Source organism: Dromaius novaehollandiae, chromosome W (genome assembly GCF_036370855.1).
Source record: "Dromaius novaehollandiae isolate bDroNov1 chromosome W, bDroNov1.hap1, whole genome shotgun sequence".
NCBI lineage: Eukaryota > Metazoa > Chordata > Aves > Casuariiformes > Dromaiidae > Dromaius > Dromaius novaehollandiae.
The window spans coordinates 59,453,762-59,572,355 of record NC_088130.1 but is presented as its reverse complement, the minus strand read 5'-3'; the positions used below and the strand labels follow the sequence as shown (position 1 = coordinate 59,572,355).

General features: G+C 59.0%; 10 protein-coding genes across 14 annotated transcripts; 4 read left to right on the top strand and 6 right to left on the bottom strand.

Moving 5' to 3' along the window:
- The first annotated feature begins 240 nt into the window (after positions 1–240).
- Positions 241–29,784, top strand: LOC112996592 (receptor-type tyrosine-protein phosphatase kappa-like). Its single transcript, XM_064500137.1, has 29 exons — positions 241–499; positions 8,999–9,181; positions 9,856–10,038; positions 11,014–11,256; positions 12,707–12,949; positions 14,485–14,775; positions 15,147–15,244; positions 16,588–16,780; positions 17,085–17,196; positions 17,336–17,582; positions 17,828–17,864; positions 18,903–19,008; positions 19,192–19,259; positions 19,533–19,678; positions 19,818–19,905; positions 20,523–20,593; positions 21,052–21,088; positions 22,039–22,136; positions 22,639–22,755; positions 23,151–23,308; positions 23,386–23,521; positions 24,280–24,429; positions 24,847–24,946; positions 25,486–25,565; positions 26,474–26,608; positions 27,009–27,134; positions 27,739–27,896; positions 28,184–28,319; positions 28,897–29,784. The coding sequence occupies exons 1-29, from the start codon at positions 397–399 to the stop codon at positions 28,969–28,971; spliced, it is 3,918 nt and encodes a 1,305-aa protein (XP_064356207.1). The 5' UTR covers positions 241–396; the 3' UTR covers positions 28,972–29,784.
- Positions 29,785–30,155: 371 nt separating this feature from the next.
- On the bottom strand, positions 30,156–39,735 carry LOC135324290 (uncharacterized). 4 transcript variants are annotated; one of them, XM_064500239.1, is made up of 11 exons: positions 39,532–39,735; positions 37,393–37,635; positions 35,567–35,857; positions 35,098–35,195; positions 33,562–33,754; positions 33,146–33,257; positions 32,760–33,006; positions 32,478–32,514; positions 31,771–31,873; positions 31,319–31,365; positions 30,156–30,690 (listed from the first exon to the last, which is right to left on the bottom strand). In XM_064500239.1, exons 1-10 carry the CDS (start codon positions 39,641–39,643, stop codon positions 31,323–31,325), a joined length of 1,479 nt encoding a protein of 492 aa, XP_064356309.1. In that variant the 5' UTR covers positions 39,644–39,735; the 3' UTR covers positions 30,156–30,690; positions 31,319–31,322. The 4 variants fall into 4 exon arrangements, with proteins under 4 accessions (XP_064356309.1, XP_064356310.1, XP_064356311.1 ...); XM_064500240.1 differs by having other exon boundaries at positions 30,156–30,602; XM_064500241.1 differs by having other exon boundaries at positions 30,156–30,380.
- Positions 39,736–41,264: 1,529 nt separating this feature from the next.
- Positions 41,265–56,106, bottom strand: LOC112988018 (uncharacterized). Its single transcript, XM_064500979.1, has 11 exons — positions 55,995–56,106; positions 50,579–50,821; positions 48,602–48,892; positions 48,157–48,254; positions 47,263–47,455; positions 46,318–46,342; positions 45,866–45,912; positions 45,355–45,426; positions 42,983–43,000; positions 42,383–42,441; positions 41,265–41,618 (listed from the first exon to the last, which is right to left on the bottom strand). The coding sequence occupies exons 1-11, from the start codon at positions 56,104–56,106 to the stop codon at positions 41,265–41,267; spliced, it is 1,512 nt and encodes a 503-aa protein (XP_064357049.1).
- Positions 56,107–68,933: 12,827 nt separating this feature from the next.
- LOC112993602 (dual specificity testis-specific protein kinase 1) lies at positions 68,934–82,770 on the top strand. Its single transcript, XM_026117384.2, has 10 exons — positions 68,934–69,430; positions 77,111–77,232; positions 77,453–77,501; positions 77,750–77,896; positions 78,155–78,237; positions 78,643–78,733; positions 79,042–79,125; positions 79,590–79,679; positions 79,961–80,111; positions 80,494–82,770. Exons 1-10 carry the CDS (start codon positions 69,185–69,187, stop codon positions 81,531–81,533), a joined length of 2,103 nt encoding a protein of 700 aa, XP_025973169.2. The 5' UTR covers positions 68,934–69,184; the 3' UTR covers positions 81,534–82,770.
- A 1,671-nt stretch (positions 82,771–84,441) lies between these two features.
- Positions 84,442–88,609, bottom strand: LOC112993613 (B-cell differentiation antigen CD72-like). Its single transcript, XM_026117399.2, has 8 exons — positions 88,484–88,609; positions 88,302–88,397; positions 87,942–88,031; positions 87,131–87,445; positions 86,760–86,908; positions 86,030–86,181; positions 84,938–85,105; positions 84,442–84,532 (listed from the first exon to the last, which is right to left on the bottom strand). Exons 1-7 carry the CDS (start codon positions 88,566–88,568, stop codon positions 84,967–84,969), a joined length of 1,026 nt encoding a protein of 341 aa, XP_025973184.2. The 5' UTR covers positions 88,569–88,609; the 3' UTR covers positions 84,442–84,532; positions 84,938–84,966.
- Positions 88,610–89,947: 1,338 nt separating this feature from the next.
- On the top strand, positions 89,948–93,193 carry LOC112993612 (B-cell differentiation antigen CD72-like). Its single transcript, XM_026117397.2, has 7 exons — positions 89,948–90,067; positions 90,150–90,245; positions 90,786–90,875; positions 91,179–91,493; positions 91,624–91,772; positions 92,045–92,142; positions 92,863–93,193. The coding sequence occupies exons 1-7, from the start codon at positions 89,983–89,985 to the stop codon at positions 93,008–93,010; spliced, it is 981 nt and encodes a 326-aa protein (XP_025973182.2). The 5' UTR covers positions 89,948–89,982; the 3' UTR covers positions 93,011–93,193.
- Positions 93,194–95,720: 2,527 nt separating this feature from the next.
- On the bottom strand, positions 95,721–98,542 carry LOC135324237 (B-cell differentiation antigen CD72-like). Its single transcript, XM_064500046.1, has 7 exons — positions 98,409–98,542; positions 98,231–98,326; positions 97,601–97,690; positions 96,983–97,297; positions 96,704–96,852; positions 96,326–96,423; positions 95,721–96,075 (listed from the first exon to the last, which is right to left on the bottom strand). The coding sequence occupies exons 1-7, from the start codon at positions 98,524–98,526 to the stop codon at positions 95,928–95,930; spliced, it is 1,014 nt and encodes a 337-aa protein (XP_064356116.1). The 5' UTR covers positions 98,527–98,542; the 3' UTR covers positions 95,721–95,927.
- A 2,916-nt stretch (positions 98,543–101,458) lies between these two features.
- LOC112993614 (killer cell lectin-like receptor subfamily G member 1) lies at positions 101,459–105,651 on the bottom strand. Its single transcript, XM_064500978.1, has 6 exons — positions 105,576–105,651; positions 104,926–105,036; positions 104,131–104,211; positions 103,224–103,372; positions 102,450–102,553; positions 101,459–101,847 (listed from the first exon to the last, which is right to left on the bottom strand). Exons 1-6 carry the CDS (start codon positions 105,649–105,651, stop codon positions 101,649–101,651), a joined length of 720 nt encoding a protein of 239 aa, XP_064357048.1. The 3' UTR covers positions 101,459–101,648.
- Positions 105,652–106,442: 791 nt separating this feature from the next.
- Positions 106,443–110,394, top strand: LOC135324248 (uncharacterized). Of its 2 annotated transcripts, none has more exons than XM_064500116.1 (8): positions 106,443–107,083; positions 107,304–107,378; positions 107,719–107,796; positions 109,046–109,096; positions 109,194–109,229; positions 109,316–109,369; positions 109,596–109,739; positions 109,863–110,394. In XM_064500116.1, the coding sequence occupies exons 1-8, from the start codon at positions 106,747–106,749 to the stop codon at positions 110,228–110,230; spliced, it is 1,143 nt and encodes a 380-aa protein (XP_064356186.1). In that variant the 5' UTR covers positions 106,443–106,746; the 3' UTR covers positions 110,231–110,394. The 2 variants fall into 2 exon arrangements, with proteins under 2 accessions (XP_064356186.1, XP_064356185.1); XM_064500115.1 differs by having other exon boundaries at positions 109,043–109,096.
- Positions 110,395–111,259: 865 nt separating this feature from the next.
- Positions 111,260–112,273, bottom strand: LOC112993607 (beta-1,3-galactosyltransferase 5-like). Its single transcript, XM_026117392.1, has one exon. The coding sequence runs from the start codon at positions 112,271–112,273 to the stop codon at positions 111,260–111,262; it is 1,014 nt and encodes a 337-aa protein (XP_025973177.1).
- Positions 112,274–118,594: the final 6,321 nt, after the last annotated feature.

The window sequence follows — 118,594 nt, the reverse complement described above, 5'->3', positions numbered from 1 at the left end:
CAGGTCTGGAGAACTATGAATTAGCAATGTTCACATGTCCTTCTCGGACTTCTGAGATCTGCGCAGAGAGCAATCATGCCAGGTGTTGTGGCTAGCGACTGCTCCTGTCAGAAAGGCTGAAAACTAGGTGGTTCTCAGGAGATGTGAGCTCAAAGAGCCGTGAGATTGCAAAAGGGGTGTGAAGCTGCCTGTTGCCCCGGTGCACAAAAGAGAAGAATGAAAGCAGCACTGACACTGGTGGAGGTTCCCTCTCCAATGAGGAAGCCTCTTGCACCACATGCAATTTCTGTGTGGCTGCTTCCTTTCCGTGCTTGCACCTCTTGCAATTGGACGGGTGAACTAAGAGGCAGCGAGCGGGCCTGAGACCTGAATTGTGCCCTGGAACTTTATGCTAACATGGCCTTGAGATGGGCCTTTCTCCTCGTTTTTGCACCTCTGCTGGCTGCGTGGAGACAGGAAGACCCTGATCCTAAAGTCCTAGAAGAAGCCAAGGAAATAGGTAGGACTTGACTTGTTCTTTGCTTTTGTGTCTGCAAGAAGAGGTTTTACTGCTCCTCTTTCTGTTAGTTTGCAATGAGTCTTTACTCCATTTGGCTCAGAGCAGCTGTGCTGGAGAAGGATGGACGTGACGACTACATCAATCCCAAGACAGTCGGGCATCAGTTGGGTAGCTGTGTAGCCAGGGTGAAGCTGTGTTTGGGGGGTGAAGCACAGCGAGCCTCGGGGTCCTGGGAAAGCCTCCGAGAGTGCGGGGGCCATAATGTTCCTTTGGGGAGTGGATAGTGTCCCTAGAAGCAGGAGTGCTTGGCTTTCCCAGGGCCATCAGAGCAATGTCCCCATTGCAGGGGTGATGGGTGATAGTCCTCAGCAAAGACCTCCGGAGCTGTGAGCTGAGCCTCTGTGTTGGCGGGGAAGTCTGCTCTCCCCAGAGACCCTGGGAGGTAGGATCAGCAGTTCAGTGGGATTGCTCTTTAAAGGGCTTCTGCAGACCCAGGAGGGCCAGGGGCACTTCCCAGGGCTCTGCCCACCCTTCCTATGGAGACTGCATCCTGTCCCCTGTGCTGTGCCCCAGGGCTGCCAGTGTCTGTAGTGCACCCTGCACCAGCAGCTGGTGTGCCAGAGGAGTGAGTCACTGTCTCTGCAGGGAAACCTGTGAGCAGTGACTTGCCATGACAATGAGCACATGAGTCATGTTACCCATTGCTGGTGGCTGGAGGGATGCTGCCCTCCCAGTAACGGGCAGCCCTCAGCTTCCCCTGATCAGCTCAGAGCAGATGGAGACCTGGGGTAGGGACAGACATGCACAGTGAACGTAGAGCACGTGCCTCCCCAGCCTCAGGCAGAGGTGCTTTGCAGCACGGCTTGCTTTCTAAGAGTGGATTATGGTTGTTTTGCTATTTCTAGCATCTGTCAGCAAAACTGAGTAAGGAGGCTGACATTTGCATCTAAGCAGAGTCACTTAATGTGTCTCTGCAGGGTCAAACATTGTATGACCTACCAGGAGGCTGGTGAATCAGTCCAGCTTGGCATGGTGTGAGAGTTGGGTTCGGCTCCAGGGGCTGTGATCCTGTGTTGCTCTGCATCTGTCTGAAGCTGAGTCTTTCTCTAAAATAATCTTGCTTAGGCTAGGTGACAAAAATCATTAAATTGGCAACTGCTCACATTGTCCTGACCTGCTGTGGGGATGTCTCTGGACTGACTCAAGTTAAAAAAAGGAGCTGACTAAAGACCCTGGCTGTCACAGAGACCTGGGAACAGGATGGGGATCTTTGCGTGACAATTTGAATTTGGGCCTGGCGAAGCAACAGCAGTGTCTGTGCTGCGTGACACGGACCGTGAGAGCCTATTCCCGGGGGGAGGCGTCCCTGTGGTTGCAGTGACTGTGAGCACAGCACTCCATCACTCAAAAACCGAGGGCTAGCCCGCAATGGAGGATATCCTCCTGCCCGCGGTGGCTTCCCCTCACCCGGATCCCGTGCAGGACCAGCATGTGCATTGCACGGCTCTGCAACCCACAAGCACGGCGCACGTGGGCACGCTAAGGCCAGGACCTGGCTGCACCGCGCGCGCAGAGACGCAGCGGGGAGCCGGCAGCCTCTCAGTGTGCTCTGCACGATGCTGTTGCCTGGCTGTCCCAGGAGGGGCCTGGGGCCACCTGCAGCAGAGATGGTGCTGCTGAGTTTGCACCTCAGTGTCCAAGAAAAGAGGAACCAAAACGAAAACATGTGGCAGCCGCACCCAGTGGTGCAGGCAGCCCTGCCTGTGTCCTCAGCATGTGGGCTTATCCCATCCCAGGGACCGGGCTCAGGGGCCTCATCTCGCTGATGCCAGGACATCAGGGATGGCCAGGAGGGGATCAGGGTCCCATAAACCTCCCACATCCCTGGGGCAGCAGAGGCCTCCATGGGGCAGTGCGGCAGGGTCAGGCAAGGGAGATGGGGGGCACAGGGCAGGACACAGCCTAAGGCCCCCTTTCCAGGTGTCCCTGAGCATCTCCCATGACCCTGCCAGATGGGAGGGATGCTTGGGCGGGGGGAGGGGGGGGGCATCCCTGTATGGATGAGCTTCTCCTGCTGCATGATGCTGCCCCGCAGCAGGGCTCCTACATGCCGAGTGCACCCATCCCCCACGTCACCCCATCCCCTTGCTCTGAGCATTGGCAGTGCCAGTTCCCGAAAAGCGGCAGGCATCACGATAGTTTCAAGGATGAGGATGAGGGGACCAGGGATTTGCGGCAGTACCGTGGGCTGTGGGGGCCCTGGACTCTCTGAGGAAGTGAGGCTGGGTGGCACAACAGCGTGCCAGGGCATGCGCAATGCCAGCGCTGCAAGGAGCGGGCAGGAAAGAGGCGAGCAGCTGCAGCAGAGGATGTGGTTGGCGTGCGGTGTGCAGTGCGAGCCAGGGCAGCGCCTCCCTGTTCGCACTGTCACCCCAGCAGCTGTGCCACGATGGGCGCTTTGAACAAGGCACATTGTTCTATTGTCCCCTATTGTCTTGCTGCATTGTTCTCACCGGGTTTTTCCTCCCCTGGGTTATCCCACCTGTACAAGAGCCTCATCCCTTTACAGACCAGTGAGACTTGGAGGGAAGTGGAAAAGCTTCTGGGGGGTTTTCTCTGCAGAGGAAGGGTCTGTCATCCAGGCTGCCCTAGCCCCTTTCTCATCAGCCTTGCTTAACATTTTGCAGTGATTTATTAGCAGCTAGCAAGGAGTCCTAACTAGGATCATGGATGCAATAACTGGCGGGTCAGTGGGTGTTAGTTAAAATAAGGTCACAGTCACACTGGAAGATTTTGTGTTACACCCTGGCTGTGAACTGTGTGCTCCACCATGCTTTTGCTGTCTGTAACCAGAGTACAGATTCAGGAAACGATTATTTCACCACCTATTTTTAAGACTATCAAATGTCCTTTTGTGTGGCAGCGCAGCAAAGGTTAAAGTGCTGCTGCTTCCCCTGCTCTTCTGCAATGCCTAGTTCAATACTCTGCCTCATCACCTCCTCTCCTTGGTGCCTTTTACATGTAGAGCAGCCCTGAGGTCTAGCACACTGCCGATTGCTCTTGAAGACTCATGCAGTGGCTTTGGCTGCCAGCGGTGAGCATGGCGATGCTTTAAGCACCAATGTGTGTGTTCTCAGTTGCTTACAATACCTCTCTCCGCTAGTGAAAACAGTGGTGGCTTTCTTGGCTCGTGCCAATAAACATGGGGCATTAAATGCAGGGTAGACGCCAGTGCCAGCAATACGCTTTCCTTTCACATATATTAGCTGGTGAACAGCTGGACTGCCGTAGAAACAGGGTTTAACTTCACCTGCTGCTCCTTGAATTTCACAGTGCCATTTATTCTCCATGTACTGGATAACACTGTGTAAGAACATGTATCTTCTCCTGGCAAGCAAAGGTCCGACCCCAGGAATCTGACCCGAATAACCAGAATAGCTATTTCTTCTTTCGTCTGATCCTCTCCAACATCCTGTTCTAGGGCACGTTAGGGCTTTGCTTTGCCTGCCAGACTCACTCACTAACGCCTTTGCAGCAAGGACAGACATTCTGGATGTTTTCTGTGAAATACTTAGTGTATTCATGGGTATTAAACAATAATAATAAGGCCTATATTCATTTAATAATATCAAATGAAGAAAAATGTAACAGTTATCTTTGACTATATGAGGCAAATGCATTAACCTTTTATTACCACTCCAAGGAGTCTAGCATTTTCCGGTCTGCAATGAGCACATATCACACGTTATGAGAGGTGTGTGTTTTGTCACATCTACACCATATTTTCCATGCTGAAATTTCACTTGTCTCAGCCTCTTTCCTCTACTTGGGGGCGGAGGGGCCTGTGGGTGGTTGTTTGTGTACTACGGTGCAGGTGTTTAAAAAGAAAAAAAGCATTGGGTGACTGTTTCTTTGCTCCCTGGGATGATGTTAGTCCCTACAATGCTAGAAGCTCTGCTGAGTGTTTCTTTCCTCTTCCTCTCTGAGCACCATCCCTTCCGCAGCAGTGCCCAGTCTGCTGGGCGAAGGCAACACGTGTCTGTCCTCTTTGCACAACTGGTGAAACCGGGGCAGATCTGATATGCTCTGACTCACTTACCCCCATGCAACTTCCCATGGCCGATGGCACTGCAAAAGCACACAAACACCCGCCCTGGGACAGAGTGAAGGTTCCTCTGCTCCAAGGATCTCGTTGCCCCCGGCAAGTGCTACCGAGTGGCTGGGGAAGGAGTGCAAGAAAGAGGACGATTATAGCTGAGTCCCCCGCAACCTGTGCATCCCCACCGCCTCCAGCAGTCATGGATTGACTCAGACCAGTGAGTCTCAAGTAATAATTACATTCCTTGGCTTGAGCTTACTGGAGAAGGGAGGTTGAGCTGGGTTATGCTTGCAGATATTCTTGAGGCAAAAGCAGGCACAGATTGAGGGTGTCTTCTCTTCCCCCTTCCATGAGGAAGCAAAGACTTCCAGGCTTTGCCCTCAGATGGTCATCAGAAATGACAGCGGAAAGGGATCTGAGCAGCTACAGATGTCTTAATGCAGACAGCATCGATGCTGTGACACCCTGGACGCCTTCAGCTGCTCGGCAGCACCAGGGTCCTGTGGAAGGCAAGCCCTGGAGGTGCTCTGCAGGCACGGATGCTGCTAGCAGGGTGCTCTGCCTGTGGGAGGTAAATGGGCATTGGCAGCCTCCCAGGCTGTCTCGCTTGTGTACACTGTCCCTTTCCAAGGCAAGCGAGCTGTTTTTTTTTATATCTGTCCCTCTGTCAGATAGCATTAATTCCCCAACTAGTTTCTGAGGCTGGTGCATTCCTCCATAGCAGTGCTTTTCAGGCTCTAGCTCCTCCAAGGACTGGGATTAGCTGTGGCCTCTGCCTGTCTCTTCTGATCTCTCTGCACCCAGCCCTCAGACCGCCGTTGCGTGGCTCTGCCCCACATGGTATCTGCCCAGCCTGGGTCTGGTCGCTGTGTCGACCAGTGCCTGTCCCATGTGTGAGCACAGCAGGGCCACATCCTTCAGGCCGATGTGTGCAGAGGGGCTGGCATGGAGGGAAAATGAGCTTAATGCCCACCCACACAACTCAGGGGACCCGGCAAGGGAAGGGCGAGTTGCAGAGGATGGATCCAAGGAGAAACAAGAGGACTTGCCTATGGGACTGCTCGCCAGTGTAGCCTGTGGGCCCAAAATGTGAGATGTGGCTGCTGACCACGAGCTGTAGCTCGTGGCTACACTCTGTCATTACAGAGCCACATTTCAGCTGTGCACCTCTGCCGTGTGCCACACTGGAAACTGCATTTGGTTGCAGCAGCATCCCGCCACCCTCAGAAACCACCCCACCTAGCAGACACCAATGGGAGGTCTAAACCAACCCAGGGTGAAACTGTACCTCTGCCAGGTCCTTCCCATGTGAACAAGGGCAAGGGAAAAGATGCTGATGTCTCTGGTAAAAGGTTAAGGATGTTAAAGGCCCAGGGTTAAGAGAAGTGATTCACTGGAGTCCAGGCAAAGGGAGCCAGGCTAGTCAAAAATGTGTGACTCCTTATGCCAGCCCAGCCCAAGGGGTCCCTTCGAACTCCTCCCCAAGCCAAGGAGACTTACACAGCAACTATTTACTCTTATTTAACTGAATTGCCCCATAACTAAGGGCTGAATCAATCCATTGCCTTTTTGGCTTATCAGCACTAAGCAGCATAATGTTGACTACAACTATTTTTGGCCTGCGGAAGCTTTGCCTTTTAATAAAAAGGAATCACAAACTTCAAACAAAGCATACTTCTCCTTTGTGCTATAATAAATCTGCACTGTTACACCCCTGAAATAACAATTGCAAGAAGCAGCCTTTTAAAAAGTAGTTTAAAACGTAGCACCACATTAAGGGCACTAAATCTTTTGTTGCAAAGGCTTGGGGAGGCAAGGCAGAGCTCTGACATGCAGTTGCAAACATCCCCCCCCGCCCCAGCTGGCAGGGCATTGATGTTGGTAGGAAGACCAGATATCTCTCAAAACCTGCTCTTTGTCAGCAGGTTTCATGTGAAGGAGAATTTCCCTTTCCCTCCTCATTTCCTGCCCAGCAGGTTGCCATGTCCCGTGCTGCTGGCAGTTTTCATGTCACTGAGGACGCTGTAAAAGCTCCTGGCATCTGTGGCAGCCCTTACAAAAAAAAAAACAAAAAACAAAAAAAAAACAAAGAAAAGGGATCCTTTTGAGCTAAAGATCAGGGCTGGGGGCAGCCCAGGAGACACCAGCTGTGCTGTGAGCTCTTGTGCCCACCTGGGCTCCAGCGGCTCAATAGAAGATGTTTCCACTGGCAGTGTTTCATTTCCTCAAATTGCCGGTTGCCTGAGGCCAGTTGCTGTGGATCTCTTTTCAAGCAAGGATTGTTCATGTTTATGCAGTGACACAAAGCTGAAAGGATCCCTGTGACTGCACAAATGTCATGCAGAAGCGATCCCAGCCACTGAAATGCAAAATGAAACTTTGGAAATACCTTTGCAGATAGTTTTCATCTGGCTGAAAGCACTGTTGCTTGATTTACCAATATGTTGGGATTTCATCCCATTTATTTGTCAGGGTTTTTATCCTGGCTGAGGTGATGCAGCTGTTGTGGTCTGCTGGCCTGCTGCACGAGGAGTGCAGAGCAATCATGGTTTCATGGTGAGTCCTAATGCTATTCACGTGTGTTACAAGGCAGTGCAAACTCTCTCTCTGTGCCTGGCAGGACCCCAGTAACTCTGGAAAACCTTTGCCTAGTTACAACCAGATTTGCTGGACAAAGAGTGCTCTTAGGTGATTTTCTTATTTTCACATGAAAATTGATATCTGGTCAGTGGAGAGAGATTCTAATTAGTGTCATGAAGAGATAGCACCATTTCTGCATAGAAACTAATGGAAAATGAGTATGGAAGCTTACTTCCATCAGCTGCATAATCCATATGCTGCAGAATGCAGCTAAACATGCAGATAGTTAAATATCATTTCAAACTGAGGTTTGTAATGGAAAGTTACCAGTAGTTTTTCCCCATCTGCTAACAGCTTTAAGGATTCTATAATTTCTGTCTTGAATACATGAAAATTTTGAGACATCTCCATAATATAACCATTTTGATAATCTGCACTTGAAAGAATCTTTAAATGTCTCCATTTAAGAGAAGTTACTTTGTTTCTTGGGTTGAGAATTGCCTACTAAAATTTCTAAAAGGCTTATGGAAATAGGCATGATGGAGAGACTTTTTCTATGACTGAAAACTGTGACTCACTTTTCTTTCATTATGCTCTTAAAAACAATGATACCATCTTAAAAGTGAGCAGCCTATGTTGAAATGTGATATAATGCGATAACAAGTAAATTACAACAAATTTATAGTCATGCATGAAATTTTTATCTAAAAACTACAAGCAGAAAAATCTGGGGAGAGATTTAATTTAATGCTGTACATTTTGTCTGCATCACCTGACTCCATATGCTGATTTCAGTGAATGGAATTAAATAAATTCAGTCCAGTCACTTAGTAAGATCACAGGGGTGCTGCTGAGTCCAAATGTGAGGCCAGGTATGAGTTGCTTATATGAGGAATAGTGTGCACTGAGTGATTTACTAAGTGGTCTGTGCCTGGGTGCAAAATTGTTTGAAGTTTTATTCTCACATTCCAGTTTTTTTGATTGCCTAGAACCTGTGGGTTTTCTTATGTCCACTCCTATCCTGCATGCATCGAAGAAGAGAATTTTTCTTGGTGTAAACAGACATACAGACTCACTAAATACAGATTCTGCTGTACTTCAGCTTCTTGATTCACTCTAATTTCAATTGCACACCTGGGCCCAATTAACTCCTCAGAACCTGAATTGCTGCTTCAGTCACATGTGAAATGTTCACAGGACAAAGCAGTGAACGACTCCCATCTGTGCAGCACAGGCCACTGAGGGAAGTGGAAGCAATAAGTATCAGCGCGATGGGCACCCGAAGAGCTGCTGTGTATTAATATCAGAATAGCAGCGTGCAAGCTGTTATGCCAGATGGCAGATCCTATGCAGGGGTGGGGAGTGGAAAGCTAAGCTACTTGCCTGGTGTAACCAGCATAACTGAGGAGAGGGCAAAGGAGGGGTTACGGCAGCTCCTTAATTCAGCCTTGAAGGGGAGACATCCTACCGGAGTGTGGGGAGACGTCTGGCCTCATGTGCTACCTGCATACACGTGTGTCCTGGGCTGACCTTGCATCCTGCCTCTGAAAAGCTGTTCCTGTTGGATGCTGTCACCTCTGATAGCAAGAAAGGGACACGGGGCCAGGATGTGCACCTGAGACGGAGACTCCATAAGGAGCTGCAGGAGGCACCCCTGCCCGCTGGTGCTGCGTCACCAGTCCGTGTGGCGGTTCCCGAAGGGGCAGTGTCTGTATCTCGCCCTGGGCACCTCCTTGTGCCTGCTCTACACTCGTAGGGCAGGTCCAGTTGCAGGCAGGTACAAGTGTGCCGTCTCAGCCTGTTCTTCTCTCCCCACATAGCGACATGCAAAATGGATAGCTTGCCTTGGGCAGTGAGCTTTTCTCCCAACAAGGAGGAGTTCCAGGTGAATGAAACAGTGTTAATGACCTGCCATGGGGACTCCGAAGATGAAGATGAGCAATTAACTGCCACCTGCATGGAGGTGGAAGACAACAGGGCAGACTGGGATATCTCCTGCCTCAGTGAGTATGCTGGGTGTGTGGTAGTCCTCATGTCCCAGGCCCTGGGGAGTAGCACCAGAACCTGTAGCCCCTATGGAGTCCTTTCAGGCAGCCCACATGTGCAGATGTTGCCCTTCCCAAGCAGGGGATGGCAGGGGAGGTGGGCAGGTGATACCCAGTCCTGGGAACCCATGGGTGGTTTGGGCAAAGGACAGAGAGGAGAAAATCTCCAACATGACCTGCAGAGCAAAAGCAAAAGGGCACCTTGAGTGTTTTTTTTCTTTTCAGGAAAGAAGTGTGCTTATGGGCATGCGTAGGTAGTGCTAGGAGCTGCGCAGCAGCGTGACATGAATGCTGGTGTGTGGTGGCAACTGGGGTTGGTGCCTTCCCACAGCCCCACCTCTGGGGCAGATCCACCAGGCTGCTGGATCCCATGGATGGCACCCCTCGGCAGAGGCGCGGGACAGTGCAGGGTGGGCAGGCGCGCCTGCAGGAACCGTCCTGTGCTGCCCCTGCCATGACTGGGGTAAAAGCACTGGGGGTCAGTCCAGGGGCCTGATCCTGGTAGGAGCTCATCCCTGCAACCCCTCTGAAGTGAGGGGCCTGGCACCCCTCTGGATGAGCTCCCATCACCCCACAGATGCTGCCAGAGCCTGGTGAACCCCAGGCCTCTCCCTCATTTCCTTTGCACACAGGAAGTTGCAAAGCCCCCTCCAGCTGGGACCCCAAGCTGCAGTTTACCCCCAACAAGACCAGCTATGCCTTGAATGACTTGGTGCAGCTGAGTTGTGCTGGGGGCTACCAGCCATCAGTCCCTGTGGTCAGATGCATTTCCAACAGGAGCCAGAGCTCGTGGAACGAGACCGCCACCTGCGAGGGTAAGCACAGCCCCACGTCACCGTGTCCCAGGGTGCTGGGCTGGCACCAGACCTTCTGTGCTGGCTGTCCCAGAAAACTCCTTCCACCTCCCATATACTACCTTCTTGTGCTGCAGCTCAGCCCCCTGCTCAGCCAGGCCGGTCCCCTGTTACGTCTGCTCGTTTCCCTGAGTATGGGGATGGACCGATCTTGTGTTTGGGGGCGGCTGTCCTGACAGACCTGCCAGCTTTCCTGACCTCCTTTGCCTCCCGTGGGAACCCCCGACCAGGCCCAGAGTAAGAAGACGTCTGCTCTCCTGAGGGCTGGGCTGTGTGCTCTGCTATGTGCCCTCCTTGCAGCCTTTGGGCTCTCAGACAACCCTCTTTCCTGGTCGCTGCAGCCAAGGCTGCCACTGAGGATTATCACATCCCCAGCCAGCTCTTTCTGCATCATGAATAGCATGTTCCAGAAGGCCTCTGCCCTGGCTGGCCCATGCAGTGGCTGTGCTAAGAGGTTATCCCCAAGTCCCTGCAGAAATCTCCGGGATTGTTGCCCCCCCACGGTGTTGCGCTCCCAGCAGATCTTGGGCAGGTTGAAGCCTTCCATGTCTGCTTATCTGGAGACTTCCTCAAGTTGCTCTAAGCAAGGCTTTGTCCATGTGTTCACCTAAGGAGGTGGTGGGGACACACTCCCACCATGATGACACGCTTACTGGCCTCTCCCTGGTCATGGCCCACAGGCATCAACCAGTCTGTCAGCTGTTGCCCATTTCATAGGAGCTGTAGACCCACAGCAAGCCCCTTCCTGGCCCACTGGCTCCCACCTCTTCTCTATGCAGCGAGATGCCAGCAGCCCCAGGGAGACCCAAGGCTCCACTTTGCCCTGGAGCAGAGACTTTATGGGCTGAATGAAGAGCTGCCACTGAGCTGTCCTCCCTTCCCCACACTGAGCATCCCCCAGGCCCAATAAAGGGGCTGATGCTTTCTCTCTTGCAGGAAAGTGCCCCAAACCCCGGTGGGGCCTACGCCTCTGGTTTTCTCCAAAGAAAAGCCATTATGAACTGAACGAAGAAGTGACGCTGACCTGCCCTGGAGACCTGGAGCCATCCTTCACCCGGGTCAAATGTACAAGGGAATTTGTGCGACTGAGTGCTGGAAAGCCAATATATAAAGATGCTTGGTGGGGGAGGAACAGCACAGGCGGCTGGATCCACACTGGGAGGACCGTGGTGTGTACCAGTAAGTGATGCAGCAGCAGCAGCTCTTCCAAGTCCCCTCTCAGCCTTGACCCATGGTGGCCAGTCATGATGCTGCCTGGCTGAGTTCCAGGCATGCCACAGTCCCCCCTTGCTGCTGTGTTTCCTGTGCATGCTGGTGGAAGAGGCCGCCAGGGTACAGGAGATGACTTCCCCACAGGCGGGCAAGCTGGCATCACCCGTGGTCGTTCCTGGGGAGGCCAAGCGTGGGCCCCCGCAGATGTAGCACCAGGGCTTGGGGCAAGATTGGAGGCTCTCACTGAGGTGCTGGCTGAGGTGCCCTGTTCCCCAGTGCACCTCCTGGTGCCACCCTGGAAGGTGCAGGTCTGCCTGCTCCCGTGTTGCCTGCCTGCCCGTGTAGCAGAGGGATGACTCCTGGGGCAGGAGAGCGATGGCCTCCCTCAGGCGCTGGTGGGTGTGGAGCTGCCCTGGCACGGCAGAGCTCGACCACGTGTGGGGACGGCTGTGCGTGGCAGTCCAGAGCACAGGGGAGGTGGGATGGGGAGCCACCCCACATGTTACATGAGCCCGTGGCTCCCCGGGCCTGCTCCCTGCATCTTGGGGCAGGCAGGGCAAGGGCAGGAGGATGCACAGAGGCTGACCCCACCTTGGTGCAAGGAGTGCGAAAGACAACAGGGCTCTTCAGCTGGGCAAGGCTGTGGAGGGGGTGTGCTAGAGCCTGGGATGGGTTGGGCTGCTGCTTCATGGTCTTCTTCCTAGCAAGGTACTAAGGAGTGGGGAAGGTGGCAGGACCAAAGGAGTCAAAGGAGGTGTGTCCTTACACGGTGCAAATGGCCCCAGAAAACTCTTTGGTGTGGGATGCAGAGAGGGTAAGGCGTGTCCATGGCTGTGAGTGCAGAGCAGGGAAGCAGGTTGCTCTTTGAGTGCAGAAGGTGAGGCTGGATGCACGTGTCGGCTTCCCTTCTCCCTTTAGGGGCTGGAATCCGTTGCTGACACTCCCGTCATCTACCGTGCTGCACCTGGTCAGCTCCCCACTCTGACTGCCATTTGCCCGCTTCTCCCTTCTGTTGCTCCTGCAGAAAGATGCCAAAGGCCCCAGTGGGTCTTGAGTTGCTTTCTCACTGTGGCATTGAGGGAGCAGGAATGTGGAGGAGCAGAGACCTCTCCCATCACACCAGGAGCCTCCTCCCGCAGGAAGTGATTGTGCCAGGAAACTCCCTGCTGCAGGATGTGGTAGAGGGCTAAGAGTGTCCACGGACACAAGGGCAGAGCAGAGAAGTGGTCAGTCCCACTTCACGTGCACGAGGAGAGCCATTTCCCACCAGGCTGGGCTGAGTGGTCATGTCGGGACCAAGGGGTGTGTCACTTTCCCCTCTCCTTTTGGGAGCTGGACTCCATCACCGGTGACTCCTGACACCCCCATCATCTCCCCACTACCCTGACCAGCCCACATCCTCTTTTGCCTCTGCCAGAAATGTGCCAAAGGCCCCGGTGGGATCAAAGACTCCAGCTGGCACCAGACCACACAACCTACAAAAAGAATGAAGAAGTCATGCTGAGCTGCCCTGAGGGTCTCCATCCATCCTTCTCCCAAGTCAAATGTGCAAGTGAAGTCCAGTCTATCAGTCATGGGAAACCTGTATACAGAGAAGTTTGGATGGGGAGCAATGGCACAGGTGGCTGGATCCGCATTCGATCTAACGTGGAGTGCGTTGGTAAGGGAGGCTTCAGGAGCATTCCTGACTGCCCTGCTCTGCCCTCCCTGAACAGGAAAATGCAGGCTGTGTGTGCACACAAAATTTCAGGCTCTCTTCCAGGCCACGGTATCAGTAGGTGTTGCTGAAGGCAGTCCTGATGGAGCCCTTAAGCCTACCCTGTCCTCGTCCAGTGTTCCCAGGCACACCTCAGAGTGGAAAGTGGCAGGTGCCAGCATTTGTCCCTGAAGGTCCTGTCATGAAGGGGCTTATGCTGCCTGGCCCACAACAGGCCAGGGCAGGGTTCTGGGCATGCAGGACTCCAGCCTTCAGCTTTTGTGTGTGCAGGAGGCTTGTGGTGATGGTGTGTAGGTGACATGGGGCTCCTTGAGGGCTTTTGGCCCTGACAGCCCAAGAGTATTTGCTGGAGGGAGAGAGGATAAAGCATTGGGCATGGAACAAGTGTGTGTGGTGCAGGCTGTGGGCTGCACTGAATCACAACTGTGGTGGGCTCTGCTGCCTATGTCCCATGCAGCTGTGATAGTGCCGCAACCTGCCCCCCACTTACTGGTCGTGGGCCCTGCTCCATGCTGGGCTCAGGTTCAGTGCCATGTAGTCACAGCTTGGGGCACGGATATCCCTGCCAAGGGAGGGTAGGGTGAACTTGTGCTGTTTGAGAATCCCAGTTAGATGTCCCCAAAGTTTTGGTGACAATTAGTCCTCTGCTGCTGCCCAACTTGCTGAGTGCCCTCTGACTGGGCCAAAGCGAGAGGGCTCAGGGCCAGTTCCCTGCTAGCAGCTCTGAGCAAGGGGAGCATGGGAATGTGGGCTGGAGAGGAAGGGGATGATGCTCCTCTGACAGTCTGTGATCCATGAGCAGGGGCCATGGGGTGAATCTCCATGCCTGGCCCAAGTTTTGAGGCTGTCCTGTCTTGTCCCTTTGACTCTGTCTTGGCCTGTCCTGTAGCACATGCCCAGACTAGGCAGTGAGAGCTTTGAGGCCCCTGAACCAAATGCCGGTTGGACAGTGCCCTCCCTGGTGCCCAGAGTCCCTGGAGCTCCCTACTCTTCCTGGCTTTTCCCAGGAGGCCTAGGGGAAGCAGTGTGGGGTCTTTCTTCCCCTCATCCCCTCCCTAGAAATGCTGTGGGGAGAGCTCCTCATACTGTGTCTTAGAGCTCCATCCCTCCTCATACTGTGCCAGGGCACAGGATACCCCCCTTCTCTTGGGTCTTGTTAACAGCATGGAAAGGCTAGTTCTCCAACAGCCAAATATGCTTGGCTGTGGAACTGCTTGGACCCACAAACACTGAGTAGGGACAGGTGCTTTCAGCAATGTGCACATGCCCGTTAAGCCATGCCTGGCTTCTTAGCATACCGTGATCCCAAACTGCTCCTGCTCCCCAACTCAGAGACATGAAGGGACTGCATGTCAGTCAGCCTCATGCTTCCTCTTCCTCCCTGCTGGGTGGGCAGCAGGGCTCTCTGACTGCAGCATCCTTGCAGAGGCAGGAGGGGAAGGGAAGGAAATGATGCGCTTGCAATGTTTCCTTCACAGAACTTCTCCAGGTTGTCCCTGGTACCTCGGAGGTTTCTGCCACCAGCATCAAACTGAACTGGACCTGCAGGTTCCCTGACGCCTGCCAGCACATGCGGGCCATGTGCCGTCTGGCTGGGCCTTCCTCCCCTCCCTGTGAGGCCAAGGAGGTCACGGGAGAGGAGATGCTACAGGGCCAGAAGGGAACATTCACCTGCCCCCCTCTGCAGCCCTTCACTGTCTACAGCGTCACCATCTCCTTGCCCCCCAGCACAGTCCTGTTCACGTGGCAATTCCAGACAGAGGAAACAGGTATGTGTCCATGGGCAAGTGCAGCAAGGCCAGGCCAGTCCTGGGCTGTGCCGCAGGTGGGGGAGGCTGGTAAATGCACCTTTCCCTCTGCAGCTCAACCCAGGCATCTACTCCCTGTGGTGATGGTCCTGAGATTGGGGCCTGCAGGGATTTGGGGCAGGGGCTGTGCAGGGCCCTAGAGCAGAGCACATGCCCTCCTCACCCTCCCCAATGCAACAGCTGCAGCAGTATGTCTGCCCTTTTGGGGTGCAAAGCCTGCTTGGGGGGTCAGGTGGCAGACCGTCTCCTGGGCCAGGAGCTGCCTGCACCCTGCTCTGGCCTCAGCCCCATTGCCCGGCCCAGTGCATGACTCTGTCCTCCTGTGCTTCTAGTGCCGGACAAACCAGAGAATCTGTCACTGGATCCCAGCACCGGGTTGCTCAGGTGGAAGGCGCTGCCCTCCTGCAAAGGGCAGATCCTTGGATACCAGGTACCAGAGTAGCCCGGATTCACAGGGCTACTCCCTCAGCTTGCCAGGGGCATCCCTGCTGGGGCTGCTCTGGGCATGCAGGCGGGGAGAGCAGGAAAGGTAAAGCTGTGACGAGCCACAGTTCCCCCACCTCCGGTCCTGTGGAGGTGAATTTCATGCTCTAACAAGTGTGAGCGTTTTCTGCTCACAGTCTGTGTTCCTCCTGCTCCGGTGCTGTCTGGAGAAGTGCTGAGTGCTCCCTGTCCCGTGGGCTTCCTCTCGGCTGTGCGGAGCCCGCTGTTTGGATGGCTTTGCACACCGGTGTGCAGTACTTCATGACATGTTCATTGGCTTACAGGAAGCCACAGGGGCAGCCAGCTCATAGCCACCTGGAGATAAGAGATGTTTCCTGCCTTACCGGCATTTCTTGGAAATCTTTGTCCCGTTCTGAGAGTAAAGGACTGCTCTGAGCGACTCCTCCTCCTCCTGGTTGCTGCTCTGCTGCTGTACCTCTGGTGCAGCAGATTCCTCTCAGCTGAGGAGTGCTCCTCTGAAATGCCCCGTTTCTCTGGGAGAGGTCCGTAGTTCCTTTGACTTGCCCTCCGTGTGTGGCAAGAAGTGCCTCGTCTTTGTGACAAGTCAGGGCTCTTGGCACAGTGTAGTCCTGCTTCCTAGTATTTGGTGCCTGAGACTCTTACCAGCATGCTGTATGGCCTCTCTGAGGACAGACCAGTCCGTAGGGTGAAAGGGGGCCTCAACATGCTGCTGCTTCTACTGCTGTGAGCTCTTTCCTGAAGGAGCCACGGGAGTGGGGCCATGGCTGCATTGCAAAGACCAGGCCACAGGAGCTTTGGGAGTCCGTGCCAGCTGGCTTTCTGCTCCCAGACACCGGGGCTTGTGACAAGAACCGTTTCTGTGGCTTTGAATCAACACTCTCTTGGGCAAAAAGAGGAAAGGAAAGGAAAGGAAAAAGAAAAGTAAATAGAAAGTCAGGGCTGAGCTTCTGGGGGGGAGTGTCACCACATTACCCATGGTGTTGCAGTTATGCACCAGCGACCTGGCCTGGGGCTCGTTAAATGCATATACATCTCTCTCAATGAACCACCTCCATGTTGCCATGCTCCCACAAGCCTGATGCTTCCAGCATGGGGCCCAGACAACCTATGGGGGGCCCAAACAACCCTACGTGGGGCCCTTCTCAGGGTCACTGCACCCCGCGAGCTTTCCCTGCCTTTGCAGGGGATGCGGTGCCCTGGTGCGCCAGGGGCAGGGGCCCCACGAGCATGAGCATGTTGCTGCCGGGCTGCCTTGCCCCCAAGCAAGAGCTCAGCACTGCTCCCCTCCAGCTCTCTGTCCTCCTCCAGCTGAGCATCACGGCCAGGAGTGCGCACGAGGCCGGCTTCCTGGAGATTGAGCGGCTGAGGGTGAACAGCTCTGTCACCGAGTACACGCTGCCGGACCACCGACCCGGGCGCACGTACGTGGTGACGGTGCAGGGCCTCACGGCTGCCGGTGCCGGGGCTGTGTCACGCCAGGAATTTCTCAGCAGCGGCTTGGGTAAGGGGTCCACACGGGGTGCCTCTGCGGTGGCCGTGGAGTGTGGCAGGCTGCCATGCAGAGGGGCGGTGGGGCCTGCCTCTCCCTGCTGAGCCCCAGGCTGCACCAGCAGCTCTGCCAGGGCAGATGCAGGGGCAGTCAGGCCCCAGCGCCGCCCCCGTCCCGCAGAATGGCTGCGTGGCCTCAGCTGCACCAGCCGGGGCAGCTCTGCAGCCTGCGCTGCCCGTGGGCTGCTGCCTGCCCCGCGCAGGGCCCCTCTGTGCTCTGCTGCCTGCTGAGCCTTGGCCCTCCGGTTCCTCTTCAGAGACCTCCGCCCCTCTCAACGTCAGCTCCTGCGGCGCTCGTGACATCTCCCCATCCCAAGGGACGGTCGTGCTTCCCCTGCGCCCCATCACCCAGCCCCACGGGGCAGTGAGGTGAGTGCAGCCTCTGGGGAGCTCAGCTGCTCTCTGTCCCGGGGAGCCTTTGCCCAGGGGCAGCACTTCCCCGCAGCTCCCTCCACTCTGCTCTCCCGCTGCCTGTGTCCCCAGCCCCTCTGACAGCCCTGCCTTGCAGGGAGCACCAGCTCATTGTCGCTGTGACCCAGGACACCGCTACGGTGGCAGGCGTGTGCTCAGGGGAGCTGCAGCCCTTCGACGCCAGCCTGCAGCACCGTGCCTACGTGGCCGCGGTGCTCAACCTCACGGCCCCCACCGACTTTGTGCTGGGTGACGGGACTCGCCAGCACGGTTACTACAATGCTCCCCTCCAGCCGGACGGGAACTACACGGTCCTTCTCCGCCTCGTTCACCGCCAGCAGCAGGTAGCCTCTCGCAGGGTTCAGGGTAGGGCAGACCTTCTTCCTCCTCCCCATCCCCAGCAGAGCAGAGAGTGGGGGCTGCTCCTGCCCCATGCACTGAAAGCTGGGGCACCTTGGCAGCCTGGTCCTGCTGGGGAGCTTCATCCACAGCTGGGACGTTTTGTGGCCATGGGATGGAGGTCTTTGCTCCTGGGAGCGGGCAGCTGGGCAGCAGTGGCCTGAGCTCTCCCTCCTGTCTTCCCCAACAGGCAGAGAAGTTCACCTGTGTTTGCTACAGCTTCTCTGGTAAGTGGGCTCCTCTCCTCCAGGCCAGGCTCAGCCCTACACCCTGTGCCCAAGGCACCCTCCCGCATCCTGCCTTTTCCCAGGCTGGCCACTTCCCTTGGAGAAGGTTTGGCCTAGCCCAAGGGCAGTGGGGTCTTGGTGTGGAGGGCAGAGGAAACCTTTTATTTCTCTTACACATGCATGCTACCATAACCAGCTTTCACTTCCATGATCTTGCAAATGCCTATGATCTTGAGACTCTGGTGGATGGGCCTAGGGCAATCTTTGGCTGCTTGCACAGATGTTTGCTGGCCTCCCTCCAGGCCTCTGTTTCCATGGTATTTACTGCTTATTTCCATCACGATGTCAGAGCTGGGTGGTCTTTAGGACTGGCTGGGCACCCCTGGTCTTGTCCTGGTGCTGAGACCCGTGCTGTGGGTGATATTGAAGCATGGGGTGCACTGCTAGGAAAAAAATCCCCCTTCTCCTAATTGCCTCTCAGGCCCACTGACTCTTGCTCACCTTCACCTGCCCCAGCACCATGCTGGGACACTGCTAGGACAAGGAGGCTTCTGGCTGGCCAGGAGTATGCCCAGCTCATCTCTGACAGCTCTTCCAGATGCTGAAAGCAGCATGCCTTCCCTGGGAAAGGATCCTGAAGAGGGTTGGGTGGAGCAGCTGACACACATCATTGGTCTGGCAATGCAGGGTGGCCTGGAGGGGGTGGCACGGCTGGCAGCCTTGGGTATTGTGCATCTATGCCATCATCTCATATTGCATATTAGTCTTACTGCTCACTGGTACATGTGCAGCCCCACTAACACAAACACATCACCAGGCTTTAGCTATGCCTGGGGACAGTCAGAGAGACAGTGCTCATGCTGAAGAGTATTGTGCCAGGCAAGCATCTACTCTTCCTGCTCTGGCTTAGCTGTTCTCCAGCACAAAGCCTGTGGTGGGAGGTGAGAAAAGCTGCTTTCCTCCCACTCCCCCAGTGGGATGTCCCACTGTCTGGTTCGGGCTGTGCAGAAACCTGAGTCTGAGCTGTGCTGGTTGCAGGGCAGGAGCCGATTCCTCAGCTAGGCAGGATGGTGGTGGTTATGGCAGTAGCACTGGTCGTGGCACTCCTGGCACTGGGGATTTTGCTGCTCTTCCTACTCTTCAGGTCAGTATGTGCCTCACCTCTCCTGCTCTTTGTGCTGCCATGGGACATCCAGCTCCCTGCACTGCCAGGCAATGTGCAAAGTGGACTGTGAGACGAAGCAAAGTGGGAGGCAGGGCTGTTGCATGGACAATGCCCTCTCCTCTGTGTCTCTCACTTCTGCTGGTCTGACTTGCTGTTTTGCAGGAGGAAGCGCAACAGTTCAAAAACCTATGAGAGCAACAGCACTATCCCCCTGAGAAGATGTCGAGGAGGTGCAGTATGAGCAGAGACCCTGATAGCCCTGTCTGGACAGGCTCTCTGTTAAAAGCACAGGCAGGGGGGTTCTGAGGTCCTTATGGGAGCAAGGCAGGGAGAGCTGGCTGGCATGGGGAAGGGGCACCTCCTAGGGGAGAGGGACCTGTGTGTGGATGGCTTTGGTAGAGTCCTGCCCGCCACAATGCCAGTCCAGTCCCAACCTCAAACGTCCCCCTCCCAAGGCCAGGCATCAGGTACACGCTAAATTGCTGGCCTTATGATCCCCATAGGTGTGAACAAGATGAATACACGGATCCCGGTGGAGGAACTGCTGGAGGCTCTGAAAAGGTTCAAGAGGGAAGAAGTAGAGGCAGAGCAGACAGAAGATGAATCAGTCATCGACAGACACGGTGCTGGGCGTCTGGGAGAGTATCAGGTCTGGTTTAGCTTTGCTTGACCGTTTGGCTGCATTGTCCATCCAGACTCAACCTCTCCTTGGATGTGTGATACAGTCGGCCTTGGCCAGCCCCAGAACACGTGCTAATCCAGAGTGGGCTCATTTTCTTCCCCTTCAGAAACTGGTCTCCACTTTGTTGCATCCCTGCGATGCCGGGAAGGAACTATGTAATCAGGGCAAGAACCGCTACAAGAGCATCGTCCCATGTAAGCAGAGCCTCCCAGGACATTGCCACAGGGATTTGGAGGGGGGCTAGGCAATACAGGCACTGGGTGGGTGTAAGTGCCCCTCTAGCTATTCAACAACACTGAGCTCCTCCTCTCATTTCAGTGACCCTGCAGTCACTGAAACCCACAGGGTTTTCCCCAAATGATCGTGTTGGCCCTACGATTCTATAAGCAGCTGGAGAATCCTCTTCTGCTCCTTAAGTCTCCCTGCAAACTTAATTATGCATGCACTTGTATATCTGTTCCTGCTGTCAGACATTGCTGAACGCTGCTGTGTCCCATCCAGAGGTGGCTACTGTGGGAAAGTGGAGGGGGTGATCCAATTTCAATCAGAGCTTAAAGCTGTTCTGCGCCCCACTTGCTGTGGATATTGGCCTTTGCATTAACAGTCTCCCCATGCATTGCATTTCCTCCTGTGCTCTGTCACCTTTCATTTCATTAACTATTCTTTCAAATGTGTCCTGAGGCCTGGAGTACTGCTGAGGAGGGAGCAGCAGTCCTAGGGTTTCCTAAATCACATCCCCCTCCTTGAATAGTCACTTCTGCTGCTGCCCCGGAGGGGGAGTCCACCAGCTCCTGTCTCCCTTCTCTTTCAGATGATCACTGCCGTGTGGTGCTGCAGTCCTCTGACACTGGCAATGACTACATCAATGCCAGCTACGTGGAGGTAGGTAGGGAGGAACTGCTGCCCTGCAGGGGCAGGAGACATACCTGCTATCTTACTGCACTGGGCGGGGACAGTCCTTCTCACATTGGTGGCCTGAGGACTGGCACTTGCTCTGGGTCCTGGGTGGTGTCCTATCCACCACCATTGCTGCCCTCAGGTGTTGGCAGATCCTGGGCTGTCACTCTCCCTGCATCCTCCCTGAGCTGTCTGGAGTACTCTGCACTGTTTTGTGTGCAGTTCTCATCCTTAACAAAAAGGGACCACGCTCACAGCGAGGGGACAGGAATGGAGATGTCATCCTTGGATACTGGCTGTCCACGCTAACCAAGAGTAGCGTTGTTGGACATGCCGTGCCCAGCGCTCTTGGCTCTCCTGTCTGTGGGCAGGGATTGTTTATTTCACTCTTTGTTCAATGTTTATTGCGTGTGATCAGAGCTCTTTGAACTTCCTTCCTGCAGAGCTACCGGAGTCCACGCTTCTTCATTGCAGCTCAAGGTGGGTGCTTACAGTCCTGGGAATTGCCCAGCACTGGCACATGGCACCGCAAGTGTGTGGGAGAAGCCTGTCCCGGCTCTGAACCCTTTGGGGTGTGCAGAATTGGGACAGCAGCAGAGGAACTGTTAATAGCTCAGTTTGGGGACCTGTATCTCCCGGGTCTCTGTCTCAGCTCGTGGCCACTGCTGCTGAGCATGGAAGGACTCAGTGGCACTTCAGCAGTGGCCGGACTACAGAAGAAGGCTGTGATCTGGTCTCTGGACTGCCCAAGCTAAGGACCTGGTTGGAGCATGTCGCAGCTCCTCCCACCTGTGAAGCTGCCCTGTCTCCTCTGGAGACTGGTGTGACAGCTCTGGCCTTCGTATGGGGCAACCTGCAAATGCCTGACACTCCTGCACTGTCAGTGCACCTGGAGACCTGGTGCCTCTGACGGCACAGAACCAGGATGGATTAGTCTGCTCTGGGCAGCATGCAGTGAGGTGTCTCAAAGGCTCCATGCAAGCTGCTGAGATGTTCCTCAGGAAATAAGACCCTAAATGTGGGAGCAGCTCATGGTCACCTTAGGGGTCTGGCTGAGAAAGGCTGCATGTTGCACTGCTGCAATACTCTGCCCAGCCCTCTGGCCGCTGGACCCCAATAGGCCACCAGGAAGCCCCTGCAGCAGCAGTCAGTCCCCAGCATACCCTGGGCTCACCTGCCCTCTCTCTTCCCTGTCCCCCTCTCTAATACGGGTGCTGGAGCCAAGGTACCCAGCAATCCCTGCTAGGTGCTGCTGTCCCCAGGCTGTGCAGTGTTTCTGCCTGGGCAGAGGAAAAGCCAGGACTGCTCTGTAGCCTGGGAACATCTGCCCTACCCTGGGCATTTGCACCCAAAGTCTGTGCTAGTGGCTGGGAGCAGCTACACTTCCACGGCCCGGACAGGGACACGGTGCTCTCCTCTTCCTCCCCAAGGCCCCTTGCCTGGAACGGTGGTGGATTTCTGGCAGATGATCTGGCAGGAGAAGACTTCAGTCATTGTGATGCTGACAGGCTTAGTGGAGCAGAACAAGGTAGAGAAACCATTTCAGTCTCCTCTCACCCTGGGACTTGCCAGGGTCCAGGCTTTCTTGCCTGCTTTGCTTTGCTTTGATGCAGGCATCAATAAGAGCAGAGAGAGCAGCTCCACACCAGACCCCTTCCCTGCTCCAGAGCCGCCTGTTCCCCGTGGGAGCTCACCACCCTTGGCCTGGTATAGGGGATGGACCCTTGAGAGCATGAGAGAGGGAAAGGGCCTGCCATCAAAGCACATGTGCCCAGGGAGCAGGCTGCTGCCCCAGGAAGCACGTAGCAGCACCCTGGATGTGTGCAGCATCAGAAAAGTCTCCAATGCTGGGGGAACATGTCAGCCCTGGTCAAGACCTGAGGTTGTACCTTAGCTATGGATCAGTTAGTGCACTATCTGTTGCCTGCACAAGCAGAGCAGTGGTACAGAGGATGCAGTGTACAGCTGCTGGCTTGCAGCACTCCCCTAATGAGTTTGCTAGTGCTTAGGGGTCTTAATTCTCTTGACAGACCAAGTGTGAGCAGTACTGGCCAGAACAGGAGCAGGTCTATGGGGACTTCACAGTTACTGTCAACAACACAAGGACCACCACAGGCCTTGTGACACGCATATTCCGCCTGCAGAAGGTAAGACTGGCATATAGCTATTGGGGATGCAGTGTGTTTCTGGGGGTTCAGCAGCTGGTAGGAGCTGTTGGCTGGGAGACCCTGTAATCAGCCTTGCCAGGTCTCCAGCACAGACAGGTCAGCAACTGCTCCAAGTTAACTGTTCTCAGTGTGGGGAAGCAGAGAATAAAGTGAATTCTGTGGCTGTGTGCTTGGTGAATTTGCTCAGAGTCCTCATCTTTGTTGTGCCCACTGCTGTCTGAGCTATGGTGGATCAGTCAGTGTGCTGGGGGTGCTGGTGCATCCCTGCCATGGCTTTCTCCACTGCTCCTTACATATTGGCCTGCAATTATTTGCACAGCTTTCTGGGATGGTTCCTGCTCTCAGCCATGTCCCCCCCTTCTCCCTCTTTGCAGACAGGCTGTGCTCTCCCAAGACTGGTGGAGCAGTTTCACTACCTGCTGTGGCCAGACCATGGGGTCCCCAGAAACCCTACCCAGCTCCTGTGCTTAGTGGAGAAGGTGAACAAGAGGGTGTCAGAAGACCCTACCGGCCCCGTGCTGGTGCACTGCAGGTACTAGGCCGGGAGCACTCGGGTGCTGGGACAAGAGTGGCCAGGGCAGTGCTGATTCCCCTTTTCTGTGTTCTCAGTGCGGGGGTTGGGCGGACGGGTACTTTCATCGCCCTGGACTTCCTCCTGAAGATGGCAAAGGCCGAGGGCAAGGTGGATGTGTTCCAGTGTGTGCAGAGGCTGCGGGAGCAGCGAGTCAGCATGGTGCAGACCAAGGTGCGGAGTTACTTGCTCCCTGCATGCTGCAGGCTGCGGATGGCAGCTTCTAGTTCCCACCCTTTCCGGGGATGTGGCCACGCAAAGACTCACAGGCTTTGTGGTACATGGTCTGGCCACAGAGACTGGGGCTGTCAGATGGCTGAAGCTGCAGGCTCTTATTTTCAAAGTGGTGTCCAAATCTAGGCAGCATCCATGCTCTCTTAAGACGCTCTGAAGTGGCAGCAGCCTTTGTATGCGCCAGTCATCCTGATATGGAAGGGCTGTGTTGAAGGCAAGGCGGGTGTGTGAGAGTCCACATGTCCTTCAGGCTTGCAGGAAATCTGCCCTCGTGGCATCCTCTGGGCAGCAGTGTCCTGGCTGAGGGACTTTCTTCCCATGGCCTGCTCAGTGCTAGGACCCCATGAAGGGCATCTATAGAGTGCGCAGAGTTTCTCGGCCCCTTGAAGAGGAGGAGCTGTTCACTGTTTTTCTGAGTTTCCTTCCTCAGAGCAGGGGTCTGGACTGAGAGAGAACATTGAACCACAGGAAGATGGCCTTGTCTGGGTCATTTTATTTGCTGGCTGGCCCTCAGCAACACCTGAGAGGCTTTTGGCCTCAGGGACCCACAGCAAGGGGGGGTGAAAGGCCATGTACATGGAGTTCTCTCCAGTCAGATGGCTGGTGGCCCAGATTCCCAGAGCATCCTCTGTTGTGACCCTGGGTACAAACAGGTGGAGCTGGGCTGGGCTGTGCAGCTGACCCATGTCCCCATGCAGGAGCAGTACGTCTTCTTGTACGAGGTGTTGCTCGAAGGCCTGCTCTGCGGCAGTACTGGGGTCCCACTGGAGAGCGTCGTCAGCCATGTCAGCTCCCTACGAGAAGCTGAGACCCAGAGGCAGAACAACGTCCTTGAGAAGGAGTTCAAGGTACCACAGGATCTCATTCTGGGGCAAGCTGTAGGGATCACAGATGTTATTTTGGCTGGCTGTAAGGCAAGTCTGAGCTTCATTAGGGGGGATCACACCATTGGGCTCTCCTGCCACAGCTTGCTGACTGCTGGGCAGAGCCTCTCCCTCTGTGTGTCTTGGTGCCCGGAGGTGGGGTCAGTGAGCTGCCAGGCTCATGTCTTTGAGGCTGTGCCACGGGTGTCTGCATATGCAGCTCCCTATGTTCTTGCTTCCTTTATTGCAAAGGGTCTGGTGCTGACATGGCTGGTCTCTGGTATCTCCACACACCTTGCTGCTCCCCTTAGCAGTGGGAGGGAGATGGGGGGAGTGTTTCTTTGGGGACACAGAAGGGGCGAGGGGGGACTGCTGAATGGCTCAGCTGAATCATCCCTTCAGGCCCTGCAGAAGTTTTCTGAGTTGTTCCAGCTTCTGCCATGCAGAGAAGCGGAGAAACCCAGCAACCAGCCCAAGAACCGCAAGCCAGGGATCCTGCCAGGTATTGCTGGCATGGCTGGGCTGTCCTTGCCCCATGATCCAGCAACTGAGAGCAATATGGGGGAGGGAGAGGGGGTGATGCTGCCCTCAGCCCTGCTGCTTGCCTCCCCAGCACCACACTGCTACCAGGCTCTGCCCAGGGGGCCAAGTGCCACTTTCTGGTTGACAACACTCAGCATTAGACTAGACCAGTCTGTCCGTATGAGCAAGGCTCCATCCAGGCCTCCCTGCTTTCTTCTGTGCCTGCCGGACTGGTGGGTTCACGGGCTGCCCCTGGGATAAACACATCCCTGGGTCAATTCTGCTCAAAAGAGCAATGCTGCTGTTTCTTAGTGCCTCCATCCATGTGGGCTCAGGACATCCCATGCAGGCACCCTGAGCGCTCCTGGCTCATGCCTGCTCACCCAGCCCATGCTGCAGGGAGTCATGCTGCCCCCCCCCACCACCACTACCACTTGCAAGGAAAGCCCCAGGGTCTCAGTGCAGGGAGAGGATGGCTTACCTGCTTACCCTTTCTCTCTCTGTCCCTTGCCTCCACAGCGGATTCCTGCCGGCCCATCCTCATGTCCTCACTGAACACAGATGGCTCACCAGGTTATATCAATGCAGTGTTTGCTGATGTAAGGCTCCAGCCTCAGCAGGGGTTTGGCGCTGCTGGGAGCAGCAAAGGTTTGCAGGGCCCCACAGGCACCACCCTTTGAGGCAGGGCTAGGCTGTGGCTCCAGCTCCCTGGTCTGAAGTGTCCCAGCACTGGGGCTTCCTCTCAGTGACTGTTTCCCAGTGCCTGGGCCCTGCTGCCAGGAGATGGCCTCAGTGATCAGCCTAAACCCTGCCTGTGCTGGCTCCCTCCTGGCACACACTTCAGCAGGCTGCTGTACAGCCTCCGGCCTTTGCCTGCTGTGAAAAGGGCCCAGGTGTGATGAGCTGAGAGGCCAGAGCAATGCAAACCTGCTCTGAGCAGGGCTGCGCTGGCCTGCATGTCCCTGGGCTCTGTTCCTGGGACTGCAGAGCTGCCTAGTTTGGCATTCACAGGTACCTATTGCTCAGGTACCTGGCTAATGTGGTTACTACAAGGACTGGGGATACTGGTAATAACCCCAGGTCCCGGTGGGATGGATCCATGGGGACTGACTGTTTCCCTCAGCTCCATGAGGACCCACAGGAGGAAGCAGGCTGCTGCCCTCCCCATCTCCTAGCGTCATGCCACGCACCTGCAGACTTGCCCCTCAGGGACCCAGCATCTGCCATTCCCAGTGCTCAGCATCAACTGGGGGAGGGGAGTATATGTGGAAATTTCCCAGCAGGAAATCCCTGTCCCTTGCACTCCTGGGGAGGGCCAGTGTTACCCCTGCCCACATGCACAGCGGCTAGGAACCACTGCTACAGGTATCCACCCCTGCAGTAAAGCTGTCCTTATGCAGGGCTGGAAACAGCAGCCCAGCTGGGAGGAGGCAGGGACCTTTTCCTGTGATTAGAGGGGCTCTAAGGGGATGGATTATGTGACCTCCCTCCCCGGTGTGTTTTGCAGACATACACTGAGGAAGACAGACTCATCATCACCCAGCTGCCATTTCTGGCCACGCTGGTGGATTTCTGGGCTCTGATCTGGGATTACACCTGCACATCGGTGGTTGTGCTAAACCAACTCCAGGAGCTGGACCAGGTCAGCAGCCCACAAGCCTCCCTTCCCTCCCCAGGCTCACCATGGGACCAGGCAGTGTGCTTTCTGCCCTGAGCCCACTGCAGCTCTTCTCATGAGGCACTACAGTGATGGGGTCTCCCCACTGTCATGACGTGGGCTATAGCAAGGGAAGAAGGGGCATCCCTCAGGTTTTGCTTACGCCTGCCCAGGTGTCCTGTCTGTGGGGGGGGGTGTTATTTTTTTTCTGACTGCTGCACTGTGGCTTGGTTTGTCCCAAGTGCACGGCCAGCAGAACAGCCTTGTGCTCCCCATGATTTGTGGGTGAAGGGCTGGGCTGAGTGTACTCATGAGAGCACTGCTGAGCTTTGCTATGCATGCAGGTTGGGGCACTGTGTGGTAACGTGTGTGTCACCCCCCTCAGACATACGTGGAGTTCTGGCCCACCCAGGGGGAAGCTATTTATGGCTGTTTCCATGTCCAGCTGATCTCAGAGGAGCCCGGAGCTGGCTTCACAGTCTGGACACTCGCTCTGACCAACAAGCAGCAGGTGGGCTCTTTGTACAGGGATGGTGAAGTGAGACCAGCTTTTGCAAGAGCTGGGAGTACTGGCAGGGCTCCAGCATCAGCAGGTTTTGCTCTGGGATTGAGGTCACAACTCTCAAAGGCAGAGGTGACAAGGGTCAGGGAGACCTGAGGAGGTCCTTGGAGGACACTGAATGGTGTAGGGCCTTTCACCCTGGGGGAGAGATTAGTCCAGAGAGACTCCTGCTGCAGGTGGAGATACAAGGCAGACCACTGGTATGTTTGTGTTGCCCTTTCTAACTCTGACAGTGGCCATGGAGAAAGTCTGTGCATCTTGGTGGTGGCTCTTGGATGGGAAGAGTTATTACAGGTAGTTGGGCCCTGAACTGACATCAATCTGAGCTGCACCTGATAGCTCTTATCTCAGGCTCTGCCCATCTGTGGATCTCAGAGCACTGAATGGAGACGGACAAAGTCACTCTTTGGGACTGGGCCATCCCATTGTGGAGCTGCTCCCTTGTCCTAGTGTGCACAGCGGAGCCAAGACCAGCACACACTGTCCCTCCCTTCCCTCCATGAAGTCGGTGGATTTCTTCTAGGCTCAGCTCACTGTCTTCCTTCCCTGCTAGCCAAAGAAATCTGCACTGAAAGTCCAGTTCTGTCAGCTGGAGGACTGGCCCATGCAGCAGCGCCTTCCCTCGTGCCCTGCCACCATCATCAGCCTGCTGGGGAAGGTGGAGACACACCAGCGACAGAGCCAAGATGCACACATACTCGTCACTTGCTGGTGAGTGAGGTCTCTAGCAGGGGCAGTTAGGCACAGTCCAGGCTGCATCATCAAATTTGGATCACAGTTCCAGTCTCAGTCCAGGGGAAAAGTGGACTTGTGGACATAGGTTCAGCTGTGTTCATGGGAGGAAGGCTTCCCCTTGGAGGCTGGCTTCATGCAGGATCTGTATATGAAACCATGCTGAGAGCCCCAGGCCTGTGTGGCTAGCAGGACACCCCCCTCCAAGGCTCAGTACTACCAGGTGATCCCAGGCCAAGTGATTCTCCAGTGGCATTTCTCTGCAGGGACGGTGCCAGTCGGAGTGGGATCTTCTGTGCTGCCGGTTTCCTCTGTGAGCAGATCCAAAGTGAGGGGCTGGTGGATGTGTCCCAGGCTGTGAGGATGTTGAAGAGACGGCGGAGACAGCTGGTTAAGGATGTGGTAGGTACTGACTCTAAACCCAGCTGGGGATGGCAACACCAGAGCAGGGGCCATAGGTTCTGGGGTAGCTGCCAGGACTGTTCAGGCTGTGTGTTCAGATCCTTCTGGGGAAGATGAGACCTCTGGAAACCTTACTTTTTCCTTGCTGGAACATACCCAGCCCCCTCAGCGGCAGGCTCTGCAGGACCAGGTGGATGCTGGAGCATCCCACAGGCTGAGCTGCCCCTTGCTGGTCTATAGGCCCTGTTCAGCTGAGGGCTGAACCGGTTGGTGCTTACGTGCCTGCACAGCACCTACCTCCCAGCTAGGTGCTAGAAGTCATGCTGCATGGGTGTGAGCAGCAGACACTTTGTGCTGTGTATGCTGGTTTTCCTCCTGAGACCAGCGAGCTGCAGCCCCTGAACTCACTGGAGCATACACCGGTGATTTCTCAGTGGGGGAAGGGGGGGGGGGGCTGCAAATGGGAGGTGAGTAAGCTGTACCTGTGCGAGACTCGCTCAGAAAGCTGTCAGCAGCCAGGCTTGCCTTCCATGACAAAGGTTCTTGCACCGTGTACTCATGTGTGTCCTGTCCACAGGAGCAATATCAGCTCTGCTATGAACTAGCCCTCATTTACTTGAATTCATTTGAAACCTATGGAAACTTCAAGTAGAAGCCAGCACCTCTGGCCAGGACTTCCAGCTCTCTTGACAGATCTCTGCCAGTGACCTTGGAAACCAGAGGAGATGAGATGTGTGTACACAGCCTCAAGATGCTTTACTGCTGTATCCTCTGCAGCTGGACAGGACACTCTGGACTGTCTCCAAATTGTGTTGTCACTGACAAGACTTTGAAGCAGGAACCCTGCCCTTTGCCCAGAGTTGGGCAGGAACTTACCTGGCATCTCAGCCTGAGTGTGCAGGCCACAGAGGAGGTATCAAGACTTAACCTGTTCATGCCCAGGATGGAGAGAACAAGCTGCCTTCTCTGGGCTCCCATGTCCCCTCAGGCAGCTGCGTAGGAAAAGAGGTAGCTCCATCAACACAGGACTGTTTCACCAGGGGATCATCAAACTTCTATCAGATCCACAAGGCTCAGGAGCCTAGTCTCACTGTCCTGCCCTGGGAGAAGCACAAAGCCCAAGGTCGAGATGAGCTAGGAAAAGCCACAGTGCTGTAGGACTATCCTGGTCCAAAACCTCTTCCTCAAGAGCTGTCTTGTTGACATTGATTGTCCTAGGTGCTATAGCTTTGTCATCTCTGGGGAGGCTCCCTCAACAGCCTATCTGTCTCCACCGCAGCAGTCCGAGGTTGCAGCATCTAAACTTGAGTACCCTTGATGCTATATGTGCAGTTTACCTCCCAGGAGGGGCTGCTGCACCTTGGAGACTGGCTCGGCCAGAACTGCTCAAAGGGGAAGGGGCCTCAGAGCCAGAGCTGAACCCCGACTCTATTCTGTGTCTTACCAGTAAAGGCTCTGTGCTGGCCATGGTGGTGTCAAGCTCTGACTTTCGCTGTTCTTCCAGAGATGATCAGGTGGTGGTGGTGGGGGGGGGGAACAGCAGAGGAGCAAAGAGCATGCAGGTCCCCCAACTCTGCTCACAGCACAGGCATGGGCCACAGTCTTGCCCAGGGTGTGCACAGGAGAGCACCGCCTTTCCTGATTCCTATCATGTACCCCATACAAACACATGCGAGAGCTACTTAGCACAGCTGTGGGGGATCAGGCATGCTGCCAGACTCAGGTCCAGGCCAGGACCTGGCTCCTGGCCTCCCTTCCCCAAGATGCAGTTAGCTCAGCTTCCCACGGAAGATGTTACCCCCATAAGGGCAATGAAAGGACCAGACAGGAGCTGTAGCAGGGCAAGAGGGCAGCCCCCTCCAAACCACAAGCCTTTATTGGTTTTCTGGACACAGCAGGCAGAATGATGAGGGCCAAATTTGAGCAGAGCCAGGGGTGTGGCTGGATATCAGCATATGGAGCAGGGAGAGGGGTTGGGAGCCCAGCTGGAGGCAGCAGCACAAGCCAAACTTCAGCCTGAGCCCATACAATTCAATGGCTAGGAAGCCTTGTTTCCAGTTCCTGCTTCCAGGAAAGCAAAAAAGAAAGCAAAGTCTCAAAAAAAGGAACTATAAGAAGTCTCATCAAAGTACGCCAGGCATCACAACATCAGTAAGTGAAGGACGGGGCAAGGTAGAGGGTTCAGGGAACAGAAAGCTCACAGCCTTTCCTTGGCCTCCTGTTTTCCTCTTGCTCTGCTGAACCAGATGAAGGCTCCCAGGCTGATCACAGTCATAGGAGCGCCTGGGGAGCCGGCTGCCATCAGCATCAAGCCAGAGATGTCCTGCTCTTCTTCTCCACTCCCTCACTGCTCTGCCTGTCTCCTGCCATCCTGGGCAGAGATGGGGTGTTGGCTCCCAGGGCAGAGGCTGCCGGGGGCTCTTGGCAGCGCAGGGAAGTCCTGCCAGCACAGCTGCCTGCACAGGTGAGTGTCTGAGACAAGCTGGAGTGCTGGGCAGTGCATGGTCCCAATCCTTTCACCCAGCTGTGCCCACCCACAGGTCCCTAGGGGTATCCACAGTGTCCCAGACATGCACATGTAAGAGCAGCCAGTCCCTGGGGCCTGTCCCTCCTGCAATCCCTCCCATCAAAGCTTTTCCCATAACAGGGGAGGGTAAGCCCTCTTCGGGCCCTGCCAACAGCCCTAGGTCCCTCCAAAGAGCAAGAGACAAGTCTCCGCTTTGGGTGCTTCTCTTTGCTTGTCCCTGCTGCTGTGCCAGGCTGGGGAGACATGCTTGGAGCCTCGCTTGGCTGCAGCCTAGGGCCCAGCGCAGAGAGTCATCTTGACTGTCCAGGGGACCAGTTTGCTGGAGCAAATGTGGGGCATGTCATCCCAGGATGGGAGAGGATGAGCAGATGTTTCTGCCAAGGGTCAGGCCCTCCTGGAGGAGACCTGCTGCCCACCTCAGCCCTGCAGACATCTCTGTGATGGTGGCCCCAGGAAGATGCATTTTTCCTACCTTTTTAATTGTTCTCCTTGCGTTGGCTGATCAAGGCCTTCTTTTTCCTGGGAAGACAAAGGGCAATTCTGAGAGGGGCAAGGCTGACATGGCCCAGGGCCCTGCCAACTCCAGCAGCAGAGGGATGGAGGGCTTCGCACCCCTCTGCTCTTGGCCTCCCACGAGCTGGCAGAAGAGTCGCTCACCAGCACCTCGAGGGATGGCAGCAGTGGCAGGAAGAGCCACAGGGAACGGGGTCTCTCAGTGCCTCTGGCCCCTGCCCCAGCCCCAAGGAAGACACTCATGAGCCCCAGGCAGCAGCCCTACAGACAAGCCAGGGTAGGACTAGCTGGTTGCATCCATGCCACCCAGAGGGTGGAAGCAGCAGAGGAGAGGACCCTCTCCAGCCCCAGCTGCCCCCCAGCACACAAAGGCCTGCAGCAGAGCAGTGATCCAGGCCCCCAGCCACTCACCTGGACAGCACAAACCACAGGATCCCTGCAAACAGGAAGGCCAACACCAAGAGCACAAGAACCACTGTGACCGCAGTCCAGGGCCATGGGGCCGGGGCTTGCCCTGCAAATAACAGAGCCGGGAGTGGGTGTCACAGCCTGGGGCATGGGTCCCTGAGGGCCCCCACCCTTGGCACTGGGTGTGAGCACGTGTGTGCACACGTGTCTGGGCTCTGCCACCCTGGCTGCTGCAAGGGATAGGCAGCAAGGCCCAGTCATGCCCTGCCTTGCAGAGAGCTAGCAAACAATTCAGCTCTGCATCTCTTTCCACCTTTTCTGCTGGCACTGCCCCATCTCCGGCTCTTTGCTCCAGGTCTTTGAAAGGGCAGGAAGGCACAACCCCCAGTCAACAAGGCCACCGGATCCAAGGGGCTTACCCCATGAAGGGACTATGATCTTGCCATGAAGACCCTCAGCTGGGCACTTTCCTAGGACCCTTCCCCACACACAACTCTGTGGACCAGGAATTTTCTGAGATGGAGGAATACCCACATGTAAGAGAAATAAAAGGTTTCCTCTGCCCTCCACACCAAGACCCCACTGCCCTTGGGCTAGGCCAAACCTTCTCCAAGGGAAGTGGCCAGCCTGGGAAAAGGCAGGATGCGGGAGGGTGCCTTGGGCACAGGGTGTAGGGCTGAGCCTGGCCTGGAGGAGAGGAGCCCACTTACCAGAGAAGCTGTAGCAAACACAGGTGAACTTCTCTGCCTGTTGGGGAAGACAGGAGGGAGAGCTCAGGCCACTGCTGCCCAGCTGCCCACTCCCAGGAGCAAAGACCTCCATCCCATGGCCACAAAACGTCCCAGCTGTGCATGAAGCTCCCAAGCAGGACCAGGCTGCCAAGGTGCCCCAGCTTTCAGTGCATGGGGCAGGAGCAGCCCCCACTCTCTGCTCTGCTGGGGATGGGGAGGAGGAAGAAGGTCTGCCCTACCCTGAACCCTGCGAGAGGCTACCTGCTGCTGGCGGTGAACGAGGCGGAGAAGGACCGTGTAGTTCCCGTCCGGCTGGAGGGGAGCGTTGTAGTAACCGTGCTGGCGAGTCCCGTCACCCAGCACAAAGTCGGTGGGGGCCGTGAGGTTGAGCACCGCGGCCACGTAGGCACGGTGCTGCAGGCTGGCGTCGAAGGGCTGCAGCTCCCCTGAGCACACGCCTGCCACCGTAGCGGTGTCCTGGGTCACAGCGACAATGAGCTGGTGCTCCCTGCAAGGCAGGGCTGTCAGAGGGGCTGGGGACACAGGCAGCGGGAGAGCAGAGTGGAGGGAGCTGCGGGGAAGTGCTGCCCCTGGGCAAAGGCTCCCCGGGACAGAGAGCAGCTGAGCTCCCCAGAGGCTGCACTCACCTCACTGCCCCGTGGGGCTGGGTGATGGGGCGCAGGGGAAGCACGACCGTCCCTTGGGATGGGGAGATGTCACGAGCGCCGCAGGAGCTGACGTTGAGAGGGGCGGAGGTCTCTGAAGAGGAACCGGAGGGCCAAGGCTCAGCAGGCAGCAGAGCACAGAGGGGCCCTGCGCGGGGCAGGCAGCAGCCCACGGGCAGCGCAGGCTGCAGAGCTGCCCCGGCTGGTGCAGCTGAGGCCACGCAGCCATTCTGCGGGACGGGGGCGGCGCTGGGGCCTGACTGCCCCTGCATCTGCCCTGGCAGAGCTGCTGGTGCAGCCTGGGGCTCAGCAGGGAGAGGCAGGCCCCACCGCCCCTCTGCATGGCAGCCTGCCACGCTCCACGGCCACCACAGAGGCACCCCGTGTGGACCCCTTACCCAAGCCGCTGCTGAGAAATTCCTGGCGTGACACAGCCCCGGCACCGGCAGCCGTGAGGCCCTGCACCGTCACCACGTACGTGCGCCCGGGTCGGTGGTCCGGCAGCGTGTACTCGGTGACAGAGCTGTTCACCCTCAGCCGCTCAATCTCCAGGAAGCCGGCCTCGTGCGCACTCCTGGCCGTGATGCTCAGCTGGAGGAGGACAGAGAGCTGGAGGGGAGCAGTGCTGAGCTCTTGCTTGGGGGCAAGGCAGCCCGGCAGCAACATGCTCATGCTCGTGGGGCCCCTGCCCCTGGCGCACCAGGGCACCGCATCCCCTGCATAGGCAGGGAAAGCTCGCGGGGTGCAGTGACCCTGAGAAGGGCCCCACGTAGGGTTGTTTGGGCCCCCCATAGGTTGTCTGGGCCCCATGCTGGAAGCATCAGGCTTGTGGGAGCATGGCAACATGGAGGTGGTTCATTGAGAGAGATGTATATGCATTTAACGAGCCCCAGGCCAGGTCGCTGGTGCATAACTGCAACACCATGGGTAATGTGGTGACACTCCCCCCCAGAAGCTCAGCCCTGACTTTCTATTTACTTTTCTTTTTCCTTTCCTTTCCTTTCCTCTTTTTGCCCAAGAGAGTGTTGATTCAAAGCCACAGAAACGGTTCTTGTCACAAGCCCCGGTGTCTGGGAGCAGAAAGCCAGCTGGCACGGACTCCCAAAGCTCCTGTGGCCTGGTCTTTGCAATGCAGCCATGGCCCCACTCCCGTGGCTCCTTCAGGAAAGAGCTCACAGCAGTAGAAGCAGCAGCATGTTGAGGCCCCCTTTCACCCTACGGACTGGTCTGTCCTCAGAGAGGCCATACAGCATGCTGGTAAGAGTCTCAGGCACCAAATACTAGGAAGCAGGACTACACTGTGCCAAGAGCCCTGACTTGTCACAAAGACGAGGCACTTCTTGCCACACACGGAGGGCAAGTCAAAGGAACTACGGACCTCTCCCAGAGAAACGGGGCATTTCAGAGGAGCACTCCTCAGCTGAGAGGAATCTGCTGCACCAGAGGTACAGCAGCAGAGCAGCAACCAGGAGGAGGAGGAGTCGCTCAGAGCAGTCCTTTACTCTCAGAACGGGACAAAGATTTCCAAGAAATGCCGGTAAGGCAGGAAACATCTCTTATCTCCAGGTGGCTATGAGCTGGCTGCCCCTGTGGCTTCCTGTAAGCCAATGAACGTGTCATGAAGTACTGCACACTGGTGTGCAAAGCCATCCAAACAGCGGGCTCCGCACAGCCGAGAGGAAGCCCACGGGACAGGGAGCACTCAGCACTTCTCCAGACAGCACCGGAGCAGGAGGAACACAGACTGTGAGCAGAAAACGCTCACACTTGTTAGAGCATGAAATTCACCTCCACAGGACCGGAGGTGGGGGAACTGTGGCTCGTCACAGCTTTACCTTTCCTGCTCTCCCCGCCTGCATGCCCAGAGCAGCCCCAGCAGGGATGCCCCTGGCAAGCTGAGGGAGTAGCCCTGTGAATCCGGGCTACTCTGGTACCTGGTATCCAAGGATCTGCCCTTTGCAGGAGGGCAGCGCCTTCCACCTGAGCAACCCGGTGCTGGGATCCAGTGACAGATTCTCTGGTTTGTCCGGCACTAGAAGCACAGGAGGACAGAGTCATGCACTGGGCCGGGCAATGGGGCTGAGGCCAGAGCAGGGTGCAGGCAGCTCCTGGCCCAGGAGACGGTCTGCCACCTGACCCCCCAAGCAGGCTTTGCACCCCAAAAGGGCAGACATACTGCTGCAGCTGTTGCATTGGGGAGGGTGAGGAGGGCATGTGCTCTGCTCTAGGGCCCTGCACAGCCCCTGCCCCAAATCCCTGCAGGCCCCAATCTCAGGACCATCACCACAGGGAGTAGATGCCTGGGTTGAGCTGCAGAGGGAAAGGTGCATTTACCAGCCTCCCCCACCTGCGGCACAGCCCAGGACTGGCCTGGCCTTGCTGCACTTGCCCATGGACACATACCTGTTTCCTCTGTCTGGAATTGCCACGTGAACAGGACCGTGCTGGGGGGCAAGGAGATGGTGACGCTGTAGACAGTGAAGGGCTGCAGAGGGGGGCAGGTGAATGTTCCCTTCTGGCCCTGTAGCATCTCCTCTCCCGTGACCTCCTTGGCCTCACAGGGAGGGGAGGAAGGCCCAGCCAGACGGCACATGGCCCGCATGTGCTGGCAGGCGTCAGGGAACCTGCAGGTCCAGTTCAGTTTGATGCTGGTGGCAGAAACCTCCGAGGTACCAGGGACAACCTGGAGAAGTTCTGTGAAGGAAACATTGCAAGCGCATCATTTCCTTCCCTTCCCCTCCTGCCTCTGCAAGGATGCTGCAGTCAGAGAGCCCTGCTGCCCACCCAGCAGGGAGGAAGAGGAAGCATGAGGCTGACTGACATGCAGTCCCTTCATGTCTCTGAGTTGGGGAGCAGGAGCAGTTTGGGATCACGGTATGCTAAGAAGCCAGGCATGGCTTAACGGGCATGTGCACATTGCTGAAAGCACCTGTCCCTACTCAGTGTTTGTGGGTCCAAGCAGTTCCACAGCCAAGCATATTTGGCTGTTGGAGAACTAGCCTTTCCATGCTGTTAACAAGACCCAAGAGAAGGGGGGTATCCTGTGCCCTGGCACAGTATGAGGAGGGATGGAGCTCTAAGACACAGTATGAGGAGCTCTCCCCACAGCATTTCTAGGGAGGGGATGAGGGGAAGAAAGACCCCACACTGCTTCCCCTAGGCCTCCTGGGAAAAGCCAGGAAGAGTAGGGAGCTCCAGGGACTCTGGGCACCAGGGAGGGCACTGTCCAACCGGCATTTGGTTCAGGGGCCTCAAAGCTCTCACTGCCTAGTCTGGGCATGTGCTACAGGACAGGCCAAGACAGAGTCAAAGGGACAAGACAGGACAGCCTCAAAACTTGGGCCAGGCATGGAGATTCACCCCATGGCCCCTGCTCATGGATCACAGACTGTCAGAGGAGCATCATCCCCTTCCTCTCCAGCCCACATTCCCACGCTCCCCTTGCTCAGAGCTGCTAGCAGGGAACTGGCCCTGAGCCCTCTCGCTTTGGCCCAGTCAGAGGGCACTCAGCAAGTTGGGCAGCAGCAGAGGACTAATTGTCACCAAAACTTTGGGGACATCTAACTGGGATTCTCAAACAGCACAAGTTCACCCTACCCTCCCTTGGCAGGGATATCCGTGCCCCAAGCTGTGACTACATGGCACTGAACCTGAGCCCAGCATGGAGCAGGGCCCACGACCAGTAAGTGGGGGGCAGGTTGCGGCACTATCACAACTGCATGGGACATAGGCAGCAGAGCCCACCACAGTTGTGATTCAGTGCAGCCCACAGCCTGCACCACACACACTTGTTCCATGCCCAATGCTTTATCCTCTCTCCCTCCAGCAAATACTCTTGGGCTGTCAGGGCCAAAAGCCCTCAAGGAGCCCCATGTCACCTACACACCATCACCACAAGCCTCCTGCACACACAAAAGCTGAAGGCTGGAGTCCTGCATGCCCAGAACCCTGCCCTGGCCTGTTGTGGGCCAGGCAGCATAAGCCCCTTCATGACAGGACCTTCAGGGACAAATGCTGGCACCTGCCACTTTCCACTCTGAGGTGTGCCTGGGAACACTGGACGAGGACAGGGTAGGCTTAAGGGCTCCATCAGGACTGCCTTCAGCAACACCTACTGATACCGTGGCCTGGAAGAGAGCCTGAAATTTTGTGTGCACACACAGCCTGCATTTTCCTGTTCAGGGAGGGCAGAGCAGGGCAGTCAGGAATGCTCCTGAAGCCTCCCTTACCAACGCACTCCACGTTAGATCGAATGCGGATCCAGCCACCTGTGCCATTGCTCCCCATCCAAACTTCTCTGTATACAGGTTTCCCATGACTGATAGACTGGACTTCACTTGCACATTTGACTTGGGAGAAGGATGGATGGAGACCCTCAGGGCAGCTCAGCATGACTTCTTCATTCTTTTTGTAGGTTGTGTGGTCTGGTGCCAGCTGGAGTCTTCGATCCCACCGGGGCCTTTGGCACATTTCTGGCAGAGGCAAAAGGGGGTGCATGTTAGTCAGGGTTGCAGGATGACCAGGTGGGGCAGGGGAGATGACGGGGGTGTCAGGAGTCACCAGTGATGGAGTCCAGCCCCCAAAAGGGAGAGGGGAAGGTGACACACCCCTTGGTCAGGACAAGACACCTCAGCCAGCCCAGGACTGACCACTCATCCATGGACTTCTCTGCTCTGCCCTTGTGTCCATGGACACTCTTAGCCCTCCACCATGTCCCGCAGCAAAGAGATTCCTGAAAGAATCACCCCTACAAGAGCAGACCCCCTCTTTCCCTTCATTTTGACCTGCCACCCACACAGTGCAGGCTGCTGTCCCCCAGCCCCCAGGTCAGCCTGCCCCTCACACTCCCAGTGCACAGCACTCCTGCTGGGCTGCACCTCTCTCCAGCCGTGGCTCTTCCTCCCTCCCAGAGGCGTGGGAGATGCCCCCTCTCCCCCCACCCCCATGCCTGGTCACTCGCTTCCACAGCAGTAACACAACTCTTCTGCTGTCCCTGTGCTGGCTGACTCTGTCCCTCTGCTTCTCCCTTCCTGCCCAAGCCCCCATGCACATGGGACATGGGGCCTTCTCCGTTCAGGTCCTCTGCTTTACCCCAGCCCCAGCCCCTGCCCCTTTCCCCTGCCACAAGCCCTGCCCCCTTTGTCCCCTGTCCTCCTCCTGGCTCCATCCATCCTCGCTCCACTCTCCTTCCTCGTGGGCTGAGGAGGGCACAGGTAGAAAGCAGGCCCATAGCCTGTCCCAGCAGTGTGCTGAGTGCTGCAAGGTCGGGTTTTGTCGTAAGGATTCCTGCAGGCAGTACCTTACAGGTACGAACCTGCAAAGGGAGCACTTCCCATGCCAGCCTCCACAAGGGTCTATGCAAGTTCTTAGAGTGCCTATAATACGAATTTTCCTATCCTAATGGGACATTGAATGTATCTGACAAGTTTCATTTCATCTCCTGAACAGCCACAGAGGTATAATCTTGGCTGTGAAGCCAAAGCTGATTAAGAGAAGGTTTTTCTTTCAAACAACCCTGGTTACAGAAGACAAGTGATGCCCAGCTGAGTGCTGCAAATAGCAGACATGCCCTACCAACACGTCACTGCCTGTGCACTTCCTCTGGTCTAGAGGCACACAGTCCCACCCCGTGCACATCTAGCTCAGCAAAGTGACAGGCGGTTCCTTTTTGCTCTCCTCTCAGCAGGGACAGTGTCCCGGGGGCATATCTGCCATCTGCCAAGGCTTAAGGTTGGGTCTGTCCCAGTATCCTTCTAGTCTGTGCATAGCAATGAGCACAGTTGTTACCTTCTCTGGGATGGATTTTCAGCACAGGGTGTGACTAGTCCCTGACTGTCCAGCCTCATCCCATCTTTCTCACACTACCTGCAACACATTCACATGGCACCCTAGCTCCTGTCCCCATGGGTCTTCCAGAAAGAGCAGGCATCCCAGATGACACAGGAGCTCAGGCATCCAACTGGACTCCATCTCACAGGTCTCAAGGTCTTTGCTGAGCACCAGCAACCAGGTGTCCTGTAATGGGGACATTGCTCTGATGGCCCCACACTCAGGCTTCACCTATCCACTATGAAAAGAGAGCCTGACACCTCCTGCTCCCAGAGGCACTGCCCCTTCCCAGAGGAATGCTGCAGCCCCGTGCTCTTGGAGGTTTTCCCAGCACACCAAGGCTTGTGGCCCTCCATCCCCAAATGCAGCTTCATGTCACCACAGTCTGGCTGAGGTGTTGGTGTCTTGGGCCCTGGTGTGGACACCAGCTCTAGTCCTCTCAGATACAGCTACTGCATGCTGAACCTGGTAAAGATGCACAGCAAACGTACAGGAAGGGGAGCAGCCAAACCTCCTGCTGCAGAGTGAGAAGCTCTTACCTGTTTCCTGGGGTACTCCTTCGGCTTTAGGACTAGACTCTTCCTCTCCCTGTGCAGCCCTCAGAGGTGCAAGGACCAGAAGAAAGGCCAGAGCCAGCCCTCGCAAGACCATGTTAGCATAAAGTCCCAGGGCAGGACTGAAATCTCAGCACCACTCGCTGCCTTTCAGCTCATGCGTCTGTAACTGAATGCAAGAGAGTACAAGCACAGGAAGGAAGGAACCATGCGGGGAAATCGCATGTGTTGCAAGAGTCTTCCTCTTTGGAGAGGGAACCTCCCACTGGTGTCAGAGCTGCTGTCTCTTGTTGTTCGTGTGCCATGGGGCATCTAGGCGCAGGCTGTCACCAGGAGGACCCCTGTCACTAAGATCCCAGGGCTGCTCCCCAAACACGCCTTGTTACTAGAGTGCACTCAAGAAACACTGCCCTCATTTCTCACACTGTATCTGCATGCTTCCTAAAGCCGCTTCTTGCAGTCATGGGCTTTTAGAGCTCTAACGAATTACTGCACTTTTCCCCTCAATGATAACAGCAGTTTAAGGTCCTCTGAGAGGGTATGAAAAGAGCTGTCAAGAGTCAGTGACAGGAAGACAAATGAACTGCAAAGACGAGCTCAAGGCAGGAAATGGTCCTTGGCCCTTCTGAAAAACACATTCAAACCACACCAAGCCACTTTACAGAATCACAGATAGGTTGAGGTTGGAAGGGACCTTTAGAGATCATCTAATCCAAGCCCTCTGCTCAGACAGGGTCACCTGGAGCAGGTTGTCCAGGACCCTGTCCAGACAGCTTTTTAATATCGCCAAGGTTGGAGATTGCATAACCTCTCTGGGCAACCCATTCCAGTGACCAATCAGCCTCACAGGAAAGAAGTTTTTCCTTATGTTCAGATGGAACTGCCTGTGTTTCAGTTTGTGCTTGTTGCCTCCTGACCTGCCACTGGCCACTACTGGAAAGAGTCTGGCCCCATCCTCTTTACACCCTCCCTTCAGATACTTATACACATTGATAAAATCCCTCTCTAAGTCTTCTCTTGTCCAGGCTGAACAGTCTCAGCTCCCTCAGCCTTTCCTCACATGAGAGATGCTCCAGCACCTTAATCCCCTTAGTAGCCCTTCACTGGACTCGCTCCAGTAGCTCCATGTCTCTCTTGTACTGCAGAACCCAGAAGTGGACACGGTACGCCAGACATGGCCTCACCAGAGTCGATCACATCCCTTGATCTGCTGGCAATGCTGTTCCTAATGCAACCCATGATACCATTGGCCTTCTTGGCCACCAGGGCACATTGCTGGCTCATGGTCAACTTGCTGTCCACCAGGATCCCCCCTCTCTGCAAAGCTGCTTTCCAGTAGGTCAGCCCCCAATCTGTACTGGTGCATGGGGTTATTCCTCCCGGGGTGCAGGACTCGGCACTTCACTTTATTGAACTTCATGAGGTTCCTCTCTGCCCATCTCCCCAGCCTGTCAAGGTCCCTCTGAATGGCAGCACAGCCCTCTGGTGTCTCAGCCACTCCTCCCAGTTTTGTATCATCAGCAGACTTGCTCAGGGTGCACTCTGTCCCTTCATCCATGTCACTGATGAATAAGTTGAATAATGTTGGACCCAGTATTGATCCCTGGGGGACACCGCTAGCTGCAGGCCTCCAACTAGACTTTCTGCCACTGATCACAACCCTCTGAGCTCTGCCATTCAGTCAGCTCTCTGTCCACGTCACTGTCCACTCATCTAGCCTATACTTCATCAGCCTTACCTATGACAATGTCTGAGAGAGTGCAACGTGTGAAGTCAGGATAGAGAACATCCACTGCTCTCCCTTCATGTACCCAGCTAGTCATTCCACCATAGAAGGCTATCAGATTTGTTAACCTGAGGTCCAGCAGAGCATCTCTCCTTGTTGCCTCCCCTGTCACCTGTATCTGGAAGTTGTCATCAATGCTCTCCAGGAACCTCCTGGATTGCCTGTGCCCTGCTCTGTTGCCCCTCCAGAAGATATTGGCATGGTTAAAGTCTCCCAGGAGGACCAGGGCCTGCAAACATGAGGTCACTTCCAGCTCTCTGCAGAAGCCCTCGTCTACTTCTTCTTCCTAATCAGGTGGCCGCAGCACACACCCGCGACAGTATCACCCATGCTAGTCTGTCCCTTAATCCTGACCCATAAGCTCTCTGTCAGCCCATCACCCACCCCCACGCACAGCTCCATCCACTCCAGCTGTTCTCTCATGTAAAGGGCAACTCCTCCTTGCCTTCCTGGCCTGCCCTTCCTACAGAGCCTGAAACCATCCATTGCAGCATTCCAGTCCTGAGAGCTATCCCACCATGCCTCCGTGACCTCAGTGAGATCATAGCCCTGCAACTGCACAGAGATCTCTAATTCCTCCTGTTTATTCTCCATGCTACATGCATTTGTGCTCTTTCTTTCCCACAGCTCCATCCCCTGCTGCCTCCTTCCCCTTGGCCTGGGAACACTCTTCTCTGGCCCCAGATGAACTCATCATCCAACCTTCTAGTGCCTGCTAGGCACCTGAAGTAACCCTCACAGCTACCAAACCACCCCCCTCTCCCCTTCCCCTTGCTTCTTGAGAGCCACTACTTTTCTCTGCCACCAACACCTCCCACGGCCTCATGTGGCAGACAAGATCTTTGGACGTGGTAGGGATTTCTCTGGGTGCTCCCAGGTTTGGGCCAGAACCCCAGTGCTGCCTCGCTCGTGCTGCTCAAGTGTCCCACCCTTGAATACCAGAGTCACCATGCTCTGCTCATTGCCACTTTCCAGCTCACTCACTGTCGCTTGGTCTCACACTTCCATGAGTCCCAGCTCCTAGTGCTCTTGCAGCTCTAAGCAACATACACTCTGCCCTGGCCCCAGCTGGCTGTTCTTCACAGGCTGCCAGAGATGAGCCATATCCACTGCAAAAACCACAAACACAAGGCACTAATCAGGAAAGCTATACAGCTACAGACATTCCCACCTCTACTCTGTCCAGATGAGGCTGAGGCAGGGTCTCCCTGGTGGCTCATGAGCCCCCTTCCTTCTCCCCTGACAGGGCCAGATGCCCAGGGAATGATCTGCCTCCCCACAGATGGTCCTTGGGCTAACTTTGAGGAAGAGCTGCCGGGCTTTGAGGTTGGCTCTGAAACCCGCAACATGTTGCAAGCTGCAGGTTGTGCTCTTTCTTGTGCAAAACTATTACGTGAAGATGCTGTGCTGAAATCTCCAGGGCTTCCTGACTGCAGCGTGCCGAAGTCACCTTGCTGCCTGCCAATCCTTTACCAATCAGGGATGTCCCTATTGCTGCAAGTCTTCTCTTTTAAATGCCAGTGTCCCCAAACCCTAGCAGCAGAAAGACTGAATCTTCCCCACAAAACTGCTTTTTTCTTCCCTTTGCTATGCTTTATTCTCAGACCCCTGCAACTAGAGAACATTTCAGAACAAAAAAGAGTCACTTACCTGTAGAGATTGCAGTTACTGTGGAAGGTAAAGGACAGCGGTAGAATTTAACAGGAGAAGAATAACCAGTGAGAGACCACACACACGTCTGTGTAATTGCATGCAAGAGGTGCATGCACAGAAATCAAACAGCCATGAGATCTGGCTCTGGAAGCAGGAACCTCCATTTGCCTCAGAGCTGCCTCCTTCCCTCCTTGGAGGCCATGGAGGCATCACGTGCAAGGTCCCAGGCTTTTGAGATCGCCTGGGTCGCCTGTTCCAGCCCAGCCTGATCCGCAGCTGGCTCAGGCTGCTGTCACTTAATCCTGCTCAGAGGAATCCCAGACCTTTCTCAAACCTCCCCTGGTCAGTTGTCTGCCAGTGGCAGGCTGTTCCTGAGCCTCCCTGCTCTCCTCTTTGGAAACATTTTCCTACCACCCCCAGAAAAGTTATTCCAACCCGACTGTCCTCTGTTCTCAACGCAGGTCAGCCTCGCATGTGCAGAGAGGCCATGTCCATCAGCTCCCAAAACTGTGACCCCAGAATCGATTTGACAGTGCAGTGCAGAAGCAGCTGCAGACAGCATCTGGTACAGGACTGGTGCACGAGGGCACCAAAATCCTGGGGGATACACTGATATTTGCTAACACAAAAGTTGAGTCATATGGATCAAACGCGAAAGAAAGCAGCAGAACAGGAGTGAAAGGAGTAGCCTTCAGAGATTGCTACGGAGCACTGTTTGAGGGGTTTCAGACAGACAACCAGCCAGCCAGAAGACAAAACAAATGGCAGCCATACAGAGAAGGTGAAGAACAGGACGGGAGCCACAAAATACCCAGAAAAAGAAAACAGAGGCAGTAAAAGGTCAGATATTAGTCTAAAAGCTCACCAAGAGAGAGAGATGATACTGATGCACCTGCACACACCACCGGGGAAGAGCGCAGGGAGAGGGAAGAGGGAGATCAGACTTGGGGCAGCAGAGGAGCTAAGAAAAGCCAGGTCCCCCAGCTCTGCCCACAGCACAGGCACAGGCCACAGACCTGCCCAGGATGTGTGTGGGGAAGCACTATCCATCCCCGATTCCCACCACATACCCCATACAAACACACGTGAGAGCTGCTTAGCAGAGCTGTAGGGGATCAGGCATGCTGCCAGACTCAGGTCCAGGCCGGGGGGTCATGGCTGCCCTGCTTCTGGCCTCCCCTCCCCAAGAAGCAATTAGCTCAGCTTCCCACAGGAGATGTGACCCACTGAGGGGCCCAGGCAGGAGCTGTAGTAGGGCAGGCAGCCCCCTCCAAACCACAAGCCTTTATTGATTGTAAGGACACAGCAGGCAGAGCCACAAGGGCAGCACAGTGAGGCCAAACTCAAGCAAAGCTGTGGGTTTGGCTGGACAGCAGCATATGGGGCAGGGAGAGGGGCTGGGAGCCCTGCCCAGCTGGAGGCAGCAGCATAAGCCAACCCTCAGTTTTCCCATTATCCCAACCCTGTTCATTCCCCCCTCATCAATCACCAGCAGCCACGCTGGGCTCAGCTTCTTCCTTCCCTCTCTGCCCCACATCCATCCAGAGCAGCTCCACTGAAGCAGGCAGGTTACAGCAACAAGAACCCATGGGAAGCAGCTGCTTTGGTCCCAAAGGCCAGTTGTGGGCACAAGGGTCGGGGTTAGATGGCTTAATCACAGCAGTGAAGGATTTTTAGCACATGTCTGTGCTGATACAAGCAGTTCGTCCCAGGCCTTGGGCTGTTCTTGCTCTGCGAGAGAGCATGCTGGAGCTTGGTAAGAGCTCTAAAGAAGCCACTCTGTGCCCTGAAAGAAACAGCTCAGGCCTCTCCTGGATGAGGCTCCCAGTGATGATCGCAGTCACTGGAGGGCATGGGGAGATGGCTGCTGTCGGCACCGAGCTCATCTTTTCTGATCTTTCACTGCTCTTCCTGTCTTCTGTGGTCCAGGGCAGAGACGGGAGTGACAGTTCTTCAGCCTGGCCACCTTTACCTGTGGAGACCAACAGCACCAGGGCAGAGGCTGCCAGGTGCCCTTGGCACACGACAGCAGCCAGTCCCTGGGGCCTGTCCCTCCTGCAATCCCTCCCAGCAGAGCTTTCCCTACCACATGGGTGGGTGAGCCCCCCGCACCCTGCCCACAGCCTTGGGTCCCCCCAAAGGGCAAGAGGCAAGTCTCCCCTTTGGGCACTCCTCTTTGCTTGTCCCCGCCACTGTGCAGGGCTGTGGAGACGTGCCTGGAGCCTCGCTCAGCTCCCAGCAGGCACAGTCATCTTGACTGTCCAGGGGACCAGAGAGATGGAGCAAACATGGGGCATGTCAAGGCAGGATCCCTCTCCACCTTCTCCTGGAGGTGTGTGGGGACACAGGCAGGGCACTCTGGGTCCTACCTGCAACATCATCTGCCAGAGGATGGCCCTTGATCACACAGTAAGAGTCCAAGTTTTCATAGGACTGGAGCTCTGTTGGAGGGGACATAAACAGCTTGAGGGATGGGAGGAGAAGGAACAGGGCAGACCCAGGCAGGGAGCAGCCCTGGCAGCTGACACAGCTCCTGGCACAGGCACCTGCAGGGCAGCAGGGCTGCGCAGAGGCACTGCTTCCCCAGGACAGGACAAACATGGCCAGGAGCTCTCCCTGGCACTACTGAGGAACCCAGCAAGGAGATGGTGGAAGAGGCCTCCTGGACAGGAGTTCTTTGCTGGGAGGGGAAAGTCACTGAGCAGATATGTGGCATGCTGCTCTGGTAGGTCAGCCAGTACCAGCTGGGCTCCTTGCAGCTACCCTGGGGTGGGAGAGGATGGGCGGATGTTTCTGCCAAGGGTCAGACCCTCCTGGAGGAGACCTGCTGCCCACCTCAGCCCTGCAGACATCTCTGTGATGGTGGCCCCAGGCTCCTACCTGTGTAATGCTCCTCCTCAGCTTTGTTCGGCAAGGCTTTCTTTTTCCTGGGAAGACAAAGGGCAATTCTGAGAGGGGCAAGGCTGACATGGCCCAGGGCCCTGCCGACTCCAGCAGCAGAGGGATGGAGGGCTTCGCACCCCTCTGCTCTTGGCCTCCCACGAGCTGGCAGAAGAGTGGCTCACCAGCACCTCGAGGGATGGCAGCAGTGGCAGGAAGAGCCACAGGGAACGGGGTCTCTCAGTGCCTCTGGCCCCTGCCCCAGCCCCAAGGAAGACACTCATGAGCCCCAGGCAGCAGCCCTACAGACAAGCCAGGGTAGGACTAGCTGGTTGCATCCATGCCACCCAGAGGGTGGAAGCAGCAGAGGAGAGGACCCTCTCCAGCCCCAGCTGCCCCCCAGCACACAAAGGCCTGTGACAGAGCAGTGATCCAGGCCCCCAGCCACTCACCTGGACAGCACAAACCACAGGATCCCTGCAGACAGGAAGACCAACACTGAGAGCGCAGCAACCACTGTGACCGCAGTCCAGGGCCATGGGGCTGGGGCTTGCCCTGCAACTAACACAGAGCCAGGAGCAGGTGTCACAGCCTGGGGCATGGGTCCATGAAGGCCCTCACCCTTGGCATTAGGTGTGAGCACGTGTGTGCACACGTGTCTGGGCTCTGCCATCCTGGCTGCTGCAAGGGACAGGCAGTGAGGCAGAGCCATGCCCTGCCTTCAGGTCTTCTAGGCAAGGCAGAGCAAAGGAGCCTCCAGAGCAGGAGGACTTGACCCGCCTCCCATAGAAGAGCGCAGGGGCTGGAAGCCCTTTCAACCCAGGATCCAGCCAGGGCACACAGCCCTTCTGGCTCAGCAGCCTTAGCACCGTCTAGCCCCAAGCCACCAGCATACGTTGATGCAGGGACTAGTGTTTTCTATGGTGGGATTGTGTTATTCAGGGGCCATAAGGTAAGAAACACCATTCATTCCTGTGGGAGCTACATGCTGGACCTAGGAAAAAGCCTTGTAGGCATGACTTCCCAGCTCTGAGGCTGTAGCTCCCGGCTCATATGAAAGGATGCTAAACTGTCCCTTCTGTCTGTCTGCTGTGGCCTGGGATTCCCAGACACTTCCCATATGCTCTCAGTTGTTGCCTGGATTAGGTGGAGGAGTTGGGCCAGCTCTGCTGTCACAAACAGGAGATGATGCAATGCACTGGCTCTGGGGGCCAGGATATGCTTTCAATGGAAGCAGGACTGTAGCCCTTGGTTGAGTAGGGCCCTTGTGTACCCACACTCTTTCTCTCCATATTGTTGGGCACAGAGTTAGCTTGTAGAGAGCTATGGAAGATGCTCCAGCCTCAGCATTCGCACTGTGGCCACTTGAGGGAGACCCAGTGCAGAGAGACGGTTACCTGAGATGTACGTTAGGAATTCCAGGGTTGATGCATCTCCAGCACCAGCTGCTGTCAGGCCCTGGATTGTCACCACGTATTTGCTGCCAGGTCTCTGACGAGGTGGCATGTATTGAGTGACAGACGCATTCACTATCAGCTGCTTGAATTCAAGGAAACTGCCATCATGTGCTCTCCTGGCGGTGATGTTCAGCTAGAGGAAGGACAGAGAGCTGGTGGGGAGCAGCACTGACCTCTCACTCCGGGGAAGGGCAGCTCTGTGGAGCAGGGTTGCTACTGCTGGTCAGCGACAAGAGGGAACCTGTCCCCATCGCAAGAGGGCAGAGTGGGGAACATCATCAGCACAAGGGATTGTGCTGCCTCTGTCTGTGTTGGCAGCTCTCCAAGGGCACCTGAAGGGGCACAGGTCTGCAGAGAGTTCCTGGCACCAGCTCCTCTGCATGGAGCTGTTGGGCAGTCATCTGCAGGTGGCGAGATTCCCTGAGAGCACCCTACTCTCCCATCAGGGTCCAAAATCTTCCCAATCTACAGTTGAAAACTGATGTATGTGCTTCTGCTGCTGTGGGAGAGCTGAGAAAGAACAAAGCATCCAAGAGAGTCTTTCCTGCATGAAGCAAGAGCAGGGAGAATGTGAGGCATTGGCCTGCAGTACTGGGGGTGGGGGTGAGTGGGCTTTACACTATATGGAGCCAGAAAGGACGAAGGCTGCAGGAGCAGCCTCCTGCCCCAGAGAGCCAGGGCTTGACATTGCAGAATGGCCAGCAGGATAGAGCTGAGCAGATCCAACGGATGTGGGCTTACACTGCTCCCCAGTGTGTTTGTCCAAGGTAGCCCAGGTGGGACATACCTGGTAACGTGAGGGAGTTCCCCCTTGAGTATGAAGTACCCTCATACCTGGTATCCAAGGACCTCCCCTTTGCAGGAGGGCAGAGCGTTCCACATGAGGAACCCCGTGCTGGGATCCAGAGACAATTTCCCCAGTTTGTCCGGCACTGGAAACACAGGAGGACAGAGTCACGCACTGGACCGGGCAATGTGTCTGAGGCCAGAGCAGGATGCAGGCAGCTCCTGGCCCAGGGGACAGGCTGCAAACTGACCCCCCAAGTAGGCTTTACAACCCCAAGAGGGTACTGTGGCATCAGGAACAGCAGTGGTGTGGTGGAGAGGATGACAGTGAGGAGGGCATGTGCTCTGTTCTAGGGCCATGCACAGCTCCTGCCCCAAATCTCCACAGGCTCTGAGTGCCTCTCATCCAAGGACCATCACTGCAGAGGGCAGATGCTCGGGCTGAGCTGCAGAGGGAAGAGCATGTTTACACTACATTTACACAGGCACATACCTGTTTCCTCTGTCTTGACCAGCCGTGTGTACAGGACCGTGCTGGGGGGCAAGGAGATGATGACACTGTAGACAGTGAAGGGCTGCAGAGGGGGGCAGGTAAATGTTCCCTTCTGGCCCTGTAGCATCTCCTCTCCCGTGACCTCCTTGGCCTCACAGGGAGGGGAGGAAGGCCAGGCCAAACGGCACATGGCCCGCATGTGCTGGCAGGTGTCAGGGAACCTGCAGGTCCAGTTCAGTTTGATGCTGGTGGCAGAAACCTCCAGAGTCCCAGGGACAACCTGGAGAAGTTCTGTGAAGGAAACATTGCAAGCGCATCATTTCCTTCCCTTCCCCTCCTGCCTCTGCAAGGATGCTGCAGTCAGAGAGCCCTGCTGCCCACCCAGCAGGGAGGTAGAGGAAGCATGAGGCTGACTGACATGCAGTCCCTTCATGTCTCTGAGTTGGGGAGCAGGAGCAGTTTGGGATCACGGTGTGCTAAGAAGCCAGGCATGACTTTCTGGCTGATTCCTGCTGCTTGAGGGGCCTGTCCCCACTCATTCAAACTTCAGGTTCAAAGCCGTCACATGATCTGACAGGACATGGCTATGAGGAGGTACAGCTGCTGATGTAGACATGGGGCCCACCACTGTCCAGGCTTTGCCACAGCCTACCAAATCACGGCTCTAGCCTCAGCTGGAGCTCCCACCATGGCTTTTGCTTTCCTTTCCATCACTCTCCCTCTGGAGCTGTGAGCTAGCGACAGTCAACCTGTTGATGCCTCTTCCAATGCTGCTGCTGGCACCACCCTACCATCATTTCTTGGCTCCAGCTCTCAGGGGTGGAGGGCAGAGGAAATCAAAGGCCAGCATGTCCCAGCTGGGCACTGTCACAGCTCACAAGCAGCAACAAAGGGAGCCCTTCTCACCTCACACCTGTGGAGCTGGGAGGTTGGAGTGATCCTTCAGAGGCAGGGTAGAGCACAAGGGGCCACACTTCCTCCTGGGCTTGTGGGCACTGCTCCTACAGCTGCCGAACCTCCGGGCACTGGCCCCTGGGAAAAACTATGGCCTTCCCATGCTGACTCTCACCTGGACACGCTGCCAGGCTCTGCCCCAGCACAGCACCATCCTGCAGGCAGGCTTTACGCTGGTGAGGTGAGTGAAAGCCCAGGCACCAGAGCAAGTGGGAGCTGGGTGGGGCACTGGCTCCTGCTGCCAGCACAGGCACTCTGCTGGAACAGCTCCGGTTCTCCCTGCAGCGAATGCCCAGGCATGGGCTACTCCCTGGGCACAGGGCCCTACTGCTGTGGGCCACAGACCACGCTGCTCTCCCTGCCCGGGAAGGACAAGAGTGCGAGAGTAACCGAAGGAGCTGCTCCCTCACTTACCCACACAGGTCATATTCCCCTCAATACGGTGCAGGTTGCCTGTGCCATTCCTCATGTGCCAGGCAGGAGGAACTGGGTATTCCCAGCTTGGATTTAGCTTGACACAAGTGATCTCCATGGGGGGAGGCCCGTGCCCCTCAGGGCAGCTCATCACCACCACTTCGTTGTGCTGGTAGAACAACTTGTTTGGAGAGAACAGGAGCCTGGGGTCCCACTGGGGCTTCTGGCATTCCTCTGCACCGACAAGATGTGTAGGCATTAGCAGGGCAGAAGGCTGGCCTAGCCGGGAATGCCAAGGGAAGGAGGGGGCGACACCCTTCCCTGGCACAGTATGAGGAGGGAGAGGGAGGGAGCTCTGGACACAATGTGGGGGAGGAGCCCTCCCACACCAGATCCCCAGGCAGGAGCTGAGGCAGAGAAGGGGCCTGCACTGCTCCCCTCTGGCCTCCCAGGAAAGGCCAGAGGGAGCTGGCAGCATGTGGGTCTCTGGGCACCAGGGAGGGAACCGTGCAATGCACAAAGCTTGCCCAGAGAAGCTCAGAGAGGGAGGAAGGGGGCACGAGTTGAGCACAGGGCTGCAGAGGAGGCACCTCCTGATGACCCACTTACCGATGCACACCACGGGCCCGTGAATGCGGATCCAGCCACCAGTGCCAGTTCTCCCCCACCACACATCTCGGTTAATGGATTCAGGATAACTCATGGACTGGACAGTCTCTGAACATTTGACTTGGGAGAAGGATGGATGGAGACCCTCAGGGCAGCTCAGCATGACTTCTTCATTCTTTTTGTAGGTTGCCTGGTTTGGTGCCAGCTGGAGTCTTCGATCCCACCAGGGTCTTTGGCATGTTTCTGGCAGAGGCAAAAGAGGATGTGGGCTGGTCAGGGTAGTGGGGAGATGATGGGGGTGTCAGGAGTCACCAGTGATGGAGTCCAGCTCCCAAAAGGAGAGGGGAAGGTGACACACCCCTTGGTCCCGACATGACCACTCAGCCCAGCCTGGTGGGAAATGGCTCTCCTCGTGCACGTGAAGTGGGACTGACCACTTCTCTGCTCTGCCCTTGTGTCCGTGGACACTCTTAGCCCTCTACCACATCCTGCAGCAGGGAGTTTCCTGGCACAATCACTTCCTGCGGGAGGAGGCTCCTGGTGTGATGGGAGAGGTCTCTGCTCCTCCACATTCCTGCTCCCTCAATGCCACAGTGAGAAAGCAACTCAAGACCCACTGGGGCCTTTGGCATCTTTCTGCAGGAGCAACAGAAGGGAGAAGTGGGCAAATGGCAGTCAGAGTGGGGAGCTGACCAGGTGCAGCACGGTAGATGACGGGAGTGTCAGCAACGGGTTCCAGCCCCTAAAGGGAGAAGGGAAGCCGACACGTGCATCCAGCCTCACCTTCTGCACTCAAAGAGCAACTGATCCCTGCTTCCCTGCTCTGCACTCACAGCCATGGACACGCCTTACCCTCTCTGCATCCCACACCAAAGAGTTTTCTGGGGCCATTTGCACCGTGTAAGGACACACCTCCTTTGACTCCTTTGGTCCTGCCACCTTCCCCACTCCTTAGTACCTTGCTAGGAAGAAGACCCTGAAGCAGCAGCCCAACCCATCCCAGGCTCTAGCACACCCCCTCCACAGCCTTGCCCAGCTGAAGAGCCCTGTTGTCTTTCGCACTCCTTGCACAGAGGCTGACCCCACCTTGGTGCATCCTCCTGCCCTTGCCCTGCCTGCCCCAAGATGCAGGGAGCAGGCCCGGGGAGCCATGGGCTCATGTAACATGTGGGGTGGCTCCCCATCCCACCTCCCCTGTGCTCTGGACTGCCACGCACAGCCGTCCCCACGCGTGGTCGAGCTCTGCCGTGCCAGGGCAGCTCCACACCCACCAGCGCCTGAGGGAGGCCATCGCTCTCCTGCCCCAGGAGTCATCCCTCTGCTACACGGGCAGGCAGGCAACACGGGAGCAGGCAGACCTGCACCTTCCGGGGTGGCACCAGGAGGTGCACTGGGGAACAGGGCACCTCAGCCAGCACCTCAGTGAGAGCCTCCAATCTTGCCCCAAGCCCTGGTGCTACATCTGCGGGGGCCCACGCTTGGCCTCCCCAGGAACGACCACGGGTGATGCCAGCTTGCCCGCCTGTGGGGAAGTCATCTCCTGTACCCTGGCGGCCTCTTCCACCAGCATGCACAGGAAACACAGCAGCAAGGGGGGACTGTGGCATGCCTGGAACTCAGCCAGGCAGCATCATGACTGGCCACCATGGGTCAAGGCTGAGAGGGGACTTGGAAGAGCTGCTGCTGCTGCATCACTTACTGGTACACACCACGGTCCTCCCAGTGTGGATCCAGCCGCCTGTGCTGTTCCTCCCCCACCAAGCATCTTTATATATTGGCTTTCCAGCACTCAGTCGCACAAATTCCCTTGTACATTTGACCTGGGTGAAGGATGGCTCCAGGTCTCCAGGGCAGGTCAGCATCACTTCTTCATTCAGTTCATAATGGCTTTTCTTTGGAGAAAACCAGAGGCGTTCATCCCACTGGGGTTTGGGGCACTTTCCTGCAAGAGAGAAAGCATCAGCCCCTTTATTGGGCCTGGGGGATGCTCAGTGTGGGGAAGGGAGGACAGCTCAGTGGCAGCTCTTCATTCAGCCCATAAAATCTCTGCTCCAGGGCAAAGTGGAGCCTTGGGTCTCCCTGGGGCTGCTGGCATCTCGCTGCATAGAGAAGAGGTGGGAGCCAGTGGGCCAGGAAGGGGCTTGCTGTGGGTCTACAGCTCCTATGAAATGGGCAACAGCTGACAGACTGGTTGATGCCTGTGGGCCATGACCAGGGAGAGGCCAGTAAGCGTGTCATCATGGTGGGAGTGTGTCCCCACCACCTCCTTAGGTGAACACATGGACAAAGCCTTGCTTAGAGCAACTTGAGGAAGTCTCCAGATAAGCAGACATGGAAGGCTTCAACCTGCCCAAGATCTGCTGGGAGAGCAACACTGTGGGGGGGCAGCAATCCCAGAGATTTCTGCAGGGACTTGGGGATAACCTCTTAGCACAGCCACTGCATGGGCCAGCCAGGGCAGAGGCCTTCTGGAACATGCTATTCGTGATGCAGGAAGAGCTGGCTGGGGATGTGATAATCCTCAGTGGCAGCCTTGGCTGCAGCGACCAGGAAAGAGGGTTGTCTGAGAGCCCAAAGGCTGCAAGGAGGGCACATAGCAGAGCACACAGCCCAGCCCTCAGGAGAGCAGACGTCTTCTTACTCTGGGCCTGGTCGGGGGTTCCCACGGGAGGCAAAGGAGGTCAGGAAAGCTGGCAGGTCTGTCAGGACAGCCGCCCCCAAACACAAGATCGGTCCATCCCCATACTCAGGGAAACGAGCAGACGTAACAGGGGACCGGCTTGGCTGAGCAGGGGGCTGAGCTGCAGCACAAGAAGGTAGTATATGGGAGGTGGAAGGAGTTTTCTGGGACAGCCAGCACAGAGGGTCTGGTGCCAGCCCAGCACCCTGGGACACGGTGACGTGGGGCTGTGCTTACCCTCGCAGGTGGCGGTCTCGTTCCACGAGCTCTGGCTCCTGTTGGAAATGCATCTGACCACAGGGACTGATGGCTGGTAGCCCCCAGCACAACTCAGCTGCACCAAGTCATTCAAGGCATAGCTGGTCTTGTTGGGGGTAAACTGCAGCTTGGGGTCCCAGCTGGAGGGGGCTTTGCAACTTCCTGTGTGCAAAGGAAATGAGGGAGAGGCCTGGGGTTCACCAGGCTCTGGCAGCATCTGTGGGGTGATGGGAGCTCATCCAGAGGGGTGCCAGGCCCCTCACTTCAGAGGGGTTGCAGGGATGAGCTCCTACCAGGATCAGGCCCCTGGACTGACCCCCAGTGCTTTTACCCCAGTCATGGCAGGGGCAGCACAGGACGGTTCCTGCAGGCGCGCCTGCCCACCCTGCACTGTCACATGCCTCTGCGTGGACACTTCTTCCCCCTCAACCGGATGACTCCTAGCACCCTCAGACCACAGACTTCACTGTGACAGCCAAAAGCCTTGACAGACGATCAGCCCTTGACTCAGTGTGTGTTTAGTTAGATATCTCCAGTATGAACATTTCCTCTCTCCCATGATTAAAGGGGAGGGGAGGCAGGGAGCCTTCCCTACAGTAGAGGGTGGGCTACCTCCCCACGGCCAACCATTTGACCAGGGATATCAGCCACCATGGAGTAAGTCCCTCTGCAAGCAAAACGAAACACACTTCAAGAAGCAGACTTTCACACATGGTGAGGACTCATTTCCTGTTGCTAATTGTCAGGAAAGAGGTTGAGAAGGCTGCCTGTCCCTGTGATAAAGTATGATATGAAAGGCTCTGCAGAAACACCCTTAGACACAAGGAGGACAGGGTTTGCAGTGAGAGCACAGCCTGGCTCAGTCATGAGGCTGATGATGACCTGAAATACAATAGTACACAGTAAAAAATAGTCTGAGCTACAAAGGAAGTAGAAAACAACAGGAGGAGCCTGTAGGGAAGCAGCTGGGAAGGCCAAGGGACAAGAGGGGACAAAGTAAGCGAGAGCAACGGGAGCATGAAATTGTCTTATGTAGAGCTCACTGAGGAGAGGAAGGTCAGCAACACTAGGCCATAGGCACTGTCAGCAAGTAACGTCACCAAAGCAGAGCTTTTCATGCTTTTGTTGTTTAGATCTGGTCCAGAAAACGCATGTGGATCATTTGGCTTTTCATAGCTATCATGAAACAGCAAGAACACAGGATTTGCAGAGAAAGTGGGAAATGCATACATCTATGGTAGACATGTGGAAGGTGGATTAATTCCCTGATGATACTTGAAGAGCACAAACTGCAGCAAAAGCCCTTTTGTAGGCTTGGCCTGGCACCAGGGCTTTCCTCTTCATGTAAATGAAGGCAAGCTCTGCCTTTGCCTAGAGCTCTCCTAGGCTACCCATAATCCACAAACTCTTCTGGCCCCCTTCTGTGCTGCAGGCGCCAGCTGCACAGTACAGAGGGCAACAGGGAGAACCACAATTCGGTGCTCCACACCTCCTCTACTGCTGCAGAGCCAAGAAACCTCCCCCAGTGATTCAGAGCCAATGCCACTACCAAACACATCACAGTCTCCTCCATTCCCCAGGCATCAGAAGGAGAGAGCTGTGAGTACTGAAAGGGCTCATGAGGGATGAGATGTGGGGAATGGGAGCAAGTGGCAGGAATTGCTGGTGAGACCTGGAAAATCAACTTCACACTGCCCTTTTTACAGATAGCTGTGAGCTGCCTGTTCCCAGAAGGGCAGCATCCCTCCAGCCACTAGAGATGGCTAACATGACTCATGTGCCATAGGATGACTTTCCAAGCCACTTCTGCTCACATTTCCCCCTAGAGACAATGACTCACCCCCTTGGCACCCCAGCTGCTGGTGCTGAGAGAAACTGTTACTTCTCTGCCACTTGAGGACCTCGAAAGGTACTGGCTGGCCCAGGGCACAGCACAGGGGAAAGCACACAGTCTCCATTGGAAGAATGAGGCAGAGCCCTGGGATGTGCCCCTGACCCTCCCAGCACTGGTGGGGAGCAGAATAAGACTATTAAAGAACAATCCCACCAAACCATAGTTCCCACCACTGGAACTAGGCATCCCCACTGACATAGTGGCTCAGCTTACAGCTCCTGAGGTCTTTGCTGAGGACTAGCACCCATCACCCCTGTAATGGGGACTTTGCTCCAATGGCCCCAGGAAGGCCACACACTCCTACTCCTGGGAAAACCAGCCGCTCCTCAGAGGCATATTATGGCCCCAACACTCTCAGAGGCTTTCCCAGTACCCTAAGGCTTGCTGCCCTCCACCTGCAAACACAGCTTCACCCCACTACTATCTGACTGATGCCCAGCTGTCTTGGGACTTACGTGGGCACCAGTTTCAGCCCTCCCCAGCACAGCTGCTGTGGGCCAAATAGTGTAAAGTTGCATAGCAGACTTGTAGGGAGGGAAGCAGCAAAACCTTCTCTTGCAGAGAGAGGAGAAACCATCTCTTACCTACTTCCTTAGCTGCTCCCTGAGTTTTTCGACCAGGATCCTTCTGTCCCTGTGCAGGCAGCAGAGGTGCAAGGACCAGGAGAAAGGCCAGAGCCAGCCCTCGCAGGGCCATGCTAGTATGCAGCCCCAGGGTAGGACTGAGGTCTCCGTCCCACTCGCTGCCCCTCAGGAAAGGTATCTGGGTAACCGAGTACAACCAAGGTGCAGACACAGAAATGAAACAGCCTTGTAGGGAAACTGCATGTGGTGGAAGAAGCTTCCTCTTTGGTCAGAAAGCCTCCCATTGGCATCAAAGCAACTTTCTTTCCTTGCCTGTGTGCATAGAGGCATCGTGTTCAAAGTACAGGGCTTGTTTGATCTCCCTGGTCACCCAGTCCAGCCTTTTCCCAAGCTATCTCAGGCAGCCATCATATAATCCTGGTCCCACAAAAATCTCCAAAACCTTCTCAAACCTACTACACTCATCTCTCCCTAGAAATCAAGTTGTGGATGTCAAGGGCCAGGGGAGGGGGGATCCTCTTTCACCTGCCTGTGACCCACCCTCAGGGAATATATCACATCTGTGAATGAGCCCCCCAGATATCCCATAAGACCTTGCTGTGGTAAGGAGGGAAATTGCTGCTAGCCATTCAGCATACACAGTGAAATTACATGGGAAGCATAACTTGAAATTCAACAGTGGAAAGAGTTCTTATACACTGCTTCATGCCTGATGCAAAGCCGGTCATCCCATCTGTATTAGTGTCTCACGAGAATTAGCATCTCACAGCACAACTGCTCAGGCTCATGGACCTCACACAGGCCATTTACAGAACGTAATAGTTTCTAGCCAAGGTCCCCAGTTTCTTCACTGAAATGACATGGCTGAAACCAGCCAATGCCCCTGTATCACACTCTACTCCCCCATTCCTCCCAGTTCCTCTCAATACTTTATGTAAAGACATTCAACAGACAGCAATACCTTCTGACTTGTGTTTGACCTAGACTTCACTGCTTCTTGGTAGAGCTGGTAACAAGACACTGCAGGTGAAAATGTATGCACTTTTTTTTTTTTTTAGCTAAGTCAGCTGATCTTATACTGTATCACCTGTGCCCCCAAATCTCCCTACTTGTTACCTTAAACCACCACAGCTGCAGGAATCCTCCTGTTGAGCCCCACCTGCAGCAAATCTGACCTTTCCTGTCTCCTTCCAGGCCTGAAAAAGCTCTTGAATGAGCCAGATGTGGTTTGTTTGCCCTCTCCTCCAAACCTTCCCTGCCATCCAGCTGTGATGGTGCTCTCCATCATCCAGCTGGGGCTTCAGCGCTGGTCCTTTCCAAGGAACCACCATCCTCAGCACCACAGGACATCTTGGTGCATCTGCCCACACTGCCTCAGCACAGCAGAGACCTTGAGGGGTTTCTGGAAGCTGGGTCTTTCCTATTATCCGCTCAGAAACATCAGTACATCAAGTCCAGCCTTCTCCCATACAGTGTTTGTGAGATGAATGGGGTAAAGCCTCCTAGCAAACTTGCAGAGAGAGGAGCAGCAAAACAAAATCAGGCCCTCTCTGTTTTGTTGGATGGTCCCTGGCCTTTGAGATTGTGCATGCAGCCAGAAGAGGTGCAAGGACCAGGAGTATGGCCACAGTGAGAACTTACTGGGTAACGGCATCATAAAATCCCAGAGTAAAATGTAGACCCACTCACTGCTTCTTTTTGCTGCAAGAAAGAAGCAAAATCAGTGAAGGAAAATGACCAAACTTAGGAAATGCATTTGATGCAAGAGGCTTCCTCTTGCAGTTGAGATCCATATTCCTTTTCTTTTTCCCTGTCCTTAAATGCATTGGGGCCTAGAAATCTGTGTTTGGCCTCCTCCTTCACAGAAATTTACCATTTTTAAAGATTCATTCTCTTAGCATATAACATGCACTAGCACAGTGCTGAGGATGTACTGAAAGCCACACTGCTCATTCATATGCCTAGCTCCTTCACAGTCTACTGTTAGAGCTGCTAGTTAATTGATGGTGACTTATTTCAATGGGATCCACGTAGCAGAGTTCAAATAGGATGAGGTTTCCAAGGGCTGCCAGGTCACAGAGCAACTCAAGAATCCAAACTCTGCAGGGCATGATTTAGGGGAGCTGATGAGCTCTAGTTCCATGAGACCACTTGCTGGGCTTCCAAGAGCATGTCAGGTGAGGGCTGTGGTCACTCCACATATGCTGCTTTAGTCCTTGCAGCAAGACTGACTCCCATAAAGTCATCCCAAAACAATGTTTCAGATACCTTCTAATATGGATTTCCTGCTACACATACAGAGGATATGTACATTTTTGCTAGCCACCCACATACTTTCCTCTCAAAAGGGTTGATGTTGATTTGATCATCATAAACATAATTGGAGGGCTGTTTCCTGAAGGTCCAATTCGATCACCAGTGAACTAATGGGACTCAGACCTTTGGATGGAAGACAGAATAAGAAGACAAACCTACCTGCAATATAGCATCAATTCTACTCTTGATAGGGAAGGATTTTCAGGCCTGAAAACCATTCCCAAACCCACAAGGAAAGGAGAAGTAGCTGTGGCTTTTGAGGACTTTGGACTTTGTGGAGAGTGCTTCTTACATGTCCACCACGTTCCCCTACAGAAAACTTGATTACTGTATCCTTCCTCACAAATATCAGACATATTTGGGGCCCATCCTCTACCCTGCCCTGAAGGGAGCCCAGCATGAGACTTGTCTGGAGATCATCAAGCACCTCTACGGGGGTGGGGATGAGTCAAGCCAGGACAGGACAGGTGGCTGGCCCATGGGTTGAGGCTGGTATCAGCAGGGCCCATGGCTGGGCAGGGGCAGGCTTGCGGCAATGCTCGAGACCGGTACCATTACAGCGTCACTGGGGCAGGGACCGATGGCTCTTCTGGCAGGGCACCAGCTTGAAAATACCTGCAGGATCTCAGACAGAGCTCAGCTCTGAGCCCTGCCATGAGGCCTTCCTCACCCCAAATCAGCACACGATACCCAGCCTTTGGCCATGCTGTCTCATTGGGCCCTTTAGCTGCCTCATCCTCTGAGATCTAGCCCTGCCCCAGGGTCTGCAATGGTCCTGCCTCCCGCAATGCCTGTCAGCCCTGTGCCTTACCCCAAGCAGCGGTCCTACATTGTCATGCTCCTCTAGCCAGGCAGTGCTTGCAGAGAGCCCAGTTCAGCCCCACGGGCTGCTACACTGTGCCACCCTGTGCTCCGGAAAGCCAAAGCAGGGGAGCAGTCACGGTTTCTTTCAGGTGTCCAGAGCTGTGAACTTAGGAGCCTTCCAGGCCCTTCCCAGATGATAAAACCCAGGCATCCTGGTCCCTCCAGCAGGTCTCCCCCGGAGCTGGGGGAAGAACCCCAAATCTATAGGCAGAAGGAGGTTAAGTGGAGCCCCAATAAGTTTGGGGTGCAGAGGGATCCCTCCAGAGTGACAGCTTGGTCATGATGGGCTATCGCAGTCTGTCCTGGGCCCAGAAAACAATCTTGGAGGTCTGCAGGAAGCTGTGCTGGCCTGGGAGAGGGACAGCACTAGGGCATCTTTGTTGTCACCCAGCCAGCAGAGCAGCCCGGGCAGGGACTCCCTCTTGTGGCACTAGCTGCTCGTGGCTGTCATCTCTGGCTTGCTGGCAAGGTGGCTTACAAAGCCACCAGCTCTGTCCTTGTCCTGGGCTCTCACAGATCAGATGGGTGGGCTGAGAGCGGAGGTGTGACAGGGGGACACCTAGCAGGGTGCATGGGTCCCAGTAGGGTTCTCCTGGGTGCAGAGCAGACATGCGGCAGGCCCCAGGGACTGGGTAACCACCCTGCCTTCCCCTCTGCTCTGCCTTGGGCTGCTACAAGCTCCTTCCAGAGGAGGGAGCAGGACCTGCTGTCTGTCCTATGTCATGAGCATCTCCCCACCTTCCTGAGTCCATATATGCTTGCCTCCCCCCACCATGTCCCTCTCCCCAGGTGCATGGACCCAATGCAAGCAAGCAACTCTGCCTTGGCACTGCAGCCTTGGCACATTGTCCTTTGCAGTGCCAGCCAGCCCACAGCCCCCAACCCGCGTGGCTCATGCCAGTCTGGCCTTGTGCTGCAGCCTACTTCTCCCCTGAATACAATCTCACTCCCCTGTGTGACCCTTCGATCTCATGCTGCAACACCGTCCCATCTGCTGACCACCCAGAAAAATATTTTTAGCACACAAAATTGAACATAAGCAGTTTGCAGCTGCAAGCAGGGTGGAGTAAGCCCGGAGGAACGTGGAATGCTGCGTTTGGTCTGGTTTGATAAAGGTGTGTTCAGAAATGGGTTTTCCAGCTCTGACCTCTGAGCAATTCCACATCTGATCCAGCTGTTCCTGTCCCCAGAGCCATCTTCTGCACATTCCATCCTGGTTCTCAGACAGGGAGCCTCGCTAAGCCCAGGAGGCAGGAACTGAGAGATTTGAAGCAATGTCTCAGAACAGACTAGCTCATCGTGACCTCTCCCTGCACAGCCTCACAGTCCTGGACAGGACATGCTAGCTTGGCTCCTCTGCCTGACAGCAGGGCTGGGACAACCGCTCATGGTGCTGGCGAGGGTCTCCCCCCAGGAACACACTAGAGGACAACGGCCTCTGTCTTTGGATGAGGCTGCCCAGGCTCTTGGGATGAGCAGAGTGAGGCTCACAGACTACCCTCTGCCAAAGGCTAGATCTGCTCCAGACTCCTGCCCTAGAGGCTGCCCTTTCCACCCACACATTTCACACCACAGCACCCTGTCTGCCCTGTGGCAGGGGTGGCATGTTGTGGCTGCAGTCTTTCTCACTGCCTGAGTGCAGCAGCTCGCTGTCTCCTAAGCAAATCCTTCACCGTGCACCTCCTTCACTGCGCTGGCCTCTATATTACTTCCCCCCAAATGCTCCACCCAACCCTATAGGCTGGCCCCAAACATCACAGCTCTTTTTCATAGGCTCTCACTAACAGCTGATGGAGTGCATGGGTTTGGTGGAGTCCTGAGTCTCTTCATACGTGGGTCTTAAATAAAGGTCTTGGTATTTCCCCTTTTCTCTTCTCAGCTTCTACAGCTTCCAGAGGAAAGCAAGTCCTGAGAAACCGCCTATGCCACCCAGGGTAACTGGGAACAGAGAAGTGCCCAAAATATCCTGAGTCCGGAAGGAACCAGACTGAACAGGGAAGAAAAAGCCAAGCAGCTGTTTCCCCAGTGAACTGGAGCCAGTGGCCTAGAGAGGGAATGTGGCACAGCTAGTGGTGCAAAGCTGTTCCTCTGAGGGCTGCACATCCCCATCATCTCTGTCTGGCATCACAGTGATAAGGCCTTGGAGGTGGTGGTCACTTCACATTGCCCCCAGTGGGACCCAGAGCTGGCAGAGCTCCTGCTTGACCCGTCCTGGGAAGGCTCTCAGCATCCTGGCCATGGAGCTGCCATCAGCAAAGCACTGGGCCTCATCAAAGCCAAGGTCTGGGTGGTAACACAGACATTAATTACCTTCACCTTCAGGAATGCTCCCAGGCCTCCTGGTGCATCCCACAGCCCCAAAGGCCCTGCACTTCGTCATACGGGATGGCATTTGAGGGCATGAGGGCAGGCAGCAGCTGCCTGGTTTGCAAGATTGTTTGACAGGGGACAGCCAGGACTTGCTTCCTACAGCAAAGGCCAAAGGCACTGCTTGCAGAGATTTCCCGTGGGGGATTGGTCCTCTGCTTACCCCTTTTCCTCAACGCATGGCTCTGCAGAACATGCTGGGAGCACACTGGTTTCCCCCAACCTTCAGGATGTTCGAACTCTTGGCATAGGTTTGTCTTAGTGAGACCTTAGTCCCCACAAAGGCTGAGCAGGTGGAGGAAAAGGAGAGGGGAGGACATCACATCCTGGGTGAGATAATGTGAGTGGTGAGGATGGCATGGTGCCCAGAGCACAGGGAGCAGCTGGCCTTTGTTGTACAAATACATGCATAAAATCATTTCCATTTCCAGCCCAGATTCAAGCCAAGGGGAAGGTCCTGAGCAGATCTAGGGCAGGGCCATGGCTGATCTGGGAGCAAAAGAAAGGTCCCATCTCATGCAACAGCTCCCACAGAGGATCTATCCCCTTTGGTCCAATTCCCACTCTGCCAGCAGAAATCCTGCAGAGCCCAGGGCCTGATTTGTCTGCCATGAGACGAGCTGGCTGGAGAGGCAGGTTCCCAAGTGGGAGGTGGTGGGGAGGGAGGGTGGATGCTGCTTTGCCCGGAGTCATGGGGGAAAGTTAAGTCTCCAACTGGGATAGGAGGAGGATGTCAGGGCTTCCCCAGGGAGCTTGGTGAGGTGGTGCCTGTGCTGGCTTTTCTTCATGAGAGCCCAGGCTACAGGGTATCCACATGGATGCTCCTGAATGTCCCATAAACAAGGACTCCAGATGTGTCATGGTGTGGCTTGCATCTCAGGTGCTGGACTGGTGGTGACACTCTTGGCTCACCCTCAGCCTGCAGCACTGGGTCTATTCCTGGCTGCAACTACCCGAGGAGACAAGTTTGTCCAGAGCTGGCGCAATCCAGGCACTGCACAACGAGGGCGCAGCAGGGTGGGGTGGCCAGCCACCTGTGACACAGGTGGACAGAAACTAGGCCACGGCAATCGCAGTCATTAATATGTTACAATAGCATATATAGGTGCTGCCTGAGAACAGCGCTCCAGTGTGCAGGGTGCTGCACAAGCCCAGCAAGACCTAGACCCTGCCTCATTCATCGCAGCTCCATGTTTTGCTGAGGCCTGCAGAGACCCCAATTTTAGGTGGCACTGCCTCCAGTTGCTCTGGTTGAAGTATCACTTGCTTCTGCTGCTGGCCTGGGATCCTTGACCTCACCTCACATGTGCCCCAGTAACACAGCAGAGGCGGAGCCACTTTCCCTCCTGATTTTTCACCCATTGTGGGGTAGAAGGCTGCTGCATGTGGAGAGCCCTTTTTCCTTGCCCTGTTGTGTTGTAGTGGTGGCCCCAGAAACACACCGCTTTTCCTTTCCCTCACACCATGTCTCTTCGTGGCAGACCCTGGCACACCTTCCCAGGTCTGTGCTGGACCCATCCATGTACTCAAGGGTGTGGGAAGTTTTTTCAGCCCAGGTCTTCTGAAGTGTGCTGATTCACCTCCGTGGAGTTTGGGGTGCCTTGTCTCATGGGAGAGGGCAGGAGATGAGAAATGCTGCCAGCGCTGCACATGGAGCTTGATGAGATTTTCAGCAGCCAAGAGAAGCAATAAAGAGCTGTGACTGAATTGGCTGCAAGCAGCAGCACAACAGAGGCTTCCACGCTGAATGCAATGCAGCCACCTTCCCTCCTGACGCTGGGCTGTGCTCCAGCCTGTGCTGCCCCAGCCTGCCCTTCCTGGCCAGGGATCTGGACAGGTCATGGAGAAAAGGGAAGGGGGTAGAAAGTGCCCCCCAGTCACAGGGTTGTCCTGGTCTTGCTGGTGCAGAGCTGATGCTCTGCTTTCTGGCCTCTCCAACACCCCATGCACATGGACAGAGCACCTTGCCTACTTGGCCCTGGCTCTGGCAACCTATAGGAGAAAGGCTCCTGTGACCGCACAAATCCCAGCACCCTCACCCTGCTCCTCTGCACCCCAGCATGCAGCTGGGGAGAAGCTGAATGGGAAGGCGGCAGTCGCATGAGGCCAAGCACGTGGCTGAACTCTCCTCTCTCCCCAAAGGTGGCAGTGTCCATGCTTCCTATGGGGACTTATCCTGGCCCATGACTTTCCCTAAAAAGAGCCCTGTCCTATTTGGCACAGTCCAAAACTATGCCAGAGAGTATGCTGGCAGCTAAACGGTGTAGCTGTTGACAGGACCATGCTCAGGCCTGTGCCTGGTTAGGTGAGTTACTCAGAGAGGTGTAGCCTGAGTGACTGCTGGCTTGGTAGTGGGGGAGCCTCTTGCAGCACCTAGCCCTTGCTCAGGCATCTGGGAAAATAAGCAGGGCTGCATGGACTCATCTCTCTCATTCATGTAGCTGTGGCCAGGATGGGGTGCACCCTTCCTGACCAGTCTTTGCTCAGAGCCCGCAGGCAAAGTTTCCCAGCCTGATGCATTGCTTTCATCCAGGGAGGTGTCCTTTTCTCCGATCTAGGATGAGTAAGGAAGCCAGATCAAGGCTGAGGATGTTGGCTGTTAATGTAGGGTCTCTGGGGTGGGCTGTGCATGCTGGTTTGTTACTGTAGGGTCCCTGGCAGTCACTGTGCTGAGCTATGAACACTCTCACTGGCCTTTCCCTGTACATCACTGTGAGGCTTTGGAGTTCCTCCCTGAAGGAATGGCAAGTCATGCAGATCAAAGCACAGCGATGAACCACAGGTGAAAGCTGTTTCTCAACACCATTGGCCAAGTCCTGCTGAGCACACAAGGCCTCGCTGCCTGCCCTGCTCTCCTGCAGCTGGCAGTGTGTGGGTCACAGGGCTGCTCCCCAGCTCACCAAAGCCCGCCCTGTGCAGGCCTCTGATGTGGTCCTCTCCTGCTCACCGCCGCAGCCAGACCAGCTTCTTGGCATCTCTGTTCCTGGCTTACGTCTGGCAGAACCACAAGCAATTCAGGGATGCTGCACTGTGGCTGGGGAGTATTACTAATAGGCTGGAAAGGGGAAGCGAATGGAGCAAGACTGGCACAGCCTCCCAGGATGAGTGTGGAGCTGCTGAGAGCCCGGCTGCCCAGGTCCAGGTCAGGAGGGCAAGGAAGAGCTCTGTTACCAGCTGGGCAGCCTTGGAGGAGGATGGGAGCATGGCACATACTGGGAGATAAGCAAGACAAGCTGGATCAGGACCAGGGTGGGAGATGCTGCAGACTACAGAATTAAAGATTTCCCCTACCTGGTTGGCATGAGGCCATGTTTCTGGCCTGGGCAGCTGGTGACCAGTGACGCTCTCCACAGCGCTGGTTCACTGCAAGTACTTAGACGTGCTCACATGGCTGTGTGCTGTGTCACCATGGTCACAGATGGTGCAGGCATGACCAGGGCTGCCTAACCCTTTTTTTTCAGTGTTTTTTCAATGTTTTCAGTGTTTTCAAATGCACAGCCCCCAGGGCTTCCAGCAGGCACCTGCTCAGCTGGGCTCAAGCATCGGCTGCTCATTTCTCAGCCGTCTCATTGTGCTTCCTGGCAGGGGCACTGGGGCATGTCTGGGGACAGGCAAAGCAGGGAGCCGAAATCACTAACCACTTGCAAGACATGGGGGTAGGATGCAGGTGTTGCCTCTGCAGATGTCAGTGTGCCGGCACCCAAGTGTGAGAAGCATCAACAGCAGATAATAGGAGTCAGTGAGCAAACGCTGCCTTGCCGGGTATTGGGCCGACTTTGCTCATAGAAAATGAGTGACAAAACAAATATTTGCAGCCCTCCCACTGTGGATGGTCCCCCATTGGCCTTGCAGCTGGAGTGCTAGGGAGGGAACAGAGAGGCAGCAGCGTGCCTGCACAGCAGGGACCATACCAACCCCTGCTCGCAGCTGCATGTGGGCTGCTGCAGCTTGCAGCCCTGGTGCAGGGTGCAGAGCATGCACCTCCCTGCGCTTGCTGAAGTAGGCAGCGCAGGTCATGCTGGGAAATGTAGTCCTGCTGCTTCACCTGCACTGTGTGCTGTTGGGCAGAGCCGGGCTGCACCTGAACCACTGAGGTTGGGACCTTCTCTCACCTACTCCGGGATGCTTGCACTGCCCAGACCTTCTAACAGGTTGCAACAGACCCTACTGTGCCCTCCTTTCCCATTTCCCACACAGCCCTTTCCCAACAATATGGGACAAGAGAGGGAGATGTTTGTCTGTCCCTCTCATAAGCAGGGGGCTGGGGAACATGCAGGACAGGGGCAGGTCCTGAGATCTTCTGGGTGGGGTCCTCCTTTGACAGCCTCATCTCTTTTGCCACATTGCCACACACACAATTGCACCAGCCGTTGATTTTCTTGTGTTTGCTGAGGAAGAGCCTCAGGTACGGCTGGGCTCCCTGCACATGAATGCAGAGGAGCGGGCGGTTCCAGATCTGGGTCCTGTACACCAGGTGCGGAATGCTTTTGGCTCAGGCTGGGTTGTCACTGGTCTGGCCCCAAGGACCCAGTGCAGCAGGTGCTGGTGTGGAGTAGAGATGGGGTGCAGTGAGCACCAGGCTCTTTGCATGGACCCCCCCACACCCCGCACCCCTTGCTGCCCGGCACGCAGCCTTGCCACACCACAGCAATGGAGTGCCCTGCTCTTGACAAGACATCCCTGCATCTCTCCGAGCACTGATCTCCCTGGGCTGTTTAAGGCTCTTGCCCCTGCTGCCCCACAACAGCCTCACAGCTGGGTGATGCACCAGCCCCGCCATGCATGCAGGCAGAACGGAGGTGTTGTTTGTTCAGCACGGAGCCTCCTCCTCACGAGAGGGGGATGGTGCGAAGCCCAGACAGAGAAGGGCAAAGAGGACACAGCTCCCCTCCTCTCCCCCTGTGGCTCCACAGGAGCAAAGCACAGCCAGGGAGACCTGCTTCCTCCTTTCCCTCTCCAGGGCTCGAGGAGCTCAGTTCGTGGTTTGCTGCAGGCTCAGCCTTGCTTTGCACCCAGCTGCTCAGACCATACCTGCCTGCACCATGGGAGGGCTTTGTGGCAGTGGGGACCTTCAGCCATGTCTCAGCCCAACACTGCTGTGTCAGGCAGGAACAGAATAACAGAGGCAGAAATAGCACAGTAGAGTTACTGGTGCTGATGAGGGAAGGGACTGTAAATCCTGCAGCAGCAATTTCCACAGTCGGGGTTGTCTCCAGGGCTTTAATTTATCCGTTACAGCTTAATTGGATGTAAACCCAGTCACTTGTAAGCAGCAGGAGCCCTAAACAGGCAGTGCCTCTGAGCTCCTCTCTGCAAGATGCCTCTGCGAGAGGACTCTGTATCTCTGCTGAGTTGCCTTGTCCCTTGCAGGGCCACTGCTCATGTGCAATCGAGGGAGAAGGAGAAGGTGCATGCAAAGACCATGGTGCCAAGCCTTCTAGGGCAGCGTTGTCCTGCCTGGGTGGACAGATGGGAGTGCTTATCCCCGGACTGTGGCAATGTTTGCTTGCATCCCTGCCCCTGTGTTGCCTTGGCCCTGACTGAGCTGCCTTTGCTCCTCTGTACTGCTCCTTACGCCACAGAGGAGCTGGAGGTCACCAGGCTCTGGGTACAGCAGGATGCTCAGGCCTCTCCAGCACCAGGGCTGAGCCAGGGCAGGAAGGGAAGGAGCTGGCTGCCTTTAGAGCAGATGCAGCTGGCTCTTGTGCTGGAAGGGCAGAGCTTGCAGCACACCATACCTCCCCCGTCCCCTCACACAAAGACTGGTCTCTTCTCTCTGTGCCCTTCCTGTGCAGCCATAGCACAAGACCTGTAAAGCTGCTCCTGTCATTCTGTACGACTGTTGTCAGCAGGACAGGTGTGTGAAGCCCAGCAAGCCCAGGAACACAGCTTGTTGCACAGCCTGGTTAGGCAGTAGCAGCCTCCCCCACTCCCTTGGCACATGCCATCAATCACCCTTGCAGGCAGAGGCATCAGGCTGGAGCTGTAGGAGGAAAGGGATGGTGCAGACCCTGCGAGATAAGGGCTGGCAGAGCTCTGCCCCAGCTCCATCTCCCCACGCCCAGGAAACTTGCCCTGCACAGACACACTGCCTTCTACAGAGCTGGAATAAGGGGAACACCATGCATTCCTGGCGGGGCGGAGGCAGCTCTCAGCTCCCCTGCTCTAACCTGCCTGGGGCGAGGAGAGGCCAGGGCTCCTAGCTCCTGGTTCCTGGTGCCTATGCTGTGTTTTGTGGTACCTGGGAGCTGAGCTCTGCCCAAAAATGCCATGCTAGGAGACATTCCCTGTGCCAGAAAGGCATTTCCACCTCCACCGGGCAGGATTAACCCTCATCCCCTGCAGTCACCCTGCTGGAGGTTGGAGCAAGGCCCCTATCTGTGGTCACCTTGGGGACATGGCCATGGGGCTTCCTGTAAATGCCCAGAGGCTGCAGACCAGCCTGGAAAGCAGCTAGAGCCAGGCAGGGTGTGGGGAGACAGCTGTGCTGTGGTCAGGGAAACAGCTGGAGCAAAACAGCTGTGGGGAGCCGCGGAAGGGCAGCGTGTGAGGGTTGCTGCAGTGCTTGGGCAGGCAGCTGGGGCAGGGCTGTACTGGCACAGGCAGGTGGATGCCAAGGAGAGCAGCAGAGAGATGCGTGGGACGGAGCAAGGGTGGATCCAGCTGCAGGGAGTCCCTGTGCAGGAAGGGCAGGACAGATCAGCTGGGGAGCAGGGAAAAGGCCTGGGGTAGAACAAGAAGCAGAGGGAAGACGGGGAGATGTGAGAGAGCAGAGGAAAGGAAGAAATGAGAGGCAAAAGAAGCACTGGACAAGGTAGACCCCACTGTGTGTTGGTATACCCTGAGGCACCCTTAGCACCAGCTGCAGTTTCCCAGCTCCTGTCTCCTTTCAGTGCTGCCTGTCTCCCACCTAGGACTCAAGCCTGATGCCCACTGGATCTGAACTGCCCCAAAGAGCCACCTGTCCCTGGATGCCAGAGGTCCTGCAGTGGAGGAGACGGGGGGAGGCCAGAGTAGCTGATGGTGGGTACAAGCAGAGCTGTGGACAGCTGGGTTGTGGGGAACACGCCACCACGAAAAGGCTGCGCTTCCCTTCTGCTCTGGGCACCTGCTGGTGAGGGTGGGCTGGGGTAAGGGAGGGCAGACCCTTCGGGGGCACCCTCCACACAGGGGTGGGTGTGCGGGGAGAAGCACTCCCGCATACACGGGGTCAGTCCCGGTGACGAGCGTGCGGCCATACCAGAGCCTGCATCAACGGGGCCCTCCCGCGCAGGGGCCGGTGCGTGTGCAGCGGGACCCCCGCGGCCCGCCGGAATGGGGGCTCGGCGGGGCCGGCGGGGGGGCGTGTGCCGGGCGGCGGCGCCGGCGGCGGTGCCCAAGGAGTTAAGGGCTGTCCCCGCCCCGGCTCCGCCCCGGCGGTGCCTGCGCTCGGGGCGGCGGAGGCGCAGCGCCGGGCCGCGGCGGGGGTCGGGGCGCCGCCGCCCGGGCATGAGCGCCGTGCGCCCCGCTGCGCCGCCGGTCCCGCGCCGCCGCTAGCGAGGCCGAGCCGAACCGGGGCGGCGGCTGCTGCTGCTGCTGCTGCGGCCGGGCCGCGCCGCGCCGCGGGGGCTGCCCGGGCCGCGCCGCGCCGCCGGGCGATGTGAATGGCGCTGGGGGTGCGCGGCGGGGCCGACATGGAGTGGGAGAAGCTGGCGCGGCGGCCCGGGCTGGCGCTGCGCGGGGAGCGGCCCGAGGAGGGCGAGGGGGAGGCGGCGGGGCCGTGGCCGGGCTGCGGGCGGCTGCGGCCCTCCTCCTACCGGGCGCTGCGCAGCGCCGTCTCCACCCTGGCGCGCATCGACGACTTCTACTGCGAGAAGATCGGCGCCGGCTTCTTCTCCGAGGTCTTCAAGGTGTGCGCGGGGGGCGCGGGGTCTTCTCCGTGCTCCCGGGGCCTCCCGCCGCCCTGCCTCTCTCGGGGCGGCCGGGGTCGGGGTGGCGACCCGCTCGCGGGACTGGGCGCCGGGAGGGCGGCTGCCCCGCCGCCGAGGGTGAGGGTTTGGGCAGCCCTGGGGGCCCCTCGCGAGCCTCCTCCTCCTCCCCGCCTCATCCGTGGCAAGGCCTTGGTGGGACCCAGACGACGGGTCTGCCCCCCATGCCGCTGGCCACCCTTGGGTGGGAGGGGAGCTCCGCTACGTGGGGAGGCCCACGCCGCGCCGGTTGCACCTTGCTGGCAGGTGGGGGGCTGCTCTTGCCTGTGCATGGGGGCAAGGTGGTGCCTGGGCAGGGGTGCGGGGCTGAAGCTGCTTGGCAGGAACTTAGGGGCTGGGAGAGCGGGTCGCCCTGGGATGCTGGGGAGCTCCGTCCCTGCTGATGTTGTTGTTCCTCCCTCCCTCCCTCCGTGCAGGGGGAGGGGAGCACCAGGGCTGTTTACAGCCAGGGAAGGCAGCGCACCGGGAAGCGCTGCAGCCGGGGTCGCAGCGGGGCTGCCTGGGGGTCCCAGGTATGTGGGGGGCAGCAGGCAGGCTTGGCCAGGGGACCTCTGTCTTGAGCCCGTAACTCGCGGCCTGCTAGGCCCAGCACGGGGCTGGGCTGTGCCCGTGATAAGAGATGCCGGCAGTGTTTGCTGCGAGTCCAAGGTGATTTCCAGTGTTGCCAGTCCTGGGGCTGGGCCTGCTCCAGCCTGTGCTGAGCAGAGATGAGCGGGGCGCCCCGCTGGAGCCGGCTGAAGGTGACCGGGCCTGGGAGAACAGTTTGATGCTGTAGTGCAGCGCAGGAGCTGGGTCAGGTCAGGCTACCCACAGTTGCCCCCCCCAGCTGTGGCCCTAGAGCTGCCTTTGTCCCCTGCAGGAGCTCTCTGTGGCTCGGGGGGGGGGGGGGGGGGGTGCAAGCTGCTGGAGCAGGGACACTTGTGGCCTGCACCCCGATTCGGGGTGCGTGGGTGCTGGTGTGGAGCTTAGGGTCCCCAGCGTGGGGCAATAGTGTTGCAGAGGTGCGGGGTGATGGTACCTTGCCAGCCCACGTGCTGCTGGTGAGGCGTGAGGGGAGCTGGGTGGCAGACACGGGGCTGTGCTGTGCTCCGCTGCCACAGCTGCCTCTCCCTCTCAAAGAGGAGGTGTGTGCACATGTTGTTTTTGTCTGTAGGGTCGCTCAAGGTGCCACAAGCCCTCGGGCAAGTATTACCTCTAAGCCATGCTTCTTGTGGCTTCACCCCCCTCAAAGAGCATCTTTGGGCTGCACAGGGCTCCCCTGCGGTCTCCAAGATCCTGGCAGCGCTGTGCTGTGCCCCTGAGCAGGGCCACGCTCCCAGCTTGGCTCCCACGTGCAGGGTGCTGGCCAGATAGCTGTGCCCCAGCACGGCTGCCCGGCAGGCTCAGCCCTGGGGAGCCAGTAAATCCCAAGATACCGTTCCTTCCAGCCACGGGAGACCTGCGAGGGGCTGTGGCAAACGTGCAGAGAGGTCCAGGCTGTGGCAGATGTGCAGAGGGGTCCCTTTTCCTTGTGATCCCTCTGGTTCCTTCGGCCTGTGGCCTTTCCGTTGGCCAGGTTCCTGCTATTGATCTTGGGCTTGGAGCGTGCGGCTGGTGTGTTAGCGTCTTGGAGCAGAGGGAGGCATTTAATAATGTCAGGCGTGGATATAGCTCTTTAATAATGGATGCTGCCGTGTCTCTGCCAGGCCACGGTCTCTCTCGGCCTCACTGTTTCTGCTTCTCCAGGTCTTGCAGGAGCTCACAAAATGATCTTTCTCCCCCTAAGTTGTTCCTATCCTTGCAGGGCCATATGTTCGTAGGATTTGGGGGAGCTGTGGAGGTTGAGGTGGGAGCTGGTTCAGGCAGCAGGAGCCGAAGTGCGTGTGCAGGGAAGGAGGCAGTGGCAGGAGGGGGCCAGATGGGGCTTCGTGCGCGTGCAGCGTGCAGTGAGCTGAGTCCAAGATCTCAGCAGGATTGCGAGGCAGGCCTGAGATCTGCGCTGGGGTTCGGCTGTGTGACACATCCCTGAGGAGGATACAGGTTATAGCAAGGAAGGTACAGCTTTGCAGGGCAGGGCAGGACCCCGCTTCCTCCCATCTCCCTTGCTTCTGTCGTGTTTTCCAGGGCTGTGGGTACTTGCAGCTCCCTCCTTGCGGCTTCTGGGTCCTGCCTCGTTCCAGCTTTGCAGTACCCCCCGATCCCACGAAAAGCCTGGGCACCATGCCAGTCCCGTCCTCCACTCATGGCTCCCCAGCTGGGCCTGGGCTGCCTCTGTGCACTGCCAGCATCTGTGAGCTGTTCGCGAGTGGCTGTGGGAGACTGGGAAGGGACCCGGGCACCTGTGGCCCTTTTGAGGTAGCTCATCCCTGTTTCGAGCAGGGCCAGGTATGGAGCTGAGCCTGGGCCAGGCAGGCTAATGGGGTTATTGTCATGGGGGTCTGACTGCGTTCCCAGACCAGAAGCCAGAAGGACCCGTTAGCTTACTGTGTGTGAGCCCCGGATACCCCAAACTCACCCCTGGGTTGAGCCTTAGCTTGTTCCAGCTAAGTGCAGCTCTTGGGCTGTCCGGAGCTGCCGGCGACAGAGGCTGCCCTTTTCCCAGGGGGCTGGTCCCTGACTAATGCCCTGCTCAGTCATGGTGCTGGGCCTGTTACTCCCTGGAACAGCCGGTTTCCCTTGCCTTTCTCGGCACCATTTAAGAGGTGCCAGGCCCACCGGTTTTCTCGAGTACACGGACATTGCAGCGAGCCGCCTCTGTCTCTTTGCTAGACTGAGCATATTGAGCCTGGTGGGTTTCTGCCAGACATTTTCTCTAGCTGTTAAACTATTGTTGCGTCTTTCCCAAATCTCTCTCCAACTTTTCCGTGTCCAGTCTAAAGTAGGCACTAGGGCTACAGGTCGTATCCTGGCTTCGTTCTCTAGGGGCTGTATCCAGAGGTCTCTGCTCCATCCAGCTGTTTGCCCCTCATGCCTCAGCGTCGCACAGCGGCCCCCCCCATCCTGCAGAGACGCCACTTCCCAGGGCTCAGCCCTTTGTGCTCAGCTGAGTGAGCACCCCAAACCCGCCGTGCCAGGGGCGTTTGGCTGCAACTAAAGCCTTCCCACGTGGACAGACCTCGAGCGATCGCTGCAGCCCTGCTGTCGCCTGCCCCGTCTCTGTTCCCTTCTCCACCAACCTTTGAGATTTCGTATTTACTCCCAAATTGGCAGCGCAACTAATGACACAGCTCCCTCGGTCTTATCTAGTGCCCTTCATAAATGGACCTTGCCTTGTTTTACGAAGGAGGGTGGAGCGGCGTGACACAGACAGCACGGATGGGGAAACTAAGGCAGGCAAGGAGGAAGCGAATTTGCCACAGTCAGCCAGCCACAGCAAAGCCGGGAGCAGCCCCAGCCTCGCTGTCTCCAGCCAGGAGCCCTGGAAACGCTTTGTGCTGACTAGCCCGGGCCTTGCACCCACGGGAAGTTTTCCTGCTCTGTCACGGGGCACTTGGGGAGCGCACGTGCCGTGCCAGTGCAGTCAGGGCTGGCGGCGCCCGGGCCGCCTGCACGACGGCCGCACTGCCCCGCACGTGGTCTCCCCATGCTGCGGCTCCCGAGAGCACCGGAGGGGAAAGCTGCCATGTGAAAACATTCTTTGAGTTAGGCGTTTCATGTCCTGCCTGGGTGCTGGCAGACCTTGCGCAGCGCAGCCGGATCCTTTCGCTTCCCCAGGGGCAAGGTGTGAAAGCGGGGACTGGGGGCTGGCTGCGCCGCTGGGCCCCGGGGAGCCCTGAGTCTAGACGGGCGCGCAGGCTGCGGGGAGGGACCGCCGTCTGCTCAAGCTGATTAGCATGCTCTTTAAATAAGACTCTAATTTCCACTGTTAAAAGAGTGCAGCTCCCTTGTGCCCGGGCTGGGGCTGCAGCCAGCCCCGTCCCATCCCCCAGCTGTGCGGGCGGGCGGCGTGCTGGCAGCAGATGGGACGGGGAGCGCGCCCATTGCCTTACCCTGCGTCGTGGCGCCGAGGCACCCGGCGGAGGGGCGTCGCAGAGAGCATCATGCGAACAGTGAGAGGGCTGGAGAGGGCTTGCCTGGCCCTTGCGTGGGGGCAGGCGGCCGGCCCGGCGCTGCCCGGCTGAGCTCAGCTCTGGGGAATGCGCTGGGATGCCTGGGCGCTGTGCCAGCGCGTGGAGAGGCGAGGGGGGACGTGTATGGCCCGGGGAATCGCCACTGCCCGCTCCCTGCCCCTGCTTGGGCTTCGTGAGGGGAGGAGGAAACCCCCTTACGGCCGGCCTGGATGCAGGCATCCAGCTGCCCCGCGCACCTGCAGCATGTCTGGAGCTGAGCCTGGCCAGGGCAGGGTGTCAGCCCATCCTCCCGGCCACGGGACCCTGTTGCAGCTGCTCTCAGCAGGATGTGGCGGTGGTTGGTCCGCGGGGCAAGGAGGGCTGCCGTCCGGCTTTCCTTGCCGGACCCCTTGCTGTCTCCCTCTGGGGGGGGCTCCACACATCCCCCCGGGTGTTAGGGTGGCGTTGCTGGGGGTCCCCCAGACTCCCCCTTGGCTCTACCCCATGGAGGAGTGCGCTGGGGAGACCTGCAGCCCTGCTGCTGGAGAGACGGGGTCCCGGGGGGGCTTCACCAGACCTCCCTTCCCCCCAGCAGCTCTCCCACGTCATTCCCTTCCTCCGGGATTAAAGGCATTAGACACTCTGTGGCTGCACTCGGCCTCTGACCCAGCCAATTGCAAGGGAAGGAGGCTTATTAGCAAGGAATTAGGCCATGGGTGCAACCCCGGGCACGTGGGGCCGAGGCAGCACCCGGCGGGGGCTGCTGCCTGGCACAGGGATGCTGCTCCTGGCCCGGACACGGCCAGTCGCAGGGCGGGCAGCTGCTGAGTGCCAAGCGTGGCGCGCACCGGCAGGCATGCCCGTCGTGGGCGCACGGCTCGCGGGCCCCCGGCGCTGAGTCTGCCGCCGAGCCGGGCGCTGGCGCCTGGCAGCTCCCAGTGCCAGCCAAACCGCCTGATCCGGTCCTGCCAGCCCCGCTCGGCGTGGGAAGGCGGCGTTGCCATCAGGCGGGCCGGGTCGGGAGCACTGGGCCCGCACCCGGCGCCAGGGAGTCGGCCAGGCTGGGGGACCCTCGGCTCCTATCGGCCACGGGCTGGGGGGATGGCAGCAGCCGGGTGCTCCCAGGCAGGTCCTGGCGCTCTGCGGGGTGCTGGCGCTCCGCGCAGCCTCTCCAGCTGCCCCTCTCCATCAGCTGGGCCCGATGCTTTGCCCAGCGCTCTGGCGAGGCGGGCCCCCTCCTCAAAGCACGTGCAGTCCCTGGGACCGGGCTGGGAGCCTCGTTTTTGGGACGTGGCATCCGGCAGCCCTGCACGCCGGGTGGGGCGGAGGGAAAGCTGCCACCACGGTGGGGATGGGGACGGGGTGGCCGTCGGGCACGCGGCTCCCAGCTGGGCTGAGCCATGTTAATGCAAAGTCTTGCTTGTGAGCACAGCTGCCCAGCTGCCCTGCCTGCATGTGTGGGGAGCCCCAGGGATGTGGGGACGGCGGGAGCCGGCTGGCACAGAGTGGGCGGGTGCCCCGCCTGGGAGGTGCCCCACTGCCCGCCAGCCCAGCGTGCCCTCCGCTGTACCGGCTGATCTGCTCAGGGTCTGATACCACCTCAGCAGGGGATGGACGTGGGGCAGGATGCCCTCGGAGCCATCCCCTGGAGCTCCCGACTGCTCTTCGGGGTGCTACCGGATGGGGGGACCTGTCTTCCCTCCCCTGCCCCACATGTGGTGGGGACAGACGGTGGCAGGCGTTGGTGGGACCCCATCCTCACGTGCCCCAGGCCCATCCTCATCTCTGCCCCTCCACATGGCCCATGCCCTCCAGGAGGGGTCCTGGCAGGCCGGCTGGGGCTGGCTGGGGAGGTGACGCAGGTGTAACCTGAGTGCGGTGCCCGCGGGCAGGCAGCTGCTGAATTATTCAGGGCCTTGCAGCAGACTTGATGAGCTGGTGGTGGCAGAGCAGGCTTGGGCTGGGCCATCGCCTCTGACATTGACCCTGCCTGGGGCTGGTTGGCCTTGGTGCATGGTTGGCCTTGGTGCACCAGGACGTGATGAGGGATCTTTATAAAGGCCTCATTCCCCCCCAGACCATTTGGTTAGGGGGGGTTGGGCTGCTGCCCATCCCCCAGGTTTTGGGTGCTGCGTGGGTCCCCATCTCAGTTTGTGCCCCAGGGCAAATGTTCCCAAACCAACGCCTGCCTGGGCCACTGAGGACCCACAGCAACAACCTCCCTCTGCACGTGATGGGGACAGGGGGTAGGGGACAGGCATGTCCCATTCTGGGCACACTCGTCACCGCCATGCCTCCCCCTGCAGTGGGCATGTGGGGAGCCCCTGCCTCCCCCAGCCGATGTGCAGCCGCTCCGGGGTGGCCTGCAGCAATCCCGTGCTGAGCTGCGGGCAGGACAGGGGCATGGGGAGCCCTGTCCTGAGAACAGACCCACTTGGGGCTAGTCCTGCTGGCCGTGGGGTCTCAGCCACGGCGATGGGCGGAGGAAGGGGCCCAGGAGCTCTGCTCCCCAACCCTGCCTCCAGCTGGCCGCTCCGACCCATGGCCTCTAGCCAGCCCCCTGTGTTTTGTCCAGGCAGGCGATCCCTGGGTAGGGGTATGTGGGGCGGGCCAGGGGCTGGCACCGGCACAGCAGCTTCCAACAGCATCGACTAAAAAGGGCAAGAGCAGGGAGCTGACGGCAGCGCCGAGGAATGCCTGCGTCTCCGTGCGCGGCTCGGTGTGTGCTGGGGGGCCGCTGGGACCGGCCAGGGTGCTCCCCGCCGGCAGCTGCTCCAAGGGAGCTCCCATCCCTCCCCGATTGCCCGCTCCAGACAAGACCCCCGGTGCCGGCTCAGCCCCCCGGCCCGGTGCCGGGGATCCCGTCCTTTGCTCTGTGTGCACCGGGGGCTCCGGGCGGACGGGGCGGGTGTCCATGCTTGGCCACGTTCCCAGCTGCTGTTCCTGGCGGGGAGCCAGCCCCCCAGCTCACATGACAGCGTCAGGCTGGGGCAAGCTAAATATACAGCTTTGCCCAAGCACTGTGCCCCGCGGGGCTGGGGCTGGGGCTGGGGTCGCGTGCTGGGGTGACATTGGCTGTCGCCAGGGCCCGTTTGGGCCCGCTGTGCCTCCTCCGTCCTCGTCCCCATGCTGGTGGGATCTGGCTGGGCTCATGGTGCTGGTCCGGAAAAGCCAGCTGGTTTCCTCCTCCGCTGTGCACCCCAATCCTGCACCCAGCCTGTCCTTGCAGCAGGGTCAGCATCACGGCTTGCAGGAGCTGCCGTTGCCTCTCCAGCAGCGCTGGGCAGTGCAGCCTAGTGGGGACAAGCCAGGTGGCCCTGGGAGGGTGGCATTGTGTGTTATCTTTGGGGTCTTTGAGGGTGTTGCTGTGCTTTGAGTTGCCCCTGTTCCTGGGAGGTCCCACACGCTGGGCAAGCAAGGTTCTGGGCTCCAGCCCCCATGGCTGGAGATGGATCTGGGGCCTTCAGGATGGGCACTGGGTGCCCATGCCCCGGCCATGGGGCTGGCAGAGGGGCAGCATGCAGTGGCTGTGGTGATCCACGGGGCTCAGCTTCCCCCTCTGCCTCCCTCCCAGGTGCGGCACCGCCAGTCGGGGCAGATCATGGTGCTGAAGATGAACAAGCTGACCAGCAACCGGGGCAACATGCTGCGAGAGGTGCAGCTGATGAACCGTCTCTCACACCCCAACATCCTTAGGTAGGATTTATTCCTGGGCTCCCGTCATCTGTGCCCCTGAGGCCTTGCTGCTGCCCCTTTTCTGGGGCATGATCTGGCCAGCACGTGGGCAGAGGGTGCCCCTTTCCTAAGACGTGTCCTCAGCTCTTGCCTAGAGGAGTTAGAGCTGCTGCTGGGGCTGGGCTATCCCATGGGGATGGTCGCTGCAGTGTCCACCCTCAGGGCCCTCTCTGTCTCCCAGGTTCATGGGGGTCTGTGTGCACCAGGGACAGCTGCACGCGCTGACGGAGGTGAGAGCACGACAACGGCCGTGAGTCTGGGGCTTTCCCGCGGGCAGGGCCAGGCTGGCCTGGGAAGGGGCTGGGGATCGCTGTGGGGGCATTTTCTTCCCCTATGGCACATATCTGCTGCGGGGCTGTGCCGTGGGTAGTCGCTGGATGCTGTGTGCAGGGGGAGGAAGGCAGGTAATTAGAGACGTGGGGATCCAGCTTTATTAGGAGGGGATGCAGCAGCATGATGGCCTGGTTCTTCTCATCAGTACATCAATGGTGGGAACCTGGAGCAGCTGCTGGACAGCCCCGTGCCCCTCTCCTGGTCCATGCGTGTCAAACTGGCCCTCGACATCGCCCGTGGCCTGCGCTACCTGCACTCCAAGGGCATCTTCCACCGCGACCTCACCTCCAAGGTACAGAGCATCCCACTGCCCTCGTTTTCCAGCTCCCATCCTGACACTCACCTGCCCAGGCACAGCCAGCCGGCAGGAACCCTGCCCCAGGTGGGTGCCCACGTGCCGGGGAACAAGGGGCTGCGCTGTGCTGCTGGCGAGCGCTCTCCTGGAGGGAGCAATGCGGCCCCAGGGCACTGGGCAGCAGTGTCCGGTGAGGTGGGGGTGGCTGTGGGGCAGCCATGGGACAGTGTAACGGGGCTCCTCCTCTGCCCCCAGAACTGCCTGGTGCGCTGTGAGGCGAACGGCTACACGGCCGTGGTGGGCGACTTTGGCTTGGCGGAGAAGATTCCCACCTACAGGTGCGTGGGGAGCGTCCTCCTGTCCCATCCCTGTCCTCAGAGCAGGGGGCCTCCAGCCAGCTTGGAGCAGGAGTGGGGGCTCCCAGGGGAGGGATGGATGATTGGGATGCAGCTAGAAAGGGAGGGATGGAGGGAGGTGTGGATCGTCCCCAATGGCAGGGACACGCGAAGTGGATGGACATGTTTGGGGGCTAGCGAGGAGGGGAAGGAGAAGAGAATGGCATGGGTGCTCCCAGTGGTAGGGAGACATGGGTTTGTGGGGTGGATGGGGGTGCATGGAGGAGAAGGGTTGGCCCAGAAAGGGAGAGGGAGATGGGGATTTGGGCCGTTCCAGTTGGAGGGCGGGACGTGGGACCAGGGCAGGGGGCTGTGGGTGGCGCATAACATCGCTGCTGTGCCCCACAGCGAGGGCAGTGAGAAGGAGCCACTGGCCGTCGTGGGCTCCCCATACTGGATGGCGCCTGAGGTGCTGCGAGGGGAGATCTACAATGAGAAGGTGATGCCCTGAGGCTGCCACGTGCGGTGCTTTATCCAGGCTTGTGCTGCGGCGGGCGATTTGCTGGGCAGGTTCCTGGTGGACCTGTGAGTGCCCACGGGCTGGGACAGCTGGAGATGTGAAGGGGCACGAAAGGCACCAAGGGAATTGGGCTCTCTGCTCTCCGCAGCCCACAGCTCAGGGGTGCTGCAAAGCAGGGACCACCCGTGCTGCTCCCTGGGGTGGAGGGGAGCTGTGCGTTCAGCAGGAGGGTGGCCACATCCTCTCAAGGCTGCAAGACCCACCCTGTGGCTCTCTGCTCTCTGCAGGCCGACGTGTTCGCTTACGGCATCATCCTGTGCGAGACCATCGCTCGCGTCCCCGCTGACCCTGACTACTTGCCCCGCACTGAGGTGACTCACTGGGATGGGGCAGGAGGGCAGCATGCACGGCACTGGGGCTGGGGCTGGTTCGCTGAACAAGGGGGACCAGCACCCTGTGCTGAGCAGAGGCACGTTGCCCTGCATCTTGGGGTGAAGGTGCCATGTTCATAACATCTCCTAGCAGATGGTGCTGCTGCCTGGGGCGAGAAGCTGTCTAATAGCCTGCAGTAGGCACGCTCAGAGCCCAAAGTTGTCTGAGGTGGGTTAGGGGGGTGCTTGCATTCAGGCAGAGAGCAGGAGGGGTCTGTGTCCTGGCATCCTCCCACTTCCCTTGGGGTGCTGGGACTTTGTGCCACAGTGCTGCCAGGTCCTTGCTGCCCTTGGTGGCACACAGTCCACGCAGCGTGGGGTGGGCCAGGCAGTGCTGGGTCCCCCAGGGCAGTGCGGTACACCCGTTGGACCCAGCCTCACAATTCCTCGTTTCCCCGGCACAGGACTTCGGTCTGGACGTCACCACTTTCCGCAACATGGTGGGAATCGACTGCCCGGCGGCCTTCCTCCAGCTCGCTTTCCACTGCTGCAGTGTGAGCCTCTGCCGCGGGCTAGCCCGGGCTGGTGGGGGGAAGCTCCCCGCTCCCAGCGGGGGATCCCTCCTGCCCCTTTCCCGCTGCCTGGGCAGCCTGGCACCCCGCACTCTGCCTGGGATGTGCCGATGGGCAGTGCCATGGCTGCGGAGAGAGGCCGGGAGCTGCCTTTGCTGAGCGTGGGCAGCCTTGCACATTCCCCGGGGTGGAGGGGTTGGGGAGATGATGGGGGGCTGAGAGGGGCAGTCGGGGAGCTGACCAGGGACCCCTCCTGCTCTCAGATGGAGCCGACGTCCCGGCCCTCGTTCCTGGAGATCACGCAGTGCCTGGAGGGCATCCTGCAGCACCAGCTGGTGGCCGAGGGCCATAGGGCCGCTCTCTTCATCGACGGGGAGAGCTTGCCCGCTCCGGGGACGGCGTCCGCACTGAACGGTACATGGGTGCCCCTGGCCCAGCGCGCGGCCCTGGCTGTGGGACACCCCCAGGAGAGGCCGTGGATGGGTGCAAAGAGCAGGGACTGTCACGTCCTCCCCCGGCATCCGAGCTGGCCGGCTGTGCCCCGGGGAAGGAGATGAGTTGTGCAGCGTGGAGCCCTATTTCTCACCCTGCTGAGGCACAAATGGGTAGAGCCCAGGCCGTGGGGGCTGGTGGAGAAGGGTGGTGTTGCCCAGGAGTAGGGTGGCTGTGCAGGGTGGGTGCCCCCCTAGCTCATAGGGTGCCCCAAATCCCGGCCACGTAGCGGGAGCTGCTAGCAAGGAGCCAACCCCGCTGAAGCCCCGGGGCATCAGTGACCCGCTGCTGTGCCTCTGCCCAGGGGTAGCCGGGAGGGCATCAGGCCGCGCCGAGCAGTCACCGCTGCGTGAGCTGGGGACACAGCACCTGCAGCCGGACCAGCGCCTGTCCCGCAGCCAGTCCGACATGTTCCCCCCCAAATCGCCCGCCTTGCTGCGGCCGCCCGAGCCCTACGGTGGGGCCAGGACCAAGGAGACGCCGCCGCGCATCAACCCCTTCTCCCAGCGCGAGGACCTGAAGGGTGGGAAGATCAAGCTCTTCGACACGCCAAGCAAGTCCGTCATCTCGCTCACCTTCGAGCTGCCACCCCCGGCCTCGCTGCAGCTCAGCACCCCCGTGACGCCTGAGCCCGCCGTGGAGGTGCAGTGTGACTTCTCGGCCCCCACCGCAGCCCCGCGCAAGTGCCACTCGCTGCCCGCCTCCCCGGAGCTGCCGCGCCGCGGTGGCTTGGCGCTGGGCATGGGGCCCCCGTGCAATGCCCCCGCTGAGCCCCGGCCTCGCAGCCCCCTACCCGCGCCAGCCCGCACCAGGGGGCCGGAGGTGGTGGGGCGAGCCTCCCCGCCGGGCCCCGCTGCGGAGGAGCGGATGGACTGCGGCCCCGACAGCCCTGAGCCCCCCACGCTGCCCAACCGCAACTTCATCAGCACGGCGGCCTCAGGCGCCCAGCCCTGGCCGCCGGAGCCGCGGCCCCCCAACGGGCTCCTCTTCAACAACAACCACGTGGTGGTGAGCAAGCCGCTCGCCTGGGGTGCCGGGCTGGAGCACGGCTTCTCCGAGCTGAGCATCCCCTGCGCGGCGGCGCTGGAGCGGACGGAGCGCACGGCCATGCTGCCCGGGCACAGCCCCAGTGCCGTGCTGGAGCAGGATGAGGTGCTGGCCTGCCCCGGCTGCTGCCTGGGGCCCTTCAGCTTCAGCTTCGCCTCCGTCTGCCACCGGCCCACCCCCAGCCCACCACGCTACCAGAACCTCAACTGCGAGGCCAAGAGCCTCCTCTACCACCAGAAACCCCCGGCGCCAACCCTGGCGGAGCCCAGCCTCAAGCTGCCAGAAGCACAATCCTAGTGCTGGGGACACACGGGGCTGGGGATGCATCCGGGCGCCCCTTGGACCCCGCCTTGACCTCAGCGTGGGGCCGCTCCGGGAGCCCTGAGGGTCCTCACGGCCTGTCGTGGCTCGCTTACCTGGAGCCCAGCCGCTGCTGGTGGCCGTGACGTCTGGGTGCCGCTGCTGCCCCGGCGGGTGCTGCGGTGGCGACGCCGACGGGCACTGCTGAGGAGCTCGAGCTCGCGTCCTGGCAGGGTTCATCCTCTGGAGCCTGCGGGGAGCCGCTGGGGAGGGCAGAAGCTCCCCCCTGCCCTGCCTGTGCCCGGCCCCGGGGGTCCCCGCTGGGGGTCCCGGGGCTGCACCGGGGCGTTGCTGGGGCTGAAGTGCAATAACACCGCCATTTCGGGCACGCGCCAGCGCCGCCCCGGGCGGCAGGGCTGGTTCCCCCGCAGTGCCACTGTCCCCACTTGAGCCACGGGTGCGGGAGCCCCATGCCCAGGGCTTGCCCCCTCCGCAGGCTCTTGCAGGGGGTTGTGCAGTGGTCCCGCTCCGGCGCTGCCCCCCGCCCGGAGCAACATGCTCCTGCAACATGCTGCTCTCCTCCCCGTGGCCTCTTGGGTCTGCATGCCCAGCCAGGGGGCTGAGCAGGGCCCGGTGGGGTACAGAGTGGTTGGTGTGTGTATGTGCGTGTGTTGGGGGGCCCCGTCGGGCTGGGGGGGGGGGGGGCGTCCCGGCTGCCGCTCCACCAGTGTGGAGAGCATGCCTGGTCTCGGATGTGGGGGGGAGGTGGCGTGGCGAGCGGTGGGGCAGGGGAGAGGGGCGATGCCCGTCGGGGCAGTGCATGGGGAAGATGTGCAGGGCTGGGGTTTCTCGGTGCCGTATAGCGCCCCGCGCCGGCACGCTTCCCGCGGCCCACGGGGTTGAGAGCAGGGCGGTGGCAGGGAGGCCAGGGTGCTGTCCTGCCCCGGCGCCGTGCCTGGGAGGTGACACCGCTGTGCTCCCGAGCTGGGGCGTCCCCAGGGCCAGCCAGTGCCTCCCGGCCAGCCGTGGAGCAGCCTGGGGAGAAGGAGCCTGTGTGCAGCACGGCCGAGCTGCCCAGCCCCTAGCAAGGGTGGGAGCCGGCTTTCCTCCCTCCCACACAATGCACTGGTGAATGCAAAACTCTTGTGTTTTTTATTATTATTATTATTAATAATAATTGCTAGTAATATATACCCAGCTTATTTAAAGTGTTCAATAAAACTGAATGTCCTAGCGCCCTGGGCTGCTGCTTCTGTCTCTCAGATGCACTTGGAGCAGGGAAGGAAGCCCAGCCCCAGAGGCTGGCATTAGCCTGCCCATGCTTTCTGGGGCTGCAGCTGGACCTCTTGATCCAGCTGTGTCCCTCAGGGACCACCACTCACACCTGGCTCAGCCCCAGGTTTTAGGTGCCCCCAGAGTGGCCATCTTGATTGAAACCATTTCAGTGAAATTCCCGTTTATTATTCAGGATTGTTACATTCATGCCCTTGAGTTCTTGTTCTTGGTGGCACACAAAAGAGCAAACAAAATCGAAGCTGTGTCTCTTTATTGCTGCCAAGTGAGTTCAGCCAGCAGACGAGACAGAGGAATGACATGTGTCACCTCCGAAAAGCCGGCCTTTAACACCCTTTTGCTCTTCAAGCAAACTAATTTATATACTAATTGATCATCTATATATGGTACACACAACCCCATAATAAGCTGAGAGCGTCTTCGCCTGGTTGAACATGACTTCCTTTGCACTCGCCTCACTGCTGTGTTACATTGCAGTGCTATCTTGCTTCATCTTAACATGTGCACGTGTGCCGCAATTATTTAAGGGCCTGATGACTTGTCTCAGAAAGCATCTGACCGCTGCAAGTGCTCGAGTTGCTTTTGCTTTGCAACACTTTGTCACAACGTATAATCCTAAAATCAGTGCTCTGCTCCCTAACCAGCAAGAAAACTCAATTCGCAAGTGCAGGCGACAGTCCATTCACACCCAGGTTCCTCCTCGGCCTCCGAGGTAGAGCTAAGGTGTTTTTTCCAGCACGTTGCCTGAAAGTGGAGGCTGAGCTGCTCCCGAGCTGGGTCCGATGGGACCCGGGCTGCCCTGCAGGGCTGTGAGGGACTGGTGGGGGTGGCAAACCTAAAAGTCTGTGCCACGGGGAGGGGATCCGCGGTGGGGCAGGCTGTGGGGCTGCACCGTCTCCTGCTCCTGCTTCCCTGCCTCAGCACCGCAGCTCGTGCCTGTAGCAGAGCCCACTGGGCTGGTGCCTCGTGCAGCTGCTCTCCACACTCCTGGCACTGAGCGTCAGCCTCGCGGCTCGCTCCCCTGCAGCCAGGCCTGTGTTCCCCGCCTCGCTCCAGCAGCACGGCAATGCTGCAGGGCAGCGTGTCCTGCAGCCCGGGCAGGGCTGGATGCACCAGCCGTCACGCTGGAAAAGGCCATGGGAAGCCCCAGGGAAGAGGATGAGACCTCCTGGCCCCCAACTCCTTTCCCTGCACACTGTGCCACCCGTGCAGGTGTGGGGCTGGGCTGCAGAGCCTTCACCGCTCTGGTGAACCGTGTCGGCCGGTGGGGGGGACGGTGACTTCCCCTGCAAATCAGCACCCCTGCGGGCTTGGGATGAGCGAGTGCAGGGTGCAGGGGGGGGCTCGAGAGAGGCTTGCGGGGGTGACACTGCCAGCGTTGGCAGGCAGTGCCAGCTGCATGGCTTCGGCGGCAGGAGGCTCCCAAGCCCGGTCTGCAGGCTGGAGCCGTCAGAGGGCTGCGGCAGGGAGCAACGGGGCGACCTCCCAGCCCCTGTCACTCTGGTGCCCCTGATCAGAAGCACAAGCGGGGCCAGCAGGGAGGGACCCAGGCGTCCGGGCAGCCCCTGTGGACTGTGAAGTTGGGGGGGGGGGGTTGCTCATGCCAGCAAGGGCAGGCTGGATGGGGCAGGCTCTGGTGACGCGTCCGGGCGGCACGCAGGGGTGCAGCAGTGCTGAAGCAGAGCAGGCGCTTGGCATGGGCGCTGCAAGGGAAGGTAAAGGGTGATGAGAGCCCCACGGCGACTTGCTACCCCAGCACTCCCCTCCCACAGGGGTGCAGGGATGCCTCCTGGGGAAGGCAGCATGCTCAGGGGTTTCCCCTACTTTGCCCCTTTCCTGCCCCACAGCTGGGTGTCACTTAAGTCTCCCCATCCCCAGCTCCCACAAGGCAGGGACTCCCAGTGCAGTGGAGGGCTGGAGCAGGCTTCGTCCAGCCCTGGGGATGCGTCTGCATCCCTCTGCCCTTCCTGCCCGCTCCTTGGACCAGCCCAGCCTGGCTCAGCTCCTCACTTCCCTCCTCGCGCACCCCTGGGCCCAGCACACCCTGCTTCCCCAGGGCTGCCCGCGGCTCGGCGGAGCCAGGCGCAGGCGAGGGCTCACACACTCACTGCAGCGGTGGCGGGGCCGGCGGCTGTCCTCAGAAGAACGGGACGCTCGGGCCTGGCGCCTTCTCGCAGATCCAGAGGTGCAAGTCGTCTGCGCTGGCGCACTGGGTGGGTTTGATGTTCCCATGGCTTATTATCGCGCAGGTCCCATTAGGCTTCCACTGCCAGGGCCTGGCGAGGAAATGGCGTGTCAGGGAGATGTTGCAGCCCGTCCCGCCAGGCCCTGCTGAGCGCTGCAGGCAGCCGAGACCGACAGCGGGGTCCCCCTCGCACGCTTGTTCGGGGAGACTTTCAATGATGCAGCCAAAGGGGGGGATCCCCCAGTCCCCCCTCACTAACCTCACAGGCCGAAATTTCAGCCAGTGCAACCCTGCCCTCTCTTGGGGTGCCGGGCTGAGAAATCCCTCTGCCGGGAGATCTGCATTGCTTGTGACTCCCCATTGGATTTCAGCTGCCTACCCTTGTTGCTGGGGAACATTTCCGCTCTGGAGACCACAGTCATCCTTGAGGAGGCTTGGACCACCCGAGACGCTGCCTTGCTGGCGGGTGCTGCGGCGCTGCCCTGCCCAGCACCATGCTGGTGCTGCCGGAGACATGGCAGGGGCCGGGCACCCAGCACCCGGCGAGACAGACCTGTTCCACCCCACTGCCTTCAGACACCGCAAGAGGAAGCAGTGGCGAGAAGGGGAGGTCACGCACGTGGCGGGGAGGAGCCCTGGCCTCTCCGCGGGCGGGAAGACCTGATTTCCCCTCGAGGAGGAGACAAATGTGGTGCTCAAGTGCTTTGTCTAGACCCCAAATAAAACCTGCGGTTTCTTTTGTCCCCTATCGCTGGCTCCTGCTCGCGCAGGCCCTGCACGTGCCCTCTGAGGCTTTGCATGGCCTCTGAGCATCTCAGCGTACAGCTGCTCCCACCTCCTCTCAGTCCCACCTTGTTTTATGCCCTAGCAGCTGTGCCAGGGGCAGGGACTGGATATTGGTGGGATTTTAAATCCCCTTAAAGCCTTGCTGGAAGAGAGGGGCTTTATCGTAGGGGGTGTTACCCTGTCTGCTCCTCTCCAGCAAGAGGATGCACAGAAATCAGCCTCTGGGTACCTTTCATAAAGAGAGCCATCGATCCAGACCCAGGCACTGGTCCCACCCTCGTCGTCCGGATCTCCTTCCTCCAGCCACCCGTACTCATACCAGGGGAAGCTGCTCTGGTACAGCCCAATCCAGTACGGCGTGTCCGAGTTCTTCAGGAAGTTCTGGAAAAGGAAAAAGGGGCCTTACGTGGCCTTCCCTGACCCCAAGTAGCTCCCTCCTCCCCCAGTATCAGGGAAGGACAAGTCTCCAGAGGCCGCAGGGGTACACATGTGCCTGGCCCAGAGCAGAGGGATCGTGTATCCAGTCTGAGGAGGAGTGCAGTGAGTCCCTGCAGCGAGCATTTCTCCCGTGCCAGTGGCCAGCCCGGTGTAGGAAAGAGCGTGAGACTCACCCAGTCGCTCCATTGGCTGCTAACACAGACCTGCCACCCCAGCTAAGGCATCTCCTGAGGGGTGCAATCTCCCCACGCAGCCCTTTGGGGCTGGGGCTCCTTGTGGCAGGACATCCGAGCAGCCCAGGTGCCCTGCTCCGGCCTGTGCATTGCCAGAGGTGGGGGGGGCAGAGCCCATCTTCCCTGCATCCAGCACTGGCCACACGCTGCCACGCTGTGTCCAGGGATCAGCCCTGCACCCTCCGAGCCCACTGCAGGACTCATCCCCCTGGCACAGTGCTGAAGTGCCCAGGCGCCCCCCAGGCATGACACCCCCAGCCCCTGCCCTTGACTCCCTCTGCACAGTACCGGCACGGTCCAGCGAGTCCAGGATTTGGTGATCAGGAGCTGAGAAATTTTCTTACTGCACTCATCTCTGCTGTCCTCCCAGGTCTTCTTCTCCGCCGAGATGAAGAGGCACTTGCCCCTGTACAGCACCCAGCCCGAGGGGCAGCAATCTGGGGGCATGGGCAGTGCTCAGGGATGCTCCCAGCCTTGCCCGGGAATTTTCCCCAGCATTTCCCCAGCAGACATCACAGGCTGAGCAGCTTCTGCCTCTGGTCCAGGCATAGTATCACCCTTGGGCCACCCCATCTCCATCCTGTGCCAAAAAGCCAGTGCCCCTGCCAAGGGCTGCCTGTCCCCTGTGGCACCCCGTCCCTGCTCCACCATGGCCTTACCGATATTTGAGCAGGAGCGCAGGCTGCTCACGGTGCTCTCACTGGCATTGAGCTTCCCCTGCACGTCCTGCAGCTCCCTCTCCATCTTTCGCAGGGCCCCCATGACACTCTCCAACTCGGCGTCCAAGCTCCCCACCTCCTTCTGGCTGCTGTTGCCCTCCAGCCACGCGCGCTGCAGCTCCGCTTTGGCCTGCGCCAGCTCCAGCCGCGTCTGCTGCAGGCTCTGCTCCTGCAGGCTCACCTGCTGCGAGAGGCGGCCGTGCTCGGCCGCGTGCGCGCGGGAGGTGTCCTGCAGCTTGCGGGTGACCTGCCAGTCTGGGGACAGGCGGGGGGAGCCATGGGACAGGGGTCGGCATGGTGTGGGCAGGGTGTCCGGTCAGAGGGTGGGCAGGGGAAAGCAGGACAAGATGGGATGGAGCAGGAGAAGATAGCTCAGGGGAGGACCAGGGCAGGGAGGATGCAGCAGTGCAAGGCCGGGCAAGGTGGGGATGGAGAAAGGCAAGGCTGGAAGACAGACAAGGCAGAGCAAGGCAAGACAGGGTTTGGCATGAGAGGGAAAGGAATGAGCAAAAAGGAGGAAGGTGGGGAAGATGTGCAATGGGAGGCAAGGGAGGTACCTATGAGGGACGGGAGATACAGGCCAGCTTGGGGCAGACTGCGCACTAGCACTAGCCCTGAGCAGCATGAATGGGGGACTGTCTGCCCCAGCTATCCACCCATGGGACCCATCCCCTGTAAAGCTCCCTCCCTCTCCCCACGCTGCCCAGCCACCCTGCATTGCCAGGCAGTGCCCAGAGCAGCCACTACTCACAGCAACCCCCCAGGGCAATGGCAGTGGCCAGAAGCAGCAGGCAGGCTGCCAGCAGCCCCACAGGGATGGACCACAGCCGGTGCCAGGGCCCTGCAAGACAAAACCAGATGCCATTGTCACCTGCTGCCTCCTCCGCTGACCCCACAGAAAGCCACAAGCCTGGAAACCCCATGCAGCCACCAGCCCTCCTGCCCCAGAGCCAGTGCAGGCAGCAGGGCAGCAGAGTGGCAGCGTGAAGGCACACATGAAAGGTGTGGGCACTTCCTCTCTTCAAGGACAGGGGCAAGAGCTCCCTGATACACCCCCGTTACCCATGCCTGGGCCTCTCCGGGGTGCCCCAGGCTCCGGGTGGGCACTCACCTGGGCTGGGCTGGGACCCCTGCCTGTCCTGCCCCGCTGGTGCCTGCCCTGGCTCCACGTTCTCGTAGGGGCTCTCTGCCTCATCCATGCCAAGGGCTGTTGGAGGAAGGCAGGGGAGAGCGGGTGAGTCCGCAAGGCCTGGGCCCAGGGTGGGAAGCACTGGGACTCCCAGGGGCTCTCACCTGCCTCCAGTGCCTGGCAGGGCGTGCTGCGTCCCACGGGCACCTTGGCAAACCTCAGGTCAGCGTAAACCACACTCTGGGCCATGAGGACAGGAGCTGGCTGTGCCCTGGGCCCCGCTGGCTCCAACCTTGCTTTGCTGGGTCTTGCTCTCCTGCAGTTGCACCGTCTCTCTGGGGTGTAAAGAGAAGTGAGGCTGGTTTCTGCAGAAGGAGAAGTTTGCTCAGAGCTGCACCAGATGGGACCAGTGAGGCACAGCCATGGTTATCAATGCCCTCCCATTGGCCCCAGCACCACCAGCTCGTCCCCTCCCACAGCCCCAAAAGTGGTCACAGTCCCCTGGGCCCATGGCAGGGTTGCAGTCACGCAACCCAGAGTCGGGGAGCTGTCTCTGTAGTATCCTCACTGGCAGACTGGGAAGATCTGGCCAAGAGGAGGGGACAACAAGGTGGGTGGAAACATAGTTGGTCAGGAGGACTGCAGGGATTGTTGTCAGTGGCACCCAATCCATCTGGTGACAAGTCACTGGTGACATCCCTCTGGAGTTGATCCCAAGGCCAATACTCCTTAAACCTTCATTGGTGCCCTGGATGCAGGATGGGGAAGGCCCTCAGCAAGCTGATGGGTGACACCAAGCTGGGGGAATGGTGGGCATGCTGAAGGGCAGGGCTGCCATTCAATGGGGCCTGGAGAAATGGGGTGACGGGAATCTGTTCAACCAAGGGAAAGGCTGAGTCCTGCATCTGGGAATGAGATAACACCAGGACAGGCTGGGGCTGACGGACTGGCAAGGAAGCAGCTGTAGGGGTGGCAGGAACCCCTGGAGATCCTCTGGTCCAATCCCCCTGCTCAAGCGGGGTCACCCAGAGCAAGTTGCCCAAGACCTTGTCCGAACGGCTCTTGAATATCTCCAGGGATGGAGACACCACAACATCTCTGGGCAACCTGTTCCAGTGTTTAATCACCCTCACAGTAAAGATGTGTTTTCTTATCTTCAGGTAGAATTTCCTGTATTTCAGTGTTGCAATGTTTTCCCACAATGGCAGTGCTCAAATCCTGGAGCAAGGCCCAGAGAGGGGGCCATCTCCATCCTTCGTGTGACCAGCCCCAGAGCAACACACTCCTGCATTGCAGTTGACCCTGCTCTACCCCTGACCAAGGTATTTGGGCTCTCCTTGCCCCATTGGGCCCTGCAGCTCTGCCCAGGGCTCAATGCCCTGGCCTCAGGCCATGCCCTGCTGTTGTCCCAGGGGACTGTGACCAGTTTTGGGGATGTGGGAGGAGATAAGCTGGTGGTGCTGGGGCCAATGGGAGGGTGCTGATGCCCATGGCTGTGCCTCACTGGTCCCATGTGGCGCAGCTCTGAGCAAACTTCTGCTTCTACAGAAACCAGCCTCACTTCTCCTTTACACCCCAGAGAAACGGTGCGGCAACAGCAGAGCACAGAGCAGTAGGGACAGACAAGGTGGGAGCCAGTGGGGCCCAGAGCACAGCCATCTGCATGGCCCAAAGTGAGGTTTATGTTGACCTGAGGTTTGCCAAGGTGCCCGCGGGACGCAGCACGCCCTGCCAAGCGCTGGAGGCAGGTGAGATTCCCCGGGAGCCCCAAAGCTGCCGCCCCAGGCTCGGGCCCCACAGACTCACCCACTCTACCCCGCCTGACCACAGCCCTGTGCGAGGACGAGGCGGAGAGCCCCTACGAGAACGTGGAGCCAGCGCAGGCACCCGTGGGTCAGGACAGGCAGGGGTCCCAGCCCAGCCCAGGTGAGTGCCCACCCGGGGCCCAGGACACCCTGCAGAGACCCAGCATGGGGTGAGGGGGGTGATGGGTGCTCCTGCTCCCACCCCGCAGGGATGAAGGGCAGGAGGCTGGGAGGCTGGTGGTGGAGAGGGCCGTGGGAACTGTGCTTGGCGGTGGCAGCACGTGGAGCTGGGGTCCCAGCACGCCAGGTCATGCTTCTCGGCAGCGGTGCGGTTGGGGCTGCACCAGCTGGGCCAGCGGGACGGCAGGGCGCAGGCAGCAGCACGTCGTGTTCACGGATGGGAGCACTTCCCACTGCGTCAGCACATGCTTTTGACCCCACAACCCTGGGGAGCCGAGGCACCGAGGCCCACATCCCATCTGGTCCCCACGTGGGCTCCCACCGTGTCCCCACAGCTCCCCAGCAGCTGCCAGCCCTGGCTCCGGGCAGCAGGGCTGGGGGCCGCGTGGGGTTTCCAGGCTCACGGCTCTCTGCGGGGACGCCGGAGGTGGCAGCGGGGCCGGCAGGGGTGGCTGATCCGGCGGCCGGTCATGTGTTGCAGGGCGCTGGCGCCGGCTGCGGTCCGTCCCCGTGGGGCTGCTGGCAGCCTGCCTGCTGCTGCTGGCCGTTGCCATCGCCCTGGGGCTGTGCTGTGAGTAGGGGCTGCTCCGGGCACTGCCAGGACCAAGGGGCGGCTGGGCAGCGTGGGGCAGGGGGCAGCGGGGCACGGGGCGGCGGGTGAGTGGCAGGAAGGAGGGATGGAGAGCAGGGCCATGAGCCGGGGGGAAGGAGCCGTGTGGCTGGGGCACGCGCTCTGTGGTCGCGGGCAGCTCAGGGCAGTGCCCGGGGGACTCCCCTCTGCCGTGCCCACACTGTCCCCCGCGTGGGGCCGGTGCCAGCATGTCCTGCCCGGACGTCCCGGCCCCGTCCCACGTCTCCCCCCACCTGTCCCCAGACTGGCAGGTCACCCGCAAGCTGCAGGACACCTCCCGCGCGCACACGGCCGAGCACGGCCGCCTCTCGCAGCAGGTGAGCCTGCAGGAGCAGAGCCTGCAGCAGACGCGGCTGGAGCTGGCGCAGGCCAAAGCGGAGCTGCAGCGCGCGTGGCTGGAGGGCAACAGCAGCGGGCAGGAGCTGGAGCGCTGCAACACGGAGCTGGAGCATGTCCTGGGGACCCTGAGGTGGACGGAGAGGGAGCTGCAGGATGTGCAGGGGAAGCTCAGTGCCAGTGAGAGCACCGTGAGCAGCCTGCGCGCCTGTGTGAATACAGGTAGGGCTGTGGTGGGCCAGGACGGGGAGCGGCATCTTTTGGGGAGATGCTGGGGACGTTCCCGGGCCAGGCTGGGAGCTCCCAGGCCCCCGTGGCCAGGAGCGCCCCTGAGTGCTGCCCGTGCCCCCAGACTGCTGCCCCTCGGGCTGGATGCTGTACAAGGGCAAGTGCCTCTTCATCTCAGTGGAGAAGAAGACCTGGTGGGACAGCAAAAGAGACTGTGAAAGTAAAACCTCTCTGCTCCTGGTGCAGGACCCCTGGGAGTCGTGGACACTGCCGGTATGGAGAGAGGGGGGCTGTGGCTGCCCTGGTGGGTGGTGGCGGATGCCGGGGCTTTGCAGAGCCCTGGGGGGTGGGAGGCAGTGGCAGGCGCTGGGTGGGCGCAGGCCCCCAGGGCTGCGAGAGGCTGCTGGGGCAGCCCCACTGCCTGCTGCCATGAGCTCTGGCTCCCCATCCTGGCTGGTGGCAGGGCAGGAGCAGGGCTTGGCCCTGCTGCTCCTGGGCTGCCGCTAGGCAATGGGGCAGGTGGTCAGCAGCTTCTCTCCCCTCAGGATTTTGTGGCAGCGCCAGGTGCCCAGTACTGGGTTGGTGTGAAAATTCATCGTTTCAGGAAGCAATCAGTGTGGCTGAATGAAATGTACTTTGACATGTAAGTGTAGCAGTACCATCCACGGGAGCTATGTCCAGTTCACCAGACCCAGAGGGGTTGGTGGAAAGGTCCCTGTTGGGTCTCTAGTTCCTCCTCCCATTCATAAGTGGACTATCACCAGCACTAGACTAGGGAGAACCTTGAAAACCTCCATGGCAAGAAGTGTCCCCATCAACCATGCCCATGAACCATCCCCATCGACCCCACTCCTGCCTCACTCTAGGATGCTCCCTGAGCTGTACTGGGGAAGGAGCACCCTTGGCTCTCCTTTCCCAAGCAAATGGACACACATGGGAAAGGGCACAGGGAGCAGAGGGCAGGCCTGAACTGGGAGGCATGGGAGCTGGGCACCCTGAGCTGAGTACCCCTGGGAGCAGTGAGCCAGCCTAGCAGAGACTCAAGAGGAGCTGCAAGTGGGTCTGCCCCTCTGGACTGGCTCTCCACCACGAAGGGTTTAATGGCAGAGAGTAGTGCCTGCGGAAGGGGGCAGCCAGGCACACTTGGCCTCCAGGTGTCACAGTCCCAGCACACAGCACGGTGCCCCTCATGCACAGCACAGAGAGAGATGCTGGCGGTGGAATGGGAGGAACATGACTCTTCCTCAGACTGGTCCCAGTATCATGTGCCCCGGACTGCCCCAGCAGCACTGAGGCCTGTGGGAATAGGCAGCCGCAGCAGTGACACTGTCCCTGCTCTTCTGAAATGTGCCCTCCCTTCCAGAAATCCGAAAAGGTTAGATTGTGGACTATCAAGCGCTGGGAAAATAGAGCGTTCAAAATGCTCAGAGAAACTCCCGTGGATCTGCGAGCAGGCCCCAGAGATGAGCAGCGCATCCGACACCCTGTTTCCTCTCCTGGCCAAGGGGTGATTGCAACTCCCCAGCCCCTCATTGCAGGACCTGGGAACAGGATCTCTGGCTGCACTGAGGAGACACCCTCACCCGTGCTGCAATGCAAGCATCCATGCTGCACCTTGCCTCAACCATGCTGCAAAGCTCTGAGGAGACAGTTTGGGAAAGTCTGTATTTTAAAGCAAGACTTTTGGAAAACAATTGGCATTTCCCTCTCTCACACTCATGCCAGCACTTATACCCCCTAACACCTGCCCTCCAGCGCCCAGACGTGTGTGCCCACGTGCCCTGGCCAGCACGGCTCACAGCACCCCAGGGGCAGGGGACACCAGTAGTGAGCCCTGCTCATGTTTGCTGCATTTGTCTGAGACTGTCGACTGTGTGCTGGTTGAGATGTGCCTTTTGCACCTTTTTAGAGTTGAGGATGATGGTGCCATTTGTGTCCCCAACCTGTCCCCCTCTGGGAGTGCTCTGGACTGCCTGGGTGCCCCTCGCCTCCTGTGCTGACTGTCAGCAGTTCCTGTCCTGTCCTTTCTCCTCCCACTGTCACCTCCCCATGGCTGCAGCCTGTCCCTTGGTTGAGCCCTGTCCTTGACTGGTGACATGTCACTGGTGACATCTTGTCACTGGTGTCGACCTTCTGGGGTCAAGCCCAGGGCCAGTACTCCTTAAAGTCTTCGTCAGTGCCCTGGATGCAGGATGGGGAAGGCCCTCAGCAAGTTCATGAGTGACACCAAGTTGGGGGAGTGGTGGGTATGCTGGAGGGCAGGGCTGCCATTCAGCAGGGCCTGGAGAAATGAGGTGGCAGGAACCTGCTGACGTTCATCCAAGGGAAAGGCTGAGTCCTGCATCTGGGAATGAGACACCCGCTCCACCAGGATGGGCTGGGGCCAATGGACTGGCAAGGAAGCAGCTGTGCCACAAGGGACCTGGGGGACCTGGGGACAAGAGGCTGGATAGGACCCAGCAGTGTATCCTTGCAGTGACGATGCCCAGTGGTATCACAGTCTGTGCTGGCCAGAGTGCAGGCAGTGGGACCAGGCAAGGGACTGAGCCCCTCTGCTGGTGCTGGAGAGACAATGTCTGGGCTCCCCCAGGCAAGGCAGACTCGCCCAGACAGGAGTGAGTCATGGATTCAAGGATACCTGAAATTGGAGGGGGATCTTGGAGGTCATCTATTCCAACCTCCCAGCCTTGCAGCACCATGGCCCTGCCCCATCAGCGTCCTTCCACACTGCCTCTCCTCTCCCAGAAACTGCGGGTGTTCAGTTTGCTAGGTGATCCCCACCTTGGCATCCCTCTCTGAAAAGCGCCTTTCTCTGCAAACACTGTGGGAAACAGGGAGCACTGCACCTCCCTTTCGCCCCATGCTCTCAGGGTCCCCCAGTGCTCTCCCACCTGACCAGGAGAAGTAGAGGGTTGCTGCTCCCCCTTTCTTCTGCCCCAGCCCTGCTTTCATGCGCCAGGACCCTGGGCACACACAGCCAACCCAGCACCACCATCCTCGGTCAGGACTGGCCCTGAACTCCCTCACCCCACCAGGGCCAGGCCTGGGACAGGGCCCCCTCATCTGCCCCACTGTGGTCTCAGAGATCCCCAGTCCCACCCTGGTCTTAGGGATCTTTCCCCCATGGTCCCAGGGTTCCCCCATCTACCCCATCTTTCCCATGATCTCAGGCTTCCCCGTCATACCACTTCTGCCTATGGTCTCAAGGCTCTGAAATGCACCCCCACTTCCCCCCATGGTCTCAGGGCTCTGCACTGCACCCCATTTCCCCCATGATCTCAAGGCTCTGCACTGCATCCCCACCTCCCCTGTGGTCTCAGGGCTCCCACTGCACCTCCCTTTTGCCCCATGCTCTCGGGGTCCCCCAGTGCTCTCCCACCTGACCAGGAGAAGCAGAGGGTTGCTGCTCCCCCTTTCTTCTGCCCCAGTCCTGCTTTCATGCGCCATGACCCCGGGCACACACAGCCAACCCAGCACCACCATCCTCGCATCTCAAAAGCCCCCTGCTCCATCCCTGTGCTCATGGCTGGGCCCCGAGCACCTCTTAAGCTGCCACATAGCTCCAGTCTGCATCTCTGGACTGGGGGCTGCCTTTGGACCACAGCCAGGGCTGGGCCCCGCTGACTCTGCCGTGCAACCACATCAGCCCTGTCGGGCTGTGCACCCAGCCTTGGGCTGTTCCCAGGCCACAGCGGAGACAGCAATGCTGTGAGGAGCTCAGGCAAGGCTGTCAGGCAAAGCTTCCCAAGGTGGGAAAGTGGGGAGCGGTGGAGATGGCACAAGAAAAAACAGTGCCACGTGCTTATGGCACTGCTACCTGCACCTTCTTCAAGCACACTGACTGGGAGAGCAAGGCCCAGCCTCTACCAAGGGACAGGCTGCAGCCATGGGGAGGTGACAGTGGGAGGAGAAAGGACAGGACAGGAACTGCTGACAGTCAGCACAGGAGGCGAGGGGCACCCAGGCAGTCCAGAGCACTCCCAGAGGGGGACAGGTTGGGGACACAAATGGCACCATCATCCTCAACTCTAAAAAGGTGCAAAAGGCACATCTCAACCAGCACACAGTCGACAGTCTCAGACAAATGCAGCAAACATGAGCAGGGCTCACTACTGGTGTCCCCTGCCCCTGGGGTGCTGTGAGCCGTGCTGGCCAGGGCACGTGGGCACACACGTCTGGGCGCTGGAGGGCAGGTGTTAGGGGGTATAAGTGCTGGCATGAGTGTGAGAGAGGGAAATGCCAATTGTTTTCCAAAAGTCTTGCTTTAAAATACAGACTTTTTCCCAAACTGTCTCCTCAGAGCTTTGCAACATGGTTGAGGCAAGGTGCAGCATGGATGCTTGCATTGCAGCACGGGTGAGGGTGTCTCCTCAGTGCAGCCAGAGATCCTGTTCCCAGGTCCTGCAATGAGGGGCTGGGGAGTTGCAATCACCCCTTGGCCAGGAGAGGAAACAGGGTGTCGGATGCGCTGCTCATCTCTGGGGCCTGCTCGCAGATCCACGGGAGTTTCTCTGAGCAGAAGTAACTCTGTATTTTCCCGGAGTGTGCTTTTCCACAGACAAAGTAATAGGGCATCCTAGAAGGGAAGGGGCATATCAAAGGTGCAGGGACAGTGTCCCATGCTCCCACCCTGCTCCCAGCCCTGCTGTGCTGCCCATGCAGCTGAAGCCCGAGGCCACCGCAGCCTGGACGGAAAGTCCAATGTAGTGCCAATGCCCAAGCGTTGGCCCCATTGCCAGAAGCAGCGACTGGCACTTCTTCCTCATGGTGGAGGAAGGTAGAAGAGCTCTAGGGCAGGTCCAAGCAGCCAGGACTGCTATGCTTACGTTTTAGATGTCTTCTTGTCCACCCACACAAATGGCCTTTTCCACTCTGGATATATCGCGCCTACCCAGTACTGGGCACCTGGCGCTGCCACAAAATCCTGAGGGGAGAGAAGCTGCTGACCACCTGCCCCATTGCCCAGCAGCAGCCTGGGCGCCCGGGAGCAGCAGGGCCAAGCCCTGCTCCTGCCCTGCCACCAGCCAGGATGGGGAGCCAGAGCTCATGGCAGCAGGCAGTGGGGCTGCCCCAGCAGCCTCTCGCAGCCCTGGGGGCCTGCGCCCACCCAGCGCCTGCCACTGCCTCCCACCCCCCAGGGCTCTGCAAAGCCCCGGCATTCGCCACCACCCACCGGGGCAGCCACAGCCCCCCTCTCTCCATACCGGCAGTGTCCACGACTCCCAGGGGTCCTGCACCAGGAGCAGAGAGGTTTTACTTTCACAGTCGCTTTTGCTGTCCCACCAGGTCTTCTTCTCCACTGAGATGAAGAGGCACTTGCCCTTGAACAGCATCCAGCCCGAGGGGCAGCAGTCTGGGGGCACGGGCAGCACTCAGGGGCGCTCCTGGCCACGGGGGCCTGGGAGCTCCCAGCCTGGCCCGGGAACGTCCCCAGCATCTCCCCAAAAGATGCCGCTCCCTGTCCTGGCCCACCACAGCCCTACCTGTATTCACACAGGCGCGCAGGCTGCTCACGGTGCTCTCACTGGCACTGAGCTTCCCCTGCACATCCTGCAGCTCCCTCTCCGTCCACCTCAGGGTCCCCAGGACATGCTCCAGCTCCGTGTTGCAGCGCTCCAGCTCCTGCCCGCTGCTGTTGCCCTCCAGCCACGCGCGCTGCAGCTCCGCTTTGGCCTGCGCCAGCTCCAGCCGCGTCTGCTGCAGGCTCTGCTCCTGCAGGCTCACCTGCTGCGAGAGGCGGCCGTGCTCGGCCGTGTGCGCGCGGGAGGTGTCCTGCAGCTTGCGGGTGACCTGCCAGTCTGGGGACAGGTGGGGGGAGACGTGGGACGGGGCCGGGACGTCCGGGCAGGACATGCTGGCACCGGCCCCACGCGGGGGACAGTGTGGGCACGGCAGAGGGGAGTCCCCCGGGCACTGCCCTGAGCTGCCCGCGACCACAGAGCGCGTGCCCCAGCCACACGGCTCCTTCCCCCCGGCTCATGGCCCTGCTCTCCATCCCTCCTTCCTGCCACTCACCCGCCGCCCCGTGCCCCGCTGCCCCCTGCCCCACGCTGCCCAGCCGCCCCTTGGTCCTGGCAGTGCCCGGAGCAGCCCCTACTCACAGCACAGCCCCAGGGCGATGGCAACGGCCAGCAGCAGCAGGCAGGCTGCCAGCAGCCCCACGGGGACGGACCGCAGCCGGCGCCAGCGCCCTGCAACACATGACCGGCCGCCGGATCAGCCACCCCTGCCGGCCCCGCTGCCACCTCCGGCGTCCCCGCAGAGAGCCGTGAGCCTGGAAACCCCACGCGGCCCCCAGCCCTGCTGCCCGGAGCCAGGGCTGGCAGCTGCTGGGGAGCTGTGGGGACATGGTGGGAGCCCACGTGGGGACCAGATGGGATGTGGGCCTCGGTGCCTCGGCTCCCCAGGGTTGTGGGGCCAAAAGCATGTGCTGACGCAGTGGGACGTGCTCCCATCCGTGAACACGACGTGCTGCTGCCTGCGCCCTGCCGTCCCGCTGGCCCAGCTGGTGCAGCCCCAACCGCACCGCTGCCGAGAAGCATGACCTGGCGTGCTGGGACCCCAGCTCCACGTGCTGCCACCGCCAAGCACAGTTCCCACGGCCCTCTCCACCACCAGCCTCCCAGCCTCCTGCCCTTCATCCCTGCGGGGTGGGAGCAGGAGCACCCATCACCCCCCTCACCCCATGCTGGGTCTCTGCAGGGTGTCCTGGGCCCCGGGTGGGCACTCACCTGGGCTGGGCTGGGACCCCTGCCTGTCCTGACCCACGGGTGCCTGCGCTGGCTCCACGTTCTCGTAGGGGCTCTCCGCCTCGTCCTCGCACAGGGCTGTGGTCAGGCGGGGTAGAGTGGGTGAGTCTGTGGGGCCCGAGCCTGGGGCGGCAGCTTTGGGGCTCCCGGGGAATCTCACCTGCCTCCAGCGCTTGGCAGGGCGTGCTGCGTCCCGCGGGCACCTTGGCAAACCTCAGGTCAGCGTAAACCACACTCTGGGCCATGTGGACAGCTGGCTGTGTCCCGAGCAGCTCCATATCAGGGACTTTCTACTTCTCTGCTCTGCTGAGATCTGGTGGAAGATTTGTGGCTGCGACAATTGGGGTGGAGCAACTTCTTGCTTTGCAGGAAAGCAGAAGTGCTCATGTTATCTGCGAAATATAGATTACTTTGGGGCAGCTGTTGCTGTAGGAGGAGCTAACTGTCCTCCATCCTACAGGGTCCCAGCCCTACAGTGCAGTGAAGAAGGATGGTCATCTGCTTTCCCAGTCCATGAGGACACCCCAGCCCCAGTGCTTACTGGCCACAGTGGATCCATTCTGTACAGTGTCACGAGCCTGCAGGCAAGAGCAGGCCTCAGGGACAGCACAGGGCACTATACATCCTATCACAGCAGGATGTATCAGCTGGCAATCTCCTGGGGTGTCTGCAGCCCCACACTGCAGAGCTAGGTGACAATAGTAATAAGGAAGGAAATGGCACTGCAAAACCCCTCAAAGCTGGTAGAACCCTGTGACAGTAGTGAGAAAAGTGAGAAACAGGAATACAGCAAGGAAATGATGAGACACGATCAAGTAAAAGATCCTTAGGCTTGTGATTGGTTTAAGCTACTGTCACTGGGGAAGAACAGTGAGGAGACTATAGAAGATCAACACCAGCTTGTGCGAGGCTGGACCGTGCTCTGGGTCCCGACCACAGGATCACCACCAGGTGTGAAGGGACACCTGCAGCACTATTCCTCTGTGACAGATAGGGCATCAAGGATTGAATTTCCTAAGACAGCAACTTGACTGCAAACCCGAAGCACACGTAGTATAATACGTAGTATAGTATTTAGTGCCTGGCTATAGAGAATTAGGCTGAGATTAACCTATGAGTGAGTAAAAAGTACAAGTTGCTTGTGGTCGTGCTGCACCTTGAGTCCGTGCTTTTTTATAGTCCCCCACAAGTTAGTGACCATTGGAAAGAATCCTTGGCCACAAGACCACCGTGCAGCAGCCGTTCTTGGAGGGAGCAGAGCAGTGGGGTCTCTGGCTCATCACATCTTGGGTGACACAAAGGGGGCACCCACAAAGGGACTGACCAGCAGGTTTGGTGAGAAGCAGTGCAGGGTTTGATCTATGGGGCCAGAGGGGGCTGAAGAGAGGACGACTCGGCAGTGTTCATGTGAGCACGCATGAGCAGGAGTGCGAGGCAAAGGCGGTGCGTGGGGTGGCTCTGCAGGAAAGGCAGCTGTCCCCAACTGGCCTGGGCCCTGCGTCCTCCCTCCACCCATGCACCTGCCTGCTGCAGGAACCAGGCTTCCTCTGCTCTTCACCGTCCCTGTCCTACTGCCCACCAGGGCAAGAGCCAGGCTGTGATCCTCCGCATACGGCAGGAGGAGCACCAAGGGATGGCCGTGCAAGAGCTGCATGCTGCTGGCACGACTCAGGTGGCCAATATCAAACCAATGATAGCCCCTGGCACTGAGCAGGGCTTTTAGGCTCTCACACAGCACTGTGGCAGACAGATGAGTTATCTTTTGCCTTAAACATTTCTCAGTACATAAGATGTAAGCCTTGCTGTGCACGTTGCAGACTTTGAAGGAAACCATAACCCTGCGCAAACCATCTGTTCCCAGTGGAAACAAGACTGAGCTGCTGCGACCCCAAAATGGTCTCTCTGCAGCCACCTGGAGCCTGCGCTGAAGCAGACCACGATCGGGCAGAGACTTTGCGACTTGGACTGTAAATTCTTGCCACTTAGCGCAACTCCTATAAAACTTGCTTAGCATGAGCAGCTAAATTTGCTGAAGCCTTAGGCTGTACACCTAGTTCAGTGAGAAAGGGCCCCGGAGCTGGTGTAGGCTGGAAGGATAAGGGAGTTACAAGCAGTTTGCGTTCCTGTGCCTCACACTCCGACAGGGAGGATGTCAAGGCTTTGAAATAAGGCCTGCTTGGGTGCCAGGACCCTGGGAAACAAAGCTCCCTCTCACTGCTGCGACAGTGTTAATTACGGGGGTCTGGACTATCTCCCCTCGTCAGGACCTTGGGACATAACACCTATTTTCACTGCTGCGGCAGTGTTAATTGCTGGAATTACCACCTCCTCATCAGGACCTTGAGAGACAACGGTAGGACCCAAGGAACGAAGACACATCTGTCAGCAGAAACTGCAACAATAAAGATAAACAGCCTGCCTAGGGACAGCGATGAGACCCAACCAGGAGCAGGAGACCCCAGATCTGAATATTACTATTGGTCCGAACTACTGCGTGAGGGGTGGAGAGAAAGTTATAATTGCCCAGGGATTTCTTTGTTCGGGGTCCCTCTTCGGAGGCACCCAGCTCGAGCTGTCATTACCGCATGCACATCATTACAACTTATTTATTTAATTTGCCTTGATTTGGCTCCGAACTTTTCCAAGACATCCAGGGTGAAGAGGACCAACGGGATGCCACTGGATCCACGGGTGGTGATATTTCTCTCTCTCCCTCCCCCTTCTTGATGAATGTTTATAAGATCCGTTCAAAACGTGCAGCATGGGACTCATTTATCTAGTTGAAGTAATCGCCATTAAGTTATCGTTCCTAGCCACGTGCCTTGTCTTTTGCGTCAATAAATCATAAAACTGGTTGGCTGGTGTTGTTTCACCTTAATTCAGTCCAAGAGCATCACGAACTTGGTCGTTGGTCCCAAGGGGAGGGAGGTCGTCCTAAACGACTCCTTTCGGGTCGCGACAAGCACCCAGTCCTGCAGTGAAGTGAGTGCATTCACTGCCACCTCCACAGACTGTGCAGGCACCAGGACACAAGCTGCAGCGCAGCCCAAACCCTCTGCTGGGACTGGGGAGGCAAAGGACCTGCAGAGAGGCACCTCTTGGCTGCTTTCCCTGGTGACATATCAACCCCCAGCAGCAGGTGCCATGGCTCTGCGATGACAGCACCTCCCCCCCGCCCTGATGCCCTCCCTCAAAGACAGCTACAGCATCCACATGCCAGAGTTTATTGCCACAGTGCACAGATCTGGGCTGTGGGGGAAGAAGAGCTCTGCTTTAGGAGACTGCGATCCGGGATGCCAGCGGATGGGAGGTCGAGTCAGACAGGGTGCGACAGCAGCGGCGGTGTCCCTGCACTGCCAGGGTGGCCAAGGTGGAGGTCCCTGCAGGACCTGGGCCCGGGTCACCCGGGCCTCGCGCAGGTGTAGGTGGTGTTCCCCCAGAGGAAGGTGGGGGGTGTGGAGTGGACCCACTGCAGGGTGGCAGCGGTCTTCTCACAGATCCAGCTGTGGGCTTCCCCACACAGGCCTCCAGACAGCCCTGAGCCAGACACCCTCCCGCAGGCCAGGAAAGAGCTGGTGAAACGCTGGATTGGGAAGAGCCTGCGTGGAGAGAGTGGGGTGAGATGGGGTGGGGCGAGACATGGTGGGGCGAGATGGGATGGGGCGAGACGGGATGGAGCGAGACGGGATGGAGCGAGACGGGGTGGGGACGAGACAGGATGGGAGGAGATGGGTTTGGGTGAGACAGGATGGGGCAAGATGGGATGGGACAAGAGAGATTGGGGGTGAGAGGGGTGGGGGCGAGACAGATTGGGGTGAGATGGAATGGGGTGAGATGGGATAGGGCAGGCTGATCAGCTCCTCCTCTGCCAAGGGAATGGAGACTGCGCAGAGATGCCATGGGGGCAAAGCCAACCCTCACCATGGAGCAGTGCCCCTCTGCCATCGTTCCCCAGTCAGGGTACCCATCCCCATCTGTTCTCAACCTGTCCCTGCCCATCCTGCATGCAGCACCCTGGGCCCCTACTGACAGGGCTCAGCACCAGCTGCACCTAGGAGAGCCCCCAGGGCCTCATGCTGGAAATCTGCTCTTGGGGGATGCCCCAGCCTCTCATCCAGAACTTGCTTGTCCCCAAGGTGTGAATACTGGATGGGATGGGACGTTCAGCAGCCCTGGCTGGGGGGCAAGCTGAAAGCCTCACCCCTTCAGCGCGGTGCCATCCAGCCACTTCCAGTCAGCCCGGGAGCTGTCGCGCTTCAGCCCCACGTGGAACACATCCATGTCGGACATGCGTGCCAGGAACGCCTGGCACACGAGGAGACAAGCGTGAGCTCCCCGAAGGGCCAACAGGCCAGCGCAGGCACATGCACATCACACGCAGACAGTCTGACGGACAGACATGACCACGTACCCCCCACACCAGCAGGAGTTCACACAACTGCATGCCTGCACCTGTGAACAAACGCATGTGCCCTCTTGGAGGGGCGGTCATGCTGCACACGGGAACGCGCAGCAGCCGGGCAGGAGGGCTGGAGCAGCATGGAGCTGGGCACAGCTCTCTTTCATGAGTGAGCACGGCTGGGGGCAGGCTGCATGGCAGAGCCTGCTGCTGTAGGGCTCATGTGTGCCAGGCCAGGAGAAATGAGAGGTCGGCGCATCGGAGGACACCCTGCCTGACCCTTCAGACACAGCTCCAGCTGCGTGATATGCAATGAGAGCTATACAGTGTGGGCAGAGCATCACCAGCTCTCCGGCTGAACGCTGGGCTGTGGTCTTGGCACATAGGCCAGAGCAGTGGAGATTGGACACCATCGCTGCAGTAAAGCCAAGCCGAGGCATTGCTTGGCCCTTGCTGTCCTGCCTTCCCAAGAAGGTGAGGACAACTAGGCAGAATGCACAATTTGGTAGAGGTGGTCGTCAGCACAGCCTGATGCCCATGGGCAGGTTAGACAAGCCAGGCTGGGTGTGCACTCACCAGGGTGGCGTTGGCTCGGATGGTGACCAGCTGTGCCTCTCTGGAGCAGCAGTCCTCTTTGCTTTGCTCCCAGGTCTTTTTGGCAGAAGAGAAGTAGTAGCAGTGCCCTGCGTCCCAGAGCCAGCCGGCTGGGCAGAACTGGCATCGCCCTGCACACCAGAAAAGCATCCTGCCTACAGCTCCAGAAGCAGCAGGGATGGAGGAGCTGCCAGGAGCTCCCACCAGCTCCCAGGCTGGGCTCAGTGCTACTGCAGCAGGGTGCAAAAAGGGCAGCCAGGGAGCCACAGCACTGGGTTGTACAACCAACCTAGCACTCTCCTGCAACTGCCCCGTGGAGAGGACCCCTACACTTGTGTCTTCCTCCTGAGGCCCAGGTCCTATATCCCATCTCCAGCCCCGTGGGACTCTGGCGGGAGCCCCAGGGGAGGTGGGTCGATTATATGAAGAGGCTGGCACAAGGGAGGTGGGTAAGGGAAAGGAGGTCCAGGTTCAGTGGAACGATACAAGGATCCCCTACATTTGCAAAGTGCTGGGAACACAACCAGGATTTCAGTTTTACTGGAGGCCAGTCTAAAGAGAGCATCTGACGCCGTCTGGCTCACAGACACTCATAGCAGCAATAACCCTGCAGCTTGCCCAGTGCTGGTGCTGGGTTGAGGCAAGGCTGAGCTGCCCTGGGGTTCTCTCTGCCAAACAGGTCCCGGCAATGCAGCACATTCAGCAACACCGGGGCAGCTCTGCAGGCCATGAGCCAGAGGCCAAGCAGCAAGGATGGAGTGAGCCTGGGATGGGGCATTGTCTGGAGGGAGCCATCTCTTCAGCAGGGAGTAGGGTCACATCCTGCCCCTTGTAAGGGCTTGCCAGATCCTCTCCAAACCTTGCCCAGAAGCCCACCACGCTCTCCTACCTTGCACAGTCCCTTGCCCATAGCTGACGGTCTCCTCTGTGCTCCAGGGATCATGGATGCAGCCTGCCAGTTGCCCTAAAACTACAGACCAAGAGCACAGGACTGTCCCTGCCAGCCAGCCTGCAGGCTCCAGTCCTGGGCTTTTGCTCCCAGCAGCACCCAGTGCACACTCCCATGACTGGGAACCCCACAAGAGCCATGGCCAGCCTGCAGTGGAAAGCTCCCCCGCTTTAAGCCAGACAAGCTGGCTGATGCCCTTGTAGCTTTTTCAGTGCTTCTGAGCCCATCACATGACAGAGTTTTGTGGAAAGTGCTTCTTTCTCTCAGTTTCAGTCTCGCTGCTCTCGGTCCTGTCTTCATCTCATTGCCAGGTGATGGAGCGGGATGCCCCAGGGCCCTTCCTGAGCCCACGCTTTCCTCCCTCCCTGCCTTTCACTCGTCCCTGCTGCAGGTGCTCCAGACAGGCAGGCCTGGGACCTGCTCCTCGCCTTACCAATTTTGCTTCTTGCCCCTGAGCCCAGAAGCATGCAACACCCTCAGCTCCTAACAGGAAGGCCCAGCTCCCCACACAGTACCCAGAGGGGCAGGTTCAGGCTCTGCTTGCGCCTGGAGTGGGGTCAGGGCAGCTGCCCCCTCGGCAGCCCAGCAGCTCTGTCCCTGTCTGGCACACATACAGCACGGACTGCCCTGTGCCAAGGCCGACCCCAAGCCCCCAGCGCCGGCTGCGGTGAGCCCTAGCACCACGTGAGCAGCTGGCGTGGCACTGGCGGTGCCTGGACGTAAGCAGGTACTCACAGTGGATGCTCAAGCCAATGAGGACAATTTGTGCCAGCACAAGCAGTAGGCAAAGGAGAGCCAGGCTGAGGGCTGCACAGCGCCAGGGCAGCTGCTTCGTCTGCTGAGGAGCTGAGAGAGAGAGATAAGCTGGGTCCTGAGGGCTCTGCGGGAGAGCAGCAGGGACCCCTCAGGCCAGGGAAGGTCTGTGCACCCTGGGCAGCTCTCAGGAGGGCATCTGGGGAGCCTCCAGCTACACAGACATCGGTCTCCTCCAGATGACGTCCCCCAGGAAAACTGCGGCAGTGGCGTGGGCTGGAGGGAAAGCCCAGTTGCAGCACCCAAACCCTGCTAGAAGGTGTCCCTCTGCAGATGGCACTTGGCATGGGGGAGCAGGAGTGCCTGTGCCACGCATCTGGTGTGCGGTGAGTGTCCCCTGCCCTTGACCCCCTCCTGCCCATCACCCCCAGAGCACACAGTCTGCCAGGCGGCTGGAGAGGAGCTGTTTGGCAGGAGGGGATATTTGGAAAGAGTGAGTGGGGTGGGAGTGCTGCTGGGGGAAAATGACCCTGCAGAGAAGAGCAAGCTGCAGGAGGGCAAGGGGAAGCAGTGGGGAGATATGCAGGTGCTACGAGGGCGAGCGGGGCAGGGGGTCACCAGCATGCCATTACCTGGCGTGGGGGGGAAGCGCAGATCAGCGTAGGTGACCCTGTCTTCCATTCCTCGGTCTCTCGCCGTGCACTCCATCAGCGAAGCAGCAACCCCCTCCCTGCCCCCTTCGGCAGCTGGGTGTTACACGAAATGGAAAGTGTCACTTCCTGGCAGCGTCCCCAGAGACACCAGCCAGGCCACAGCCCTCAGGGAGCTGCCAGCTCCCCGGCGAGGGGGAGCCCCGGGCAAGGCCAGCACCCAGGAGATCCCAGCACGAGGGAACCCAGCAGTCCTGCTTGCGCAGCCCACACCACCCTGCTGCTGCGGCATGCTGGGCATCGCACATCATCCCATCACCAGCCCGTTCCCAGGTTCATGGGGCAGGAGACAGCGTGGCTCTGCTCCTCCCCGCCCGGTTGCTGGCCCACGGCAGGTCGGAGGCCTTGGGGTGCCATGTCCTGGCTCTTCGCGTGCTCAGCAGATCTGCCGCGGGAACGGGGGGATCTGCACTACCCAGAGGAGCAGGGCATGGGCCCTGTCCTCGTCCCCAAACTCTGCGTGCTCAGGGGCAGCAAAGCGGCAGTGAGGCGCTTGCTCAAATGTGGTTTCTGCTGCCTTTTTTGCATTGGGCTGCAGCTGTGTGAGCCCTGGAAAGCCCGCGGCTGCCTGTTCCTTCCCTTCCCCGAAGGGCCTGCGGGCTGCTCCGCGCTCACCCCCCTGCACCCCGCTTGTGCCTGCAGGGACTGGGGGGGGGGGGGCCCGAGACCCCAAACCCCCCCCCGGGGGCGGGCTCTGCCCCGGGGCTCCGCGCCCGGGGCCGAGGGGCGGGAGCCGGCAGCCGGCGCGGGGCAGGGGGCTGCCGCGGCCGGGACTACGTTTCCCAGCGGCTCCTTCCCGGCGCTGCGAGTCGCACATGCTCGGTGCGGCGCCCGGCGCGGTGCGGTGCGGTGCGGTGCAGCGCGGCGCGGCGCGGCTCGGGGCGCTCCCGGCGCGGCTCCCGCTGCAGCTCCCGGCGCGGCGCGGCGCGGCGGCTCCCGGCGCCGCTCCCGGTGCGCCCCGGGCAGCGCACGCCGCGGCCGCGGGGCTGCGCCCGGCCCGGCCCTGCCGCGCCGCCCGCCCGCGGCCGAGCTGCCGCCGGCGGCCGCCCGCGCCGCGCCGCGCTGCCGTGCCCGCCGGGGCGCCGGCGGCCCCATGCCCCGAGGGCGCGCCTGGACGCAGGCGGAGATCCGCTGCCTGCTGGCGCTGGTGGGCGGCTGCGGCGAGGTGGCCCTGCTCATGGCCTCCACGTCGCGGCCCAACGAGGCGCTGTGGCGGGACATCTCCCGGGGGCTGGCGGCGGCCGGCTACAGCCGCAGCGTGACCCAGTGCCGCTCCAAGTGGAAGGCGCTCAAGCAGGCCTTCTACTCGGAGCGGGAGACGCGCCGGCAGGCCGGCCGCCACTCGCCACGCGTGCCCCCGCACTACCGCGCCATGAAGACCATCTGGAAGGCGGCCGGGCGGCCCGTTTTCGGCGAGAGGCGGCTGCCAGGTGGGTCGCAGCCCTCTGAACGGGGCGGCGAGCCTTCGGGGGCGGAAGGAGAGCACGCGGCTGGGCTCGTGGGGCCGCTCGGCACGGGCTCTGCACCCCCAGTCCTCGCCTTGCCAGTGTGCCGGGCTGGAGTAGAGCTGCTCCTCACTAAGAGCTTGCTCCGCACTGCCGGCTCGGTGCCCGTTCCTGCTCCTTGCCTGATCCCCTTCTCTCTTCCTAGACCGGGTGAAGTTGCCTCCCAGGAAGCGTGGGCCACCCCTCGAGGACCGCTCTCCATCCTCACCCGAGCTGCAAGGTACCCATGGGCTAGGGTGGCTGAAGTGGGGTCTGTCCTGGCTGTGGCGCGATGTTTACATTTCAGAGGGGCTAACGTGATTTTGGGGGCCTGGAGGGGAGGGTGCGGACAGCTATGCCCCTCCCTGGGTTGTTCCTGTTTGCCTCTTGTTGACCGCCGGCTTGCAGTGCTGCGCTGGGCAGCAACTTGTTGTGCTCCCTGGTTCGGGCCCGGGACCTGTCCCTGTGGCGCTTTGTCCGGGGCAGTCTGGCTCTTGTACCCCAGGGTGGCTGGGACCCCTCATCTTTGCTCCTGAAGGTCTTTTCTTCCTGTGGCACCTCCCTTGCTGTCTCTTCTGCAGAGCATGTCACCTGTGCAGATGCCCTGGGCACACCGCTGTCCCCGCCGCCGCAGTGCGCGAAGGACGAGCCTGCGAGCCGTAAGTACTGGTCTGCCCTGCCGCGCCGGGCTGCATGGCCACGACTCCAGCCCAAGCCCGCTCTGGCATGATGGGAACGTGACAAGCTTAAGGAGTGAGGGGCCCTTCTCCCAGGAGGGACCAGCTACAGCGTGGTCCCTAGGCAGGGATGCTCCTGGACACAGAACGGGGATGTTGGGACTTCTCCCTCCAGAGGCTTTGACTCCAAACCAGCCCCAGGGTGTGAAGGGATGGGGAAGAGTGGGATGGGGAAGGAGGGGTCTGCAGCTCTGACCCAGCCTCGGGCACAGGGAAAATTGCTGGCTGGTCGGGGGCAGGTGATGGGGCTCAAGGCCTCTAGGGGACAGCAGCCCTGATCCAGTCCAGGGGGCTCTTCTGGCTGTGCAGCAATGCAGGCATGTGACTCCTCTTCACTTTAGCAGGTCCTGGCTCCCTCCCCCTCCTCAGCAACACCATAAAACTTAGTTTGGAGAGAGTATGAGGGCCAGAGCGCAGAGTGCATGTGCCCCGGAGCTCCCCTGCCCTGCAGCATACCCAGGCACAGATCCTGCGCCTCCCTCGCTGCCCACACACCCAGACGAGTGCTTGGGAGGTTTGCCACCAATGTGATCCAGGGTACATCCCTGGGTCTGATCTGTCTAGGCAGGTGAAAGAAGCGGATGCCGTTCCCCCGAGCCTGCTTGCTAGCTGGCAAGGATTAGGCCTCCAGGGCAGAAACTGGTTAAACATCTCCCTGCAAGCACGAGCAAACAAGATCAGAAGGGTTATATCTCCGGTTGGCCCTGATCCCAGGGCACGGCACCACAGGAGTCTTTGGGAAAGCCCTGGCTGCTTCACGTCCCTCTGCCTCCCCCCTCGCTAACGCCAGGGAGTGAACCCCGGCGTCATGGCCAGCTTCCGTACTGGATAATTACATTCTGTCTCCATAAATTCCCCCTGCAGTTTCAAGTGGATGTGGGATTCTCCTTCACTCCTGTCCTAATCTGTTGTGTAGCGTTGCTGTGCGCTGCTAAACAGCTGCTGCCTTCCACCCCAGAGGTGGCTGCATTGCAGTGGTGGGTGAGTGACTCCTGCTTTTGTATCTAGCTTGTAAAATGCTTTGAGGGCCGTCAGGGCGCTGTGGAGCTGTGGCTAGGGCATGTCGGGCTGCGGGGCTGGCCGTGGCAGGCGAGGCAGACCCTGGGCTGGCTGGGCTCCCTCACAGCTCCCGTCAGACCGCACATCTCTCCCCTCTGCTCTCTCCCAGCAGCTCGTCTGGACCAAGTAGCTGGAGTGTCCCCCACTCCCTCTCCCGTACCACGTAAGGCTTTTTTTGCCCTGCTTGGCCCAGTAAGCTCCCTCAGCCCCGTGAGCAGAGGGCTGTGATGCCTGCGATTCTGATACGGTTCTCGTTGCAGACGCTGGCCACCCGTTCGCTCCCCTTCCCCTCCTCGGTGAGTACCGCGCCTGCACCGTGCTCGCGCGCCCGGGATGGGAGATGGTCGTGCCCGCTCATATGCTGCGTTTGCCCTCGTTGCAGACTTCCACGCCACCTTCCCGCCCCTGAAGCAGGAAATCGCTGAACAAAAGGCTGGTAAGAGTCCGCAGTGGCTTCTCGCACAGTGCCGCAGGCTCGGCTTGCGGCTCGCGGTGGGATTCGGACGAGGCCCCCTGCCCGGGGGGCAGCTCTGTGCTCCCTGCCCATGGGGACGCACCTCCCGGAGGCAACGCTGGCGCTGCAGCGGGGAGGCCAGCACAGGCACAGGGTGCGGGCGGCTCTGCGACCCTTGTGCTCTCTCCATGCCAAACTGCCTTGGCAGGTTCCCCCGGCGAAACGTCCCTGGTGATGGGAGCAGGAAGCCAAGCGCTGCTGGTGGCTGCCAGGGACTCTGGCTCTCCTGGCAGGGCTGCTGCGAGTGAGCAGACAGCGGCAGGTGAAGAGGCGTCAGGCGTGAGCCTGCAAGGTGCGTCCTCGTCCCCTGCGTCCAGACAGCCACACTGTGTGCGGGGCAAAGCCTGGCGCCTTGTCGCCTCGGTGGCCGGCTCAGGGCTCGCTCCCGCTGACCCTGCGCCCCGTCTCGCTGCAGGCGCCGGCGTCGCAGGCTTGCTCCAGAGCGTGCAGCAGCTCCTGGTGCAGATCCTGCAGACGTCGCAGCAGCAGCAGGTGCTGCTGGAGAGCCTGGCCAGTGACACCGTCTCCCACCTCCACGTCATCTCCGACAACCTGGTGCAGGTGGGCGAGACGCTGCACGAACTGCTACTGCAGGCGCACGCCCACGCCGGCACCCTCCCCAGCCCGCTCGACCGCTACATCGGCCGCACGCCCCTTTTTGAGGGCGGCCCCCGGCCCCCGCTGCTCCCTGGGGTGCCCTGCTCCCCTGGCGCTCCCCAAGCCTCCCCCTGCCACAAAGAGGAGCCTCTGGGGTCCCCTGCCACCAGCTTCACCCCCCCGTGAGCACTGCTGTCCCCTGGGTGCCCGCGGTGGCCGCCCACATCCCCGGGGGGACGGCCGCCCTACGCAGTCGTTGTGCCGGTCTTTATAGCAGAGTCCCTGGATATTTGGGGCATTTGTAAAAGAGACAGATTTTAATAAAATTAAAAATAGCTTTTGTAACAGCAGCAACACTCACACAACTCTTCCCCCCCCCGCCAGGGGGACATTCCCCTTCTCACTTTTGAGATGAGCAGAAGGGGAACTTGGCTATTTACAGCCTCCGAGAAACTCCTAGGCTGCAAACCACAGGGCAGATGTGCCTCCTCTGACCTTGCTCGCGCTCACCCACTGCCTTCCAGCTCGGCCAGGGGCCGCAGGGCTCCCTGCATCGAGGATGGGTCGTGCGGCTGTTGTGGCGTGTGGAGGCGGTAGCGGGCAGGCACAGGGCTGTGCATCACCCAAGGGAGGGGAAAGCGCTGGCAAGGAGTCAAGACCTTGGGCCACCCTGGCCTCCGTGGGTCCACATGGGGCTGGGTGGTCTGGGGAGGACTGAGGACCCTGCCCCAGAGAAGTGCCAGCCCACGGCGGGGGGTGATGCTCTGTGCTGTCCTGCGGCGCGTAGCCCTGCAGCATCCTTGGCCAGACCCATAGCCCTCTGGGGCTGTGGGAGTACTGCGCAGATGGGGACAGACCCACAACAGGGCCCATCTAGGGTCTGCCCCCTTTCTGCCGCATCCCACACTCCGGCCGCTTGCCCCGATCGAGCTGGGGGAGGAGAGGGACTGTCTGGGGAAAACTGGACGTGTGGAAGCCCTTAAGGGACTGGTGGGGCACTGCACCCATCTTGGCAGGGACGGGCTGTCCAGGTGCACGCTGCGCCCTGGCAGGGTGGGTGATGCTGTGCGCGCCTTGCAAGGCTGATGAGGTTGTGCCTGCTGTGGCCGCACGTGGCCCCAGGGCCCACCAGGACCCATGGCCAGCCCCTGGGTGATGCACCCAACAACGATCCTCCACGTGGCACCATCATGGCCGGACTCGGGCACCAGCAGGTCACTTCCACCGGCTGACCTCGAGGCTGTCGCGGCAGGCGCTGTGGGCCTGCAGCATGCTCCTCCAGGCCGCCTCCTGCTCCCGCGGGCTCAGGTGGTGGATCACCATCAGGTACCGGTAGTTGCAGACGCGCCACCGCACATTGTGCTTGGCAAAGCGGGCGCTGGCTTTCGCCCGCACTCCTGCCTCCTCCGCCAAGATGCCCACGTAGGCGTCTTCAACGGGGATGGGGCGGACACGCCGCGCCGCCTCCAGGATCTTCTCAGCCACGTCCAGGGAGAGGACGTAGCCGATGCCGCTGGCGTAGGGCGGGTACTCATCCGGGTGGTAGTCCTGCCGCGACACATACCACTTGCTGGAGGGCTCGCGGATGACCTGCCGCTTCTCCTGGGAGAACAGGGAGCCCACGTAGAGGCCGGTCCTCACCGTGTTGACCTCAGCCAGGAAGGCGGGCAGGCGATCCGTGTTCACGAAGCAGTCGTCGTCCGTCTTGAGGATGTAGCGGGGCCGGCACTTTTTGGACGCCCACTTCAAACCGTGCATGACCTTCAGGGTGAGGTTGCGGTACGTGTCCTTGTAGTTCCCCACCAGGATGTCCCCAAACTCCTGCTGTTCCCTCTGGACACCCCGGGCCACCTCTGCCTCAGCCGCCTGCCCCACCAGGAACACCGTCTGCCACCGGTTGGGGGGCTGTCCCTCCTGGGCAGCCCAGGTCCTCCTGATGACGTGCCGGGCCTCCACGTTGCCCGGTGCGGATGTCACCAGGATGAGCAGCACTTGCCCCCAGTCGCAGCGTGGGCTGGCGTGGGATCCTGCAAACAGCGAGGCGAAGTCGACACCCTGCACAGCTCCGAGACCGGGCCACGCCAGCAGCTGCCCCCGCGGTGCCAGGCGGAAGCGTCCAGCCACTGGCCACTTCTTCTGCACGTCCCTGGCGAGGAGCAGCAGGCACCAGAGGAGGAGCAAGAGGAGGAGGCTGGCGCAGAGCAGCCTCTTCCAGCACCACCAGCGCATCTGGGCCATGAAGGGAGGCCAAGGGCATGGTCAACCGGGCCGGGGCTGAGGGAAGGGGCCACACACACCTGCCCTGTCCCAGCTCCCCGGTGCCAAGGACGGCCCTGAGCTACTGCAGCGACGCTGGAGCCCGGCTGCTCACAGGGTGGCAGGTGGAGGCGCGCCAGGTGAAACAGGGTGCCCAGCAGGGCCAGGAAAACCCGTTACCTAGCACAGTGCCACATCTCCTTCCACACCAGCTGCGCTCCCTGAGATGGAGAGAAGGGTCAGACGTCAGAGCAGGTGTCTGCTGGTCCCACGATGCAATCAGGCAGGGAAACGGGGCGTGTGATCCCCAGCCCCCGAGGCTGCAAGGGCTCTGCGCGCTCGCAGGAGCCGCGTAAATCCTGGCAGGGGAAATCAAGGCACGGAGCAGGGCCTGCACTCCCACGGCGGCAGACAAACCCTCCTCTGTGCTTCCCCCAGCAGTGCTTAGAAAGCAGCTGGCCGCTGGCCAAGGGCTCTGGCCCCGAGCCTCGGTGCTTGGGGGCCCATCGTGTGCAAAGAGCGTCGGGTTTAGCCGCCCTCGCAGGGCGATGGTTCAGCGTGAGCAAAGGCCAGCGGAGGGAGGAAGGTGGGATTCCTCTGGAAACAGCCCCGAGCCGTAAGCCGAGGGGAGGCTGCAGCGCTGCGAGCTCCCCTGCTGCACCACCGTGCTCCCCGCTCCGCCACGATGCCCATGGTAGGCGGGCTGCGAGCCGGGGGTGCCCAGCGCTCACGCCGCGCCTGGCAGCAGGGTGCTGAGCCTTCATTTCTGCTACCGGAGGGGCCCCACGTGGCTCCAGGCTGTCGCTGGGATGTGCTGGACACCAGCCTCTGCGGGAGGGCCCTGGCAGCACTGCCTTGCGTTGGAAGAGGTCCCCAGTGCCAAGCTGGCCCCAGGCAGCTGCAGAGGCATCCCAAGGCTGCAGCCTCCCTCCTCCAGCCCTGGGGCACCCAGTCCCCCGGCACAGAGGACCCCGGGCTCTGGCAGGCTCAGGGGGTCACTGGGGCAGCTGAGCAGGCTCTTCCCCTGCATGGAGAGGGGGCAGCTCCCCGGCAGGAGGAGTCTCAGCTGCCTCAGTCCTGGGGCAGCATATCTCCAGCGGGGACCCTGCAGGGTCCCCAGAGATCCTGCCCAGGGCACAGGCCGAGGACCCCTGTCAGCACCCCGCAGGTAGCGGCAGCACCACAGCTGCCCCAGCGGCTCCAGGACTGCTCAGCGCAGCCCGAGGGCAGCACACACCAGTGGGCCAGACCAGTCCACATACCCCATGCAAGGGGCATAAGCCAGCAGGACTGCACTGGGGCTGTGCCTCTGGGGCTGCCCCCTCGCTTGGGCACAGGGAGTGGGGTGCGGGGGTGGTCGCAGGGAGGGGGAAGCAGAGGGAAGGGAATGAGAGGAGGTGCAGTGCCGAGCGTGCAAGGAGCAGAGGGGCACGGCTGGTGCAGGCGGAAGGAAGCGGCAGGGAGGGGGAGAGGAGAGCAGTGGGAGCCGGGTGCAAGGGGCAGAGGCAGTGAGGAGGAGCGTGGGGAGGGGGCGCCATGGAGGGAGGGTCAGAGAGGGCTGGGTGCCGTGCGGAGGGGTGAGTGGGGGCTGGCAGTGGGGGCTGCATGCGAGTGAGCCGACAGTGGAGGTGAGCAGTTTGGGGGGTGCAATGGGGGGGTCAAGCGCAGCGGGAGGGTGCATCGGGTTTGGGGTGCAGCAGGAGGCTGGGTGCAGAGGAGGGTGCAGCGGGGCGCAGGGGTGGCAGCGGGGTTGGAGATTGGGGGTGCAGCGGGCAGACAGCGAGCTGCAGCGCTGCCCCCGCCCGGGCCGGAGTGACAGCTCGGCAGCCAATGGGAGGGATGCGGGGGAGGGGCGAGGAGGAGGCGTGGCCAGAGCGAGGTCGGCCCCGCGGGAGGGGGCGTGGCTGCTGGACGCTCTCACCCAATGGGAGGGAGCAAAGCGGAGGCGGTGCGGCGCAACCAATCAGACAGCGGGGCGGTGGGAGGGCAGGGTGCTCCCGGTGACGTCAGGGGAGGGGGATGCCCCGGGGCGCAGCGCTCCCCCCAGCGCGGGAGGCCGGTAGCGGGCACCGGGCAGAGCTGCCCGGCCCTGCAGCCCCCGGGGCCGTGCGGGGACAGAGCCCCCTCCCCACTGCTGCCCTGCAGCCCCCCTGCCCTGGCTTGTGCACAGAGGGGCTGCGGGTGCCCGGCTGGGCTCCTGCCCCTTTTCTCTGCTGCTGCTGCCAGCACCTGCGTGCAGGCGCCCCATGAGCATCCCACCCGCGGAGTGCTCTCAGCTCACAGCCCGGAGGAGCAGCTGCAAGGGGAAGCGGGGCCCGCGCCGAGGCGTAACCGCGGAGGAGTGCTGCTCGGGGGGGACTCGAGATAGCCGCGGGAGTGTGTGCTCCTGGGGGGTCACCCTGAAACCACCCCTGTGCCTGCCAAAGTCCCCCAGGCTCTAGCAGCCGGCAGTTAGTCTAGGCTGGCATTGACCATCAGGAGAGCAATGCACTAGCCTAGAGGGAAGCCAGATTCATTTTAGGGCACAAGGAGGCCTTCTCCAGGCTGGAAATGGAGGCGAAAGCCCCAGCAAACCTCAGCAGGATTTCAGTGCTGCCGTCTAGTGGTTTAGGGACCACTCCTGATCCACGGCCATGCACTGAAGATGGTGTACAGCTCTTTTCCCTTGATTCTGGGCAATACGTGCGATAAGGGAGCCAAGGCACGGCAAGTGCCCTCTCCATGGCCTTCCTGCACCAAAACAGCCGTATGACCCCCCGTGAGGCCGGTGCAGTCCCCTGGGGGGAGGACGCCTCAGAGAGGATTTCTCCCCAGCTTTATCCTGCTGTGAAACAGGTCAAATCTGTACCACTTCCCAGTCGTCTCCTTCCCGCACAGCCCATCCCAGCCCAGGGTCAGGGTGAAACCCTGTGTTTAGTGGCAAGAGAAGCTGAAATGATAAAATGTTCTTACCTGCCAGCATAGGAAGCAGGAAGCCTTCTTGCTCTGCCCCCTGCCTCCAGCAGCTGCAGGCGTGCCGTGCCCTAGAGATGGTGCCGGGTGCCTGCAGGAGCGTGGTCCCAGCCCCAGACAGAAGCAGCACCAGTGGCGTGACCCAAGCAACAGCCCGGAGAGATGCTTTGGGCTGCGTGCTTTGGCTGCTCGCTTCTGCCGCTCAGTCCTGCAGCTTCCCCACTGCACCAGCAGTTCCCCTTTCCCTTCCGGCCTCGAAGAGTGCCCCACATCCCTGGGCATGCAGATGAAGCGCACGCGTACCCCTGGCTGTAGCTCAGCCCTGGCAGTACAGGTGAGCGAACCCCCGTCCATGCCCCGGCATTGCTTCACCGCCCTTCACCCCCCCCCCCCCCGCCCTCCCCAGGACAGCTACGTTGAAAGCTCTGGGTGCTGCTATTAGGAGCCTGTCACACTTCTCCCAGTGCTAGTGGTTGATATTTGCACCGTGGTGCTTTCTCCCAGGCCTTCATAAGCATGTGTCCCTCTGGTCTTCTGTCAGAAGTGCTTTTGCAGAGTTTCTTAACTCTTTATAGCTGGGCTTGAAAGCAAAGCCGTGCCGAGCCCCAGCTCGGAAGGGAGTATTTGGCTTAGTGTTAGTGCACTGCAGAACAGCACTCAGCAGCTCCACATCCAGCCATCCAGGTTGAACGAAGCCACACGGTGCATACAGATGTATAACTCTAGCTAACATAGCAAGCAGTGTGGGAGAGGGGATCTCCGTACAAGGAGAGAAAGTTGCTTTGAACTGTATCAAGAAGTTTATTTTGATGTCAAAAAAGTGCCCCCTAATTCACTTTTTAATCAAACAGTTCCTCCCTTTGAAGCAGATCCTCTTTGCGCTGTGGCTGACAGGCGTTCATAGAAGGCTCCGCAGAGACACAAACCTTCCCCTTGCCAGTCTCAGTAATTCTTCTCTTGCAATTGGTCTCAACAGTCCAGACCACAGCAGACAGGATGAGACGAGGAGATAAAATTCAGGGGTGGATTTCATTAGGGCCATAGAGCAGGCATGGCAAAAACCAGGCAGAGCAAAGAGATGCGAGATAGCAGGGATCCACAGTCAGAGGGACCAGCGGGGCCATGGTGCGGCTCAAGAGATTTGCAAGCTCGGTTCATCTTGAATGACTTTCTCTTCTTCTAAAAGAGAGACCGTACTTGTGGCTGGAGACTGCTTTATCTCAGAGGAGAGGAAACAGATCAGTCCGTCTGCCTCTCATGCACAGCCACGAGCTCTGGGGCTGAGCTCTGCAACCAGCATTTCCCCGGGGACTGAGAGATGCTCCCAGGCTGCCACTGGCTCCTTGGCACAAACCCGGCTTGTTCTCTGGGCCTCTCGCTTCGAGCTGCCCTGGTACGGCACAGCACAGAGGTCGCACACAGGTCCAGGCTCCAGCTCCCCCAAATCCTCCCCAGCGCGATGCCTCCTCGTGCAGCAGCGCTCGGCACAGAGCGACCGAGCTGCCTTTGAACCATGGGGCCCAGGGCATGGTCCGGGGTGGTTTTTTTGAAACAAGCCCTGTGCTTGGGCACACCTGGGATTTTCTGATTGAGTTTCGTTTGAACACCAGGCACAGGCCGACTCTTGGTGTCCGGTGTCTCTCTGGCTCTGGGAGCAGCCCAGACACATGCTCCTGGGGGTCCTCGTGAGGGGCTGGGGGTGCCCCAGCCCTCCCCGGATACGGAGGAAGCCTCCAGCTCGGATTATTCATCTTTCCCAGAGGAGACAGCTTCATTAGTTAATTAGTACAACTGTTCTCCTGGGCTTGTCTGGGATTTGCCTGTGTGCTGGCAGGAGTTTTGCTGATTCTAGGCGGGCCCTGGAGCAAAGCACCAGGAGAGGACCTGGCTCCGGTTATAAATTTTTGTGCCCAGGACACAGCCGTCTCCCTGGCTGAGCTCCGGAGCAGCCTCTGCACCTTTCCCCCGCACGGGTGACAGCACAGTCCCTTTTTTGACAGAGCCCAGGTCTCATCATACCCTTTCAGCTTGTAATGTCGCTGCCCCCGCATCTCCTAAGGCCTTTCCTGCTGAGGCAGCTGCGCTTATTATGTAACAGTGGCGATTTGCAGCGATTAGCCAAGATGCTGCTTGCTGCGAATTTGAGACAAGGGAGCAGCTTTCCAGAGCTGGCCAGTGTATGGTCCAGTATGTTTCTGCTAAATCGGAAATCTCTAGATTGCATTTGCTTGGAGTCGATGTAATTTTAGCCAAAATGGTCTTCCTAGAAATCTAGAGCCCTGGTTTTGAGTGCTTGGAGGCGGTGAAATGTCCTTATATAAAGTAAGAATAAACTGCAATATTCCCTTTGGTGTAGGCACCACTTACATTCAAAAAGAAAGATTCAACGTGATTTCTTTAATACAGCTTCCACTGAGAGCAGTGTTCATACATAACTTATTGCCTCGCACTTGGTTTTCTCAAGGGAAATTTTAGAGGTGATATTTGAGTGGGGAAATGTTTTTTATGAGAAAACTTTAATCTGCAATCCATAAAGGGAACTGTGGCTTTGAATCCCATGGAAAATGTTCTCAGCCTCCACTAACATGGTTTTATCTTCCTCTGCAGGCTTGCTTCTTAAGATAAATTTATCCAGGATCGCATTTTGTGTAACAGTTTGATTTTTGTTGGTGTGAGGTTGATTTCTCATGAGAGTAACTGCCTTAATTTCCTACCACTTGACAACGAGCGCAGCTGCACTTTGTGCTTGTAGACTTTGTTCTCGCAACCACAACCCGCACGAGCTCCTCTGCCAGCTCTCCAGCAGGGAAGTGCTGAGGCTGCCCCTTAGCCCTGGCGGCCCCCTCGGTCAACGTACAGGCCGTGGCCATCCTGGCTGTGACCACACCATCCCCCCCCCTACAATCTGGGGCATCCCTGGAGCCCCCCAGCCCCATTGGGGTGCGACCGTCAGTGTCCTACTGGGTGAAATCTGGCCCCTTCTGTGCTGGCTTTGCTGCTGCAATTTTACGCTGTTGCCAAGACCTTCCTCAAAGTCTTTTTTGGTTTGCTTTGCTGTGGTTTCACATGTAGCTCGCTGGAGTTCATCCTCTTTCCCTTGTTCTTCATTTTGACACAGCATCCCCTCCTTGAGGAATGCCCTTTCACGTCTAATCGCCTGCTCCACTCTGCTCTTTGGCCACGCTGGCTGGGTGCTGACCATGGAAATCTTGTTAAAGGATGTGTTCATTTACTGGAAGTCTCCAGCATGCTGTTCTGAGCAGTTCTCATGCTGTCCGCAAGCAGTCTGCCCTCCTGGCTAGTCTGTTAATTTCTTTTAGCAAGCTCCCTGATTTTTATGCA

What these genes read in the sequence shown, in the direction of transcription:
- LOC112996592 (XM_064500137.1), top strand. Translation starts at nt 397, where the DNA reads ATGGCCTTGAGATGGGCCTTTCTCCTCGTTTTTGCACCTCTGCTGGCT. An exon ending in TCAATGCCAGCTACGTGGAG is followed by an intron (nt 20,594 to 21,051) that starts GTAGGTAGGGAG and finishes TCCTTCCTGCAG; the next exon opens with AGCTACCGGAGTCCACGCTT. An exon ending in TCAATGCAGTGTTTGCTGAT is followed by an intron (nt 25,566 to 26,473) that starts GTAAGGCTCCAG and finishes TGTGTTTTGCAG; the next exon opens with ACATACACTGAGGAAGACAG.
- LOC135324290 (XM_064500239.1), bottom strand. Translation starts at nt 39,643, where the DNA reads ATGGTCTTGCGAGGGCTGGCTCTGGCCTTTCTTCTGGTCCTTGCACCT. An exon ending in TGTTTGCTACAGCTTCTCTG is followed by an intron (nt 31,874 to 32,477) that starts GTAAGTGGGCTC and finishes TGTTATTTGCAG; the next exon opens with GGCAAGCCCCGGCCCCATGG. An exon ending in CTGTGGTTTGTGCTGTCCAG is followed by an intron (nt 31,366 to 31,770) that starts GTGAGTGGCTGG and finishes TTGTCTTCCCAG; the next exon opens with GAAAAAGAAGGCCTTGATCA.
- LOC112988018 (XM_064500979.1), bottom strand. Translation starts at nt 56,106, where the DNA reads ATGGCCCTGCGAGGGCTGGCTCTGGCCTTTCTCCTGGTCCTTGCACCT. An exon ending in GGGAGCAGCTAAGGAAGTAG is followed by an intron (nt 50,822 to 55,994) that starts GTAAGAGATGGT and finishes TGCCTCTGCCAG; the next exon opens with AAACATGCCAAAGACCCTGG. An exon ending in AGCTGGGGCCAGGGCAGAGT is followed by an intron (nt 41,619 to 42,382) that starts GTATGTTGCTTA and finishes CCACCTGATTAG; the next exon opens with GAAGAAGAAGTAGACGAGGG.
- LOC112993602 (XM_026117384.2), top strand. Translation starts at nt 69,185, where the DNA reads ATGGCGCTGGGGGTGCGCGGCGGGGCCGACATGGAGTGGGAGAAGCTG. An exon ending in TCACACCCCAACATCCTTAG is followed by an intron (nt 77,233 to 77,452) that starts GTAGGATTTATT and finishes TCTGTCTCCCAG; the next exon opens with GTTCATGGGGGTCTGTGTGC. An exon ending in GACGGCGTCCGCACTGAACG is followed by an intron (nt 80,112 to 80,493) that starts GTACATGGGTGC and finishes GCCTCTGCCCAG; the next exon opens with GGGTAGCCGGGAGGGCATCA.
- LOC112993613 (XM_026117399.2), bottom strand. Translation starts at nt 88,568, where the DNA reads ATGGCCCAGAGTGTGGTTTACGCTGACCTGAGGTTTGCCAAGGTGCCC. An exon ending in CTGCCAGGCACTGGAGGCAG is followed by an intron (nt 88,398 to 88,483) that starts GTGAGAGCCCCT and finishes TTCCTCCAACAG; the next exon opens with CCCTTGGCATGGATGAGGCA. An exon ending in GCGCTCCTGCTCAAATATCG is followed by an intron (nt 86,909 to 87,130) that starts GTAAGGCCATGG and finishes CCATGCCCCCAG; the next exon opens with ATTGCTGCCCCTCGGGCTGG.
- LOC112993612 (XM_026117397.2), top strand. Translation starts at nt 89,983, where the DNA reads ATGGCCCAAAGTGAGGTTTATGTTGACCTGAGGTTTGCCAAGGTGCCC. An exon ending in CATCGCCCTGGGGCTGTGCT is followed by an intron (nt 90,876 to 91,178) that starts GTGAGTAGGGGC and finishes ACCTGTCCCCAG; the next exon opens with ACTGGCAGGTCACCCGCAAG. An exon ending in GCGCGCCTGTGTGAATACAG is followed by an intron (nt 91,494 to 91,623) that starts GTAGGGCTGTGG and finishes CCGTGCCCCCAG; the next exon opens with ACTGCTGCCCCTCGGGCTGG.
- LOC135324237 (XM_064500046.1), bottom strand. Translation starts at nt 98,526, where the DNA reads ATGGAGCTGCTCGGGACACAGCCAGCTGTCCACATGGCCCAGAGTGTG. An exon ending in CTGCCAAGCGCTGGAGGCAG is followed by an intron (nt 98,327 to 98,408) that starts GTGAGATTCCCC and finishes GCCTGACCACAG; the next exon opens with CCCTGTGCGAGGACGAGGCG. An exon ending in GGGAGTCGTGGACACTGCCG is followed by an intron (nt 96,424 to 96,703) that starts GTATGGAGAGAG and finishes CTCTCCCCTCAG; the next exon opens with GATTTTGTGGCAGCGCCAGG.
- LOC112993614 (XM_064500978.1), bottom strand. Translation starts at nt 105,651, where the DNA reads ATGGAGTGCACGGCGAGAGACCGAGGAATGGAAGACAGGGTCACCTAC. An exon ending in CATTGGCTTGAGCATCCACT is followed by an intron (nt 104,212 to 104,925) that starts GTGAGTACCTGC and finishes CTTGGTCTGTAG; the next exon opens with TTTTAGGGCAACTGGCAGGC. An exon ending in GATGGCACCGCGCTGAAGGG is followed by an intron (nt 101,848 to 102,449) that starts GTGAGGCTTTCA and finishes CTCTCCACGCAG; the next exon opens with GCTCTTCCCAATCCAGCGTT.
- LOC135324248 (XM_064500115.1), top strand. Translation starts at nt 106,747, where the DNA reads ATGCCCCGAGGGCGCGCCTGGACGCAGGCGGAGATCCGCTGCCTGCTG. An exon ending in GAAGGACGAGCCTGCGAGCC is followed by an intron (nt 107,797 to 109,042) that starts GTAAGTACTGGT and finishes GCTCTCTCCCAG; the next exon opens with CAGCTCGTCTGGACCAAGTA. An exon ending in CACTCCCTCTCCCGTACCAC is followed by an intron (nt 109,097 to 109,193) that starts GTAAGGCTTTTT and finishes TTCTCGTTGCAG; the next exon opens with ACGCTGGCCACCCGTTCGCT.
- LOC112993607 (XM_026117392.1), bottom strand. Translation starts at nt 112,273, where the DNA reads ATGCGCTGGTGGTGCTGGAAGAGGCTGCTCTGCGCCAGCCTCCTCCTC.